General features: G+C 46.0%; 14 protein-coding genes, 3 long non-coding RNA genes and 1 other non-coding gene across 32 annotated transcripts; 6 read left to right on the top strand and 12 right to left on the bottom strand.

Moving 5' to 3' along the window:
- Positions 1–5,188: 5,188 nt before the first annotated feature.
- On the top strand, positions 5,189–6,950 carry LOC136355495 (uncharacterized). Its single transcript, XM_066308129.1, has 2 exons — positions 5,189–6,475; positions 6,906–6,950. The coding sequence occupies exons 1-2, from the start codon at positions 5,189–5,191 to the stop codon at positions 6,948–6,950; spliced, it is 1,332 nt and encodes a 443-aa protein (XP_066164226.1).
- Positions 6,951–22,283: 15,333 nt separating this feature from the next.
- LOC4327631 (uncharacterized) lies at positions 22,284–25,301 on the bottom strand. Its single transcript, XM_015769075.3, has 5 exons — positions 24,562–25,301; positions 24,422–24,479; positions 24,246–24,329; positions 23,995–24,130; positions 22,284–22,758 (listed from the first exon to the last, which is right to left on the bottom strand). The coding sequence occupies exons 1-5, from the start codon at positions 25,196–25,198 to the stop codon at positions 22,498–22,500; spliced, it is 1,176 nt and encodes a 391-aa protein (XP_015624561.1). The 5' UTR covers positions 25,199–25,301; the 3' UTR covers positions 22,284–22,497.
- Positions 25,302–33,881: 8,580 nt separating this feature from the next.
- LOC4327630 (probable disease resistance protein At1g61300) lies at positions 33,882–42,160 on the bottom strand. 5 transcript variants are annotated; one of them, XR_010736848.1, is made up of 3 exons: positions 41,648–42,160; positions 41,320–41,560; positions 33,882–37,219 (listed from the first exon to the last, which is right to left on the bottom strand). XR_010736848.1 is itself a non-coding variant. In XM_015762352.3 (3 exons), exon 3 carries the CDS (start codon positions 37,118–37,120, stop codon positions 34,160–34,162), a length of 2,961 nt encoding a protein of 986 aa, XP_015617838.1. In that variant the 5' UTR covers positions 37,121–37,302; positions 41,320–41,560; positions 41,648–42,160; the 3' UTR covers positions 33,882–34,159. The 5 variants fall into 5 exon arrangements, 3 of the variants coding, with proteins under 3 accessions (XP_015617838.1, XP_066160573.1, XP_066160577.1); XR_010736850.1 differs by having other exon boundaries at positions 33,882–37,151; XM_015762352.3 differs by having other exon boundaries at positions 33,882–37,302.
- Positions 42,161–44,633: 2,473 nt separating this feature from the next.
- On the bottom strand, positions 44,634–47,526 carry LOC107275438 (probable disease resistance protein At5g45440). Its single transcript, XM_015784009.2, has one exon. It carries the CDS (start codon positions 47,322–47,324, stop codon positions 46,131–46,133), a length of 1,194 nt encoding a protein of 397 aa, XP_015639495.1. The 5' UTR covers positions 47,325–47,526; the 3' UTR covers positions 44,634–46,130.
- Positions 47,527–47,593: 67 nt separating this feature from the next.
- LOC4327628 (uncharacterized) lies at positions 47,594–49,982 on the top strand. The gene is made up of 2 exons (XM_015762390.3): positions 47,594–48,024; positions 48,112–49,982. Exons 1-2 carry the CDS (start codon positions 47,644–47,646, stop codon positions 49,795–49,797), a joined length of 2,067 nt encoding a protein of 688 aa, XP_015617876.1. The 5' UTR covers positions 47,594–47,643; the 3' UTR covers positions 49,798–49,982.
- On the top strand, positions 49,859–50,959 carry LOC112937316 (uncharacterized). The gene has a single exon (XM_026021786.2). The coding sequence runs from the start codon at positions 50,218–50,220 to the stop codon at positions 50,794–50,796; it is 579 nt and encodes a 192-aa protein (XP_025877571.1). The 5' UTR covers positions 49,859–50,217; the 3' UTR covers positions 50,797–50,959.
- Positions 50,960–55,780: 4,821 nt separating this feature from the next.
- On the bottom strand, positions 55,781–56,886 carry LOC107277832 (uncharacterized). The gene has a single exon (XM_015768479.3). It carries the CDS (start codon positions 56,884–56,886, stop codon positions 56,086–56,088), a length of 801 nt encoding a protein of 266 aa, XP_015623965.1. The 3' UTR covers positions 55,781–56,085.
- Positions 56,887–57,339: 453 nt separating this feature from the next.
- Positions 57,340–59,575, bottom strand: LOC4327627 (protein CHLOROPLAST ENHANCING STRESS TOLERANCE, chloroplastic-like). The gene is made up of 6 exons (NM_001409223.1): positions 59,163–59,575; positions 59,017–59,061; positions 58,805–58,918; positions 58,228–58,308; positions 57,776–57,949; positions 57,340–57,634 (listed from the first exon to the last, which is right to left on the bottom strand). Exons 1-6 carry the CDS (start codon positions 59,535–59,537, stop codon positions 57,545–57,547), a joined length of 879 nt encoding a protein of 292 aa, NP_001396152.1. The 5' UTR covers positions 59,538–59,575; the 3' UTR covers positions 57,340–57,544.
- Positions 59,576–60,193: 618 nt separating this feature from the next.
- Positions 60,194–61,046, top strand: LOC136353476 (uncharacterized). The gene is made up of 2 exons (XR_010736837.1): positions 60,194–60,589; positions 60,689–61,046. It is a non-coding gene; the product is annotated as an uncharacterized lncRNA (long non-coding RNA).
- Positions 61,047–68,630: 7,584 nt separating this feature from the next.
- On the bottom strand, positions 68,631–72,134 carry LOC136351052 (uncharacterized). The gene is made up of 2 exons (XM_066304583.1): positions 71,804–72,134; positions 68,631–71,713 (listed from the first exon to the last, which is right to left on the bottom strand). Exon 2 carries the CDS (start codon positions 69,580–69,582, stop codon positions 68,974–68,976), a length of 609 nt encoding a protein of 202 aa, XP_066160680.1. The 5' UTR covers positions 69,583–71,713; positions 71,804–72,134; the 3' UTR covers positions 68,631–68,973.
- A 670-nt stretch (positions 72,135–72,804) lies between these two features.
- Positions 72,805–73,273, bottom strand: LOC136353578 (uncharacterized). The gene is made up of 2 exons (XR_010736882.1): positions 73,128–73,273; positions 72,805–72,969 (listed from the first exon to the last, which is right to left on the bottom strand). It is a non-coding gene; the product is annotated as an uncharacterized lncRNA (long non-coding RNA).
- Positions 73,274–76,613: 3,340 nt separating this feature from the next.
- LOC4327625 (uncharacterized) lies at positions 76,614–78,633 on the bottom strand. 4 transcript variants are annotated; one of them, XR_010736874.1, is made up of 5 exons: positions 78,451–78,616; positions 78,181–78,242; positions 77,971–78,031; positions 77,706–77,845; positions 76,614–77,199 (listed from the first exon to the last, which is right to left on the bottom strand). It is a non-coding gene; the product is annotated as an uncharacterized protein (transcript). The 4 variants fall into 4 exon arrangements; XR_010736878.1 differs by having other exon boundaries at positions 77,971–78,036; positions 78,451–78,599; XR_010736873.1 differs by having other exon boundaries at positions 77,021–77,574; positions 77,971–78,036; positions 78,451–78,633.
- Positions 78,634–83,127: 4,494 nt separating this feature from the next.
- On the bottom strand, positions 83,128–84,442 carry LOC4327623 (uncharacterized). The gene is made up of 2 exons (XM_015776443.3): positions 84,327–84,442; positions 83,128–84,240 (listed from the first exon to the last, which is right to left on the bottom strand). Exon 2 carries the CDS (start codon positions 83,964–83,966, stop codon positions 83,352–83,354), a length of 615 nt encoding a protein of 204 aa, XP_015631929.1. The 5' UTR covers positions 83,967–84,240; positions 84,327–84,442; the 3' UTR covers positions 83,128–83,351.
- Positions 84,443–88,982: 4,540 nt separating this feature from the next.
- Positions 88,983–91,608, bottom strand: LOC136354957 (uncharacterized). Its single transcript, XR_010738884.1, has 2 exons — positions 91,429–91,608; positions 88,983–89,361 (listed from the first exon to the last, which is right to left on the bottom strand). It is a non-coding gene; the product is annotated as an uncharacterized lncRNA (long non-coding RNA).
- Positions 91,609–94,678: 3,070 nt separating this feature from the next.
- LOC4327621 (ethylene-responsive transcription factor 8) lies at positions 94,679–95,746 on the bottom strand. The gene has a single exon (XM_015766596.3). It carries the CDS (start codon positions 95,654–95,656, stop codon positions 94,949–94,951), a length of 708 nt encoding a protein of 235 aa, XP_015622082.1. The 5' UTR covers positions 95,657–95,746; the 3' UTR covers positions 94,679–94,948.
- An 18,438-nt stretch (positions 95,747–114,184) lies between these two features.
- Positions 114,185–122,063, top strand: LOC4327619 (putative E3 ubiquitin-protein ligase RING1a). Of its 8 annotated transcripts, XR_010738862.1 has the most exons (11): positions 116,901–117,294; positions 117,424–117,496; positions 118,728–118,819; positions 119,707–119,788; positions 119,920–120,043; positions 120,124–120,165; positions 120,310–120,840; positions 121,136–121,192; positions 121,296–121,332; positions 121,424–121,624; positions 121,722–122,063. XR_010738862.1 is itself a non-coding variant. In XM_026021754.2 (10 exons), the coding sequence occupies exons 1-10, from the start codon at positions 114,346–114,348 to the stop codon at positions 121,752–121,754; spliced, it is 1,443 nt and encodes a 480-aa protein (XP_025877539.1). In that variant the 5' UTR covers positions 114,185–114,345; the 3' UTR covers positions 121,755–122,063. The 8 variants fall into 8 exon arrangements, 6 of the variants coding, with proteins under 6 accessions (XP_025877539.1, XP_025877538.1, XP_015623359.1 ...); XM_026021754.2 differs by lacking the exons at positions 116,901–117,294; positions 117,424–117,496; positions 121,136–121,192 and adding exons at positions 114,185–114,520; positions 114,649–114,739 and having other exon boundaries at positions 118,761–118,819; positions 119,923–120,043; positions 121,225–121,332; XM_026021753.2 differs by lacking the exons at positions 116,901–117,294; positions 117,424–117,496; positions 121,136–121,192 and adding exons at positions 114,185–114,520; positions 114,649–114,739 and having other exon boundaries at positions 118,761–118,819; positions 121,225–121,332.
- A 5,024-nt stretch (positions 122,064–127,087) lies between these two features.
- Positions 127,088–129,529, top strand: LOC4325633 (phosphatidylglycerophosphate phosphatase 1, chloroplastic/mitochondrial). Its single transcript, XM_015765791.3, has 5 exons — positions 127,088–127,575; positions 127,675–127,755; positions 128,235–128,308; positions 128,390–128,497; positions 129,099–129,529. Exons 1-5 carry the CDS (start codon positions 127,146–127,148, stop codon positions 129,234–129,236), a joined length of 831 nt encoding a protein of 276 aa, XP_015621277.1. The 5' UTR covers positions 127,088–127,145; the 3' UTR covers positions 129,237–129,529.
- Positions 129,530–129,627: 98 nt separating this feature from the next.
- Positions 129,628–132,282, bottom strand: LOC4325632 (uncharacterized). Its single transcript, XM_015765790.3, has 4 exons — positions 132,042–132,282; positions 131,732–131,953; positions 131,087–131,199; positions 129,628–130,407 (listed from the first exon to the last, which is right to left on the bottom strand). Exons 1-4 carry the CDS (start codon positions 132,243–132,245, stop codon positions 130,038–130,040), a joined length of 909 nt encoding a protein of 302 aa, XP_015621276.1. The 5' UTR covers positions 132,246–132,282; the 3' UTR covers positions 129,628–130,037.
- Positions 132,283–139,382: the final 7,100 nt, after the last annotated feature.

The following is a 139,382-nucleotide window of genomic DNA, read 5'->3' as shown; positions in this document are numbered from 1 at the left end:
GTGGTTGGGTTCACAGTGGGGAGGGCGCACACGGGGTGCGGCGCTAGGGTTTCGGGTGCACGTGGCTTAGAAGCGGTGCACCGGGTGGACGGATGGCGGCGGGCCCACGTGCAGCCGCACGGCTTGCCGTGGACCGCACGCACGGAGGGGGGGCGAGGTTGGCGGTTTGACTCGGTCTAGCCGAGTTGGCACCGACGTGGCGCCTACGTGGCAACCACGCGGGCCAGCGAGAGGAGGAAGATGAGACCGGCCGGGAGATGGATGGCGGGTGGTGGCGCGCATCGGCAGAGCGGCGGCGAGGCGCGGCAGAAGGAAGGACGACCACCGGAGAGGAGGGAAGAAGGCACAGATTCCATTCCTCGGCTCGGATGCGGCCGAGGAGGCGGAGGGGCGGCGGATTGCGACGGCGGCGGCCGGCGGCGAGCAAAAGGGGAAATCGCGGCGAGGCGATGAGAGTCTGATTCAAGGTGGTGGGAGCATCTCCGGGGTTCAAGGAGTTCGTTTCCGGCGTCGGATGGGGCAGAGAGACTCCGAGAGAAGCCGGCGACAGCGAGGTGCGGTGCGGGTTCAAGCGGCGTCGGCGGCGAGCTTATGGCGACGTCGGCGGCGCTAGGGAATGGTTTGGAGAGGACCTAGGGAGCTCAGGGACGGTGATGGCGCGAAGCAGAGCTACGGCGACGACTCATGCTGTTTGCCGGGGAATATGGAGCGGAGCTCACTGGGAAGGAGGAACGCGTCGGGGAGGACGATGCGGGTGCGGCATCGAGATGGACGAGACCGATGCCGAGGCGTGTCACGCCCTGAAGTTCCCCTCCCTTGCTCTAAATTCATAAAATAAATCGTTCGAAGAAATTGTTTAATTTAACCTAGAGAGAAACCCTAAATTAATAAATGCAAATAATAATCGGAATCGGCATGTGGAATTTTTCTTGGGTTCTACATGTCAAAATACGCTAACAGGATTTTTAGTGGAATTTTCAGAGCCTTGGAAATAATTTTAATCAATTAAAATAAGCAAAGTGCAATATTAAATCCCTGGGAAAATCCTTTTTCCTTTTTTATCTTTTCTTTTCCCTCCTTTTTCCTTTTTCTTGGGCCGTCGGCCCAGTCCATTCACCTCCCGCGCCGGCCTTCCCTCGGCTGGGCCGGCCCAAGCTGGTTCCTCCCTCCTCCCAAACCCCTCCGGGTCACCGACAGGTGGGGCCCACCTGTCGGCCCCTTCTTCCACCTCCCGCCGCCGCTCCCTAAGCCGGCCGCCGCCGAAACCGCCACCGACGCCGCCGGTTTCCCCGTTTCCCGCGCCCACTCCGCCCGTACCGCACGCCCACGTCGCCGCCCTCTCCCCGCATCTCCCGGCCCGTGCGCGCGCTCGAGAGGGCGGGATTCGATTTGAATCCTCTCCCCCTCTCTCTCCTCCTCCACCTCTCCACATCGTCGCCGCGGAACCGCCGCTCCCGGCCACGTCCGGCCTCCCCACCTCTATATAACCGACCACCGCGCCTCTCTCCACCTTTTTCCCTCTTTTGCCGTCCGCTCCCGAGCTCCCTATCGCCCTAGCACCGTGTGCCCACCTGCCGCCGCCATCTCCACCGCTCCGGCCGCCTCTAGCAACCGCTAGGGTCGCCGCCGCACCCCGCCATCGGCGCCGCCGCGTCCGCCATCCCGAGGTCCACCTCGTCCGCTGTTCTCCCGTCCAATTCCATCGCCGGAGCTCGCATCTCCTCGCACTCCGGTGAGCTTCCACCATTGCCGCCGCCTTCGATCGGTTATGTCGTGCGCCATGGACCACCTCCCTCTCTCTAACCCCTCCCAACCTTTTCTCTAGGTCCTCCCGGAGCCCGTCGCCGTCATCCTCCCGTCTCTCGTCGTTGCCGTTCGCCGTCGCTCCTCCCTCGCGCCGGCCGAGCCCCTCGGTGAGGATCGGTCTCCCCCTCTCTTCCTCTCTCTCCCTTTGCCGCGCCGCCCGCCGCGTAGCGCCGCCGCTAGGGTCGCTCGCGCCGCCGCTTCGGCCGCCGCCGCCGTCTTTGCGCCGTCCGCCGCCGCCTCCCGTCGCCGGTTGCCGTCGCTGGCAGCCGTGTGCGCGCGCGCCGCCCTCGCCATAACCGGCCGGCCGGCTTGAAGCCGAGCCGGACCGACCGGGCGCCTCGCCGCTTTCCCCCCCCCTTGTGACGCTGCCCGGTGGGTCCCGCTTGCCAGCCGCCCCTCTCTCTCTTTGAGTCACTGACCCGTGGGTCCCGCATGTCGGCGCCGCCCCACCCCTTGCTGACGTCAGCCCTGGGGCAATATTGCGCAATAAATTGATTAAGGCTTTTCTTTAATAGTAAAAACACACAGAATCTTCTAAAAATCATAACTAATTCATCCGAGCTCCGATTAAGTCCATTCAAGTCTCAGTAAATTCATAAAAATGTGTAGAATCCATTAAAAATAGTTTTGCTTCCTGTTTCAGTAGTCTTATAGCATGTTTTGCTTGTGTGCTTTGTTTGTCGCGTAGATTTCGGCCGTTTCGTCGATTCGTGGTTTCTCGAAGACGTTGCTGTGGTTCCATCAGTGCGAGAGCAAGGCAAGTCATACATTGCAATTGATCATATTGTACCTAATTTACAAATGTCCCGCATTTCTATTAAATATTGCATTGTTTTACAATATCATGTGGGATGGGTCCTATTACTCAGCTATATGTTGTTTCCCTTATGCCATTGATAACTTGGGTATTAAAATGACTAGATGTTGGTTTAGGAGATGCTTAGCCATGCTTAGTTCAACTAGTGCACAAAAGGGGACCACATTAAAGCATAGACTTGATTATTGGCAATAGCTTTGGATTAGTGCCACCGCAATGGTGTTGGCTAATTAAAATACACTACATGGTGGGCTGTGGGTGCATGGTTTTGCTAGACGTGCCCATGGCGATTAAGGACCGGTTCGCGGGATGCCCTGGAAGAATTTATCGTACTTACCACAAGCCAGCGTGGGCAACGGCTGGGCTTGTAGTGTAGCTTTTCTCTAGCCGACGTACCCAGGCGAGGGTGGGCGTGATGGAGTTGGGTCGGCCGGGGTGTCCGGTTGATCGGCTGCCGGATTCACCGCGGCACGAAAGGGGGGCTGCCCGTTGCCTGCTGGGGACGGGGGCGAACCCTAAGGTGTGGTGCGATCGGTTAGAGGGGGTTATACGAAGGGTCCTGTCACGGCCTCTTTCCGGTATGTCGTGGTGGCATGTCGGCGCACGGGAACGTGTCGTGGGGCTGTGTCTTGTGGGTACAGTTGTACACCTCTGATCAGAGTAAAACTATTCGAATAGCCGTGCCCGCGGTTATGGGCGGTCGACCAGATTCACCGTGATTAGTTTCACCCTAGTTAGCTTTTGGAACTGGTTAGTTCAGGTGGTGGTTTGGGCCTGTTGCAACGTGGTGTAATGTTGGACAGTGATTGGTTAATATGGATTAATTACTACAACTGTTTTACTGCTTTCAACTACTGCTTTGAAATGCCGGCTTTATGCAAAAGAACCTTTAGCCTCCCTTGGATATATCTTGCATCATACCTCCTCTTCCGGTGTGACTTGCTGAGTACAGTGGGTAGTACTCAGTCTTGCTCTCTTTTCCCCCACACCAGAGTTGAAGTCCTTCCCAGTTGAAGATGTCTCGAAGAGGTTGGTTTCGTCGCTGCCGTCAAGGATTGCCTGTGGAATGGAGTCGCCCGCTGCAGGAGTCAAGTCTTCAGGCTTAGCTCGCTTTTATCTTTTTCCGCTGCATTTGTAATCTTTTATATTTTTGTAAGACGTGGATCTGTATGTCAACAATTGTCGTTTGTGTACCCTGGCTGGTCCTGGACAGGGGTTTAATGCACATTCAGCTTAGAAATTCTGGTTCGTGAATTTCTGGGCGTGACAAGTTGGTATCAGAGCCGACCTTGACCGTAGGACAAGCCAAATGGAAACCCTAAGAGCCCTCTGAAACCTTTTCATCTGCATATGCTTTTTGCACTTGGATTTGTTTCGGGAAAAATTTTGGGGTTTTGTTCTTTTGAGTTTGTGGGAAAAATCTTGGTTGCTTATTTAATTGGATTTCTCGACTAGGGACAGTCTAGGGTTTGGTAAAAGTTTATTTGGAGTTTATTTGACAGTCAGTTGGGAATTTATCGGGTGATATGCAATAGGTCGTGTCTATGTTCGATGGGGCAATGTTACGCGCATCATTTTTCATGCATCTAGTTTATGCATTAAGCTATAGTTTAGTCAGTCGCATTAGTGTCTTTATCCGGGTTCATGAAAAATGTTCTATGCATAAAAATCATCATGCTTGGCTAGTTGTTTGGGCCATTTGTGCTTGGTTTAAATTTGGATTTGAGCATGCATTGATTCCTATCCCTTGTCTACCTTAGAAGTCAGACATGTTCTTCGATCGCAAGCGCCGCTCCAAGCTTCAAAGTCGCCGCCCTTAGCTTTATCGTCTTCTTAGTTTTGTTTGCTTGCTAGTTTCCGTGCTTAGGTTTGTTGCTTGTGGGTTAGTCGGCGGTCGATATCATGTGTCAGTGGTATGGCTGCCTTAATTAGGAATTGTGTGCCTCTTTTTCAGTGTTTTAATCAAGATTATTATAATTGCACTTAATTTTATAAGAAAGATTAGTTTCCGAGCCGTCTGTTTTCTTCCTTTCTCTTATTTCTACCTATCCCCTCCAGATGGTGAAGACAAGGAATGATCCCCATGACTCCAACGACGCCAGTGGCAGCGAAGAGCAGACCGATGGAGCTCATGTCAGTGGTGCATCTGGCAGCAGATCATCTCCACCGCCCGAAAACCCAACAGTCACTCAAATGATGACAATGATGATGCAACAGATGCAGCAACATTACCATCAGATGTTGCAGCAGGCGCAACAGAACCAGCAGTTTGGTCCTCCACCATCACACGTGTCCAAACTGTTAGACTTTCTTCGTATCCAGCCACCCACTTTCTCAAGCACCACCAACCCAATGGAGGCCAATGACTGGCTCCGTGCTATTGAGAAGAAGCTGAACCTACTGCAATGCAACGACCAAGAGAAAGTTGCTTTTGCTACACACCAGTTGCAAGGTCCCGCTTCTGCCTGGTGGGATAACTACGTGGCGACCCGTCTAGATGCAACGGAGGTTACTTGGGCAGAGTTTTGTCAAAGCTTCAGGAAGGCACAGATTCCTGAAGGGATTATGGCACAACAGAAGAGAGAGTTCCGTGCGCTCCAGCAAGGAACCATGTCAGTTACAGAGTACTTGCATGAGTTCAACCGCCTTGCGCGCTACGCTCCTGAGGACGTGCGCACCGATGCTGAGAAGCAGGAGAAGTTTTTGTTTGGGCTCGACGATGAATTGACCAACCAGCTAATCTCCGGAGTTTATGAGGACTTTGAGAAGCTTGTGGACAAGGCTATCCGCCAGGAAGAGCAACGCAACAAAATGGACCGAAAAAGAAAGGCAGCTCAGATCAGCTTTCCTCAGGGGAACAATCAGAAGCCTCGCCTCATGACGGGACAGCTAGGTGGGCCTTCCACCCTGATCGTCTGTCAGCACCGTCCCTATCACCCGAGTAACTTCGACAACGACTACAACGGTGGCAGTCACAACAACAGTAAGCAGCACAACCACAACTCGACTCCACCCCCACTAATGGCACCAGCTCAGTCAGATCCGCCAGCTGTGTCAGTTCAGTCAGAACAACCCAAGAAGGGGGCTGTAGGAAAGCCAGGACCCTGCTTCAACTGTGGCAAGCACGGCCACTTTGTTGGCAAGTGTCCGAAGCTGAATCGCACTGGACCCAGGTTCATCCAGGCCCGCGCCAATCATGTGTCTGCAGAGGAAGCACAGGCAGCACCAGAGGTCGTGTTGGGCACGTTTCCAGTGAACTCATATCCAGCAACAGTTCTCTTTGATTCAGGTGCCTCGCATTCTTTCATTTCCAAAAGATTTGCTGGGACACATGGATTATCGGTAGTGGAACTTAAAATACCGATGAAGGTTCATACCCCTGGAAATGATATGAGGACAGCACACTACTGCCCCTCGGTGACTATAGAGATCAAAAGATCACCGTTTCTATCCAACCTCATCCTTCTCGAATCTAAAGACCTGGATGTCATTCTTGGAATGGATTGGTTGACCAGAAACAAGGGAGTGATTGACTGCGCAAGCCGCACCATCACCCTAACCAACGACAAAGGGGAGAAGATCACCTTCCGTTCCCCAGCGTCGCAGAAGTCCGTAGCGAGTCTGAATCAGGCTGCTATTGAGGGTCAGACAGAAACAGTGGAGAAAAGTCCCAGGAAGTTGGAGGATATTCCTATAGTACAAGAGTATCCTGAGGTGTTCCCAGAAGACCTCACTACAATGCCACCGAAGAGAAAAATCGAGTTCCGGATCGATTTGGCACCCGGAACTGCTCCAATTTACAAGAGGCCGTACAGAATGGCAGCTAATGAGCTAGCAGAGGTCAAGAAGCAGGTTGACGAACAGCTGCAGAAAGGGTACATCCGACCGAGTACTTCACCTTGGGGTGCTCCGGTTATCTTTGTGGAGAAGAAAGACAAGACCAAGAGGATGTGCGTGGATTATCGCGCCCTTAATGAGGTCACAATCAAGAACAAATATCCGTTGCCAAGAATTGATGACCTGTTTGATCAGCTAAAAGGAGCTAAGGTGTTTTCCAAGATAGACCTGCGATCAGGCTATCATCAGTTGAGAATTCGGGAAGAGGATATTCCCAAGACAGCCTTCACCACTCGGTATGGGTTGTTTGAGTGCACGGTTATGTCCTTTGGACTCACCAATGCACCGGCTTTCTTCATGAACTTGATGAACAAAGTGTTTATGGAGTTTCTTGACAAGTTTGTCGTGGTATTCATTGACGACATACTTATTTATTCAAAATCAGAAGAGGAACATGAGCAACATCTTCGTCTGGTACTTGAGAAATTGAAGGAGCACCAGTTATATGCCAAGTTTAGCAAGTGTGACTTCTGGTTATCGGAGGTCAAATTTCTGGGTCACGTCATTTCTGCTCAAGGCGTGGCAGTGGATCCATCAAATGTGGAATCAGTTACAAAGTGGACCCCACCAAAGACAGTTTCTCAGATCCGGAGTTTTCTTGGACTTGCGGGTTATTACCGTCGGTTCATCGAAAATTTCTCTAAGATTGCCAGGCCCATGACACAGTTGCTAAAGAAAGATGAAAAATTCAAATGGTCAGCTGAGTGCAACCAAAGTTTTGAAGAACTCAAGAAGAAGTTAGTCTCTGCACCAGTTCTAATTCTGCCAGATCAGACGAAAGACTTCCAGGTCTACTGTGATGCATCTCGCCAAGGATTGGGATGTGTGTTGATGCAAGAAGGCAGAGTGGTCGCATATGCTTCGCGACAGTTGCGCCCACACGAGACCAATTATCCCACTCATGACCTTGAGTTGGCAGCAGTGGTTCATGCTCTGAAAATCTGGCGGCACTATCTTATTGGCAACCGCTGTGAAGTTTACACTGATCATAAGAGCCTGAAGTACATCTTCACCCAGCCCGACTTAAATCTCCGGCAACGAAGATGGCTGGAGTTGATTAAAGATTATGACATGGGGATACACTATCATCCAGGCAAAGCAAATGTGGTAGCAGATGCTCTGAGCAGAAAGAGCTATTGCAATGCAGTATGTACCGAAGGCATGTGTGACAAATTGCAGCAAGATCTTGAGCACCTAAATTTGGGCATCGTAGAACACGGGTACGTAGCTGCCCTAGAGGCCCGGCCTACGCTCGTGGATCAAGTCAGAGCAGCTCAAGTAAATGATCCTGAAATAGCTGAGCTGAAAAAGAATATGAGGGTTGGAAAAGCTCGAGATTTCCATGAGGATGAGAATGGCACAATCTGGTTGGGAGAAAGATTGTGTGTGCCTGACGACAAAGAACTGAAGGATCTCATACTCACAGAAGCTCATCAAACTCAGTATTCAATTCATCCCGGCAGTACTAAAATGTACCAGGACCTCAAAGAGAAATTCTGGTGGGTCAGCATGAGAAGAGAGATAGCCGAATTCGTCGCACTCTGCGATGTTTGTCAGCGAGTCAAAGCAGAACATCAGAGGCCCGCAGGACTGCTACAACCCCTTCAGATCCCGGAATGGAAATGGGAAGAAATCGGAATGGATTTCATAACAGGTTTGCCCAGGACATCGTCGGGGCACGATTCAATCTGGGTGGTCGTGGATCGACTCACCAAGGTTGCTCATTTCATTCCAGTACACACTACCTATACTGGGAAAAGGTTGGCAGAGCTTTACCTTTCAAGAATCATGTGTTTGCATGGGGTACCTAAGAAGATTGTATCTGATCGAGGAAGCCAATTCACTTCAAAATTTTGGCAGAAACTGCAAGAAGAATTGGGGACTCGTTTGAATTTCAGCACGGCTTATCATCCGCAAACTGATGGTCAGACCGAAAGGGTCAATCAGATCTTGGAAGATATGCTGCGAGCGTGTGCGCTCGATTTTGGTGGAGCCTGGGATAAAAGTCTGCCTTATGCGGAATTCTCTTACAACAACAGTTATCAGGCCAGTTTGCAAATGGCACCGTTTGAAGCATTGTACGGACGAAAGTGCCGCACACCACTTTTCTGGGATCAAACAGGTGAGCGCCAACTGTTTGGGACAGAAGTGTTAACCGAAGCAGAGGAGAAAGTCAGGACCGTCAGGGAAAGACTGCGAATCGCCCAGTCTCGGCAAAAGAGTTATGCTGATAACCGCCGAAGAGAGCTTACTTTCGAAGCAGGGGATTATGTGTACCTTCGTGTCACTCCGCTCCGGGGAGTACACCGCTTCCAAACCAAAGGCAAGTTGGCACCACGCTTTGTGGGACCATACAGGATCTTGGAACGCAGAGGTGAAGTCGCTTACCAGCTAGAGCTTCCACCTAATATGGTTGGTATCCACGATGTGTTTCATGTGTCTCAACTGAAGAAGTGTTTGAGGGTACCTGAGGAACAAGCTAGCTCAGAGCACATTGACATCCAAGAAGATTTGACCTACGTGGAGAAGCCGACCCGTATCCTTGAAACCAGTGAGAGAAGGACTAGAAGCAAGGTGATTAGGTTTTGCAAAGTTCAATGGAGCCACCACTCAGAGGAAGAGGCCACCTGGGAAAGAGAAGATGAATTGAAGGCCGCCCATCCGCAACTCTTCGCCAGCTCTTCCGAATCTCGGGGTCGAGATTCCGTTTAAGGGGGGTAGGTTTGTCACGCCCTGAAGTTCCCCTCCCTTGCTCTAAATTCATAAAATAAATCGTTCGAAGAAATTGTTTAATTTAACCTAGAGAGAAACCCTAAATTAATAAATGCAAATAATAATCGGAATCGGCATGTGGAATTTTTCTTGGGTTCTACATGTCAAAATACGCTAACAGGATTTTTAGTGGAATTTTCAGAGCCTTGGAAATAATTTTAATCAATTAAAATAAGCAAAGTGCAATATTAAATCCCTGGGAAAATCCTTTTTCCTTTTTTATCTTTTCTTTTCCCTCCTTTTTCCTTTTTCTTGGGCCGTCGGCCCAGTCCATTCACCTCCCGCGCCGGCCTTCCCTCGGCTGGGCCGGCCCAAGCTGGTTCCTCCCTCCTCCCAAACCCCTCCGGGTCACCGACAGGTGGGGCCCACCTGTCGGCCCCTTCTTCCACCTCCCGCTGCCGCTCCCTAAGCCGGCCGCCGCCGAAACCGCCACCGACGCCGCCGGTTTCCCCGTTTCCCGCGCCCACTCCGCCCGTACCGCACGCCCACGTCGCCGCCCTCTCCCCGCATCTCCCGGCCCGTGCGCGCGCTCGAGAGGGCGGGATTCGATTTGAATCCTCTCCCCCTCTCTCTCCTCCTCCACCTCTCCACGTCGTCGCCGCGGAACCGCCGCTCCCGGCCACGTCCGGCCTCCCCACCTCTATATAACCGACCACCGCGCCTCTCTCCACCTTTTTCCCTCTTTTGCCGTCCGCTCCCGAGCTCCCTATCGCCCTAGCACCGTGTGCCCACCTGCCGCCGCCATCTCCACCGCTCCGGCCGCCTCTAGCAACCGCTAGGGTCGCCGCCGCACCCCGCCATCGGCGCCGCCGCGTCCGCCATCCCGAGGTCCACCTCGTCCGCTGTTCTCCCGTCCAATTCCATCGCCGGAGCTCGCATCTCCTCGCACTCCGGTGAGCTTCCACCATTGCCGCCGCCTTCGATCGGTTATGTCGTGCGCCATGGACCACCTCCCTCTCTCTAACCCCTCCCAACCTTTTCTCTAGGTCCTCCCGGAGCCCGTCGCCGTCATCCTCCCGTCTCTCGTCGTTGCCGTTCGCCGTCGCTCCTCCCTCGCGCCGGCCGAGCCCCTCGGTGAGGATCGGTCTCCCCCTCTCTTCCTCTCTCTCCCTTTGCCGCGCCGCCCGCCGCGTAGCGCCGCCGCTAGGGTCGCTCGCGCCGCCGCTTCGGCCGCCGCCGCCGTCTTTGCGCCGTCCGCCGCCGCCTCCCGTCGCCGGTTGCCGTCGCTGGCAGCCGTGTGCGCGCGCGCCGCCCTCGCCATAACCGGCCGGCCGGCTTGAAGCCGAGCCGGACCGACCGGGCGCCTCGCCGCTTTCCCCCCCCCCCTTGTGACGCTGCCCGGTGGGTCCCGCTTGCCAGCCGCCCCTCTCTCTCTTTGAGTCACTGACCCGTGGGTCCCGCATGTCGGCGCCGCCCCACCCCTTGCTGACGTCAGCCCTGGGGCAATATTGCGCAATAAATTGATTAAGGCTTTTCTTTAATAGTAAAAACACACAGAATCTTCTAAAAATCATAACTAATTCATCCGAGCTCCGATTAAGTCCATTCAAGTCTCAGTAAATTCATAAAAATGTGTAGAATCCATTAAAAATAGTTTTGCTTCCTGTTTCAGTAGTCTTATAGCATGTTTTGCTTGTGTGCTTTGTTTGTCGCGTAGATTTCGGCCGTTTCGTCGATTCGTGGTTTCTCGAAGACGTTGCTGTGGTTCCATCAGTGCGAGAGCAAGGCAAGTCATACATTGCAATTGATCATATTGTACCTAATTTACAAATGTCCCGCATTTCTATTAAATATTGCATTGTTTTACAATATCATGTGGGATGGGTCCTATTACTCAGCTATATGTTGTTTCCCTTATGCCATTGATAATTTGGGTATTAAAATGACTAGATGTTGGTTTAGGAGATGCTTAGCCATGCTTAGTTCAACTAGTGCACAAAAGGGGACCACATTAAAGCATAGACTTGATTATTGGCAATAGCTTTGGATTAGTGCCACCGCAATGGTGTTGGCTAATTAAAATACACTACATGGTGGGCTGTGGGTGCATGGTTTTGCTAGACGTGCCCATGGCGATTAAGGACCGGTTCGCGGGATGCCCTGGAAGAATTTATCGTACTTACCACAAGCCAGCGTGGGCAACGGCTGGGCTTGTAGTGTAGCTTTTCTCTAGCCGACGTACCCAGGCGAGGGTGGGCGTGATGGAGTTGGGTCGGCCGGGGTGTCCGGTTGATCGGCTGCCGGATTCACCGCGGCACGAAAGGGGGGCTGCCCGTTGCCTGCTGGGGACGGGGGCGAACCCTAAGGTGTGGTGCGATCGGTTAGAGGGGGTTATACGAAGGGTCCTGTCACGGCCTCTTTCCGGTATGTCGTGGTGGCATGTCGGCGCACGGGAACGTGTCGTGGGGCTGTGTCTTGTGGGTACAGTTGTACACCTCTGATCAGAGTAAAACTATTCGAATAGCCGTGCCCGCGGTTATGGGCGGTCGACCAGATTCACCGTGATTAGTTTCACCCTAGTTAGCTTTTGGAACTGGTTAGTTCAGGTGGTGGTTTGGGCCTGTTGCAACGTGGTGTAATGTTGGACAGTGATTGGTTAATATGGATTAATTACTACAACTGTTTTACTGCTTTCAACTACTGCTTTGAAATGCCGGCTTTATGCAAAAGAACCTTTAGCCTCCCTTGGATATATCTTGCATCATACCTCCTCTTCCGGTGTGACTTGCTGAGTACAGTGGGTAGTACTCAGTCTTGCTCTCTTTTCCCCCACACCAGAGTTGAAGTCCTTCCCAGTTGAAGATGTCTCGAAGAGGTTGGTTTCGTCGCTGCCGTCAAGGATTGCCTGTGGAATGGAGTCGCCCGCTGCAGGAGTCAAGTCTTCAGGCTTAGCTCGCTTTTATCTTTTTCCGCTGCATTTGTAATCTTTTATATTTTTGTAAGACGTGGATCTGTATGTCAACAATTGTCGTTTGTGTACCCTGGCTGGTCCTGGACAGGGGTTTAATGCACATTCAGCTTAGAAATTCTGGTTCGTGAATTTCTGGGCGTGACAAGGCGCGCGCGGCCACGGGCATGGCGCGGCAGCGAGGAGGCAGTCCCTGCGGCGGGGCGGCACGGCACCGCGAGGACGATGACGAGCGGCAGGGCGTCAATGGTGCGGCGGGGAGAGGAGGCGAGACAACGAGAGAGAGATGGGAGGGGCTCGGGATTTATAGGCGGCCGGGAAGTCGGTTTGGGGAGGAACCGACTTAGACGGTCAAGGGGAGACGTTCGGCGCAAGCGGCCAAGCAGCGACAGAGGTGGTCACGGGTGGCAAGAGGTGACGGTGGCGCCGGTCGAGGAAAAGGGAAAAGGAGGAGGGAAAAGGAGCTATGCTCCTTGCTGTTTTGGGAGAGAGGAGGAGAGAGATGCAGTGAGAGAGGGGGCTGCCTCTCCCGGCTTTGGAAGCTAGCGGCGGGGAGCGGCAGAGCGGCAGCGCGCGACACAGCTGGCGCCAGGGCGGTCGGCCACCGCGCGGGAGCGCGCACGCGCGCGGAGCGCGGGTTCAAATGGCGGCGGCGGGAGTTTTGGCGTCGGGGAGAGAGAGAGAAGAGGAACAGGGAGGGAGAGAGGAAGAAAACGAGAGAGCGAGAGAACTCTCTCTCGGCTCAGCTCACGCGCGTGCAACGCACGTGCGTAGAGGTGGCCAAATGGGCCGGGCCAAACGGGCCGCGCGCGGCACGGCCGGACCTGTAGCAGGCACGGCCCGGCACGGCCTGCTACAGTAACGGGCTGTGCCGGCACGGCCCGTTTAGCCGTGCCGTGCTTGGGCCGCTGGCCGAGCACGCGGGCCGGCACGGCACGGCCCGGCTACTGTAGCGGGCCGGCACGGCACGGCCCGCGGCACGGCCCGGCACGGCACGGCGGCGGCCCGTCAGGCGCGGCAGGCGGGCGGCGGTCCAATGGGACGGCGACACGTGGCACTAACGGCTATTTGACCGTTGAAATTTGAAAATAACCGTTGGGAGGCTAAAAAATTCATAAAAATTCCGAAAAAATTCCAAAAAATCTCAAATTTCGCCCTATAAATAGGGCATGAACCCCAGCCATTTCTCCTCATCCCACACTCCTCATCTTGTGCTCTCAAGTGTTTTAAGTGCTCTCTTTGTTCTCAAGTGTGCATTTTTTTTTGATTTTGACAAAATTTGCTCAAATTTTGTCAAAAATCAAAATTAGTTTCGTAGTTCAACAGTTTGATCGCAGAGGTTTGAAGAGCTCGCGGTTGGAAAGATGTAAGTAATATTCAAATTTGTGTATTATTTGTATTGTGTTTGTGAATTCAATAAATATTCGAAAATTTGTTTATGTCGGTTTAAATTTTCAGAATGGATCCGAACTTTCCATACCAGTCGCCGTCGTTCACCTTGGGTGATTTCGACCCCAACTACATGTCGGGGTTTGACGGTACCTCCGGATCGGCTCCAACTCCACCATCTGTGGAGGAGGTACCGGTTCATACGGCTGTCGTTGAGGAGGTACCGGTTCAGGAGGCGACAGCTTCGGAAGGATTTTCCGGAACCGCGAGCGGAAGTGTTTCGACACACACCGGCTCGAAGAGATCGAGAACCTCCGGTGTGTGGCAAAGCTTCGACGAGATAAAGGAAACATGCCCCGACGGAAGGGAGGTATCGAAAGCCCGTTGTAGAATATGTAGGCAAATTTTATCTGCTCGTTCTTCTGGTGGTACAGGTCACCTCAAGCGCCATGCGGAGTCGTGTGCCAAGAAGCAAGGAATACAACTCCGGCAGCAGCAACTTATGCTAAACCCAGACGGTACGGTACGTAGTTGGGAGTACGATCCCATGGTTGCTCGGGAATCTCTTGTCCGGTTAATCGCCAGGCAAGATTTACCCCTGAACTTTGGGGAGTCCCCTGCTTTTGAACATTACATTCAGCAATCTCATAACCCTAGGTTTAAAGCTGTGAGTAGGCAAACATCAACTAGAGATTTAGAGAATGTTTATCACAAGGAAGCAACTGCACTTAAGGAACTGTTTAGTACATGTACTTTCTCTGTTTGTGTTACTTCAGATATATGGAGTAGTAGAGCTAGAGAGGATTATCTTAGCGTAGTTGTTCATTTTGTTGATGATGATTGGCAATTACAAAAGAGAGTTTTAGGGCTTAGGTTAATAGATGTCTCACATACAGGAGAAAACATAGCTGAAAGAATTAGGGAAGTAATTAATGAATATAATCTTGCTGATAAAATATTTGCTGTCACCCTAGATAATGCATCTGCTAATTCTAGGGCTATTGAAATATTGCAACCTTTATTTTGTGTGTATGCTCAATCTTTTCTACTCCATCAGCGTTGTGCATGTCATATAATTAATTTGATTGTTAAGACTGGCATGAAGAGGGTAGGTGACCACATCGATGCTGTTCGTCAAGCAATCGCGTGGTTAACTGCTTCTAACCCGCGGATTGCTGCATGGAAGAGGTTTTGCATTGCGGCCGGTGTGGAAGCTCGTAAGTTTGCCACCGATGCAGAGCATCGGTGGAATGCAACGTATTTAATGTTAAAAGTTGTTTTACCTTATAGTAGTTTACTTTCTGATTTTGTTCAGTCACGTGGTGGCCCAAGAAACAGTGACGGGTCTTCAGTACTGAACGAGCATGTTTGGGCAATTGTCCAAAAATTTTACCAATTTCTAGAAACTTTTTATGATTCTACTCTAACATTGTCACATGTTTATTATCCAACTGCTAATATAATTTTGCACAACCTTCTTGAAATTGCTACTTTATTTAAAGAATACGAAAATGATGACGTTCTAACTGAACCTGTCTTTCACATGAAACAAAAATATTTGAAATATTGGAAAAATATACCTATGTTGTATGCTCTTGCTTTTGTTTTAGATCCTAGGTGTAAATTAAGGGGATTGTCTGCTATTTTATCACTTGTTGGAGATACTATAGGTGTAGATTATAGTTCTTTTTATACTGAGGTTAGACGTAAATTATATGAGGTTTTTGGAAGATATGAAGTAAAGTTTCAGGAAGTTCGCCAGCGGAGACCCCCTCCTATCCCCACTACAGGTAAGAAGAAGATACAGTGGGGTAGGATTTGGGGTGGATCGTCTTCAAGTTCAATCCAAGGTGGTGGCAGTTCGTCGGCTACAAGTGGAGACGCCTCTTCGCATGTTGTGGCCGAAGAGTTGTCCGGTTATTTGGACAGCGACGCCATCCACCACGAAGCACAAGATTTCAACGTCCTCGGGTGGTGGAATGACCACAAGATAACATATCCTGTGCTTTCAAAACTAGCACGGGATGTGTTGACGGTGCCCGTGTCGACGGTGTCCTCCGAATCGGCCTTCAGTCTATGCGGCCGAATCATCGAAGACCGGAGGACGACTCTGCGCAGCGACCACGTCGAAATGCTACTAAGCGTTAAAGACTGGGAGCTTGCTCGACAACATGCCCAATACACTGCGGACAACCAAGAATTGGCCGCCCACTTCGAGCAACTCTACCTGGATCCAGACCAACCCCAGTAGAATTTTGTTAGAAGTAGTTCTGACCTTTGAGCTGTACTCTTTTCTTTGTCATGGTTTTCTCATTTTCCCCTATGAGTTTTTACATGACAAAGTTTTTAACGAGGCAGCACCGCAGCATGTATCATTGTATCCTGTAATGATATAAACATCAATAAAGGTCATTACTATTTTTAACAAATTCTTTTGCAATATTTTCGCAAGTGTGGATTTACCTTTAAATTATTTCATAATAATGAATCACAATCTATATTTTTAAATTTTTCAACACAACAAAAAAATACCATTTTTTCTTTTTTTTTAACATTAGCAAATCATTACTTTTTTAAAAAACTTTTATTTCCATTTTTTAAATACCATTTTTTCATTTTTTAACATTAGTAAATCATTACTTTTTTTTAAACATTTTATTTCCATTTTTAATTTTTTTTTCCTTATACATTTCCTTTGCTTTTTTTTAAAAAAAAAAAAACTGTGCACACGGGCCGCCGTGCCCCCGAACGGCCCGTGGGCCGCGGGCGTGCCGTGCCGGCACGGGCACGGCCCGGCCATCCACGGGCCGTGCTTGGGCCGGCGGCTCGGCACGTGGGCCGGCACGGCACGGCCCGTTTCATCAGCCGTGCCTAACGGGCCGTGCCGAAACGGGCCGTGCCGGAACCGTGCCCGTGCCGGGCCGGGCCGTGCCGCCCGTTTGGCCACCTCTACACGTGCGAGAGGAAGGAGGAGGACGGCAGAGGGAAGAAATGGGCTAGAGAGGGGAGTTCGGCCCATTAAACCTCAGGGAGGCAAATTATACTTTTTCAAAGGAAATTTGAATTGGAGAATTTGAGTAGGATTTTGGAATTGCAAACCTTGACATTCGAATTTGGCGAAATGTGAGGAAGCCAAGGATGGGATTCAAAGCGAGATTTATATATATATTTCTTTTGAAATATATTTGTATCTAGTGATTCCGGGGATTATTTGAGAGGGATTCCAAAGGAAGGGAAAATCAATATTTGAAGATGGATCAAAGGGAGATAGCAATGGAATGCCATGGATAGGTAGATGGATAGGTAGGTAGGTCGATGGACAGATAGATAGATGGGTTTGAGGGATCAATAGATGGATCGATAGATTGACATATGGAGAGACCGATGGAGAGATAGATTGATCCCTAGGTAGAGAGAGAGAGAGAGAGATTATAAACATAGGAGTTGGAATGGATTTCATTCTCTGGAAGCTGGATCAGTTATTCAAAAGAGGGTCAATGGAAGGTGGAGAGAGGTTATGAATGTTGAGATTGATTTCATTTTCGGGGAGTTGGATCAATCAAGGGAAGTTTCTCGGAAGAGGTTTAGGAAGAGGATTTGAATACAAAGACGAGGTTATTTTTGGACAGGGATTTTGAGCAGACGATGATGACATCAGGATCTTGAGGCAAGGGAGGGATTTTTGATTTCGACGAGAGTGAACAAGGGGATTAAAACTGAGATCCACAGCACAACTTAGACTCGCACACAAAGAACAAAAATTTTCGCATATAGGATTTTGCCGAATTAGTTTTTAATGTTTCGCGAAAAGTGGAGCGTTACAGTTTGGAACTTCTAAAAAGTAAAAAAAACCCAATGATAATCATGTTCGATTTTTGAAATCTCAATGACAATAAAGAAGAGAGGCAACGGGCGAGCCCTAGAGGAGTACAATGGCAAAGTCGCTGACGGTTTGGCGAGACTTCTAGAAAGTAAAAAAATGAACCCGAACAATAATTATGTTCGATTTTTAAAATCCCATTGACAATAAAGAGAAGAGACAGTGGACCATAGAGGAGCATAATGGCAGCGTTTGATGGGACTTCTAGAGATTATAAAAACGAAACCCAATGACATAATAAACTCTAAAAACTATAAGTCCAATTTATAAAGATTCAAAGGAGAATGAATAGAAATAGTGGTAGATCGAGCAAGCAAATAAAGAAGGAGATGAAAGAAGTAAGGGTATCAACTGGTGTGACTTTTAAAAACTATATAATTAAAAACACGGGGATGATAAGGTTTGGTCTTTCAAAGTCTTAAAACAACAGGATAGCTATTTAATAAACTTTAAGTAAAATCATACTTAAAAAATATATGATTTTATTTGGGTGCTAGCTGTGTAATTGCGCGGAACAAGGCCATGTCTCAACCTTGCTGGGGAAAAGACCTTGAGGCAACCGAGTAGCAAATACAAGTGATAACTTACCAAGTGCCTAAACAAAAAGAGACCTTTTACGGTGTTTGCGAGGTACTTGAAGGTATTGAGAGGTGGAACAATGTGAACCATTGATTAAAAGAGGGGCAAGTATGGAATAAAATTTTCATAACTAATAGCAATGGAGTAATTAACTACTAAAAGATGAGCATTTTGAGTGAATCGAATACCTGGAGCATTTTGAGTGAATCGAATACCTGGGTGCAATCACTGGAATTGTTAGGTAGAAAACAAAGTAAATCTTTCGAACAATTTAATGCATCGATTGATCTGCAGTTCTGCACCGGGAAAAAAAAGATCAACGCCTCATTTCTTTGACCCCGACTTCGTTCTGGTTCTAGGGTTTGAATTGGTCCAGAGAAAAATCGGCACGGTTGAGGGTTCAAGATGGGCCGATCGACGGCTAGGTGCAAGCGCATCGGGAAAGATCTCCTCTGCTCCTATACTTATTTGCACGATTGATTCGTTATTTACATAGTTAACAAATTCCTTCATATAAGGGACTAAAATAAGATATTCTCATCTGTTCTTCTTCTAGGGTTTGAATAGGTGAACCTGTAAGGAGATAGGGTCAAGAGAGAAGCTCTGATATTGTTGGTTAACCTAACATAGCATGTTCAGATGGATGCAATCATTAGGAATATTTTATCTACAGTTTTCTTTTTTCCACGAATAAAATGTAAAACTTAAAACGTAAACCTTGAGTGATATTTTAATGTTCTTGGGAACAAAATATAAATATCAAAATAACTATGCAAATAACGTAATGGAGAATTAATGGGAAGAGTTCTACCATGTCCTTGGAAACAAAAATGTAAATCTAGAGAAAACCACGTAAATAAGAACTTTAATGCTAGTACCATGCAACTTAACTGGTACCGACGCGGTACCGATCTGAATTTGCGGACAACTCTTTCCTTTCCTCTCTACTAGCAAATTTATCTTTTTACCCTTGTTACCTAAGTGCCTATGCCAATACTCAAATACCTTTTACAGGGTACCTTTCATTATGGAGCGTTGGATCTTTACTCCTTTTGGAATGCAAACACTGTAAAAGGTCTCAAAATATTCAACACATCTCCAAGTGATGAGGTCGGGGAGGGGCTAAAAGGAGAACCAAGGGGCAGCAGAGGAGTAGATCCGCAGTGCTAGCACGACTTCTAAAAACTACAAAATAGGGCCCATTGATAATAAAATTAGATTTTCAAAATCCCAATAATAGCAAAGAGGAGAGGTAGCGGGCCGGTGAGTGAACGGGCAGGAAAGGAGTAGGGCAAGAGTAATCGACACAAAGTATAACTTTTTAAGGTCCAAAGGACAACAAATAGGGTTACAGGGGCGGCAAGCGAGCAAGTGGAGGCATGACACATTAGTAGGACGGAGGTGACGGGTAGACTTTTGAAAACGATAAAATTGGAAACTCGACGAAGATAAGATTCGATTTCTTTTGTAGATCCTAACATGACGATTCAACTATTTAATAAATTTTGAACATAACCATATATGTAAAATAATAATAATAAATTACATAAGTAAATATGTCTCGGTGCTAGCCGCTCAATTGCGCGGATCACCCTACTAGCTATATATATGAGAAATAATTAATGGGACGTGTAGTAGTGGATGGGGCAACATTCGGAGAACTTCCTCTAAAGGCTAAAAATATGTGATAAAGCAACAAACAATAATAGTCTAACTAGGCTTGTCATGCTTAACTTGTTACTTGTGCATGCCAAGTTGAGATATCTATACTCCTTTAAAAAGACTCCAATGATAATGGCAGTGAATTTGTCACCCCACCTACTCCCGTTGAAACATATTATCCCTTGAACTTCTTAATATTACATAGCAACTAAATCTAACTAAATCTAAATGAATAGCCACATATAAAATTAATATGGATAGCCCACATTGCTATATTTCATAGAAAATATGATTTATTTATGTTAGAAAATATTGTTATATTTTTTCTTGTATCCGTAGCAAAGCACGGGCATTTAGCTAGTATATCTAAATATAGTCCCCAATTTTGACCCCCTCCATATAGAACACTTTTTTTTAATTCTGTAACTGTACTGTTTGCTTTTTTAATACAAGTTGGATGTAAAACATCATGCACATACCACACTCACATCCACACACACCTTAGGTGGGTGATTTCAAGCACACGTCTAAAAAGATTGAAGGCCTAGCTAGTCTCAGTAGCAAAGGTACGCGCTTTTACCACAGAATGCTGGAAATCCTGCTATATTATTTGGTGTTATCAAAGAGTAATAAGTGGACTGCATTGAACAGAAAAGAAAAAAAAATGATGCAATTACGAAATGCAAGCAGTACGTGCTAGCTTGAGGGAGAGACGTGGTCACTCACATTCACGGCTGAAATTGCTCCATATCCGCTGTGCCCACTGCTCCGTACGATCTGATACTGAAATTGCAGCGAAGGATGATGTAAACCGAGTAACCGACGTGCACGGTTAGTTGGTTGTGACTGATGAAAAGTTCTGTCATACTCCTTCCCTTAAAAAAAAAAAGTCCAAATCTTGCTACAAATATAAACTGTATGCGTCTAGATTCATAGCTAGGATTAACTTTTTTTAACTAGAAAAAATATCCGTGCGTTGCAACAGGTGAAGACTATTTTAATTTTATTATTGTTATACAGTTTAGTTAAGGTGAAATTCACTTTGGGAATTCGCTAGGATATATGTTTTTTTAGAAAATCATGAGCTGCAATAAAAGTCTACTTCTTATATATTTCCAAAAGCGAACTAACTTAAAAACTAATTTAATTACGGATATGTATTTCGAAAAAGAATGAACTTAAAAACTGACTCATATATGGATGACGTATTAAAATACCGGCAAAACATGGTTCCGAATGATAGAAGTACCAGACATGAGTAGCGGTAGCATCACAATGTATATATGCCAATCCGAGTAAGCATGGCAAAGCAAGAACCGTCCAGCTCAATCATGCATGGCAAGGCCAGTCAGTTGCAAGGTAATGGGCCGGCTTAACCAACAATCAATTACACACAGGCTGTTCCCATCATGATAAAGAAAAACCCATCAAGTGAAGAGAACCACGGAACCACCGCCAACGGCAGCGCTAGCTCATTTCATGATAAACAAGGCTGAAACCTGTAACTGCAGGAGCAGGGAGACGAAGAAGCAAGAACACTAGACAGATGAAAAAGGCTCGGCACATGCCAAGATTCTCGCGGAGATGTGCGCACGAGACCAAACAGCTAGCGCAAGCGTGCATGCGACGTACGTACATCCGTCCAAAGCGATGAAGGAAAGTGACATCACTCGCACGACAACCGCGCACCGAAACGAAACAAAATTGTACCACGCACTTTGCTTCTCTCGCCATCAACATACCGGTACACAAACAGAGTCGTCGAATGATCGATCACATGATCAATATTAAAAGACATACTACGTGAGAACCACTTCGTTGGTTACTTTTTATATAAAAAAATTGCAGCATGACATTGGCACTATGACATGCTATATTACTTTGTTAACAGATCGACTTGGTAGCCGGCAGGGGCGGATCCAACGTGGGTGACAAAACCCATGGATACCTCCGGAGCACTCATTCAATTTTTTTCATCATGAATAATAAACTAAAAGTCCCTAAATAGTTGGAGGTTGAAGAAACAGTGTAATTGAGCCCCTCAAAAAAAAAATTTTGTTCCTGGATCCACCCTGCTGGCCGGTACATTTTGGTGACGTTTATAGATGCCGTATTTCCAGCTTGGTCGTCGCGAGCTCGTGATGGAACGGAGATGAAAATCCTATGATACAGCGCATGGTGCATGCGGAGTAATGGCCCGGTGGACATGGCTGCCCGGAGGTGTTTGCGTGTCGCGGTGGCCCGGATGGTGCACTGGCTGGGTCCGTCGCTGCGTCCGCCCATCTGCGCGCACAGCGCGGACGGGTGGACGGACGAGCTAGCGAGAGCAAGAGCTGCAGTGTCACATGCGCAGGCTTTTCTTCCCCTCCCTCTCTCACCTACACATGCGCTTGCCGGCAGCACATGGCCTGACCCTGCTTGCTTGCCTGCCTGTGTGACTGTGAGCCTATCTCATCCCGCTTTAATCAAGCCACATGCACTGGGGATTGGGGTAGCCCACCCCGCTAATGATCGTCACCCTATCTCTATCTCGAGACATGAAGGAAAGAGAAAAAAGAAAGACACGCACCAAGTGATACGTACGTAATTGACAATCAAGCTTCTTGCCTAGTTAGGGACAATAATCTACACAAGCACACACATACACACACTCGCAAATCAATACCCGTTCTGTATACTACTACTTGAGGCTATCTCATCTCTCACTTTTTCTCTTTCCTTCTTGTTTTTTCTCCTTGCTTCCTTCGGGGAGCTGGCCGGTAACTGTTTTGGCGATGGTCAGATCGGTTAAGCGGAGGAGGAGGAGCAGACGCGGTGGCGCGGGCATGACACGAGGTGGTCGTTGGTGAGCCCGACGGCCTGCATGAACGAGTGGATGACGGTGGGGCCGACGAACCGGAAGCCGCGCCGCACCATGTCCTTGCTGATCGACTCCGACTTGGACGTCTTCACCGGGATCTTCCGGCTGTATTTGTAGCTCGGCGACAGCGGCTTGTTGTTTACGAACGCCCACACGTATTTGCTGAACGACCCGAAGTCCCTCCTCACCTGTTTCATCGAATATATCAAGTACACCATTAGATTCTCCCTCCATTCTTCCACTGCATATACACTTATATATAACAACTACTGCTTGTACGTAGAATTTGAGTAGGTACTAGGTATATACGTACCTAATTAACCTCACGAAAATAAGATAATCCCTGGTCAGTGTACTTACTGATAGATTAGTTGGCGTCAGCTACGTACTAAGCGTACTTAAACTAGGTATAGTTGATTGCACTCCGAATATTGGATCGCTAGCTGTGCAAGAGCGATGCATCGTGTGCAGAAACCCTTTGCCAACTAAACACGAAAGAGAACAGTTGCGCACAGTTAATTAGCCGTGTCTCCTTCGTGATGGCGCGAAGCAAGGCTTCAGCCAAAAGATTGACAGCAAGTACTAGTACTCTTTCCGGTTTTATTTTAATTGACGTTTTGTACAATAACACGGTCTATAAAATATATCTTTGATCTTATTTTTTTACTATAATATATATAATAAATAAATGCATATTTACTTTTATTATAGTGCTTTAAAAGACAAATCTATATATGTTATTATAGTTCCTTTAAACTAAATATTTTTAAAGTTATTGATGGTGAAAGTTATAAAAGTAAAAGTTTGACATCAACATTGTCTAAAACGTTAATTAATATGAAACCAACCGGAGGGAGTAGCTTCTTTCTGCCTTTCAGGCTAGCTCTTGGGTGTCAAATGCCAATTAGCTAGGAAGTGTTCGCTCTTTTTTGTTGTACTTTACCACGCACTTTGCTTTGATTCTGCAAATTACTAGTGGCATTTAAAGGGCCCTGCAGCTGCTGATTGAGCTGTCTACCATGAGGGGGCGTAAGCTGTCAGGGATTCTGTTAGGCTTCGCTTTCACTTAACTGACCTTTCTTTCCCAAGCATTCATTCATTGACCTCCCTTTTTCTTTTTGGTAAAGTTTCGGTTGTCAAGTTGTGGTACTGTCTCATCCGGTCTATTCATCAACCGGAAATTAAACACTAGTATGGAAATGCAAAAAAATAAGCTGAGGAGTATGGGCTCTATGTGAACTATCTAAAGAAAAATACAGTTTTGGGACATCGCACGTCAGTGAATAGGACGACGAGCTTGTTAGAATTGTCAAATGTCCTGATTACTAGGAATGGAAACGTTCTTGCTTGAGGACAAGTTCAGAAAGATCATGGGCTTAATTGATAGTACTAGTAGCTTGGCATGCAGATGCAGGTGACAGTACCTCGGAAATCCGGCAGGCGTTGTTGACGGCGCCTCTGATGGTGCCCAAATCCAGGCCGAACTCGGCGCTTAGCGATGCCATCTGCTTCTCCGTGTACTTGGCGACAGCGTCCACGTTGAAACCGGAGAATGCCTCCCTATTTGTGATCAAGCAAGCAGCAACGCAAAATCAGCACCAATATACTACTGGTATCACACGGATGGCTTCATCTTTAGCAGCAGAGTATGGATTGGGTTGCTCTGTTTTCGAACCTGTAGACGTGTCTCCTCTTCAGGATCGAGGTCCAGTCCGCCCCGACTTGCACGCCGGACAACGTGAGCATCTCGAACAGCAACCTGTCGTTTCAGTTGGCACGAAATGTGAGGAGAACTGTTGCAAAGCAATCGGATGCTTGTATTATTCGCAAAAAAAAGAAGGGCAAACTCACTCGTCGTCGCGCACGGGCACACCCCACTCCTCGTCGTGGTAGGCGACGTACAGGGGGTCTGCGCATGAACGATTGCGTATTAGTTAAGAGTTAATTTCGCAGTAGTGTAAATTGTTTTGTGTGGTGTCGTGTGTGCGCACCTGAATATGGAGTGATGAAGCTGCATCGCTTCTCGTCATGCCCGGTGACGGCACCGGCGACGAGCTCGGCGGCACCCGTCGCGGTAGCGCTGACTTTCCCTTCGACTCGGGAGAAGGACGCGGTGCGGCCGTAGTGCGCGATCCGCATCTTGCGCTGCGCCTGCGCCATCGCGACGTGCTCCCGCTGCGCCGCCGCGATGCTCCCGGCGGGCTCGTACGCCTCGAGCCCCGCGAACGTCACCACCGGCAGCACGGCGGCGCCGCCCTTCTTGGCGGGCTTCCTGCTCCTGTCCAAGCCCCCCATGGCCGCAGCCGCCGCCGCAGTCCTGGCGGCAGCCACCTTGGCTCCAGACACCCTCGTCGCCTTAGCACTGACCGAAGCTGGAGTAGGTGGTGGGAGAAGAGACGCCGCCGCAGCGCGGGCGAAGTCGGCGGCGCGGGACTTCTCGGGGGACGCCGCGCAGGTGGTCGCGGCCGCAGCATTGTCGAGCGAAGCCGGCATGGAGAGCGACTTCTGCAGGGACTTCTTGAGCGGCCGGGCAGCTTCAGGCGCCGCCACGCGGTTCCCCGCCGGCTGCAGCACCGGGCGGCCGTCGATCTGAGCGACGCCGGCGGACTTCACGTTGGAGTTGCACATCTTGTCCGTGAGGAGAAAAATGCTCTGAGACGGTGTACCGATGATTTAACTCCGGGAATATGTGCGCTTCGAGTAGCAGCAGCGAAGAGATGAGATGTGAGTTGGGTTGTGGTGCGGGGCGGGAAGCGGTATATATAAGCCGGGAGGGAGGCGGAGCTAGTTGGCCGGAAAAGGGCGGGGAGCTGAGGAAGGTGGTAGGGACGGAGGCGGAGAGATGAGGAGGAAGGTGGTGGGGGAAGGTAGGGACAGGTCACAGGCGAGAGAGAGGAGAGGAGGCTGTGCTGTCTGCGCATGCATGCATGCATGCATTGAGTTTTGGAATTTGGTTGCAGAGTGAATGACTACTACTGTAGCATTAGGTTGCTCTTTCCCTTTGTTTTGTTTTTCCTGTCAGATTGAACGGCAACGGGTGATGTCAAGAGGAACGGGTAAGGATCGGTTGGTATTGGTCAACTGGGCTGGTAAACCTCTTTAATTGTCTGTATATACTACTATACTGTACAGTTGTACAGGGAGCACAGTTGCAGACTTGCGGTAGAGCATGAAGCAAGCGAATGTGGCAAAAACTATCGGACGTGAAGCAAGCGAAACGCTGGGCCCTCCAAAGTGCACAACGCAACTACGAGATCTTTGAAATGCTCGCAATGAATACATTGCGATACTGTGATGGTACTGAGACACACAGACATATGCAGCTTCCGGGCTGATAGTTGAACACAAAGGTGAGACAGACACAGGGAACCAGCCAGTCAACCATGCAACGCCGACCGCTGCTGGACCCTGAGCCCTGAATGAGTGGAATTGTGGACGTCACAACCAAAACTTCCGATAGTGGTATAGTGGTATCGATCTCTAAATGCTACTACTCCTGTACTCCATACGATCGATACTTCGCTCATGGTTAATTCGGCCATGGAGAGGGAAAACAAATTTTCTTCCTGGCCGACCAAAATAACCAACCGATAGAAATTGCCCATACCTGGTTCCCTCGTGCCTAAGTCAGCCAAGATACCTTAATGCACAGGGTATATATACGACCAAGGAAATCAAGACCAACCGGCCAAAAGTCACCAGTTGATCAGTAGTACATCGATCAGACGTTTCATCCATGTAGGAACAAAACGAGGCCTCATGCATGTACAGTCACACATGCCCGATTAGTATCTTTCACCGAGCCATCTCTCTCTGACAGTCTCAATGATAAGTCCGTACACCGCTCACACGCCCGCCCGGGCGGGTGCGCGTACGTGTACGGTGTTATGTACCGCGCGGAGAGAGCTGACAAACTAAGAAAACAATCAATTTAAGCTAGCCTCTGTATTCACGAGCCACTTGGAGCTTGCAGGAAGTATCCTAGCTACATTCCCTCCACTAGCTGGCTATGCCTCGTCGCCATGCCGTGCCTCGTGCGCATGATTGAGCCGGTAGCGCGAGCGTAGCCTGTAAGCCCGTGTAATGCATCGATCGATTGATCGGTTTGCCGGTCCGACAAGCGGGGATAGCCTCGCGCACACACGCCTGGCTGTTTCGATGGGGTTTGGGTGGGGGAGAAGAAAAGGACGGCGAGCGAGCCCGGCCGACCCGACCCACGTTCTCTCGCGCTCTTTCGAGCTGGCACGGAATCTCGTGCCTCTCTTTTCCATTTCCCCTCGCAATGATCCAATCGCTCTCTCCTCTCCGGTTTCCGTCGAGCCACCAGTGCATTAGCTAGGAGATGTGCATGTACTGTACTCCTATGTTGGTTAATGCGCGGTTCCCCTCGCAGCATTGGGGGAATTGATTGGAGGCGTAGCCGTTGCTCTCCGTGTCGCGGCTGGCTGCTGCAGTTGTACTGGTCGCAATCACTGCAGCTGTGATGGCGACAAATCATTCAACCGATCGAGTCGAGCCGAGCATACGTGCCGATTAATAAAGGTTGGGGCGGGCGCGCAAGTGCGCAACCGACGTATCATTTCGGAATCCGCGTCGCTGCGACCTTTTTCAGCGAGCGATCGCCCAGTTTGTCATGAACTCATGATACGGAGAACACATGGCTTCGGTTGAGCCGGATAATGCCCGTGTCTCTCGTCGCGCTCGTGTTAAGGGGATTCTCCGGCTAAAATACTGAGATCGTTGGTTCAATCGATCGGAGGAAGTTTATGTGATGCACCAAATCTGGTGGTTGTAACTATGCATGCATGCGATTCCTTCTTTCTACTATCATGTCAATCTGCAATAGGATATCACTGTAGAATCGTGCGATTCGGTTATATGAATGATACTCTACCTCAAATGTTGAGTTCATTAAAAAAAATGTTGCTTGCACAAGTGGTGGTGACACTGCTAGTCTGTTATGTGTGGGCGGTGGTTTGCATCGCCATTGTTTTGGGCTGTCGGACACTGAGTATATCCAATCGAGCAGGGGGTGCATGAACCTTATGGCACGCCATGCGCTTCATGTCCTACCACAATAAGAGGCGGCTATCTGATGCTGCTTCTGCCACTCATCCATGATAGTAGTAGCCCTCACTCTGACCGGCTTGCATGAACCTGGTCTGACTGAATGCAAGCAAGCATGCATGCATCATCTCCATTGATCGCAAGTCCGGCCCTACGCGTCCATGTCGAGTTATCAGCCACATTGATGGTTTGATAATACAAGGGCAGCCTCAGTTTGATTAGATCCAAGCCCTTTAATTTTCATATATAGCAGCCATTCGATCGCCTTGGGTTTCTTGTATTCTTTTGTTCCCCCAAATTGAATGGCCGATATATTAATGAGCAGAAATTTTAGAATGGCAGAGCTTTGACCTTCTGGAGGAGAAATGTATTTCGTAGCAATTGAGTGCTCAAATTTCACATCTTGTATGCCCCAATATTCATGCTGCGACGAAGCCAAGTAAAGTCCGCCAAGGAGGTAATCACGGGCCTACTAAGTTAAGGCTATGGGTTTAGTGGGTCTGCGAGAGAAGGAAATACTACACAGCTACGGGCCGATTGGCCTAATTTACCAATCATTTAATCAGTAGAACCAAGGTCCGGGAGGTAGCCACAAACAAAATAATGGCCTGCATTAATCAGGGGCTTTGTGCCGCTACCGTTACGTGTTTTGGCTCGTCCCGTCGCATCCACGAGATCTGAACGGGACGAACGGGGCTAGTACGCGAACAGGCCAGTACGACGTGTACTAGGCACTGGACCGTCATTAACTCCTCCTCGACCGCACTAAACCCCGATGGGATTCATCGACCCGATCTGATCCACGATCCGGTGAAAAACCCGCGCTTCTGCACGCACTAGACGAAACGCCGGCGCGATCGAACTCCCCCGGCCGGCAACTAACTTTGGCGGAGCGCGGCGCGCGGGCGCGGTTGTGGCCCTGCAGGCAAGGTGGGCGATCGATCGATAACCGGTGGCCAGGCGGGGGGGGACATGTCCATGTGCGGCTAGCCCCAGCGGCACGTCCATTATTTCGATGCCAATCTTGTAGGAAAGCACCGGGAGGCGGGCGGGAGCCCACGGTGCGGGCGCGCGCGCGCCCCACCTGCCGTGTGCCTGCCTCGCGGACTCCGTGAGAGAGAAGGGGAGGGCACATCAAGCTAGCGCGGAGGAGTGAGTTGTGCGGCGCGCGCTCCGGCCGGTCGCGTGCTGGCTGGCGCGGTGTTGGGTTGGGGAGGGGGTGCGGGCGGATGCGGCGTCAATTCGTATTGCAGGGGTTGGGAACTTGAGATAGATCGTGCATGCCGCCCCACGCATCGAGCCAGGTTGGTGGATTGCACAGTTCCTTGAATAGCCGATGCAGGGCTCTCGGGTAACAAGGTACTGTAGCTAGGATGGTTCGTGTCGGGGGTTCCGGCCTTGGTAGATGCGGACTGTGATTTTGCCCTCGGATGCATATATAGCAAAAATATCTTATCTGCTAAGTTGATGTTCGAACTGCTAACGTTAAGAAAACAGAACTTTCTTCTTGGCCATGGGTTTATTATACAGTTTATATTAGCAACACCGTGGACCTAGTGGGGGAGAGCGATTCCATTTTCTATCTCACTCTCTCCCTCTAATCCCATGGACGTGGTTAGAGTTGTGATGCTCGTTGTTTGGTGCTAGTTTTGGGCGGTTTCGGTGGTAGCTTCTCTGTTGGCCAAGCGACGGCCGGTTGGATGCTAGTGTTCTCCTGATTCTGTATAGGTGTTGTCAGTGCGTGGTGGTGTTGGTTTTTTCTTTCCTAACTACTGCCTTTCAATGTGCTAGCCTTTTAATTTTTTTCTGCTCTATAATCATCGGACTATCTGCTGGTGGTCATTAAAAACAAGGCAAAATTCGTTATATAGTATCAAAAGTTCACATTTTTTTATTTTAGGAAAAAAATACAAATTATCCCCCCGAACTATCGTGGTCGGCCGAATTTCCACCTGAACCCGAAAAACAGACATCATTCACCCTGAACTTTTAATACCAGACGAATTACCCCTCTCGACCCAATTTAGAGCAGTTTTGTCCTACGTGACGTACGCGTGGCAACCCAGTCAACATTTTCTTTTTTAAAAACATGGTGGGGCCCACTTGCCATTCTCTCCCATCTCCTCCTTTTCCTCTCCCCCCTCTCTCTCTCTTGTGACATCAGGCGCGGCCGCGTGGGCGGTCGGCACGCGAGGGCGGGCAGTGGACAGCGGCACGGGACATTGGCAGAGAAGCGAGGTGGAGGCGGAGGCGGGCGCGGCTGGGTGCACGAGGTAAACGCGACAGGCAAGCGTGGCGGCGGGCGCGGCTGGGTGCACCAAGCAAGCGCGGCAGGCGGCTCTGGTTGCGCCACAAAATCCGGGAGGCGGAGCCGATGGAGGAAGCGGCCAAGTCCTAACGGCAGCGACGAGCACCCCGGACAGGCGCTGGCGCCGGCTCATTGCAGAGGACATTGTGGCTCGGGCCGGTCGACGGCGGTGGCAGACCAACGAACGCTGGCGAGGGAGAGCCAGCTTACGGCATGATCCAGGAGAAGGCGATGACCGGAGAAGGAGGAGGTCGGGGCTGGAGGCCCCAAGGTCGACCGCGGTCGCGGCGAAGACCGGAGCAGATTCCGTCGACGATGACCTAGCCAGCGAGGTGCCGTTGTTGCTGCTTGACGATGACAAAACCAAGGAGATCGATCTCTCCTGAAGTCCTGATGACCAAGAACAAAAAAGACGGGGCCGCCGGAGAGGATCAGGATCGATCTTCTCGGCCCACCGCCAGCCCTTGCGCACCGCCGTGCGCGCCGACCGCCCGCGCGGCCACGCCTGATGACACGCTGCCGCCCACCGCTGCCCCCGCGTGCCGACTGCCCATGCGGCCCCACCAGACGACGCGCTGCCGCCCATCGCCGCCCTCGTGTGCCGTCCGCGCCTGATAGAGAGAGAGAGAGGCGGGGAAGAGGGGAAGAAGAAAAAGGAGGAGATGTGAGAGAATGACAGGTGGTCCCACCATGTTTTAAAAAAAAGAAATGCTGACTGAGTTGCCACGCGTACGCCACGTAGGACAAAACTGCTCTGGATTGGGTCGAGGGGGGTAATTCGTCCGGTATTGAAAGTTCAGGGTGAGTAATGTCTAGTTTTCGGGTTCAGGGGGGAAATTTGGCCGACCGCAATAGTTCAGGGGGTAATTCGTACTTTTTTCCTTTGTTTTATAGCACCGAAAGATACCGGTTCACTTTAATAGCACCCAAAGTTCACCCGTTCCTATTTTTAACACTTCCGTCAATTCTCGATTGTTTTCCGTGCGTCTTGATTGTTATTGACCCAGCCACCGCACGTGATATGACGTTTCTATCCCTCACAAGTACAAGTGGAATGCATACCAAAGAGGGGTAGAAACGTCATGGCTGGCTCAATAGCGATAAAAAAAAGGATGGAAAACGATCGATATTTGATGAAAGTGTTAAAAATAGGAACAATGTAAACTTTGGGTGTGCTATTAAGTGAACCGGTTATAAAACCAAAAAAGTGAGCTTTGAATGCTATATAACCAATTTTACCTAAACACAATATTAGCACCACCGTTAACCAAACTCCAAACGAAAGCAGTAAGAGAACCAGACCCTTTTTCTTGGCCATGGTTTTATCTTCATGTGTCTAGGTCGTATGTAAGATTGATTTTTTTTTTCGAGGGAGGGGGTATGCGTAAAAAATGGTGGTCATCCACAGTATTGGTTACCTTAAAAACGCAGCCTAAACCACAGAGCGCCATGGTGGACCTGATAAGTCCCATGTCTTGACCGCTTGGCACATTTGACATATGGAAGGAGCGCAACCTACGGACCATCGATCCATGAGAGCGCATCCCCGTTCTGAATGTAGTAACCGAGCAAATAAAAGAAAGAGCCACGCACTGGTGCATCGTGCCATCGTGGGAGCAAAGGGTGCAAGGTTGGGGTGCTCACTACCATCATGCTGCAGGCGAAGGCGAGGAGAGAAAGGACGATGAAGACGACTGGGCAGGAGACGATGGAGAAGAGATTACTCACTCTTAACGTTGCTTACGGTTCGCTGGAGTTCGCCGCCGACATGAGCCAGAATCTTGTAAAAGGACAATATGGGGCTGGAACAGGATACCCATGAGGAAAAAGTACATATGAGGTCTCTCATTTTGTCATATATATATATATATATATATATATATATATATATATATATATATATATATATATATATATATATATATATATATATATATATATATATATATATATATATATATATATAGTAAATTTGTTTGGTGTTCCATGGTGCCCGGGCACCATGATTGAAATTTACTATATACCCAATTCAAATGAGTATGAAACTTTTTCAAATATTTAGGTATTAACGTTAACTACTTTACTAACTAGTTCAAAGCAAGTTTGAACTGAATTCAAACTTGCTTTTGTTAGATTTTGATTCTAGGTATATAGCATCCAAACATATAATTAGTTGGTATGTAATAATGGATTGTGAAATAAAGTTAAATTTGAGTTGTTTTGTTGCTAGGTATAGGTATGAATCGAATACTTATAAGTAGGTATATACTCACAATTTAAAAATTTTGAAAAATTTGGGCGAATTTGTGTATTTCATACCATGGTGCCCGGGCACCATGGTAGTATCTTTCAACTTACAAAACCAGATCACTCTAGGTCCTTAAGCGGTATTGACCCTGGTTTTATCTGAAGTGATGGCTGAGTTAGCGTGGGAGCCATGTGGACCCCACATGTCAGTGAAACCACAATTTCTTATTCCCCTTTCCGCTCTCTTCCCTCATCTCTTTCCAGTGCACGCCCGATGTGAGAAGGCGATGCGCGTGACCGGCGACGGTCGGCAAGGAGAAAGGCGGCGGATATGAGATAGGCGGTAGCGGCACCGGTGGAGAGGAGTTGGGCAGCATAGACGCTGACTGGCCAGCAAGCTCGAGCTCGCCCACTCGTCGGCGGAAAGGCGGCAGCGGCGGGTAGGCGGTGGAAAGGCGATAGCAATAGGTAGCAACAGTTGTGCCTCGACCTCGCTGTCCACACCGTCCTCCCGCCTCCCCACGTCCCGCCTTGACCTCGCTGGCCACGCCATCCTCTTGCTTCCCATGTGCGAAGATGGCTGAGCGGGGCGAGGTGTAGAGGAGGAGGCCCGACGGTGAGGTGATGGTGGTCTGGGCCGGGCGAATCTCTCCACGGAGGCGACGAGGAGAGGCGGAGTTCACCGGTTAGGATGTCGCTAGGGGGCTCGGCCCTCCCCATGCTCCCCCTTTACACCCACATCCCTCCCTGTTCCGCTGCCTCAGCTCTCTCGCGGCGCCGCCACCCCCTCCCCATCTATCTTCGCCAGCGAGCTCTGCTGCCACCAACAAGGGTCACCACCGGCCGCCACCCTTCTCCGGTTCTCCCTGTCCGCTTTGGAGGCTTGGATTAAGATGGGAAGAGAGAGAGAGGGGACCTATAGAGGTGGAAGAGGATTGAGGTGATGACATGTGGGTCCCACGCTAACTTAACCGTCACGTCAGACAAAACCGGGGTCAATACCGTCTAAGGACCTGAGTGACCAGATTTTGTAAGTTGAGGGATGCTATATCTCTGGTTGTTCGGTTGAGGGGCAATTTTGTAATTTGGTGACAAGTTTAGGGACCTTGTATTTTTTTTCCTACTTTTGAGCGTGTAATGGCTTCATATCTGGGCCAGATAATAGCCCATCCTCTTCGTACGGCCTACTTTCTCAGCAAAACTCTGAACGGCCCAGCCAAATTAAACCTTTTGCTGGACGGTTGGTTGGTGCGCACAACTTCAGGTCACAACAGATCTTGGGTGGACATTGCTCGGGCAATGGCAGGAGAAGCTGATCTTTGGAGATTGGCTAGGGCAGCTATTCCTAGTGTAGTGATCCATTTGGACAGGGAGGGGTCGCCAAATGGTTTGGGAGATTAAGCTTTCATAGTCTTGTTTCTCTCCTCTATCCCGTCCCTATCTCGTTTTTCTTTTTGTTGCACCCGCCTTGTACATAAACTTTATTTTTTCTTAATACAATGATGCGCTCCTTGCGTATTCCAAAAAAAAACTTCAGGTCACAACCTGTAGAGGATGATTGTGTGGTACAAGTATAACGATGGCATCATGGATGGAATGGTTGAATTCACGATGAACAGCCTCCGGAACACGCTAAAATGTTTGAATTATTAAAGATTTTTGAAGTGACTAAAAACTGTGCAGACCTAATTAAAGGCAAAGTCATACAGAGCTGAGCTCCGGATGCAACTTCTAATTAACCGTCCACATTTATCATAAATTTTCCAAATAAGAGTGATGTTCTTTGATAAAACCATATAGTACAACTTAATATATGGGCCTGCTAAACAGAAGCTCATGTGCTTTTGGATATCTGTTCACTGTTGTTTTTCTCAATTGTGTCGAATCCTTGGAGCTGCTGCTTCCATATTCCTCGTGTTGAGAACCACCAATCAGCAGAAATGTTCAGCCCGGAATCGGATGCATCTTCATCCTTCAGTTGCAAGATATGGTAGCATTGGCCCCCACTTTCTGAACAGTATCCAACGCTTAATGCTTTCGTCGTCCCAGATTAAACAGTCCCACCAGAATGTTTCTCCTATCGTCGTGACAAATGGACTGTTTTCATCAACGCCAACAGGGATTTTTCTCAGCTTTGCACAGCTTCTCACCTTGAGATTCTTCAGAGACGGCAAAGTTCCACCACAGATACAGGATAGCTCAGGAAGCTCCCACAGTTCCAGTGACTGCAGCCTTGGAAGAGCGTCATCTCCCAAGACACTGTCATCTTCAAATACCCTCTCCAGAATGTCACAAAACTTTACATGCATCGTTTCAAGATTCGGAAGACATACCATTGAAGGAAAGATCCACTTGAGATTTGGACAACAATCAATGAGCAAGTGCTTCAGACAACTGAAACTAACCACATCTTTCACCCCTTCCAAAAGGGATGACAACCTTTCTAGGTTGGAGATCCATAGATTGTGCAAGTTGCCCCATGCAGACAAAATCTCAATTTCATCTACTGAGAGAAGACTCTCCAGTTGGCTACAATTCTCTATCCAAAGTTCTCGAACTGCTTCCATACTAGTAATATTCAGGTCTGAAGACCTGGTGGTCGCTAATCTCTTTAATGATACCAGTTCAGCATGACCAAGAATGCCCTCAGTTTCGGAAGGAACATCAAAGGTACCGTTTATTTCAAGAAACTTATCAAGATCAATGGAATGTGTAAAGTGTTTTGTCTTAAAGTAGGAACTCCGAAAGATGAAATCTGCCTTCATTAGTTGTGCATCAGTATCCAAGGCTTGGTCATCCTTCAGAGGAGAGATGATAATCTGAAACCTTTGAAAACCATTCAACCATAATGGAGAGTCCTTTTTCAAGGAGTGAAAGAAATAAGTGTCACTCGCATAAACAAATGTTTTGCTATCCTCGTTATCGCTAAATAGTACTCCCATGTTGAACATATCACACAGCTGAAAAGTCAGTCCGCAAGGCAACCACAGCATAGCCATCAAATCCGATAAATCTCCTATTCTGCCTAGCTGCAAATTCTGGATAGCACCAGTTTTGGACACTCCGTAAGGAAACCTGATGAGTTCTGTATCAGAGAGTATGCCATCTGATTTGATGGTGTTCTCAGACCCCACATATGGGCAATTCTGCAGCAGCAAGTGGCAAAGCTCCCTGGAAGCTGGAAGAGAAGGCAAGCATTTGATGGAAGTTGTGGAAAGATCAAGGAGCTTTAACAACATCATATGGTCAAATGATCCAGATTCTATACTCCTCAGGGAACGACAACTAGATGCATTCAGGACCTCTAACTGTGCCAATGAAGCTATGTGCTGAATTTCTTCCAGGTGATCACAGCCCATGAGTAACAATATTCGGAGCCTAGTCAAACAGGAGATTGAACGCGGTAGTATCTTGATTCCAGTAAATGAGAGGTCTAGTATCCCAAGCATTCCCATATGGCCAAATGATCCAGATTCTATACTCCTCAGGGAACGACAACTAGATGCATCCAGGACCTCTAACTGTGCCAATGAAGCTATGTGCTGAATTTCTTCCAGGTGATCACAGCCCATGAGTAACAATATTCGGAGCCTAGTCAAACAGGAGATTGAACGCGGTAGTATCTTGATTCCAGTAAATGAGAGGTCTAGTATCCCAAGCATTTCCATATGGCAAAAGAGTTCTTCTGATATATATTTCATATGGCGGTTTCCTCTTAAAAATAATGATGTAAGCCAGAAGCATCGTACACTTCCATCAAGATATTCCATTTCGGTACTCATTAGTGAAACTCTTGTGCTTAACTTGGCCAGACACTCTAATTTTCTTGCAGGATTACCAAACTTGAAGTCATGTTGCTCTCTGTAACCGTTTACCTTTCCAAATCCTGATACAGTCTCTCTAATCACATCATGCATACGTACGTGATCATTACCATCCATATACAGCATACAACGCTTTAAAAGGACATCAAGAATTTCCTTTCCAATACAGCTAGCCTCGTGAAATTCAATAGATTGTGTGATTAGACCATCCATTACCCAGAAACGGATTAAGTCATTGACTGGAATTCCTTGATCCTCAGGGAAGAGTAAGCAGTACAAGAAGCAGTGCCTTGCATTAGCATCAGGAAGTTGATGGTATGCGAATTTCACAAGACGCTGCATTGTGTGGAACACTGATACCTTGGATCCTAGAGTGACACAAGCATTTCTGACCAACTCATTTAATGTATCTTGACTTGGTACATCACACAATACTCCAGCCAATAGAATGACTGACAGTGGGATGCCATAGCAATTGTTGATTAAATCTAGTGTGTATGAAGAACCAACATCTTTTCCAATCTTTGTACAGAGTAGGTTATATGACTCTTCATAAGTTAGAGGTTGTGGCATTATTACTGTATCTGGGCCATGTGGCCACATAGCACCTGCTGTCCTCCGAGTTCTTGTGGTCACGATTACTTTTGAACCAATATTTTGCTGGCGGGGATGAGGAATTCCCATGTGCTCCAAGATATTTTCCTCAGTGAAATAAGCATTATCAAGAACCAACAGGAACTTCCGTTTTGTGAGATATTCCTTGATCATGGTAGTAGTTCTTTGTACTGACAAGTCCTCTCTGATTTCACATGACAGGCATGCAGTAATCTTATCTATACACTGTCTCAGGCTACAATTTATTGACAAGGAAATCCAGATATACTCATCAAAGAGATTATTGGCCCTTGCTGCTTGATATGCAGCCTTTGCAGCCCATGTCTTCCCTAAGCCACCTATGCCTTCAATGAGAATTGATCCGACCTCTGGACGAACAAGCAATCTGAGCACATCTTGGATTGAAATCATTTGATCCCCTTTCACTAATTGCACACGTCCCACATTGATTGGCTGTTTTGGCTTCCAAAAACAACAATAGGATGACATTTGCTACTTCTGTTTTGTCAGCTCCAGTACCCTGTGTAGTGAAACTGCCAATTCATATATGCATTTGCACAGAAGATAAGACCATGTTTATGACCCTTCCTGTTCATGGAAGTTTTTATTATGTCAAACAACTATAGTTGATATTCTTGGCTATCCTTTTTTGTGGGTAAAAAACAAGTTCCCTACATGCAAAAATAAATTCTCAGTCACTATAAATTAGACATCACTTCAGGTATGACAAAAGAACGGTTCATATATAACTGATGATTTATAATTTTGTATATGTTTTTGCTATTGCTTTGGTTAATACATGATGTTTTTGTCCCCTAGTATGTTCTTTATTTCTCATCGCTGTCACATATTTTTAAATGAACTAGTTAAACAGTGAGTGCCTCATGCAGTCATCCACTATCACACAAGTATTACAGGATTCATATATTAACGCTAGAACTTATCATTCAGAGAATTTGACAATAAACAGTGTTTACTCAATGCTTATCATCGAGCATAGACGGTACATGGTTACCAACATAACATAATGTTTTTATAGCTAAAGCAGATCATAGATCTATTCAATTTGGTTTATTTGAAATTTGATATGACTCCCCTAATGGTATTTGATTCTACTGTATTTTTAGTATACCTATAAAACTAAGTTTTATGTGATAACTAGTCAAGTATGAGTCTAAAAGTTCATAAACCGGCATAGCATGAGACCGACAAGGCACGCTGAATGTCACCAACAGCTCAAAATGAAAGCCCATTCAATAACTCAAGTGTACTGCATAATGGCTCCTTAAGTCCTTTAAAATTTTTAGGATGGTCTCTGCTGGTAGTGGAATCAATCTAACCATTTCATTGTTCCTTTAAAAAAAAATCAAACCATTTCATCTTTTCTCATTCAATGGACTATATCTATTTATTCTACCACCTTAACTACTGATGATAGAACACATAAATCAATGGATTAAATTGTTTATACCGGTGATAATACTACTAGAGACCACCGTAAAAGTACTTCTAGGTGACTACTGACTAGGACTCAGCCCAAGAGCATTTCGTGTTTCGAAAGAGATTTACAAGACATGCATGTACTGAATTATTTGTTTGACAGAAATCTTAGCATGGGAAGTGATTTGGTATGGTTGGGGCCCCATGTCGCCCTGTCGCACGGGCGGCACGGGGGGTGAACCCTAGCCCCCGTTGCCGCCCCCTCCCTTCCTCTCCTTCCCCTCGCTGCCGCCGTAGCGCGCTGCCGGCGTCCGAGCGGCCAGCTGGGAGGGCAGCGGCGAGGCCTTTCCCCGGCGACGCGACGTTTCAGCGCGAGGGCCGCGGCACAGCGCGCGGTGAGCAAGGGCGAAGGCTTTGGATCTGGCGGCGCCGCGACCAGATCCAGCGCCTTGCCGCTGGGGACAAGGCCGGGCACGAGCGGCGCGATGGGACGCAGAGGAGGCTGAGCGGCGCGCGTGCTGGCAGCTGGATACAGGTCGCATGGGCAGGTGGCGCGAGTGTTGGCGGTGCAACGGCGCGTGTGCTGGTGGCCGGCGTGGAGTAGGCCAAAGTAGGTGCGGCAGACCTGGCCCTCCCGCGGCTAGACCGGGAGGGGGTGGCGGTGAAGCTCGCGGCGAGCGGGCAGCTCCGACGACGCGACTGCTCGTGACGGTGGTGGACTCGCGGTGACACGGCCAGGTGGAGGCACGGGGCGGAATAAGGGGGTGCTGCCGTGGCAGGTGGCGGAGGACAATGACGACGGCTGCATGACGCGGCGGCCAGCGAGGCCGGCGCGTCGGGAGGCGGCGGAGGCCGTGTGGTCAGCATAGGCATGAGCGACGACAGGGAAGCCGTCGCCAAGAGGCCGGTGCGGACGATGGCAGAGAGGCCGCCGTGGTGAGTCCGGCGGTGGTGGTGGTGGTCGGCTGGTGAAGTGCACGGCGCAGTGGCTTGTGGCTGGCGAGCACGGCGCGTAGGTTGATGCAGTGTGGTGCGGCCGTGATGGGCCGGTGCGACGACGAGGCTACAACGGTGGGAGGTCAGAGGCGGCGGCGATGCAACCAAGCGGCTCGTCTAGGGCAACATGGTTGAGGCGGCGGCGGGGGCGGTTTGCCTGCCACAAGATGGCCACGCTAGACTGGCTAGTGCAGGGGAGGGGGGATCCATCTTCTCTCTCACCCTTTCCCTCTCCAACCCGCCCACGTGGATGGATCTAGAGCGACCCGAGGATTGAGACTCTACTCTGATGGCCGACCGGCGGCGAGGCGTTGGCGGGGTGGCTGCGCGTTAAAGGGCATTAGCTAGTGGTGGCTGTTGAATCTGACGGGCACTCATTGACGTGGGAGGGTAGGAAAGCTTTGGGCGAAGGCCTAGCCTTCGGGCCGGCAACGACGACGATTGCGGGCGTTGCATTCTCCTTGGGGCGTTGTTGTGCTTTCTCCTCCTTTGGTTCTTTAGGTGAAAAACATGTCCTGGTTCTCTAGGAGGGGCGACGACGGCGCTCTTTGACGTCGCTTCCTCCTTGGAGGCGTCGTTTAAAAGTTCCTTTCAGGTTGTGTGCATATTGGGTTTCTGCAGCAGGATCAGACGTGGACGTGTGGTATGGTTGTATTTTCTTTTTCCTGACTACAGTCTCTCTCCTAGGACTGTAGACTTGTATTTTTTTCTTCTATATCAATAGAAATGCCACACTCTCTTGTGCGGGTTGTTTCAAAAGAAAAAAAAAACAGAAAAACTACTCAACCATATCCCGTGGAAACGGAATAAGTGGGTAACGCTTCGTTCTTATCTATTCGTCTTCTCTCCGAGTCTTCGTCTTCCTCCTCCGCCTCTCCTATTTCGCCCTCCTTTTTCCCCTCCCCATCCTCCTCTCTGTTCCAGAGAGCTCCTCTATACAGGCATGGAGGCGACGAAGCATGCCCCTTAAAACGGATCCCCTCCCCTCCTCCTCGATGTTGGATCTATACCAAGTGGCACGTTGGTTACAAGGTCCTATTGCCTCCTTCTTCGTATCATGCTTTTGAGACATGGGCACCCTATGGATCTAGCTCCCATGGCGGAAGGGGGCAACTAGGAAGGAGGGAGGCTGTTGGGAAGGATGCTGACCAGCGTGGGCTTCTCGGCCTCCTTCTAGGCGCGTTGCCGATGGTGATGGAGGGGCGTGACCAATGAAGCTTCTGGAGCTTTCATTGGCAGCGACGTGATGGTGAGTCATCATGCTCATTGCCGGAGTGTGTACAAGTACATTGTGCAATGTATCATCCATAGCCGGTACCCCGTAGGTACCATGTCTGGTACATGTGGTATCACCGCTGATACCCAGATATCAGATCTGGCACCTTTAGGTACAATGGTTAGTACCCGTGGTATCATGGCTGGTACCCATAAGTATTAAATCTGATACCTAGTACCTGCGAGGTATCAGGTATCATGGCTGGCTGCAAGGTATCAGGTATCATAACTGGTTGCGTGGTATCAAGTATCATGGTTGGCTACGAGGTATCAAGCACCACACGCCTTTTTCTCTCATCTTCTCCTTTCCCCTCGGCTCGATCCTTGTTCCCTACTACTGTCGCAGCTCGCAACCAATGTCACTCTCTGCATCGCCAAGCGTTGGTTCAAGACGTGTGGGGCGCGATACCAAGGAGGATATTGGAGGAAGAGGGCACTGCAGCTCCGGCTAGCTGCAGCGGCGCTCCGCCGACGAGGTGTTGCGTGCGGAGGCACGCGAGACCGAGGAGGGTCCGGCTGGGGAAAGCAACGAGGAATCGCGTGGATAGCAGGTGATGCGGTTGGAAAGATCTATTAATTTATCGAGTGGTTTAGTTATCCCGTAACTTTAGTCTTGCACGGTATCCCGTGCGTAACTGCCCTAAAAAAAACCTTAGCATGTATTCTTTGTTCTTTATAACTACGATCTTGGATTTGGTAATCCGGATTCCAGAATATTGAATCAATGGCCTTTACAAACAGCAGTCTTTCTTTATTTTTTGTCACACTGAACAAATCTACCAGGATTTTAAGTTCAGATATCAATAAGTATACAGCCTATCTTTTTAAGGTAGCTAGAAGAGGTGAAACATATGTGGAATTGAGTAGATGAGTATGATGAAGTACTGAATCTAGATACCAAATGGTAAAGGATGGCTAGTTTGTGATGCCACACCAGAACGAATCTTATGAGAGCATGTAGAACAAAAATCACGAACCTCATATGGGAGCATAGGCTGCAAGCAACAGGAATCAAACTGCTGCCCTTCCAAGGTGCTCCATCGAACAACTCTGTTTTTTTTTCCACTTCTCTGCTTGGCTTATCATCTTCTCCAAGTTCAGTCTAATCTCTTAAGTAGCTAGGTGACTAAGGTGAGAGGTTGGAGTCTGCTCACGCGGTTCCCCGTCTGTGGGGGAGGAAAACGAGATGAAGCCGCGTGATCCGTGTGTGGGACAACACTGCAATAAAAGATTAAAATTAAAATTTTAAAAGAGGTCGTCTTCTCTAGTTTTTTCATGGAATATATTCCATAGGAGAACATTGACCACTTGGGGGTCGTTGCGTCGTCTCCACTGGACCTGCCAATGTCTTTGTTGTCGTCTTCGTCTCCTGTGTCTTCCTAAAGGGACGAAGGATCAAGGAGAGATAACAGTGCAGAAGTGGGAATTCACTACAAGAAAAAGCAGTGACAGAGTACATATCTTTCACCCCTCACGTCGGTCGGGGACTCGGGTCGACCTAGATGATGAGAATCTAGATAGGGGATTCAAGAGGAGCAAACCCTCGGTCTCAACGATTACGAGGGTAAAAACCTCGCTCCGCTGCCGCGCCGCGGTCGAACGTGGCCGCGCCTCTCGTAGGTCGAGGGGCGCGCAGACGCCGGTCGGTGCCGCCGTCGAACTGTGGCCGCCCCTTCAGGTCGGTTGACCCAGAGCTGCTGCCGGTGCCCCGCCGGCCGAACTCGCGCCGCCGCCGCCGCCGCGGCTGTCGCCCTCCTGGCTAACGTCGATTAAGCTCGTGTCCGCCACTCTCTGCCCCGCGCCGACGCCGGTGAGGGTGGTAGCCGGGTAGGTGAGTACAGTGTTTTATACTAATTGTACAGTATTCACTCCGTATTCTAACGTATAACGCTGTTCATTTGTCTTATTAAAAACTTTATGTATTTATTATTTATTTTATTATGACTTGATTTATCATCAAATATTATTTAAACGTGACATAAATATTTTTGTATTTACATAAAAATTTTAAATAAGACGAATGGTCAAACATAGTTCAAAAAGTCAACGGTGTCATACATTAAAATACGGAGGGAGTATTATTATAAAATTTTCTGTGTTATAAAAGCCCTTTCTTGTATATTCATGTTTTATTTATTTATCAATTTTATAATCGCAATTGTATCATATATGTTTTGTCTTCCGCTGTTTTTCATCATTTGTTCAAAACAGAACCTCATAAAGCCTCGCAGTTGATAGCTTCAGCCGGCAACTATTGGCAGTGCTGGTCTGCTGACTCTTACCAGCAAAGGAACGAACCCTCGTTTGAGTGAGTGTGGTTTATCGTTTCTCCCCTCTGGTTGGGTTTACCCCTTTATAACAGTAGTACTGTAAATGAGTCCACCCTCTGCAATTTTCTGTTTGATGAAAACAAGTTGAAGCCGAATTAAAGAACAGAGATATGGCTGAGAAGCATGTTACTACCGAGTTGAAAAAATATCAACTTATATCAAGATTTTAAGTCAATATAGCTTCATTTGTTTTGGTCAGGCATATCAAGATTCAAGAGCTGTCTCTTTTACATCAAACTGTAAAGTCCAAAGTGATACTGATAGGTCTGTTAGGTTTCGTTTGGTTTCATAAGAAGATGGTGGAAGTGTGCTCCAGACTTTTATTAAGCATAATCTTTCCAGCCTATTGAATGCTAATTAAAGGGTAAGGGTGCTCCAGATTCTTAGGATATCTGATATCTTGCCAGTATGATAGTCTCTTGGTGCTCGTTTGTCTGGGAAACTATTTTGATCCCTCAATGGGATGTTCCCTCGTTATTTGTATGTCACTTAAATGGTTATAAAAAAAATTGAAAAAAATTAAGTAGATGTATTAACATGTGATATATCACTACACAAACATGCAAGTTCAAATTCAACTTCGACAACTCGCAACGAAAAAAACAAATCTGACTATGAATATATGTAAACTAGCTGTAATTTAATTTTTTTTATTGCGAGATGTAGAAGTTGAATTTGAACTTGCATGTTTGTGGAGTGATATATCACGTGTTAATACATCGTTTCAAATTTTTTCACCCGTTTGAGTGACGTGCAAACAACGAGGGGACATCCCCTTGAGGATCAAAATCCACTCCCCATTTGTCTCACTGGTGGTCTGCTTAGGTGTGTGGCTGCTTTTGTAACTTGTCTCTGAAAACGTTGCACAGTGAAGTTTCGCTGCTAATCTCACTGCTTTCTCTTGAATCTGAAGAAGAAGAAGAATAGCATACATAAGAATTTTTTAAATTTTGATAAACAGAAATAATTAATGAATACAATCTTAGTCGAATCAGCTAGAATTTTGCTTAGCAGTTCTTTCATTTCTGTAGCCAACCTAGCCTCATTGTAATATGATTTCTGAGGCCTGAGTTAGCTTCAATACCTCTTTTAGAGGAACTAGCCGAATTTCCCACCCAATCGGGCAGACAGTCTACCAAAACTATAATTGTGCTACAAAAATCTAATCTTTATTTCTAAAAATACAATTGTATTTCTCATAGAGTTGTAAGACTTGCTTTCATGTTTAGAGATATTATTGAATCCAAGCACATCCAAGTACCTTCCTCTTTTTCACATTGTCAGCTCTGTTTCAGGTGATTGCAGTTGCAGAAATCACGATGTCACAGGAACGAGCACTGGACGAAGTTGTGTCCCCCTTTCTAATGCAATTATCAAAAGCAAGACTTCTTTTTCTAAAACTAGATGAGGACAGTTCATTTTTAGAGATTAAACATCTGTTTCAAAATATTGAGAAAGAAGCTTACGAAGTGGAGAATATACTACAGAGGGTATCAAGATGGGAAAATGAGATAATCGATGACTTTGGAGGGATAGCTCGGTACTTGGATGACATTGTAGAAGAAGAAAGTCACCTGAATTCAATATGTTTGAAGCTTCAAATTGTCAATGCTGAAATGTCCAACTTAAAAGATCGCATGAAACTTCCTCTTCATGTTCCTGTGATCAAGCCATCAGTTCCTCCACTTTTACCAGCATCTTCGCCAGCTAAATTGTTGCCAGCAAATGTTTCAGAGGAATGGAGAAGGCTGGAGATCGAAAGGAAAATCCTTGAAAACTCCACCATGTCTACCTTGCAGCTCAGTTATGATAATCTTGATCTGCAGCTCAAACTGTGCCTATTGTGCTTCTCTATCTTCCCAGAAAATTCTATCATCAGCAAGAGGGCCATGATCCATTGGTGGATAGGTGAGGGCTTAGTAGCAGCCACAAGAAATCAAACTGCGGAAGATGTTGGGAAGGATTGCTTTGACAAGCTTATTGCTAGGGATATGATTGAAGCTGTGCACGTGAAACGCAGTTGTAGCGTCAGTGAATGTAAGTTGCACCCTTGGATTCGCCGTATGTTGATTACTGTTGCAAGAAAAGCACAATTTTTTGAATTTGATTCGGAAGGCAATGCAACATGGGACTTTTCAGGAACTCACCGTGCTTGTCTAGTTGAAGAATATAAGCAAGAAATAGAAATATCACCGGTCAAAAACCAACCCAATACAGACGGCCTGCTCACAATATTTAATGTGAATGAGCGATACCTCCAGTTTGACAAGAGTTGGTTCTTGGATTTGAGGAAGATTGCGGTGCTCCAACTAGGTCGATGGCATAACTTGTATCGACACCATATCGAGGTTGACAGTACTGAATTTCTGGAAGGACTGCAGTTGTCCAAACAAATAAAATATCTCTGCCTACGGGGTATCTCCAGAATAACTGCGCTTCCTGCTTCTATTGGTGAACTCTCAAATCTCATGATCCTGGATCTTCATGCTTGTCATAATCTTGAGAGGCTGACTGAGAGCATCACCTCTCTTCAGATGCTCACCCACCTTGATGTGTCAGAATGCTACCTGCTAGAGGGCATGCCAAGGGGGATTGGTTTGCTTACAGAACTCCAAGTGCTGAAAGGGTTTGTTATTGGTGGTTCCACAAGCAATTATAATTGTCGAGTGGCGGAGTTGGTCAGATTGGAGAAACTGAACAAACTGAGCGTATATATTGGAAGTAAAGTTGCAGTGACAGGAGATGAACTGAATGAACTTGAGAACATCAAAGGCCTTCGTTCACTGACTATTACATGGGCTGTATCAGTGCTGTCGAAAGGAAAGGACCAACAAGCTTCTGTGGCAACGGCAATGTTAACTTCATTATCCCTTCCTCCAAATCTTAAAAAGCTAGACCTTCGTTGCTTCCCTGGAAAGAAGATACCAAGCTGGTTGAGTCCGAGTAAGCTACTGGGACTGAAGAAACTGTATTTTACAGGCGGAATGCTAAATACTTTTGGAGATGGGAGCACGTCAGAGATGTGGAAAGTTGAGATATTGCGCCTGAAATTCTTAGATGACTTAGAGGTGGAATGGACCCAATTGCATGAGGCATTCCCAAACCTGACCTTCCTGGAGGTCTTCAGGTGTAGCAAATTAGAATCTTTCCCCTGTGACAAGGATGGAGTGTGGATGAACTGTGATAAGCAGGAAGTCAGATAAGTAGAATGCAATGTTGAATCAAGTGAGTTTCCTTTCGCTGATCTTTCTTCTCGGTGTCACTCAATAGATTTCATGAAACACAAAGGAGCCGAAGCAATTCTTTAGCTTAACTACAGAATATTATGGCTGTATTTGAGCACTGAAGAGCAATTCCTTCATTTTGAATATTCAGTTCTGAAAATATATCATTTTTCGAATATTACAGTGAACCAGCAACTATCCTACTGTTTCATTGCCTATATCAAACTTCCACGGCTACCTATTCTTGCTAAGTTCCTGGCTAGAAGTTGAGGCGGGCGATGATAAACTCCTTGCAAAGATGTCTCCCAGTGTCTTGGCCGCTGACGGGAGCCCACCGCAGGTATCAATGATCTCATCTTTCATGTTGTTGACAGTGGTGACGTCAGCCGGCCGTCTTTCCTTGGAAAATGCATCCATGAAAATTGCCCAGCAGCTCTCGCCGTCGGCCAATGGCTGCACACGGTGCAAGCTGCTCTTCCCGACCATCGTCTCTGCCGCTTGCTCCAGCCGGCTGGTGACGACCACCACCCCGCCTCTCTCTTTGGGCAACCCGAAGGCGAGGCGCTCTCCCCACTCCTCGCCGGTGGGCGAGGCATTCCGGCGGCCTACCACGTCGGCGTACCAGCCGTCGACGTTCCAGACGTCGTCGAATACTACGAGGTACCTCTTCCCCTTGAGCTGCTCATGGACTGCAAACACCATCTCTCCCAGGCCGTTGCCACCATCCATGGACAAGATGACCTCCTCCTCGAGGCCGAGAGCCATGAGCATGCTCTGCAAGACTTCCTTTCTCACGTCCACTCCGGCGCAGGCGGTGCGCGACAGGCACACCCAGATCCTGGGGAAGAAGCGGCGCCTCGCCCGCGGGCTGTTGAACACGAGCTGCGCGAGCGCGGTCTTCCCGACGCCGCCCATGCCGACGATGCCGACGCCGGTAAGACCTCCGGCGCCGCACTCCGCCCCGAACGCCATGGATTCCAGCTCGGCGAGCTGCTGGTCGAACCCGTGGACGGTGCCCTCTTCGAGCCAGGAGGTGGTCCACCGGCTGAAGCCCGCGGCGGCGCTGTCCTCCTCCTCCAAGGCTGCGGCGTTGCCGCTGGAATCGCTCTCGACACACCGCAGAACGCGGCGCTTGACGGCGATCACCCTCGTCTTCACCCTGTTGGAACGCCACGCTTCGGACGGGGAGAAGCAGCCCGGCCGAGTGTTCGTCCGGCTGGCGAGCATGCGGCACTCGGCGAGCAGGTCGTTGAGCTCGTACAGGCACTGCCGGAGCTCATCGGCGTTGGTGGAAGAAATGGCGGCCTTCTCCAGTTCGGCCTTGACGTCGTAGAAGTGCGCGCGGAAAGGGAGCTCCGCTGCTGCCTCCTCCTCCGCAAGGCTATCCACGTACTTTCTTACAAGAAACTGGACAACTTCCACCGCCATCAATGGCTCTGGCCTCTCCAACTCACTAACAAAGAAAGGAGTTTAGCCAAATCAGTACAGTAGTACACACTACACACACACAGTATGCAAGACTGCAAGATGGTTGCATCAGCTTTGGGCTTTGCTACAAAGTCAGTCAACATTCGAGTCAATTTTGTTGGCATTGTTTCTCCTTTACGCGTTTTAAGCTTTCCATCTTGAAAAAAAAATGGCGTTGACCGGGGGAAGACCAGAGGTCAGTATCTCCGAGAGGATTAGGCAATGACCGGGGAGAAGCAACGCTGGAATCGTGCTACAGGCGGCAGAGTGGAAGGCGGAGATGGAGGGAACCATGGCAGGCATGGTGGCCTTGTGGAACGAGTGGGAAATCCGCGTGCTTGTGCTCTCCAGCCTCGCGCTGCAGGTGTTCCTCCTCTTCTCCGCCGTCATCCGCAAGCGCAACGTCTCCGCCGTGCTCGGCCTGCTCCTCTGGCTCGCCTACCTGCTCGCGGACTCCATCGCCATCTACGCGCTCGGCTACCTCTCCCAGACGCGCGTCCCCAGAGGCGTCGACGTGCGGTCCTTCCGCAACACCCACCGCATCCAAGCCTTCTGGGCGCCGTTCCTCCTCCTCCACCTCGGCGGCCAGGACACCATCACGGCCTTCTCCATCGAGGACAACGAGCTCTGGAAGCGCCACCTGCTCAGCTTGCTCTCCCAGGTACGAGCTTGAACCACGTGCATTCTGCTCTGCTGATTAACCATGCCGTCTCTCACGTTTTCAATGAACACCTCGTGTGCAAAACAGGTTGCCCTCGCTATGTACGTCTTCGCGAAGTCGCGCCCAGGCGCCGATATCCTTGCCCCCGCCGTGTTCATGTTCTTGAGTGGTATTCTCAAGTACGGCGAGAGGACATGGGCGCTGAAGTGCGCGAGCATGGACAACCTGCGGAGCGGCATGGTGACGACGCCTGACCCGGGTCCCAACTACGCCAAGTTCATGGAGGAGTACCGCTTCACGCGCGAGGCGGGACTCCAGGCGGAGATCGTCATTGAGCCGGAGCGACGGGGCGGCTGGGTCACCGCCGCGGCCATCGCCGAGGAGAGCGTGCCGTACACGACGATCATCACCGACGCGCGCCGCTTCTTCGTCACCTTCAAGCGCCTCTTCGTCAACCTCATCCTCAGCTTCCAGGACCGAACGCGGAGCCAGGCCACGTTCCTGCGGCTCACGCCGGAGCAAGCGTACAAGATCATCGAGATCGAGCTGTCGCTCATGTACGACACCCTGCACTCCAAGGCGGCGGTCATCCACACTTGGTACGGCCGCCTGTTCCGCTGTGTCACGCTCCTCTCGACGTCGGCGGCGTGCCTCCTCTTCAATCTGCTTGACAAGGATCGGTACGAGTCGCACGACACCCGCGTCGACATCTTCATCACCAACCTGTTGTTCGGTGGAGCACTCTGCTTGGAGGTTTACGCCATTGGTATGATGCTCATATCCTACTGGACGTACGCCGCTCTGCAAGGTTGCAACTGCCGCACGCTGAGCCATCTTCTGTTCAAAAGCATCAAGTATTTCCGGCCGGAAAGCCGGCCGAAGTGGTCCAATCTGATGGCCCAACACAACCTTATCAGCTATTGCCTCCATGACAGAGCAACGTTGCTCACCAAGGTCATCACCATGGTCGGGCTCAAAGGACATTGGGATAGTTGGATGCACATCCAGCACATAGACGTGTTACCCGAGCTGAAAACCTTGGTGTTCAGGGAGCTCAAGGACAAGGCGGTCAGCATCGTCGACAATGCCGAGAGCTACCGCAAGTTCAGCAACCACAGGGGCCAGTGGGCGCTGCAGTGCAAGGGCTACTACAAGGAGCTTGGCTGGAGCGTCGAGGTAGAGTTCGACGAGAGCATTCTCCTCTGGCACATCGCCACGGACCTCTGCTTCTACTACGACATCGACGGCAGTGACGGCGACGCCAAGCTCACCGAGTACGTTGGCATCAGCAGAGCGGTGTCAAACTACATGCTTTTCCTGCTCGTCGCGCGGCCGTTCATGCTGACGGCCGGCATCGGGCAGATCCGGTTCGGCGACACCTGCGCGGAGGCCAAGATCTTCTTCGAGCGGGAAATGGCGCTGCCGGACGAGCGAGCGGCGGCGGCGATGGTGCTCGAGGTGAACGCGGAGATCGCGCCGAGGGACGTGAAGGGAGACAGGAGCAAGTCGGTCCTGTTCGACGCGTGCCGGCTAGCCAAGTCGCTGCTGGAGCTGCAGCCCGGCAAGAGGTGGCGGCTGATCCGCGTGGTGTGGGTGGAGATCCTCTGCTACGCCGCGAGCAAGTGCCGGAGCAACTTCCATGCCAAGCAGCTGAGCAACGGCGGCGAGCTGCTCACTGTCGTCTGGTTCTTGATGGCGCATCTGGGGATGGGGGAGCAGTACAGGATAGAGGCTGGGCATGCAAGAGCTAAACTAATTGTAGAGAAGAACTGAGATAATCACCTTTCACCAAAGTCCAAAACGGTTGGTAGTATCAGACGATCAACCACTGCCACGGAATTTAATTCTCTTAAACATTGCTGCCAGTCCGCCATGAAATTTATCATTACATGTTTGGCCATAGATTTACCTGAGAAAAATAGCAATTCTACACACAGCGTATAAAGAAATTGAATCAACGATCCAAGTGCTAGATCTATGCCAAACAGTGGTAGGTGGGCCCCGGCGACTAACTAGAGGGAAAGACATGAAGCACACTATCCAAGTATCCAGCATCAGCTGGACAGGATCAACCAGCAGTGTGGCTCTCCACTACCAGCCTACTACCACACGGGCTGCAACCCCGCCCCAATATATTACTGCTACTACACTAGACGTACGTCCTTGTTCAAGTTGCTGCCAATTTTTCTCGCTATGTCCCAAACGCCCGATGCTGACCCCGGCCGTGACACCTTCACATGCGGCACTCTGTTCATGTGCCTCAATCTACGGGGCCTCTTCAAGAAGAAGCCAGAAGAGGTTGGCAAGAGCCGGCGGCAAAGCCAAGAACAAGATCAAGACCAAGCCGCCGCAGTCGATGCCGAGACAGAGCAAGAGCCCCAGTACGTGCCGGCGCCGGCGCCAATCCGGGCCGCGTCCTTCGAGAAGCTCGAGCGCTCCCCGCCCTATTCGGGCAGCAACATCGCCTTCGACCTCCTCGTGGAGCCGGAGCTAGGGGAGGACCGCGGCGCCCGGCAGGTCCTTGCGTACTGCCCGTCGCCGTGCTTCGACCTGCCGGCGGGGCTCATGATGAGGGCCGGCGAACGGTGCGACGCGCCTGGCACGGCGGGGTTCGTGCTCGATGGATGCCCGACGAAGGGCGCCCTGAAGAAGGTGGCGTCGTGCCTGCCGCCCGACGTCGCGGGCGGCGACGGCGAGGCGCGGCCGCCGCATCTCGTCAGGTTCTTGTCGACGTCGGGTTCTACCGCACCAGCGAACGGCGGGCTCCCGTGAGGCCCGTGATTTCCTCTTGGTGAGGCACGATTTGCACGAAACTCACGTCCAGGTTGCCAAGTTGGTCCATATGGGCTGGGTTTACGCATGTCTGTGGGCCTTTCATACGTCACCCAAAGGGAAAAGGAAGTCCTTCTCCTAGTTGATTTAGCCCATATTTCAGCTGGACTTGCAAATTTGCAAGCGTGTCTCTACTCTCTATACTCCATTAGGGATGGCAATCGGGCGCGACGGGCACGGGTAGTGCCTACCCATACCCATGCCCGTGAGATTATTTGTGCCCGTGGGTATACCCATTACTACATGACGGGTAAGGATGGTTGCCCATGCCCATTGCCCGCGGGCGCCTTATGCCCGCGGGCGTGCCCGTTTACCCGCCACAACAAAAGCAGTGGAACAAAAAGTCTACAAGCTACTAAGTTCGAATCGAACTTAAAACATCAAATATTCTCCACCTCGGTGTCGTGTCTCTCCTCTGGCGGCGATAGAGTAAGAGGAGAGAAATAATAAGGGAAATAAAAGGGAAACCGAAGAAAATAAAGAACTGGGCTTATGTATTCTAGTGGATTTTGCTCCTAGCCTACATGTAAGTTAGATTTCGCGGGTAAACGGGCAAAGCGGGCATGGGTAGTGATTACCCATACCCATGCCCATTTACCCATCGGGCATAGCTTTTGACCCAATAAGATACCCATGGGTATAAAATGGAGAACAAAACCAACCCTAATAGGGTTTTTACCCGCGGGTAAACGGGCAAACGGGCACAATTGCCATCCCTATACTCCATATCCCCAAGTCCCAGATGAGATACAGATCCCTTTGCTTGCGTGTTTCAAGCAAGTTTCTTGCATGCAAACACAATCACACAAGAAAAGCAGGCGACTTGGGGAAATTCACAATCCAACTTATTCACACATTCATGACCTACTAGATTTTGAACTTCCAGTAGAAGCGTATCTTCGATAATAAAGAATGTTTTTCCTGCGAATTGTGATAGCATCTTTTGGTGGGTATAGCTGAAGATATCTTTGAAGATAGTGTAATCCCTCGTGGGAACTAGAATAGAGTAGTCCTAATAGTTCTGTGAGTATTCCCCTTCAACCAAAAGAATTTTTTTTAACAAAAATCAATTTGCATTTGTATTTCTGCTAAAGGAACGAACCATGTCGTGGAGCCACACCAGTACTAAGGATCAGGCGGCGCCCCGGTGCAGAACGTCTTGGCCGTGCGCATCTTCATGTAAAAAGAAAAAAAAAACAGATTTGAAGGGAGAGATGTCCCTTCTCTAAATATTATTTAAGAAAAAATAGTGAGTGTGTTGGCGATTAAACACGGACCCTGGAATTGAAACCAAGTTTATAGACATGCATGTTCGCATTGAGATTCGTATTCCCTTGGAAACCACGTCGCCATTGTTGAATTGATCAATTGATTATCCAACCACAAGTTGCTACTGAACTTATAACACACACATGACAGACACACCAGCACCAGGTTACATCCATGATCCATCGATAGAAACTCACGCTTAATTTACACAACGTCAAAACCCGTCGATAGAAACTCACGCAGTCACGCTTAGTTGTACACAACAGCAGAACCCACGGGGCCACGACGATACTACCGGAGTTGAAGAGCTCTGCTCCGTCACAGGCTCACAGCCTCATCTCATGTCTCATGACGTCAGAGGCTCCGTGCGTCCACGCGCCGTAACTACCCGTGCGCTAGCTTCGGCGTGCTCGTGCCAGACGACGCGGACGCCGGCGACGACGGGAAGGAGAACGGGCCCGGCGCCGCGCCGTGTGGCCTGACTCGAGATGCCTGAGACCGGCTCCAGTGCGAGAACGAGAACGACGCCGACGCCGACGCCGACGCCTCGCGGAGCTTTGACGACGCCGACGACGTCCTGCCCGCCGCACCGGCGGAGACAGCGCGGGGAAGTGACGACGGCCACCGCGACGAGACACGGGGAGCGCTAGGCACCTCCTTCTTCGCCTTCGCCTTCGCCTTCTGCGCGCTTGTGGGCGCGGCGCTCATGGTGGCCGGCTGCACAGCTGCCCGCTTCTTCTTCAACAGTCGAGGGAGGTACAGGCACAAGGCGGTGCACTTGACGCCATCGGCGCCGGCCTCGCCACCGCCGTTGCCTGCTCTCCGTTGGGGCGTCGAGGACAGTGCAGATCTGGTGGGCTTCTCTGGCAATAGCCGGAGCGACGACATATGAGCGCGGCGGTTTGCAGAAGCCATTGGTCGGGGGGTGTTGCTCTCAGCGATATTGTGATCAGCCACAACAAGAAAGGATACGAATAGGCTTTTGTGCAATGTTTTGGTAAGAAATAATGCTTTATTTAGGTTGTGTGCTGTTTCAAATTCATATATTGAAATAATCCACATGGCACAAATCAATATAAACCTTTTCTTCTTTTGCCCCTTGCCTTTTTGTTAAGTTTTTTTTGTGATCCGCGTTAGCCCTAATCTTGCCATTAGCTAATTGTTTAGGCATTGGAGATCACCAGCTCTCTCTCGGGTCTGTATCGTCTGTCTCTGTAGCCAAAGACAAAGCTTGCCGTACAATCGTACATTGCTTTTATCCAGGCCAACCATGGAGCAATGAACTGCTGGTCTGCTGCAAGACTTGACGAACCGTAGTTACTAATTATCGGCCAACTAATTGATAAAACAATATGTTTACTCTGTACAAATAATCAACAAAAACAATCACAGGTGGCAAAGCAGGAAAAACTAAAACCTGAGCACACCAGTTCTCTTTTTACTGCCAACATCAAAGAATATATGTATCAAAATGACAACATCCAATCTGCATTCATCCATTCATCTAGAAATAAGAAAGCGACAAAAAATAGAAAAGAAAAAGAAAATCATTTGCCGATGCAGCAGCAAAATGATCCTATCACCGAATCAAACAAGCAAGTGACACAAGCAACTTCCTTTTTGTTTGATCTAGCATATCATGCCTCACGGCCTATCTTTTTTTAAGACTAATTTCGTTTTCTATCTGGACCTAGTCTATAGCGTTATTCACTTCGTCATGTGTTGTTAGTTGTTACTTGCTTCTTCTATAAGGCTATCGAAGCTGTGGCTTATACTATTTCGGTAAAAAAAAAATCCATTTTCGTTGAATAAGAGTAGCCTTTTGTTTATTGTGCGTTGCCGCTGGAGATTGTTTAATTGTTTTCTCTGTAGAGTAAATTCCCGATTCTATCAATTAATTTTGGGAATCGCTAAAAAACCGTCGCAAGGTTTTTGATAAAAAGAACTTTTAATGTAACTATAGTATATAATTGTAGTGTAACTATAATATAATTACACTATAGTTATATTGTAATTATAGAATAATTATATTATAACTATGTTATAAATATATTGTAATCTCTATATTAATTAGATATAAAGTTGCATATAATTTTTTATTACTACTCCCTCCGTTTTATATATTACAAGTCGTTTGATTTTTTTTTCTCGTAGTAAATTTTTTACGTTTGATTTTTTTTCTCGTAGTAAATTTTTTAAGTTTGATTAAGTTTATAGAAAAATATGGTAATATTTCCAATACAACATTAACATATTATGAAAATATATTTAATGTTAAATTTAATGAAACTAATTTGGTGTTATCAATGTTACTATTTTTTTTATAAACCTAATTAAACCTAAAGAACCCTGACTACAGGAAAAAAAGTCAAACGACTTATAATATAAAACAGATGGAATATAATAAAGTTATATTGTAGCTATATAATAGTTATAGTGAAAGCATATTACAAATAGACTTTTTTGGCGGAAATATTACAACTGTACTATAATTAGGTTTGAAAGTGTTCACTTAAAAAGCTTGCAGTAGTTCTTTACTTCGCTATGTGAGATCATGCCATGTAGCGGTCGATTGCACTACGGCAAACTTTGTCTTTGGCAACAACACCGTGTAAAATTAGGGATTTCATTGTCTACTTATTGACTCGCCACTCGCTACCAAAATTTAAATTTTAGATACTGCTATAGTTTTAAATTTAATTTTAAAATTTTTAATATTAAGAAAGATGTCTAAATGGATAGTCACATACAAAATTAGATTAAGATGAATATTCTCTATAGCAAAAAGATGGATAAAACATTAATACATTTTCTTTTATCCATAGCAAAGCACGAACATCTTGCTAGTTATGATAAAAAAAGGGCTCTATATAGAGAGATGTTATGAAGGATAACCGTTCGCCATATACTTCTAGAAGGGGTTTTTATTAAGAGTAGAGTTCATCACTGGTCCCTAAACTTGTACCGTTGTATCATCCCGGTCCCTAAACTCGCAAATCAACCGTTCAGGTCCTCAAACTTGTTCGACTGTGTCATCCCGGTCCCTAAACTTGCAGATCACTCGTTTAGGTCCTTCAACTTGTTCAGTTATGTCACTCCGGTCCCTAAACAGGACGGTCTAAAAACTTTATATCAAAAAATAATTCATAACTTTTTCATGTGAACACTAGCGAAGACAAACTTTATATCGAAATTGTAGCCCTCGACGTGACCTACAACTTTGTAGTTGAAAAGTTTTTGAATTAAAACTGTTTATGGTCCCAAAATATTGTTGCATGTTTATAGATTTTGAAATTTTAATTTTAAAATTACATTTTGGGACAGAAAATGACTTAAAATAAAAAAAATCCCAACTACAAAGTTGTAGATCGCGTCGAGGGCTACAAATTTGATATAAAGTTTATCTTCATTAGAGTTCACATGAAAAAGTTATGAATTATTTTAAAATATAAAGTCTTTAGACCCGTCCTATTTGACCAGGATGATATTCAAATCCAAGTTTAGGGACCGAGGTGACACAACTGAACAAATTGGAGGACCTAAACGAGTGATCTGTAAGTTTAGGGACCGGGATGATACAGTCGAACAAGTTTAAGGACCTGAACGGTCGATTTACGAGTTTAGGGACCAGGATGATACAACGGTACAAGTTTAGGGACCGGTGATGGACTTTACTCTTTTATTAATGTAAATGAAACTGTTTTCAGTATTTGTCTATATACACCAGCGATATACTCCTAGTGCCATGTAAACTGTAACATTGTTAGCCCGTTTAAAACAGAAATGTATACATTTCAAGTTGTCAAACGCAATATAACAAAAATAAAAGAAATTCAAAAACCAAAGGCGAACAGCGATATGAATGTCAAACACATCAGTGTATAGGCAATCGAGAAACTCATGCCTACTTCAACTCAAAGGCAAACCATTGACACCAAATGGCATGCGGAGGAGAGATTGTCAGGTCCTTGGTGATGACGGGTTCGACAGTTCAGGCGGTGCCGGGAAGCTAAAATCAAGTTCAGGCAGCTCGGGCATCGTGAACTTCTTCGGGCCCAGGCCGCGTCTGCCGTCGAAGAGGAACGCCGCCGTGACCGGCGACTCCGTGTCGACGTTGCTGCTCCTGAGCAGCTCCAGCGGCAGGTCAAAGTACGCGGACGGCTCCTGCTCCTGCTCCTGCTCCTCCTCTTCGCCGCCGGCGCGCTCGAACACGATGCTGGACGACGACGACGAGCTGTACTTGAACCTCTCCATGGATGCCCCCTTGGACGCCACGCTGGCCCGCGTCTCGGCCGTGCTCGCCCGGGCGCCCGGCTCGCTCAGGCTCATGGATTGCTGCTGCTGCATCGGCCGCCTCCTCGACAGCCCCGGCAGGGGAAGGCAGAGAGCGCCGCACCAGAAGCCGTCGCCGGCGAACCTATCCTGCCTCGCCCTCCGGTAGTTGATCGACGAGTTGCTCGAGATGTCGGTGACCGACGAGGCGACGCGGGATCGCCGGCCGGTGGCGGCGCCTCTGGCTGCATTTGATCCGTCCGCAGAGGCATGGGACCTCCGGTCCTGGTCCTCCTCATCATCGATACCTGCAGCTCCAGCTTCTTTCTTGAAGGACGCATGCTTCTCTCGAAATGAATCGTCTTCTTGAGAAAAACTCATGGCATCACCGTACCAGAAGTGAACTGCATGCACGAGATGTTCCGACTGCTTCCTGACAACTAAAACAGGATGATGGAATTGGCTACCATGGAATGGTGGAGAGCACATTCGGATGGAGGGCTGTCTGCCTCTTTGTCATGCCGTGCTGTGTCGGTGAGCTGGTTGACCTTCCACTTCATCAAATCTTCAGGCTTAGACCGCTGCACTGCACCCGCTGTTCTTTCTCTACACAGCTGTGGTCAGCTGCTGCCTTGTTATCATTGTTCGTGCTTGCTACTAAGCGGCATTCTGGCACGACTATGTTTCTTAAAAGGAAATGGTGAAGATGACACAACGAAAGGATGTCGACTATGTGTAAAGTGCTGGCATTTTCTGGCTTGTGGATATCTATGGATATAGTATAACCGCTTGAGCTTGATGCAGGATATGGGGAAAAAGCAAGGTTGAATTGAGAGTAAAGGCCAAAATACTTTGTACATTTTTCCCCTCTCTATTAATATATGAGGCAAAAGCTCTTGCCCTCCTTTCAAAAAAAAAAAAAAGAGTAAAGGCCAAAATATCTCAGGGAAAAAACTATTTTCAAGCCTTCTATTTTGGTAATATGCATTTCACGGATTTACTATCTTGTCAGTTGTCATATCACCACAGAAACTATTTCACATCTTCATTTCTTCACAATAATGAAGATTAAGCTGACTCAGATTTACAAAAGAAAATAAAAGGAGGAGGATATCTGCCTCGGGAAGCAAAGATGAGCAGGGCTGAACTACTGTAGAGAATTGTAGAAAAGAATCAACACGACTGATATTCCAATAATGACAGGAAAGGCAGTTAACAGATATAGAGCAGAATATCCCTGCAAAAAAATAATTAAAAAAAGGTGTGTTGTTAAAAGGATATGGCAAAAAAAAAAAGGTACAAGAGATCTGTTCAATTTTGATCAAATGTTTGCACCTAAAACCAATATTGTTGGCATATGTCAAAATCAACATCTTACCACTGCGGAGGGCACTTCAGTTTCATCATCTTCCTCCTCTTCATCATCCAAATCAGCAGCAGAATCCCAATCAATGTTAAGTCTTTTAGCAGCTGTCTCAGGATCAATGCCTGTATCTGTAGCCTTTGCATAGACAGATTTCCCAGGTTTACTCTTCTTTTTTGGAGCTTCCATCTGTACAAAAAATTAAAAATGAATTTAAACACAGTTTGACTAAACAGGTTGTTACAAAAAGACAATGAAAACATATGCATAGGAAAGTGACGAGCAATGCTCAGTGGTACACTTGTACTTTTGAAAGTGATGAAGGCTGACAAAACCATACAAATAATCAGTATGAGTCAAGCAGTTTGAAGACGCTGGTAGGCAAAACTATTGTTATGGTGGTATGGTAGCTGGAGAAAACTTATATGCATTTCTAAGAAGTCGATAAACTGAATTGTCAGTATTACCTCAAGATCTGGCCATTCAGTCATCTCCTTCGCAAGCAACTGAAGGGCAACACGGTTTTCTGGAATCCGGCCTTCATTAACCTGCAAGGCATATTATTAACTGACCGCTGAAGCAATATGTTGGGGCCAAACTAAGTATGGAATGAAGAAGGATGGTATGAAGATCATGTAAAAAGGTACTCACTTCACTTTATTTTGTTACATGAGTAATGGAATCCAGGCAAATTCATTTGGAAAAAAAAAAGTTAGAATGAATAAATTTTAAACGACTGTTTGATAATTATAGGTTCTAAAAACAAGTAATTCACAACAGGGAGGCAGCAGTTCTTGCGTGACACCAGCAAAGGCACAACAAATCTTTCAGATTTCCTTTATCATTCAAATGTCAACAATAGTGCTACAGTACAGAGGCAGTGTTTTTTACTGGTTATTTCAAATACTAGAGCATAGCATGTGACTGGTTAGTATACACTAAAATGTATGTCGGCTCCTCAAGTGAATGAAGATGCTAGTAGTTACCAAGAACGATATTCACAAAATGAAAGTGACAGAAGATTCACGTTCATTGATAGTGTACCTCAACCAAAGCATCAGCCAAATCATCCCTGGTGATTTCATCAGGATCCTCTATGCCGAGTAATCTCTTCCTTTCTATATCTCTAGGATCCTCAATCATGATAGTTAGCTTAACCTGTGATGCAGCAACGAAGCAGAACACCATAGTAAGTTATCATCGGGCATCGGCAATAACTCGACCAGGATTATCTTGACTGTCCAAAGACTGCTTACCTCGCCAAAGGTCATATCCCTGTTCTTCTGAAGAAGCTCAAGCACCTGCAACCGCAGCCGAAGTGCCGAACCAAACACCAAGTAAGCACGAACTCATCCCAAAAACATAAACCAAGCGAAAGGGGCCGTAACTAGAAGGCGCGTACCCTTTTGACCTGGCGGATATCCTCCAAGTCCTCGGGGCTCGCCTCCGGCTGCTCGGCGGAAGCCGCGATGTCGCCTGCGGCTCCATCGGAGGAAGCCGGCGGTTCGGAATCCCCTTCTCCCTCAGGAGCGACAGCTGTGTCTGACACTCCAGGTTCGTCCTGGCCGAGCGAGGCAGCTACGCGGCGGCGGCGGCGGCTGCTACGGGAATACGCCCGTGCGTTGGCTGTAGAAGGGAGGGGGAGGCCGCAGTGGCAGTGGGGCAGGGAGAGGAGAGAGCTAGGTCTCGTCGCGACGGCGAGGAGTGTGGGAGAGGCGGGGCGGCGGCGAAGTGGCGGGAGCGGAGGAGGCGGGGAGGGTGGTGAGAGCAGCGCCATTTTGGCTCCCCCCTATCTTGTTGGGTCCGGGGCATCTCCGCTCGCCCGCGGCCGCACGGTTTGCGAGGATGACGACGGTGCGGCACCTCTCGGCTCCCCTTGCGGGCCCCAGGCGGCAGTGAGCGCGCCGTTGCAGCTGTGTAAACAGTCGTGCAGTACACAAAGCCCTTGTCTCTTTGGTACTTCGAGATATATTCGCATGGGCTTGGCCCTTTTTGTTCATGACAGCCCGTTCTCAGCAAACAGGCCGGACTATGCTGTTTTTGCCCAACTCGGCCGACCGATCACAGCCTACTAGCCCAACTCGGCCTACCGATCAGAGCCTACTAGCCCTAGCGCCATTTGGAACTGAGCTCCCATGGGCTCCAGCCCATCCTCCCATTTCCAGGCCGTTTACACTTTGGAAAAAGTACACCGAAGGTCCCTCAACTTGTCATCGAGTTACAAAATCGTCCCAAAACCGGATATAACACGTCCCCAGACTTACAAAACCAATACCAATGGTCCCTCGGTGGTTTTGAAACCGGTTTTGTCCGACGTTGCTGCTGAGTCAGCGCGGGATCCACGTGGCCCCCACATGTCAGCTTGTCCATGTCAGCTCCTCTCTTGTGCAGGTTGCGCCACGAAGCCAAGGCCCAACGCCGCTCCGCCACCCGAGTCTCCCTCCTCCCTCGACGGGGAGCGGCCTCGGCACGGCGGCGGCTGTACTGCGCCCCCGTTGGCGACAGCGGCGAAGTCTCCGCCCCTCTAGCCGCCGAGGGGTAGGAGCAAGCGGCGAAGGAGGAGGAGGCCGGTGACTTCAACGAGTGGAGAGGAGGCTGGCAGTGCGAGGCGGGACATGAGGAGAACGTCGGCGGCCGGTGACGGGCGACGCGGCAGCGGAGACGAGGCAGCAGCGCACCGCACCGCGGCGGGGTCGAGCGAGCCGTGGCGTCAAGGTGGAGCAGTTGGGTGCGGGCGGCGGCCGATGGGGGAGCAGCCGGGCACGGGCAGTGGGTGCGGGCGCCGGGGGAGGAGCGGCGCGCGCGTGGCGGGGGAAGCCTTCCACCATTGTAAGATTCATCGCTGCATTGAGAAGCAATAGCTTGAATATGACTTACTGTTGCCATAGCCGTCTGAAGAAACTGAACAAAGATCACATTTCATTGCAGCTGTCATCGTCTCCTGGCACATTCAGGATTTCAGGTTGGAAGTTGGAACAGAGTTTCTGCAACTTGTACTTGATGGATTGCCACTTGACTGGGAACTGAACAATCGAATAAGCCATTGATGCTGAAGCTGATGCCTTCAAAAATTGCAGCTTCTCACTGCATTCTGCTACCTCCATTCCTGCACTCCTGTTGGGATCAAAACTGGTTCTTGGAGTTGGAGACATGGAATTGAAGATATGCAGATAGTAGTTTTTCTGTTTAGCAAATGACAATGATAAGGTTCTTATAGTTCTAGTGGTCTGCAATGTATATGCCAAGCCCAGCTGGCCTGGCAGATGAATGGATCAGTTGGTGAATCCATTTGATCTGTCTTTTTGCTGCCTCCGTTTGGTTTCTTCTATTGGAATTTTGCACTGCTCTGCCTGCCCGTGGCGGGGGAAGGAGCGGCGCGCGGGCGCAGGCTGTACTTTTTCCTCCTCGCTGCGCGATGCCGCCGCAGCGCTGCACGACTTCCTCCGCGACGTCTAGGCGCTGCCGTCGTCCGACCCCGCTGCACCGCTGGGCCTCCCCAACCTAAGGAAGGGGGTCCACTCGCTCCCCGCCGCCGTGGTTCCTCTCCCCGTCGACGCGGCGGCCATCAAACAGGTTGACGACGACGGCGGCGACTGCCACACACATTTTCCCTCGGACGACAACGACGACGAGGGCTACTCTGATGGTGGTGGTGGGCACATCCCTTTCCCGTCCGACGACGACGCCGAGCCGCATCCCCGACGCCCCGCCGCGGCTCCGGCGCTGCACGCCGCCACCGCTCCCCGGCTCCTACTACGGCGGCGCGGCGCCGCCGTCGCCGTCGCCGCCGCATCGCCGGCCGCCCGTCGAACCTCCTCGCCCCGGCGACCTCCTCCCCGCCGCCGGCTGCCCTGCCCAGAAAGAAGAGTGAGAGAGGAGGAGGAGGGGAGAGACGAGGGGAAAAAAAGACCCTCCTGACGTGGACAAGCTGACATGCGGGGTCCACGTGAGTCCCACGCTGATTGCACTTGTTTGCACTGGTTTTGTAAGTTGGGGGATTGTTGACGAAAAACACGAGGCCTGGGAGATCTGCTTAACTCCAGTGCAGGTCTAAAGCTCGCCTTCGGGTGTGTTAGCGTGCCAGTTGATTTGATCCTGCAATCAACAAGAAATAGAGACAAATAAACCGCGGTTAAACCTATAAACGATAGCCGATCGGCTAGGTGCCGATGACATATCATATATCTCTGAGCCGATGTCATATGTAAATCGATCGGCAATTGCAAATAGATAATAAAGAACCAAATCTATTCGATCGGCTGTAGATATTAACAGCATATAATTCTTATATCGATATATACTTAAATCAAGTGATTGGGATAGATCGGTCGCCATGCCAAGACAGTATAAATTACTTATATCGAAATATATATTAATAACAGGACTATATATGTTCATAGCATAGACGATCAGATAGATCTAGCATGTATCGGCTAATACTCCGATATGACTCTATGTTAAGATGTTAAAACAAGCAGAATATACTAAACAAAAGCTTAATATACTTAGATGTACCAATATCTTGACATAAAGGGCAGATCTAACGTGTCAACGAAGCATATAGAGAAAATATAGTTAAATCAGATAAGATCGGCTGAAACTCCGATGCTACCTTAATCGGCAACCAGAAAGCAGGCTAGAGATTGATATTCTAAACACGACTTAATAGATCAAACTCAACTGATGCAGCATTAAGTATGAAAACAAGAACAATATCTAGACAATCAAGCCGCTGGAAGTTTCATAGAGTGGTAGATATCTTATATAATCTAAACCAACATCGATATCTAACCTAATCGGCTGCCTTCTATTAACAGATGTTAGCCGATTGTGGGTTAGATGGCGATATTGCTAGAGATTATGTAAGATATATGATAGCTCGACGAATTACATAAACAAGATTAGAGTATCATAAAGATGGAAGCACTAATCCCGAGAACGCAAGCCGTCATAACAAGTTTTACCTCTCGTTGAAGATCGAAACCGATGCAGCTCAACCCGAGAGTAAGAACTCGTCGAAATAAAACAAAAGCAAAAGGGTGGCGATGCGCCGAAATTGTATTGAACGTGTGTGTTAATTGATTACATGGGGTTCGGGGTCTATTTATACCCGAAAATTACAAACTATGTCCATATCGGACACGACTCTTATCTCTAACAAACTCTAAGATACCATAAGTCTTTGCGGCGGACTTTTGCCCAAACATATCTCTAAGGAAATTACATAAAATGTCCTAATTAATAGGTACAATTATCTTCTCAGGACTCTATCCATGCATGGCAATTATCTTGAAACACATCAATTCAACCCGATGTCGTACACCAAGTCGTATTGCCGGAATCGGCTATATCACTTAACCCAGTCTGACTTGGATTTAGCCAATCCAATCGTAGCTGATCCGAACTCCAGCCGATTCTTGCTCTGTTCTCGAATCGATCTCCGCCTTCGACTCCACTTCGATCTAATTCTCTTTTCCAATGCTGATATTACCAAATTTGGTTGTTACCAGGGATGCGTTGTATCCAATTTTACGGTTAGGGGACGATTTTGTAACTCGATGACAAGTTGAGCGACCTTCCGTGTACTTTTTCCTTGCTCTTTTTCTCCTGCGCAACGTTGAGGGCCTCCACGCTCTCTAAGACTGCATTATTTGCTTGATGTTGGAAAAAATGCAGAACTAATTTTTTCGACCCATCTCCCTCGTTTTTCACGTGCACGCTTTTCAAACTGCTAAATGGTGTGTTTTTGCAAAAAGTTTCTAAACGAAAGTTGCTTAAAAAATTTAAATTAATCCATTTTTGAAAAAAAAAATTAGCTAATACTTAATTAATCACGTACTAATGGACCGCTCCGTTTTCCGTGCGGGAAGCCCCACTAACCGAAGACAGTCTTAGGCCCTCTTTGTTAAGGCTTATAAGCCAACTTATAAGTCGAAAAGTCTAATCCTAAACAAATAAGTAGCTTTTCCGTTTGGCTTTTTTAAAGCTATTAGCCACTCTAACACAGTGGCGTAGCAAGGAATTTTTCGTTGGGTAGTCCTATTTTCCATGATGGAGGATGAAAAAAATTTAGGTGTGGCCAAGTACCCTGTAGATAGCAAATATAATGATGCAAAAACAAATTATATACTACGAAATTTACAAAATTTGTCCTTGTCGAGCCTACTTATGCTACAATTTTTAATATCACCATACAATATAATATGCATTTACAAAATTGTTAAAGACCACCTAATTCAAATAAATCATCGTAACATAAGACACCATGATAAAAAAAAAAGACAGCTAGCTCCAATCTAATCGTATAAACAAACACAAAAGTAACGAGTTGACAAAACTTGACAAAAATGCAATAATAAATACTTAACACTCTAGAGTTGTCAGGCTAACTAACAAGTTTAAAAAGCATGATATATTAGTATGTATAGTTCGTTTTGCAAATGATCATAAATTTTGATAGTAGGGATTAAGGTCTCTAGGCTAAAATATAGGGTAGTCCTGTGCCCATATGGACTATAAGCTAGCTATGCCACTGCTCTAACACTATTAAGTCAAAAGTTAAGATGAAGAAGCTTTTTTTGGCTTATGTGGGGTAGATATATGAATCAACCACTAAGTTAACTTAGAACATTAAATCCACCGGCTTATAAATCATATAAGCCAATAAACTGACTTGTAAGTCTAGGCCAATAGGGCCTTAGTGCTCCTCCGCTTCGTAAGTTCGTAGTCCGACGCTGGATGGTGTGCTTCACTGAACTGAACTATTGAAGAGTGAAGAAAGGCAACAAAGGACAACGTATGCTCACGACGTAGACGATGATCTAGGTTTTTGGACGGATTTAGGGACGTACTGTTTGGTTTCCATATCCAACTTGCCACGTCTAAGATTAGCTATACCATAACTTTTTAGACAATCATTTGGTTCATTGATACAGCTATAACTCACCACATCTTTCAATTGCAGGGTCACACGTAGTAATAAGATGTGATACATTTCTAGTACAACGTATGTCCAGATTCGTTGTACAATGATGTGTCATGTCGTAGTACGAGGTTAAGTTTTTTTAGACGGATGGAGTAGTTGATACCTCTCGCTTTGCTGTGAGATATGTGAATGAATGTATGCTATACATTATAGAAATGGTGGATGTATGTGTTTAATTAATGTGAAAATTATGTGGAGATAATGATTTTATATTGTTTGTATATTGAGTTCTAAGAATACGACAAAATTATAAATATTATGTTATCTTTGCATGATATTTAAAATAAAACTAGTGCATGATGTGACACAATTACATACTGAAATTTAGAAGTTAGTGGCCGAGTATCAATTTTATACTAAGATAGGATATCCTCAATTGTAGTACGATCGTGTCTGGTCTTGTAGAATAAAACTGTACTTATTGCTCCCAGAAGTATTAGAACAACGCCTTGGAGTACAATCCGGAGAGTGAACAAGATCAGAAACCAACAACACAGAATGCAATTAAGAACTCCCTTCATAAAAAAAATTAATCTAAAAGGGGATGTGACACTACTAGTACAACGAATTTGGATAAAGGATTATGCGGATTCGTTGTAATAGGAGGGGACCCATCCGAGACAGGGATGGTAATGGGTCAAGCTCCATATATATGCTCTTTCATGACCCTACTTAACCATCAAATATTTTTAGGCAAAAGATGTATAAAAAGCAAGTCCAAACCATTTTGAACCCAGCCCTTAAATTTTCGAGTGTAAAATGTTGGGTCCATCATTACCACCCCCACTGCTAGGTTAAGTTTTTTTTTAATGGAGCGAGAACACCTCTAAAAAGAAGCCAAGAAGCCAGTCACTGGTGGAGAAGTGCTTTTTAGTCCCGGTTCGTAACCCCCTATAGTTCCGGTTTTCAAACCGAGACCACCAATTCAGGACTAAAGATCGCTATCTTTAATCCCGGATGAAATAACCGGGAGTAAAGATCGATCTTTAGTACCAACCGGGACCCGGGACTAAAGATCCCTCTCTTGAGTGGGACTAAAGAAACGATAGGGGCAGTCGCTGTTGGTCCATTTTCTTTTTATTTTCTCCCAAATCGAGTTGGATGTATATACCCAAATCAAACACCAAATCTCCAAATCCCCAAATATGAGTGCCATTCATATACCCAAATCCCCAAATCAATGTAACATCCTAAATTATTCACATCACAAATACAAATCCTAAATCTTACAAACCATCACAAATCTTAAACAAATTACACACAAATCAAATGCATCATAGATCGATTATACATCTCAGAACGATGCAATGAATCAAAAATTTGTAATAAAAGAAATTATACATCTCTCAAATCACAAATTATTAAAAAAAACGAAGAGAACCAACGCCGCCGCTTGCCATGGCCGCGCGCGCTTCTCCGCCGGCAGTGTCGGCCGCTGCCGCGCGCGCTGCCCCGCCGGCAGCGCCACCCGCCGCCACGCGCTGCCCTGCCGCCTGCCGCGTCGCGAGCGGCCTCGCCGCCCGCCGCCCGCCAGTTCTCTAGCCGTCGGATGTGAGGAGGAGAGGGGAGGAGGAGGAAGGGGAGGAGGGGGGAGGAGAAAGAGGAGGAAGGGGAGGAGAGGAAGGAGCTAGATCTAAGGAGGAGGAGGATCTGATGAGGAGGGGTCTGAGACTTAACCGATTAGATGTGGGAGAGAAATATTTACTCCCGGTTGGAGTTTTCAACCGGGATCTTTAGTCCCGGTTAGTGTTATCAACCGGGACTAAAGTTGTAATCTTTAGTCCTAGTTGGTAGTATCAACCGGGACTAAAGATCCTCGGCCCCCTGACATACCTCTGACAAGCTATGAACCGGGACTAAAGATGACACCAACCCGGACTAAAGATCAAAATTTTTATAACCGGGAGTAAAAACAATATTTAGTCCCGGTTCTTTTTGGAACCGGGACTATTGTTGATTTTGCCAGACCGACCAAAGATGGTTTCTTCACCAGTGAGCGTTGATTGTATGAGCACTGTAGGTCATTCCCAACCCAAGACACTAGATATAGTTTACATAAACTCCACATCATCAAGAAACTAGTACTATCATAAAGGAACTAGTAATAGACACTAATTTTCCAATGTAAACACCACTATTCTATACTGAAATTTAATGCTACTTATCTCACATGATATTTTGGATATTGTGTAGAAACAATGTCTCATGTAAGACATGATTTCCTTTTGTTTCTTCATTTATTCACTTGCCACATCATTTTTTATTATAGGTGGCAGCTTATTTAATACTTCCTCCATATTTTAATGTATGACGCCATTGACTTTTAATCCAACGTTTGACCATTCGTCTTATTTAAAAAAAATTATGTAATTATCATTTATTTTATTATGACTTGATTCATCATTAAATGTTTTTTAAACATGATATAAATATTTTTATATTTGCAAAAAAAATTTGAATAAAGCGAATGGTCAAACGTTGGTTAAAAATTCAACAGCATCATACATTAAAATAAAATACATCATACATTAAAATAAAATACAGAGGGATTACTATTAACATCATCCTATTTATTATTTATTAGGTTGGGAATAGCCTTAATCTGCGCCTACCGTATCTTAAGGTTGCAGACCTTCTGATTCGTCAATTAATAATCTCTCTCTCTCTCTCTCTGTTGTTTACCGCTGCCGCAGGGCAATGAATGCATTGGCGGACTTGTCGCAGTCGCTGGAAGGGGAACCTAGCGCTAAGGTGTGGGACAAACCGAAAAGTTCACACTAAGCGAGTGATGATAAGGAGCACAATGTGTAGGAGTATTTGAGATTTTGAGACAAGTGTGACATAAAGCCAAATGCAGGAGTGTCTGCTGGATGGGATGCTGAGATACCGCACTATCCGCTATTCCACTCGTGGTCATTGCAAACTACTGGGAATTAGAAAATTCACCATAATGGATTGAGCATCATAAGCCTGGAATCGCTTCTATAATGGTGTAGCTAAAGTTTTGGCGCATGCACATGATGTGCAGGATACTCAGAGCAGCTCCTAAATCGATTTTAGTGCATAAAAATGAACCATACTACACTGTAGCAGTAGTACGTCAGAGGAAAAAAATGGAATCTAAATTATGGTCGAACCAACCGAGTAAAGAATTGTTTGTTGCCCTGTAGCTGTTGGTACATGCAAGTAGAGCAAAACTAAGGACATGTTTAGTTCACACCAAATTTCCCCCAAAACTCCCAACTTTTCATCACATCACATCACATTCAAAACTTTCCTACTCACATAAACTCCCAACTTTTTTTTTCAAACTACCAACTTTTCCTAAACTTCTCCCTAATTTTACAAACTAAACACAGCCTAAATGATTGGGTTTTTTTTAACATGGTCCCCATGATTAGTTTTTTTTAAAACATAGTACAAACACATACGCTCGCAACGTGCGTACAGTTAATAGACTTATCAAACCAAACATTAATTTATTCGTCTTCCGTAGACTGCAATAGTCGATCCAACACTAGAGCTGCTCTCATGTCCATGTGCAAGCGATAATAACGGAGGATTGGATCGAATGCGACTAGCAAATGAAGTACAACCTCATCCTCGTGGCGCCCTCGTCTCAGCATGGGTGCGTGCGGTCCGGTTGTAGTCGAGTACGCCTCTACTGTGGTGTCAAGCACTAGTTTTCTATATTTTAGATTTTATAAAAAAAACTTATTTTGTAAGTAAATATCTGAAATAACTTATCATACAAATAGATATTTTTTTTCGTCCAAATAGGATACAACGTCTTGGCATCAATGATTCTGGCGTTGACACCCTCATCCTCGTGATAGTAGCACCGGAAAAGACGATGAAAAATTTTGATGGTGGGACGAAGAAGAATAATGTTTCAGCAGGTGCCAAAACGGAAAAATTTTCCATTATTAAAAAGACACCTACAAGTATGAAGGCAAGGCCAGTCTTATCGGATGACGCCCTCAAGAAGTTGATTCCAAATCCAAGCCATTGTTTGATTTCATCCCGATTAATTACTAGTTTTCGGAATGTAAAACAAATTGGAAGAAGAGTAATATGAGTACTATTTGGTTACTTGTTTCGTCGAGAATGGAACCGTCAATAGATTGAATACATCATCAGGGGCGTCGGGGTCCGTCGCTCTCACGCCGGATCTGGCGGGGACCGTGGCTGGCACGGCGGGGCACAGGTTGGCGCGGCCGGACGGCGGTCACAGCCGTTCGTGGCGGCGCGACGGGGCGCGGAGGAGGCCGAGCGGCGCGCGTCGGACGCGGGAGCAGGCGGCCGGAGTGGTGTGCGGCAGATCTGGCCCTCCCGTGGCCAGATCGGGTGCGGGCGGCGACGAAGCCCACGGCGAGTGGGCGACTCCGACGGCGGCATGGTGGAGGCGCTCCCGTGGCCGGTGGCGGAGGAGGAGGACGGCGTGAGGCCAGCACGGCGGCTGCACGTCGCGGCCGTCAGCGAGGCCGGAGGCATGGAGGCCGTCACCGTGAGGCCAGCGCAGGCGCGAGCGACGACAGAGGTCTATACCTAAAGCACCCATATCACCAAAATAAGGCACAATGTTTATGTGGAGGTTGGATAGCAGCAACAGAGCCTGGCACAATGCCAATGTCAAATTCTTCTGCAAAAGGACATGTAATTTAATAAGTTCGATAGCATGGAATACATGGTGTAATAATTTTAAAATGGCATGGTGAATAATAGAAATCATTAGAACAAAGAAGATAATAGGAATTGTGAAATAATAATAGAAACTCAGTGCTAGTAATACACGTGCTATAATAATACAGAGTATATGTATTGATACTATATCCATGATAGGAATCAAACAATTTAACAGTGTGAAAGGGTGTTGATAATCAAATAAAGTGAATTTCCAGAAACATGCTTTTTTTTCCGTTGAACCTGAAAAAACATGATTTTAGTTTGGAAATAAACTGCCGTTCACGACGTACCTGACCATCTGTTCGGGAGGGAAAAAAAGGTTTTAGTGTGGTATTTGTACAATGAATCTACATGTCATACCATAATATAGCATGAAAACATGAATAGGTAGCTAGTAATCTTAAGCACATGTACAAAATGCATAGTTTACAATAATGACAGAGCTATACAGACCTAAAGGGCCATACTGCAGATAGTTTTGTATGTCATAGTACAGACTGGTATGTTGCTGTTTCATTCGATTTATTCTAGGAGGGATTTGAGGTGTAACTGTCCACTATATAGCAAAGTATGAACAATTGTGTGTTCATTAGATGAAATTGCGTATGGTTGGTGTGCTAACATGAGCTGTCATAAGGCACCACTTCAGCTGTACAAAGAAGGAAGAGGTGCATATCTTTTCGATGTTCCCCCCCCCCCTATCAATCTGGAAAATAGAGGGCTTGCCTATCTGTATGAAATAAAATTTGAATGACAAATTATTATAAAATGAACTATCCTGAAAGATATACCAGTGAGAAACAAATAATATAAGCATCCATAAGTGACCAGAAAAACAAATATCAGTGAGCAACATGAAGCAAGTTAGCTGTGTATTTACAGTGATCACATATATGTAGAACCAGAACTATAGGATTGCTGGTCACATTTTTTACGTCCCATTCCTTGAAGCAGCCTATGAAGCATTCCATCCTGCTCGTTTAAGATAAATAAACAACATGTGGAGAAAGATTTGTGAAGTGAACCATGAAGCGGAAGTCTGTTGGTACTAAGGTAGAAAAGAACGCATCTCTTGAACAACACGGCACCCATACAGAATTGCAGATATGTTAGGACAAAGCTTCAGAAATGTAAGCCTTGTCACAGGATTATATGGCATGATAATGTGAATAAACCAACAGATGAAACTTTAACTGACGCTTGAACTTCCAACCAAAGTTAATAATGAAGGCATTAAACATAACCAAAGCAAAACTGATTATCACTTACAGACTGATCAAGGTAATTAAAGCAAAACTGATTATCTGCAGTAGCTAGCTTGAACTTTTCCTCCAGTTGAATCATTAGGTAAACAAAAAGATTTAAAGCTAACAGTTACTATTTGTAATATGGCGTAACTCTTATATAAGCAAAAGCAATAAGAAAACTAAAACCAAGTAAAATCGTTGTGCAGTTTTGTGGCTACGACAATATTCACTGCGCTAATCAACAACAGATACTTGTAGACTATGTTTGTGAAGCATTTCAACTGCTAGCATATATAGGACACGAGTGTCCTATATATTTAGCTTTAGGAATTTCAAAGATTCCCAGACAGCTGATGCTAAACCATGATCAAAGTCATGTGTCCTGTCTGCAACTGCAAGATTATATATAGTAAAGAAATGAAAGCTTGTGATGAACTCTGAAATCTGCAAGTATTTAACGAAACAATAACAAAGTTGTGTACCTTAATTTTATTCCAGTATAACAGGGTTGCTCAGAGATTCATTGGACACTATACAACAAAAACACAGCTGCGTATCCGGATGAGGATTCGATGATGGTAATATAGCTTATGAGTATTACAATGCAGCAGCAGGCAAAATAATCTGAGAAACTTTGGTCGAGATAGAACAACCCTTCAATATGTTTGCCTTGTAAAACAGTCTGTGCATTTCTTCTGGATGGAATAATGACCATGTAAATCATCATTTGTAGAGTAAAGATTGATGAGACTAATCAATAGAACAAAATAATTAAAAATAACAAAAGGCAGACCAGTGAATTAAAATCCAGATCTGAAAGGAAAAGAAGCAAATGCTAGATTCGGTACCAGGACTCAGTTTTCTTTTTTCAGCAGAGTAGTGACCTAACTGGAGCTGCCTGCCTCATCCTCATACGGCAGCAAATGGAGGAGCGCGCAAGTGGCTGGATGTTCGTTCATCTTGATGGAGCTGACTTTCTCATGGGAGTGGACGGCGGTGCAGTGGCTGGCACACTTGCTCCACCCACACCCAAATCTTAACCACATATTTGCAACATAAGTTACCCGAATTGATCAATGTAGAAGGTATATAGAAGCAAGCATGCACAAGAAGAGCAAGTCAGACCCTGGTGTAGTAGTGGCCGCAAGCTGGCGTAGCTGTGCGAAGAAGCGGACACAGACGGCGATGGTGTCGACATCCCTGGCTCTATGAGGAGAAGAAGGTAGCGGCGGTGCGGGCCAGTGACTCCGCGAGAAGATGGCACCGCGCCCGGCTCCGTGAGAACATAGCGCCGGTCGCTGGCTCCGTGGGAAGGTGGTGGTGCCGGCCGCTGGCTCGAGGAGGAGGTAGCGACGGCGGGCGGGCGGCCGCTGGCTCGGATGTGGTGGGGACGAATGCGAGGAGTCGCGGTGGCGGCGGCGGCGGCGCGTAGGAAGGGGAGAGGAAATGAGGGATTAGGGCACGACCGACTGGGAATTGGGGGAGGTGATGGGGAGGTGGACGGTTGTGATGTGCCGTGACTGCCGGATCGGACAGCTGATGTGGGGAAAGGGCACTGTTATACTGTAGCAGATCGGAGGCCTCTCAGGGACCGATTTACTGTCGATAGTGGCCGAGGAAAACTAAAGATTTAATATTATACACCCGGTGGATTTTGGAACCCACCAAGGATGAGGTGCCGTCAAGGACGATGCCGTCCGGATCCCCACATTTTGCGCTATCCGTACAGTTTCGGCCGTCACCCAACGTGCCCGGCGCCGCTGGTACAGACTGATCCAGGCCATAACCCACAGGCCAACTACACCGCCCTCACGTGACCCATCGCGCGCGCGGTGATGTCATCTGACCACGGGCCCTGCCACTCCGCCGCGTCGCTGCGCCACTCCCGCTCCCCTCGCCGTCCTCAGCCAATCCCCAGTCCCCACACCGTTAATAAAGCCTTTGTGCTGCATTCTGTGCCCAGCGGCGCCTGCCAACCTGCCACCCACCGTGCGGCCCTTTGCTCTGGACACACCGCCCTGCCTTTGGCCGTGTCCGCATAAACAGAAGGCGCCGCAGCACCAGGAAGTTTAAAGGAGAGACTAGAGAGTAGAGAGCGGTAGGGGATACTGGTTGTCTACCCGCGAGCGGCGGGAAGTGCGTGGGCGTGGGCGTGCGAATCGAATCGCGCGGTGTGGGTCGGGCGAGCGTCGGCGTCGGCGTCGGCCGAGCCATACAGCTCTCGTCTGGACGCGGGCTGCAGCGATGGGACGTGTGCCTGGGGTAGCGTGCGCGTCAGAGTCCGGTAGGTCCTGTTGAGAATATAGACATATAATGATTTAATATATTCTATAAATAAATCATGACATTACATATGTATACTAGCATTAACGCATCATTAGATCTACACATGTAAACTAAGCAGTAAAACATGAACAGATCAAATATGCGCAACATGTCGAAGACGTACCGAGGTGGCGGTCCCAAAAACCTTATTGCCGCCTTCTCCCGGTTCAGGACGTCGAAGGCAGATGTTCCGGAGACCTGCTCTCCCGATCTCAGGTGCACGTCGGCGAGCGGGATGGAGTAGTCTACGAGCGACGGCGCAACACAGAGGAGGAGGCAAACCCTAGATTGATTTCGTGTGTTTTGCGTGAAGGCGGCGGCTCGGTTTATATAGAGATAGGTCGCTTGATCAGGGCGCCCGCACGATCTCCACTCCGCGTAACCGAACCGGATAAGTCGCGCGTAACTTATCCGGACTCCACGCCGTTTTCACGCACCGGATTTTTCGGAATGTTTCCAAAACAAAACAAATCCGAATTTTCCTGCAGCAAAACAAAACTGTAAAAGGAGGCTGCATCTGCGCAAGGGTGAGGAGCCAATTTTACGGACCATTCGACACGTACGTCATGCACGCGCACCTGCCAGGCGAGGCGAGCGACCGTGTTCCCCTTCTCTCCACCACACATACTTCAAGTGGCTAGGAGGGCATCCTCCCTTTTAAGGAGGTCCCCCTCTCCTAGAATAAGCAAGGTGATACTAAACTCTATATACATGCCATCCCATGAGGTGAGATTTTGTGATTTTCCAAAGAATTAATCTTCGAATGGACCTTAGCCCATCTATTAATTCCAACATGTCCCGCCCTCTCGAAAAGCCGGAGCACGGATGCCGTATCGCTATGACGGGAGCAGGTCGGGCCTTGCCGCACGTGGTGGCAAATGTGTGGGGGGGGGGGGGGGGGAGGGGGGGGGAGCAACAGGGGCGCGGGCTGGCGGGCGTGTTTTTGACCGGATCCACGCCCCTCGCGGCGCTGCCTCAGATAGTTGGGCGGGCCTATGCCGCTTGCAACGTCGTAGCGTCTTCTTCGCCTCTCCATTCGCCCACAGTGGAGTGGATGGTCGATGTCCGTCGACCGTCGTGCAGCTTGTGTTCCTGTCTGATACGGAGTACTTCTGACTACTGACGGGCTGACCCAAGAACCTTCTGGCTGACGTATTCACGCAATCACGATCCGCGTAGTATGATTTCTCGGCACGATTTTCTGCAGAATACCCGTGCAGACAGGACTTACTCCCTCCGTCCAAAAAAAAAAAAAGCGACAAGAGCACGTTATGACAAAACTATCCTGCAAGTTGCTACGTTTCTTTGATCATGTTTGGGAAGCAACTATAGTTCGTAGCTAGTATCATACCGGTTCGTATATACGTTTCTTGCCTCTGCCTCCTGATTTATTTTCTCGATTATGTAATTGCAGTTCCCTAAATTCTGGATGAAAATCTAAACTATTTGGGAAAAAAAATGTTTGGTTCTGAAAAAAATTACACTTGTTAGAAACTCTCCAAACAAACCCTTTATAATTTTAATAGAAATAGGCGAAAATAAAGCATTGTACTATGTTAATCAAAACTAAAGGCCCTGCGTGCTGGTACATGGCAGGTTACATTCCAATGTTACTTCAGAGACTATGAGGTTGTTAGGAAAGAACAAAATAGTGATTATAATCAGAAACTTATCATGTGTACACAGTTTAGGGTTCCTTTGGAAGGTAGGAAATCAGTAGGGAATTTAACTAGAGGAATCCAATCTAAAGAAAGAAATTCCTATGAGAGACCTTTAGATCGTGAGTTGGTTGAAAGGAATTTCAAAGAATAGGAAAATGTGTTTAACATTTTGATGGAATTCAAACATTTGGTTGCACTTCATGTTTATAAATTCCTTCGATATATTCAATACACTTCCTCTTTATCCCCCCTCTCTCTATCTCCTCTCTCTAACAAGTCTATATATAAATCTTAAATTTCACGTATTTTTCCTATGAGATATCTAAACAACATTACATGTTTCTATTGTTCATGTGGTATTCCACAAGCCATGACACATTAATCCCATGTTTTTTTTTTCTATTCCTACATTTTTTTTATTGCATGCTTTTAAAAGGAGCTCTCAGGGTTTACACACCAAGGAGACCAACTAATAAATGTCAGTGAAGATTTGGAAATGATGTACACACACATATATATATATGAACATCTCTCCGCCCAAATATAATTTAGAAAATGACTAGAAATGCTTATATTTTTTATTATAATATACTAGTTCTTATGATATTTATTAGTCAGTATGCATAGAATACGTTTCTATTATTTTAAAGTGTTGACGGGTTGTACTTGACTACGATAATTGTAAAGTATTGGAAACGTTGATGCTAGGGCATATACGAGATTGCGGTAAAAGAGACCGGAAAACATAGATTTTGATATAGGTTCAAGCTCCTCTACTGACGGGTAATAGCTATACTCCTGTTGGGTGGAACCGGTGTTATCATTATATAATCACAATCTCTTACAAGTACAATAGGGAGTAGAACCTAATCTAGTCTGTCAGTATAGCGGTGTAAAGTTCGAGCATGGGATCGATGGCTAGCTGTTACTGATTTGCTCGAACAAGAACTCGATAAAATTGGATGTGGCTATGGATCTTGTGGCACTCGTTGGATCGCCTTGTCATTTGGGGTTGTCTTGTATTTATACCGTCGGATATTTTCTTGTCCAAATAGAACTAGCAACTATGGATGCGACCTAGTAGTGCCGAGTAGGACGTTGCTTCTCTCTCCTTACCTGGGACTCGTTTTTTATCTTTTTAGGACTTCCACTATACGTGTAACGTTTGATTCCGTTTGATTCCGTATAAGATTTGGTATGACAGACTTACACTTTCTCTTGTCTCGACATGATACATGTGTTTTATCTAGGGCTGGATAACGAGCCAGCTCGGGTCGTTTGAGCTCGTTGTCTTAACGAGCCTGCTCGGCTCGGCTCGTTAATATTAACGAGCTAAAAGGCTAGCTTGGCTCGACTCGCGAGCTGGCTCGTTAAACTCGTTAGGCTCGTTAACGAGCTATATCTTATTGATATCATATTAATATTATCTATTTTAACATTTTATTATGTATTAACATAATAATAAACACTAACTAATATAGTACTCAATAAATGTGAATAGTTTTGATGTAATTAAAAGACTAAGCACTAGTCAACAAACACTAAGTTCATGAAGATATGGTGATGTTTTATACTAACGAGCTAAACGAGCAGCTCGCGAGCTAGCTCATTAAGCTCACGAGCTAAAAGGCTAGCTCGATTTGACTCATTAAGACTACGAGTTCAAATCGATGAAAGCAAAGCTTGCTACGAGCCGATCCGAGCCACGAGTTTCGAGCTTTTTGTCCACTCTTAGTTTTATCTCTGACTTTACTCTGACCACAATATTATTGAGCGATACGGATGGTTACCAGCTAGAGCTTGGAAAGGAAATATTGTACCAAAGAAAGTTATAGGAGACTACAAGTTCATTAAGTACTAGCAAGGACCCCGCGGCGTTGCCGCGGACGCCAAAAGGCAAACTTCAATAAAAAAATATCTATCACAACAATTACTCAAACATTAAAATATATCTATAACATTAATCTCAATTTTAGGTGATGGAAGAACGAATTGGTTACATGGTGTATGAATAGATACTATGGAAAATATCGGTATATGAAGATGTTTGTTGGCAGACTGCTTGAAGGTGCCAGACTTTTATTAAGATTAAAATACAGCACCTAAGGATGATTTACAACATATGTTATATTATTGTAGAAAATAATTAGGAAAGTAAAGATATGCTATTCCAGAAGATAAGAAAGGAAAATTAAGGCAAAATAGCACTATTCAATAGGATTAACTAAGATAAAAGATCTATAAAGCTGATGCTGCTAGAGATGAACCTAACTGGGAAATAAATGTAGTTGATCCCAGATTAGCAACACATATGTACCCCTGCTTAATACCTTTCCATTTTCCATAACAACAGTAATGCAGCCCAACAAAAATCTAACTCATCCCAGATTAGCAACAATAGTACCCCAGTTTAATACCTTTTCATTTTTCCATAACAACAGTAATGTAGCCTAACAAAAATGTAGCTCATGCCAGATTATCAGCAATAGCTGGCTGAGACTTACCTAATGCAACTTTTCATGGCACATGTTTACCCTGAAAATAAGAAGCATAGCAAAGTAGTAGACATTCAGAGTAATAATAATTAAGAGCTATAGGATTTCAACCATAAGTGCTCGTTCATAGTCTGGATTGCAGTTTTATGTAAAGCAAAAGAATTTTAAGAAGCAAACACCATATATATGACAGCAGCTATTTACATTAGCGGCTATAATGCAGACCTTCTAAACAAATGGTGTTGCTTCTAAGGCTGGGTGTGCATACTGATGCCATCCTGGGCATATACCCAAAAGGGACAGTCATGCATATAGCGATGTCATCCACACGTGCACGCAAAAAATAAGACGTATCACATGGCATATATTCTGGCAGTTTAGGATGCACCATGTGAAGGGAAAAGGAACAATTTACCTGGATGTGATATGAAGGTAAAGCTGGATATAGACAATTTAATAGAGAAACTAATAGAACTTTTCTACGCATGTCAATTGAAGAAAGACCAAAAATTATATAGCTAGCTCATGTGCACCTTTAATACTCACCTAGAGAGAAGGAAAGGGGTTGATGGAGAGGTGGGCACTTGTCAAGAGGAAAGAGGTGGGTACTTGTATTGTTGTATACAAAATAGTCAAAGCAGGCACATTTCACAGGTGTACCGCATGGAGTGGAAGAAGCAGCGGATCTGCAAAATATGAGAATATTGATTTTTGCATGATTCTGTAACTATACCACAACAGAGGTAACAACGAATAAAAATAATATGCATGATGATGGAAAGACATCTCAAATATGAAAAGATTGCCCTACCAATAAAAGCATCATTAACTGAGGAAGCATGTCATCAGTAAAAAGTGAAAAGAGTCATGATCTGTCCTGGTCGGTGAAAAGGGGATGAAAGGAAAGCGAGAAACTATGAGTAAATGTAATGGGTGAAAAAAGCAAATAATCGGAATGAAATGTCTAAGAATGCAAAGCCGATGTGATGCCGGCACAGAGATAAGAACTTGGAAGACTCACTGTAGTTTACTCCCTTTTCTAATCAGATTTGCACATCAATCCTGTTATTATAAATTTGTGACCTGTTCAAGAGAGATGAACAAACAACACAAACAGATGAGAGAGCAGAAATGCAGTCCTATTGTTTAGTGCAACCGCGCAACCTGCGGAAGATATCAGGAAAGCCACACTTACTGCTAGTAACATGCTAGTTGTTAAGAGTCACAGGAAGGGAGTATTATTGATAAACATCGTTACTGAAAGAAATGCTAGAACAAATTTAATTATCACCTTGCCGGTTACTATGGATTGAAGCCTCATGGTGATGAACCATCCATATGGCCTCATTTGCACATACCAGCAGAGTTTGTACTATGCAAAATGAAGAAATGCCAGCAACTCGTGTATATTCGCACAAATGAAGGCCCTCGTCATCACATGAAAGCTACAAAAGCATCTGCAAAGCCATGAAACCTACAAAAGCAAGGTGTTATGCATGCAATTCAACAAATATATCACTTACTGAAGACCATGAACTTGATAGTCCATATATAGGACTCGTAATATAAGCAATCATTGCAAACGGTTGCAATCAAATTCAATTGTGTGCCTTCTATACTAAACATGAAGATTATCTATGCAATAGTAAATCATCTTCCAGGTTGAATGAGCACCTCATTCTTCTCATTTGTATCGCCGTGAAGCCAATTAGAAACATTGAAGCATGCGGCAAAAAACAATCATCTTATGTACACCAAAGCAGTTACTAATTATTCCTATGCAAGCAGAAATAGAGCATGTGCAATCGGACAAATAGCACAATGATTTTTTATAAGTTAACATTTCATGGTGCATGGTTTCGTGACATACTGCACTAACCATAGGTATATGAACACATGATACAATTACATGGGGAAAAATTTGAAGCCAATATCCCTCTGTACATGCAATTTTGCTATGTGTAAAAATGAAAATATGTGCTGTAATCACATATGGCTGCTAAACAAATGGAATCCCAGCAGGATATATAAAACTATTATGCATCACTAAAACAATGGGAAATCATATACTGTGAAAGAAATAGGAAAACATGATTGTTGTTTGGACTTTAGGCCGATTGTACGGCTAGCAAACATATCAAAAGTATTTGATTGAGTCTTATGTACTATTGGATCTTTTTGTTGGCTGTGTACACCTTCTAAAAGGTGCAGAGGCCGAGTTAATTTATAATCCTTTATCTAAAAATCAAAAGAAATCTTTATGGAAATTAGTAGGAACCATACCTGTAACAATGGAAGAGGAACATTATTGATATCCCAGACCAGTGTGTATCCTACGCACCTGCATAGACAGCAAAGCAAAGCCAAACTGAGCAGTAAAACAGCTACTGCAAAAAGGAATAGGTATGCAGATCAACAATATGAGGAAAAGAAAAGAAACCTAATTAAACATTAGTACATACAGAGCATGGCAGTACCAACTGGAGAGGTGTGGAGGAGCCGACGAGCAGCAGCCATGAGAAGCGAGGAGATGGCCGTGGACGAGATGGTTGGTGGCGGTGTTGGCCGGTGGATCCACGAGAAGACTACGGCTGCAGCCGGCACCGTGTCCGCGGGGAGGTGGTGCAGGACAATGGCTCCAGGGGAGAGCTGCGGCGCCGCTAGCTCGACGACGACGAAGCGGCGCTGGGTCGCCGGCAAGTAAGGCGACAAGGCGATGGCTGCTTGCACTGCGAGAAGATGGTAGCGCTGGCCGGCGGCGAGGACTCTTGGGGCGGAGGTCGCAAGGATCTTCGGATGGGGATTGCGGATTCGGGAGTAGCACGGGTGGGGAAATGTGGCTTACAGCGATTCTTGATCCGAGAAAACCCTAGAGAGGGCGAGACGGGGTGCCGCGTGGGGGTGGGGAGATGGTGGCGGCGTCCAGGAAGAAGCAACAGCGGCCGCGGATGGCCTCGCCAGGAAGCGACAAGGGCGAGCGTCGTGAGCTGCGCGCGCGAGGTGGAGACGAAAGGGGAACGGTGGCACCGTCGGAGTCGACGAGGCAGCCGAGAGAATGAGGAATCGATGGGTTTGATGGCTACTTTTTTTTCCTCCGCCTGTTGCGAGCGGCTGGGTGGCTGGTTACGATGGCAAGCGCGTGCCTGGGCAGGAGATCGAACAGCGCTGATTTTTTGGGCAACGTGGCCGTGCGGACGAGTGAACAGTGTACAGTACCCGTCGGCAGGTTTATAGGATTTATATGATATGATATGATTCGGACTGGACTATATATGCGCATATCTTAAAATTTGACAATGTAAGCCATCATGTCAAGTTCGACTACTCGATCAATTTATATCGATGTCTACTACTCCCTCCATCCCATTTTAAGTGCAGTCATGGTTTTCCGCGTTCAACTTTAACCGTTCGTCTTATTTAAAAAAATAAAAAAATTAAAAATATAAGTCACGAGTAAAGTATTATTTATGTTTTATCATCTCATAACAACAAAAATATTAATTATAAAAATTTTTCAAATAAGACGGACGATAAAAAGTTGGACGTGGAAACTTATGGTTGCACTTAAAATAAGACGAGACGGAGGGAGTGTTGAGAAGTCAGAATGCACGAATATAGAGAATAGAACATTTGTCAACATGGAGAAAAGAAAAACACACTATTTAAATATAGGAAAAAAACAAAAGAATGCATATCTTTCTTACTTATATATCCCTTCTTTCTATAAAGCTAATATCCACTAAACACCTAAAAAGCTCAGCATGCAAGCATATTATTTATGAGCACTCCTACAACCTACATACAAACATGCCACATCAACCCATTAAATACACAAAGCTCAACATGTAAGCATATAGTAATTATATTTATAATTTATTTCATTTTAAAACTAAACATACACATGCTAAATCATTATTCTCAAATCATTTTCATAATATTTTAATCGATTTTATCATTTTTTCAATATCTAACTTATATCCCGTAATAAAGCGTGGGATATCATCTAGTTTAAATAGTGTGTCAAAGTATCCGTTCTTTTGTTAGATATCTTTAATTTAATGTGTTTTTGCCCATTATGATAGAGATAAATAGCTCTTTGATATCGTATGATGTGAAACATCACCTGTGTTTACTTTATGTAGGTTGTTAGATCTATAAATACTCCCTCGGTCCCCGTCCCATAATATAAGGGATTTTGACTTTTTACTTGCACTGTTTGACCACTCGTCTTATTAAAAAAATTGTGCAAATATAAAAAACGAAAAGTTGTGCTTAAAGTATTTTAGATAATAAAGTAAGTCAAAAACAAAAATAAATAATAATTTTAAATTTTTTTAATAAGACGAATAGTCAAACAGTATATGCAAAAAGTTAAAATCTCTTATATTATAGGACGAAGCGAGTATATTCGATCATATAGCAGAATTATCGTTCTGATTTTTATTTAGTTGATATAAAGTGGTGACTACAAGATAATTGTTGACTTTACTCTATTATATAATGTAAAAAAACTTAATCTAAAAGGGAATGTGATCTCTTATAGGCCCTGTTCTAACTTCATAAAGATACAGATTTTTCCTCGTTTTTCATTAGCACGCTTTTCAAACTGCTAAACGGTATATCTTATGAAAAAAATTTATATAGAAGTTGCTTTAAAATATCAGATAAATCTATTTTTCAAGTTTATAATAATTAAAACTTAATTAATCACGTTCTAATGGATTTTTCGTTTTGCATATTCAATTTTAATTTGAATGCAGCCATAGTACGATAAATCTAGACCTATCTTATCTATTAGTTAAGTTTTTTTTACATGGAGGGAGTATGTGTTTCGCATTGGCATTGGCACCAGCCACAGTGCACCACTTTACATGGCGCGGTACGTGGGGTGGGCCTTGCGGGTGCCGTGTCCACGCTTTCCTGGCTACTGTTGGTCTGGTTGGGTGGGGACGTGGTGTTGGCGAGGAATAATAGGTGGGGACTCGGGTCAGCGCCTCGCGTTCCGCTTCCACCCGCCTCGCGGTTCTCCTTTGGCTGTCTGGCGGGCTCATCGCCCTCTGCTGCTGAGTGCTGACAACGCTCCACAAAGGACGCCGATTTCCAGCAGCCGCATCGACGAGTGGATCCTCTGCGCCGCTAACTTGTTCATCAGTCGTTGTGTTGGACAGTTGGAGTAGTCCGGTCGTGCCGTTCCGCCGATCTTTTCTGTTGATTACAGCTGTATTGGCGTGTATAATTCGTCAACCTTTTATTCTTTTTTCGGGGGGCTCTCTGTACGACTCTACCGGGGCTGCGCGACGACTCGTCAAGCGTGATTGCGTGAATCACGGGAACGGGATGGTACGCGCTCGTCGTCGGCAAGCTTGGAGCAGTTTGTAGTGGATCTGGCTTGTCTCGCAAGCAGCGACAACACACTGCATGTTCCGAGATTTTGTTCTATGCTGGTTGGTGTCCCGTTTACGAGAGCAAGTTTAATTACGTAATAGTAGTAAAACTAGCATATACTCCCTCATACTGGCAATACTCGTAAAAAAAAGTCGTTTAGTACAGCGACACGGTCTCTAAAACACAACTTTGACTTTTTATTTCTATAAAAATATTTATTGAAAAGTTATATATGTATACTTTTATGAAAGTATTTTTCAAAACAAATCTATACATATAATTTTTACATTTTCAAACTCAACAAACTTAAGAAACTTAAGAGTTATTCATAATTTATATTTCCAAGGTTCGACTTAAACATCATTCTAAACGACTTTATGAGTATGGAGGAAATACCCTCCATCTACCAAACAAAACTCCTAGTACAATAAATCTGGACAATCTTATGTCCAGATTCATTGTTTTAGGTGGTGATTGTCTTTCTTGGGATGGAGAGAGTAGTTATAAATTTATTTTTACTTTTTCAAACTCCCTCTTCCTTTCTCTCACTTATTTTTTTTCTTGAGTTATGTATAAGTTACTCTTACATTAAAGCTTACATCATTAGTTTTATTATCTTTCTCCTATGTATAATTTTGTAATGGAAAAAGTACGAATTACACCCCTAAACTATCACGGTCAACCGAATTACCCCTGAATCTGAAAACCGGATATCACTCACCCCGAACTTTTTATACCGCACGAATTACCCCCCTCGACCGAATCCAGAGTGGTTTTGTACTACGTGGCGTACGCGTGGCAACCCAGTTAGCATTTTCTTTTAAAATAATGGTGGGACCCACATGTCATCCCTTCTTCCCCTCTTCCCCTCTCTCTCTCTCTTCTCTCTCTCTCTCGCGCAACCGCGCAAGGCGTGCACGGCGCGGATCGGCTGGTGGCGGAGGCGGAGGTGGAGCTCGCCCGGGCAGTCGGCGGCGGAGACAGACTCCTCCGGGCTCCTCGCCCAGGCCTTGAGGACGTGCCCCTCGCCGGATTACTCCTCCTCGTCGTCGTCATCATCCTCCTGGTTGCGGCCGCCGGGCGAATGCCGTGGAGGGCGCGTTGAAGCCGCCGCCACCGCCGACGCCGTACATGGTGGAGGCGGCAGCGAGGAGCAAGGCGTGCACGGCGGAGGCGGCGCCGTCGTGGCTGCCCGAGCGAGCTCCGTCTCCACCGCCGCCGACGACGACGAACACACCGCCGACGTAGAGCCCCCTGGCCTCGTCCCGCTCCGTCGCCATGTCCGGGAGCGGCACCCACGCGTCGGCCTCGGCGTTGTACGCGACCGCGGTCTGCAGCGCGTTCTTCTCCTCGTCGTGCCGCCGGCGACGAACACCCACCTCCCCGCCGCGGCGCACGCGAAGAACGGCCGCCTCGGCGCATCACGCATATCGTCCTCAACCTCTGCCGGTTTTCCCCGTCCTCTCTGACCTCGTCAACCGGCGAAGCAGCACAGCACAGAATCAGGCACCTCGTCAACCAAATCAGGCACCAAACGCACGCGCACAGCACAGAACAGCAGTTGATTAGATAGGTCGCGATTGGTGATGATATCGTGCGGGGCCTTGGAGTACTTGAGGGCGATGCCGCCGAGGTGCGTGCCGCCGACGAGAGCCCCGCCGAGCGCGGACTTCCTGGATTCCCTCATCGCCTTGAGCTGCAAAAACAAAAGGGGATCGGAAAAATCACGTGGTTTGACATGCGGCCGGACGAGCGAGAGACGGATTGTGTGGGAAGGAGGACCTGCGGGCTGTAGACGGGATCGGAGGCGATGAACTCGTCGACGTCGGCGTCGGTCCACTTGGAGAGGTGCTTGTCCTCGCCCGCCCGCCGCCCGCCAGCCGCGGCCCCTGTTCACCGAGAGAGAGAGAGAGAGGGGAACAGAGAAAAAAAAAAGCGCTGACAGGTGAGCCCCACCATTTTTATTTGTTTTTGCTGATTGTACCGTCACATGCGTGCCACGTAGGCTGAAAACCGCTTCTAATTGAGTTAGGGTGGTAATTTATTCGGTTTTAAGAGTTTAGGGTGTCAAATGTCCGGTATCGTAGTTTAGAGGGGTAAATCGTACTACCGCAATAGTTTAAGAGGGTAATTTGTACTTTTTTTTCTTTTGTAATTGAATTATAGTCCACTATTATTGTTGCCCTTATTAGGAGGGGTCATAATTTTTAATGATCTATTGACACTATTTCTTCCATCCTGAAATATTAGCTTTTTATTAAAAAAAATAATTGGTTAAGAATAGAACATATAGGTAAAAAAATTAAATGAAAAATGCTTGTGGTTGGTTGATATGAGGTTGTAGGTGTAGAAATATATTTATTTTGGGATAAGTCGTTGCGCTAGAAATAGGTATGCTTTAAAACGGTGGCGGTAGTGTATATCCGTATCGAAGAGAAATACTAGTTGTTTCGGGACTGGTAAAGCAAAGCAAAAGGTGTAGCACTGCCCAACAGTTACGTACAAACAAGAAATTCTTAACGGAATTGCTATCTATCTGCCGATAGATTTTTGAATCCTATATCTTACAGATTTATGTACGTTGGATGGTGTTAAGATTCGTGTTACACTCTTGCCGACTCCATCATTATTGATTTGAGTCGTGTTTTTAATGCTAATTTATTTATGATCCCACACGTACTAATTACATCGTACTTACACTATAATTACATATGTAATTTTAGTGTATTTACGATGTAAGTCTGAAAATTACATATGTAATTTTAGCGTGTTTACGATGTAAGTCTGAAAATTACATATGTAATTTTAGTGTATTTACGATGTAAGTTTGAAATCTACTTGAGACCATTTAAGCCCACGTGAGCTTCAGATTGTCCACGTGGCCTGTTTTTTTTTTTGTTGTTTTGTATTTTGTTGTGTATATTAATGTCATCCGTTAGATGTTCATTCAAAGGATAAGAAATCTGCATGATAGAAAGCTAAAAAAATCTGTTACATGATATATAGGCTGTCACATGATGTATAGGCAGTAGTCGGTCCAAACAAAAAAAATTGTCACCCCTAACGGTACTCACTCCTAGCCAAATATTCATTTTTTACCATTCAGGAATGGGTAAGAAGTTAAAAAAATATCGCTAAACATAAATGATGAAGGCCTATGTAAAAATGAACTAACATGGAGTAAAAGTAAAGTGATTTTAGTGTATAATAAATTACTAAAGTTATAAAGTACTAAACAAAATTATAATTATAATTGATCAGAATTTTCTTTAATCAGGATATCATGTCTTTGTCATGAACATGTAGAAAAAGTTGCTTCTATAAGAACGTAGTAACCTGCAATTATTCAAGTATTTTTTATGTTCGTGATATTTTTTAATTTATTTATATAGAATAATCAATTGCAATATTTATGGTACAAAATTTAAACAGTCTTTGGGCAAGTCGATAGAATTTTGAAGGTTCAAAAACTAATATTTTCACTGATTTTGGTTAATTAAAAGCTCCACAAACAAAAATATTCATAATATATAGTCTATGAATTTTTTTGTTGGCAAGTAGTCATCACAGCTAGCCATAGACGAGTATATATAGCCTATGGAATAGGGAGGGTTGAGGTATTAACGGGACTGGAATATCAATTTAAGCAAATATAGCCCTTTTGAGCCAAATACCCAGATATTCACTCTACTATTTTAGTCCGTCATGCAAATAAATATTCATTTTTTTACAACACACAAATAAAATAAAGGCCTAGCCAAAATAAAAGTAAGAGCCTATTTTCTACCCTACAATGAACCTACGCATTCATTGGAAGTGCAAAAATTACAGATAAATTATGGCACTACCAATTTGTTAGTAGGACAAAGTTAGCTAGGATATGTTTGGTTTGATATTAATATGAAGCCAAAAATTAGTAGTATGGTGAAAAAGATCTTAGAATATGGCCAAATTAAGCATGGACACTACTAATGTTTAGTTTCAATCTAAACTATCTTATCTACTATCTAAGTTACTAAAATTTTGGTAGAACAGCTTCAATGCTAAACGGCCCTAATTTCTCTAATCTCTCTCCTCTTCTTCTTCGTACAGTTACTCTTACCATATAGAAGAAGGGAAACATTGGAACCTAACTAATGCCTACTATTGCAACCTTCATTTTATATTATAAGTTGTTTTAATTTTTTTAATTAAACTTGTTTAAGTTTGTTTAAGCCTATAAACATATAGTAGCATTTTCAACACAAATAAACATATTATCAAAGTATATTTAATGTTAGATTTAATAAAATTACTTTGTGGTTTAGATGTTGCTATTTTTTTATAAATTTAATCAAACTTAATAAAATGTAAAAAAATAAAATGATTTATTATATGATATGAGAAGGTGAAAGTAACATATACACTGCAGCGAGAAAGCTCCATGGCTAATGCTGGGTACCTCGTCCGTGTTGACAATCTAGCAGAAGCATCGGAATTACTACAACGCTTGAGCTGAGGCCACCAGTGCACCACCGCTTTACCAACCCGTATCTATCCAGTACCAGTACTCCATGGCCTCGCTCGGCGCTCGCCATGCAATCGCAAAAGATTGGGAAAAACGTGGCGTGGCGGCAGGACCCTCGAGGCCCCCCACCTGCAATGACGCACACCCACGCCCACCACGCAACCGCGGAATCGGCTGTGGCGGACGCCTGTCCTGATGTGTCGGCATGCTTTTGTAGCCTACGCTGTGATTGCAAATTTTCACTTAGATCTTATTTAGTTCTCGAAACAATAATTTTTTTACTAATCACATTAAATATTTATATATATGTATAAAATATTAAATGTGGCAAAAAAAAACCAATTACACAGTTTATGTGTAAATTGAAAGATGAAACTTTTAAGCCTAATTGTGTCATAATTTAACAATATAGTGTTACAGTAAATATTTATTAATGATGGATTAATTAGGCTTAATAAATTCGTCTCACAGTTTTCTGACGGAATCTGTAATTTATTTTGTTATTAGATATTTTTTAATACTTTAAATGTATGTCCGTATATCTGATGTGACACTCTAAAATAAAAATTTTTGCTATCTAAGGCCATGTTTGTTTCAATTTAAGATTATTATAATCTAAATTATAGAACTAAATTAACATAAGCTACATTATAATAAGCCGACATAGAATAAGCTGCTAGCTATTTGTGTATTTAGATTATTATCTGTTTGTTAGTTGTTAGCCACCCAATAATTAAAAAACATCTTTAGAGTGGCTTACCATATTATAGTAATATGGCTTATAGATTATAATAATATATCATAATAAGCTATATATTTGTTTCAGCTTACTACTAATAATCCAGATTATAATAATTCTAAGCTGAATCAAACAAGCCCTAAATCGGGCCATACTAGCACACACGAGCAAGAGCAATATGTCATTTGTACTGACTATTTATGCACTACTAATTATCTAAAAAAATTTGTGCACTACTATGTCTGATTGTAAACATGAGTCATTTTAGATTACGTATAAGATCGAATTAAGAAAAACCATTATCTAGAAAAAAAAAGAGAAAATAGTCAAACAACTTAGCTGCCTATCTATAGAGTAGTATTAGAAAAGATGAACAAGTTGAGAAGGTGTCATTTCTTACCAAGCCCAAAGGAGAACAAGTTGGAAAAATAACTTGAATAACAAAATAACTTATACTTAGCCATTTAGTGTATAGTAGTTGAGAAGGATAAAAATAAAACCTTTTGAATCATCCGTACTACTTAAAAAGAGCGGTCCAATGGCGGTAGCGGTAAATCTGCCGTCCCACCTACTCCCATTCCCATTGCAGATTTTGCACAGTAACCTTAAACTTCTCAATATTAGATAACTAAATTTAAATAGATAGTTACATATAAATTCCCTACAGAAAAATTAAATTAGACATAAACGAATAATATGTTCTTACTTATTTTAGGCAATACTATGATATTTTACATTTTATTTATCCGTAGAGAAGCAGGCATTTAGCTAATCATATCGAAAGTTTAATTCACTATCTGTTGACTAATAAACGATAAGCTAGCATGAGAAACAACATAGTGGAGAACGGAAAATAATTCTCTTGGTGAGAATATAAAAACATAAATATCATGATGTTGCACAATATGATTTTTTTAAAAATTGATGGTCAAAAGATAGGGTTTAACTTAAGATAAAGTCAAAATGAGAAACGGTAATTTGTAACTGCAAAGGGACACTACCAGAGAAAAGGGCATTACTCACGGTTCGTAACCTCTTATAGTTCCGGTTATACAACTGGGACCACAAATACAGGACTAAAATGGAGCCAGGCCAAGTCTGGTTGCTAGTTTTTTTTTCTTTTTTTTATTGTTTTTAACATTGAATATTGATTTCACTCCATCCCCAAATCATGAAAACCCAAATCATCATAGATCACAAAACAAAAGGATATGTCCAAATCCTCAAATCGATCATCTCCAAATACATCACAAATTCAAAAGGAATTACATCACAAATACATCACATATTCATATCACACGCAAATCAAATACATCTTAGATCTAGAATCACAAATTCTAAAAAAAAAAAAAGAAGAAAACATCACATATCCATGCGCCCCACTGCCGCCTCCTGCTTCCCCTCCGGCAGAGCCGCAGGCCACCGCTTGCCGCGCAGCCCTCCGCACGGCCACGCCGCCGGTCGCCATCCCCCGCCCTACGTGCAGCCTGCCGCCACCAGCCGCCAGCCCCTGCCCCGCCCGGCCGCCAACCCCGGCCTCGCTCTCCTCGAAGCTAGGTTCCTCGCTCGATCTGCAGAGGAATAAGAGAGAGAAGGAGAAAATGATAAGAGAGAGAGTAGGAATAGGAGATGAGAAATTTGGGAGGATAAATCTTTTGGATTATATACTGTATATGGATTTTCAATCCAACCGGGACTGAAGATCAATTTTTATTCCCGGTTGATCACACCAACCGGGACTAAAAATCCACGACCCCTGACAGGTTCGGATAGAAAATGAAACGGGACTAAATATCATCTAGGGCTAATAGAGTTTTAAATCGGGAAAAAAATCATTTTAGTCCCGGTTTCTATTTAAACTGGGATTACTGTGGTTTTTAGCCAACTCAGTAAAGATGGTTTCTCCAGTTGTGGGAGTACATCAGTTAAAAAACAGATATTATTATTGTTGTGATTGGGTATGCAAAAGTTGGATCGTTAGTTACTTCCTAAGTAGCGCCTATATAAGAAAGATATTTTTTATTAATTTGCTAATAATGTATAATAATGCAACTAAGGAATTCATTATCCACGATGCCTATTCTTGTCAAACTTATTCTATGGCATGCCGATCTTTAGCTATTATTTACTACTTCCGTCCCATAAAAATTAAATTTATAGAGAATTAATGACATATTAGTAGGATAGAAAAATGACTAAAATAACCTTATTTAATGAACATAGTACATGCACACATTCCATATATAAACTTGATTAAAAGGAATGTCACGACAATGGGTTAGAAATGAGATGGAAGGAAAGAAGATTACAAGGAAATGCAATCAGTTTACTGGGTCCCACATTAGTAGAAATATAATTTTTATGGGACAAAGGTTTAAAGCTAGAAATTCAATTTTTATAGAACGGAGATAGTAGTTTCCTAGGTTTATTTTTATGGGACGTAAAGAGTAGGCATACCGTTTACGTGGGTAAGACAAACCGGATAAAATCACATTTTGTTTTAGGAACAAAAGGAGTTGGCCTACTGTTTATGTGGGTCGGACAAACGGGCTTCACCCGGTTTTGCAAACCAAAAGACGAAAATTAAAATGAGCGTTAATGAGCTACTCCCTCCGTCTCCATAAGTGACGGACAGACGGACGTATAATTTATCCGTTGAATATTGTACAGAGTAAATTACACTGGTGGTCCTTAAACTTGTAAGCAAGTTTTATCTAGGTCCATAAACTTATAAAGTGTATATCATGGTCCCTAAACATGGTTTATTATATCATCCCGGATCACGGTCCAAAATCTCATTTAACCATGGTCTTGCCTACGTGGCATGCCATGCAGACGACGACATGGCACATTGTTGTTGTTATTATTATTATTATTATTATTATTATTATTATTATTATTATTATTATTATTTCTCTCTTTTTCCTCTTTCATTTCTCTCTTCTTTGTTCTCTTCCTCTGAGAGTAGTGACGTTTGGCGACGATGACAGTGGTCAGCACGGGGGAACTCGAGGAGGAACAAGATAAAAGAAGAGTAGGAAAAAGAAAAGGGGAAAAGGAAAAAAAATACCATGTCATCATCCGTGTGGCGTGCCACGTTGACAAGACCATGGTCAAATGACGCTTTGGACCAGCATGATATAATAAATCAAGTTTAGAGATCTCGATGTGTACTTTACAAGTTTCTGGACCTAAGTGAAATCTCATGATAAGTTTAAGGACCGTCAGTGTATTTTACTCTATTTTATATGTACTATGTCTAATACTTAATGAACTAGATTAGAGAAGTACTTCCTCCGTCTTTTTTTTTTTACGGATGGACTAGATGATTTCAAATAATTATGCTTTACTAAAGTATTGTAAACCAAAAATCTAGGAGAAGATAATTTCTTAGATTAAAAAAAGACAAAACATAATATTATACTTAGTCGAGTAGATATATGTGTAATACATGGGTTTTTCAATAAATACAAGGAATACCTACCGTGTCCATCACTAATCCGTGTAAGACTATAATTTTAACCTGTCAAAAATAGGTTAAGTAGAAGGCTAAAAAGATCACTACATCCCTTCATTAATATGGAAAGAAAACAAGAACGAAGAAAGGAGATTATTATTATTAGTTTGATGGCTAATACCACGGCAACTGTAGAAGGAGAGGCGGCGGTGGCTCGATCTCGGCGGTGAAGAGGGGAGAGAGCTTGAGCGGGCGAAGATGAGGGAGGGGTGGAGAAAGGGAAGAGGAGCGTATCCGCCGATGAAGGGAAGAGAGAGAGGTGGAGAACAACAGCGTTGGAGATCGGGCTATCAATGTTGGTGTTTGGTGGAGGGAAGGGGTGGGATGAAAATAATAAAGGTGAGAGGCCGACAGCAAGACTATTATGTGGTTAGAGTATATATGTGTTTTTTTACAAGGACTGAAGCATAAAAGTTTTTATTGATTTGGTAATAAAAATAAGAATAGCTGACATGTAAAAATATAGGGGATAAACGAGAAAGCTCTTAGCGGTAGCATCCATGGAAGGATGATGTGAACTATTCGTGGTCTTAATTTATATATGGCAACCTAAGACCACTGATAACAAGTGTTCTCCATCGTAGACGCCCTTATGGCGGTGATCATGAACAAACCCGATTTTGTTCATTATTCAACCGCACCTACTTGCTCACAGATGCCTCAGCTTCCAAATTCAACCGCAGTATCGTTGAGGCTTTGTTCGTAGAGTGAAATTCCAAATTCCTGCACAGAAAATGTGGTGGTTATGAATTTATAAATAATTAATTATCAGCTTAAAATTTTTCAAAATGAATTTATATGATTTTTTTGAATACAACTTTTGTATACACTTTTTTTAAAAAAAAACACATAGGGCATGTTCACTTTGTTGTCATTTTTAACCTTCTCCAAATAACTATAATCAGTTATTTGGTAACTGATCATAGTTATTTAATAATATTTTTTTATCAAAGTGAACAAGCCCATAATTTAGGAAGGGTGAAAAAACGAGAGTTGAGTTGGAAAAGTCACCTTCTAGTACTGTGATCAGTCCTTCGAATTTTGGAAGGAGTCCGGGCTAAATTAAAGGTAGACACAGAACGGGCACACAATGAAAGGACGCGCGAGAACGCGCCTTTTCTGGTTCGCCACTGCCCCGGCCACGCCATCCGCCGCTCCTCTGCACTACTAGAACTTGCATGCGCTGGGGCCCAACCTGTCAACAACGCCAATCGGTGCCCCCTCCGTGCCCGCACGTCCCAGTCAATGCCCCCACTCTCCATCGCACCACGCCTCACCCGTCTACGTCCCCCGTTAGTCCGTTACGTGCACCACTGCTTTTCTCCTCCGCCCGCCCTGTTCGAAGTCACGATCTTACCCTTAGCCGTGGGCTCAGCGCCGTCTACTAGTATTTCCAAAATACTACTACATTTATATTCGTAGGCTGTGTTTTGGTAAGAGGTTAAAAATTTTTACAGTGTCATATCGGATATACGGAGACGAATTTTTAAGCTTAAGTAATCCGTTATTAGTAAATGTTTGCTGTAGCACTACATTATGAAATCATGGAGTAATTAGGCTTAAAAGATTCGTCTCGCAAACTAGTTGCAATTTGTGCAATTAGTTATTTTTAAGCTTATATTTAATACTTGATGCGGGTGTTCAAACATTCAATGTGGTAGAGTGAAAAATTTTAGGGTGTGATCTAAACATGACCTTTTTTACTACAACTAATGAGAGCATATTTAGTGAAAATTTTTGGGTGCCAAATCGGACGTTTGACTGGATATCGGAAGGGGTTTTCGGACAAGAATGAAAAAACTAATTTCATGACTCGCCTGGAAACCGCAAGACGAATCTTTTGAGCCTAATTAATCTATCATTAGCACATGCGGGTTAGTGTAGCACTTATGGCTAATCATGGTCTAGTTAGGTTCAAAAGATTCGTTTCGTGATTTACATACAAACTGTGCAATTAGTTTTTCTTTTTATCTACATTTAATATTTTATATATGTGTCAAAGATTCGATGTGATGTTTTTTTAGAAAAGTTTTTAGGAGCTAAACAGGCCCTGGCCCTGAACTGCTACTACTCCAGTAAAGCTAGTGATGGAATAGTAGAATTTAATATGCACGTTACCTTCTTTCTGGCTTCTGCTACGGTTATAAAAAGTTGAATCGGATCAATCAAGATTGTAAGGAAAAAGGTTAACAGTACGTCAGAATAAATAAAATGCATGGCACTGCTAGACGTGACCGTAATGCAGAGCTAACGCCATGCTCGGTGGAGTAACGCTCCCGTGTACTCGCAGCAGGCGCCGCACTAAGAATTAGGTGTACCAAGCAGGCGAAAACAAATTCCTCCGGAAGAAATGGTACTCCTACCACCAGTACAGGCCAGAACAAACAAGCGAGCGGTAGTAAAAGGCGGGGAAAGCGGCAAAGCTTCCGAAGGCGGGGCGCGCGCGGTGGGTCCCACGGCGAGGAGAAGCTGCCGCCGCGCGAATCACTGCCTCCAGATGCCCGCCCTCGCGCGCCGCTGGCCCACGTCTGTCGGCCGAGACCACGCCCGGTCCTCGCGCATATCGCCATGCGCCCGCCCGAACACGCGCCTCCCGCACCGCCCACTACGAGCCCGCCACGCCATCCGAAGCCTCGACACCCACACGGGCCACAGGCCGAGCAGCGCGCGCTGATCACCGGCCGCGGCCTGGATGGGGGGCTGGCAGCCGCGCACACGTAGCCTGGAGACGTCGCCCACACGCACACGTTATTCTCAAGGTCACGAGGAGAACAACAACGCAGCCGCGATTCCATCGTACGAATAGATCGACGGTGCTAGCGAAAGATGCAGGCACCCCACCGCACAAGGCGCTCCCCCATCCACACTTGTCTCCTTCCATGCCCACTGCCTGTACAGCCACTATTTACGTTGCTTTTCATGGATTAGATCTCCGGCTAACCACCACCGTCTCTATACCGCGTGTCAGTAATGTGAACGATTTGATAATAATTCTTCGCCGCAATTGTACTGCTAGGAACGGAATTTGTGCAGCGCTGAGCTGTTGTTTTCGACTAGAAACACATTGCAGTAACTTTATGGCGCGCCTCTACCCTGCCAACCGTCAAAAGATGAAAAGTGAAGGAGCGTTAAACAAGCCCTGTTTGAGTAGTAGCATTCGTCCAATGAAATGCGTCATTTGCATAGCCATTAATCGTCGTGTCGCATAGATGGCAACAAACTACTACTCCTGCGAGTACTCTCACTATGATGGACGGCAAAAACGCACCGGCGCTAATAAATGAGAGCGTATGTTTCTCAACCATGCATCTTACCTTTTGGATCGAAAGACCAAAAATAAAAACGTCAATCAAACTCAGTGTGCACAGATATTTTTGTGACTTTCTGAATAATTTCTTCATACTAATATAAAGGAATACATACACTCCACGGTTTAGTCCATCTCATCGCCGGCATGATCTGTTCTAATTAACAGATCCCAAGATGAATTTCGCCCTCGGCAGAAAAACTATTTACAAGGCTCTTCCGTCTCTCACAGGCTACTAAACAAAAACACAGAGGACCAAAACATCGGAGAGAAATATCCATCAAAGAAGAAAATAAGAGAGAAACTACAAAGTCGTCAGCTAACCCATCCTGAGCTAGTTCTCTACCGGCGGCGGCCGGTTCAGATCCAGATCGAAAGCTGCCGCCTTGTTCGCCGTAACCGCTGGAGGTGACGGCGCGAGATCAACCACCGACGAGGAGTCGGAGTCACTTTGTGCAACCGCCGCCACGGTGACCGGCGGTGCAAGCTTCATCATACGGTATCCAGCCTCAGCTGCGGCAGCCGCTGCAGCCTGCTCATAGAAAAAGTAAGGATGCGTTGCTGGACGTGCAACGGGATATCCTCTGAAAGGAAAGCGAACGCCGGTGCCGGCGACTGCAGTCACAGCAGCCGCGCGGTGGAACAAATCCAAGTCCAGAGTCGGCGGCAGAGGCATGGCCCGCATAGGCGTCTGAACCCCGCCGCCACCGGTGTCTACCGTGCTATTGCTGCTGGGGCTGCCGCCACAGCCGACCATCGACTGTGATGCAAACGGAAAGTTTGTTTTTGCCTTGGCACCCCGGAACTCTCGAGCGGCGGCGTCGTAGGCGCGGGCGGCCTCCTCTGCCGTGTCGTAGGTACCGAGCCACACCCGGCTCTTCTTGGCAGGGTCACGGATCTCCGCTGCGTAACGCCCCCACGGGCGCTTGCGGACGCCCCTGTAGTGAGGACCCCCGGCTCCGACACCTCCGCCGACGCCAAGACCAAGCCCGGTGGGTGGCGCCACAGCAACCTTCTCCACCGTAGCTGCTCTGGGCGCCATGGGTGCAGCAGGTTTACAAGTGGCGGGCGCGGATCTCTGGTAAACCGGGTGGGTGTTTTGGGAGGTTGGGTTTGGGTGTGTGTGGCGTCTAGGATAAGGAGAGACAGGGGAGGCCGTATTTATAGAAGGGCGAGGGGTTAAAAAAAACGCAGCTGGGAAAAAGGGAAGCGAGTGGTGGAGCGGCGGTAGGGAATAAAACTCGGCGCAGTCAGCGAGCGGTTTGACTGTCCTCTCCTTGCCGCCGCCCCTCGTCTTTAGCGAGGCGGCATTAAAATTAGGCGAGCGCTTTTCCGTTTTGGCCACTACAACTGCACCAATTTTGGAAACGTATGGCAGCTGTTAGGGTCAGTTTTGCATCTCAGTCCCCATGATTTATGGTGTTTTACGGTAAAATTTTTGGCTGTCACGCTAGTGGGACTGTATAGCATGCCACAAAGCTTGTTATGTGAAATTACCCCTCCGTCCGAAAATATACTCCTTCCGTTCCCTATCGCCGCTTCAGGATTGTTTTTTTTAACGAAAGAAGTGTGTTTCAAAATATAACGATTTTTAGCCTATTTAAAAAATATTAAGGTTAGCTAAAATGCTTTATTTTTAGTTGTTTCAACTTGTTAATTTTTAAATTTTGAATTGCATAGATTCCCTTTCTAGGCTTTTGATTGGTTTTAGCATTATTGAAATAATGATAATCATATGAATCAATATAATATTATGTGTATCGTGATAGAAAATTTGAATAAAAGATTCTTATATTTTAGGACGGAAGGAGTAAGTGATTAATTATATTTTTAAGGAAAAAATCAATTGAAACCTAAACTAATCAAATTTAGGGTGTATTTAGTTCACGCTAAAATTGAATGTTTGATTGAAATTGAAACGATGTGACGGAAAAGTTAAAAATTTATGTGTGTGAAAAAGTTTTGATGTGATGAAAAAGTTAAAAATTTAAAGAAAAAGTTGGGAACTAAACAACAGGTCTTATGTAGTGAAACTCTGCTTTTGCAGGGAGCCCTAATGGTGGCTGGTGGGAAATGAAACGGCTGGGCAACCAACGAGATGCTTCCGCCGGCCGCCGGGGGCGCGCGGGGAAAAGCGTCCGAACGCGAGTGCCAGAATGGAAAAAGGCTCCCAGATTATCCCAAAAGCGAAGCGAGGAGGGGGGAGGAGGAAGCAAAGCCGCCGCTCGGGACGCGGCCCCACCTGGAGCGGGGGGCGGCACGTAGTGCGAGCACGTCGCGGGCGGTGCGGGCCCCACGGCGAGGAAGACGACGCATCACGATCCGTGCGTCCCGAGCTGGGGTCAGGCGCGGGCGGGGGCAGCGTCGGCGTCGGCATCGGTATCGGCAGCAGGCGGCCTGCGCGTAAAGACACGTGGGCCGCGGCGGCCACCACCCTCCACGCTGTCGTCGTGTTCCGCGCACGCCTCCCGCGCCAACGGATCGTCAACTTTAGCTAGCCGAGTCTGAGCGGCGCGTGTTGGGGGGAGGAACCTTGTCGTGCGGGGAAATTTTGGTGCCGCAAGCAAAGATACGCCGCTCGTAGACGGACCCGCTCGCCGCTCGCATCGGATTTGGAATATTTGGTTTTCGGAAGCCACTGATGCTTCCTGTGTTTTCGTGGTGATAAGAAAAAAAGCTTACGTGATGCTTTTCTGTGAATAGACCAGGAGTGTTGGCTTTTCTTTTGGCGCCAGTAGTCGTCACCAAATGATGCATCATGACAACTGATGCAACTATTTCGAAAACAGGCATGACCGAAGGTCTAAAATCTTACTACTGCACAAATTTGAGTCAATTATTTGTAGCAAAAGATTTCATTATACGTTGTACGAGTACGAGAAAGAAAAGTCATGAGAAGCCTAACTACACTGACTTCGTTTGGTACTCACCGGGAGCTTTAGTTTCTACGTGCTCACGAAATTGATGATTCATCGAGCACCATATGCTGTTACTAGTACAGTTTCGGAGTATAGTACCATCTACCGATGTTAGTCTCAAACATGTCTAACCTTATCAGTCTTTCGCGGCAGAGAAAAAAAGGTTTTCCTCGATCCAGCTATGCGCTATCCACGTTGAGTGTGATTGAGGAGCTACTTTTGAGTTGAGTATACAAGAAACTATGCAGCTCTCGTGAACCTCACAAATCGGCAGAGAACACCCAGGACGCAGAAGATCACCCGACGGTGCGCGCTAACGGCGATCGCGGAGAGAGCGTGGGGCGCGGCGCGCGGTGGGCCTGGCTGGCGGTGGCGGCTCCGCGGGCGGGCGTGCTGCTTGGATCGCGGGGACGTGGGGCACCCACCGCTACCGCTGCTGGCTGCGCCTGCGCTGCGCCACTGGGGGCAGACGGGCGGGCGCGGGTTTCTTTTATTTCGAGGCGCAGGCGCGTCCGTCGCCTAGACCGACAGTTTAGTACAGCCGCCCCCGTGCCACCCACCCACGCGCGCGGCGAGGGCACCGGCACGCGCCGGTTCCCCGCGGATTGCGTGATGCCGCCGCGCGCGCCGCTTCCATCACACGCTTGCGGCAGCGGGGCGCTAGCTGCCACTTTCGTGATGGACCGGACGAATGAATTGCTAGGCGTACCTATGACCATGTACCAGGCGCTGCTAGCTACCATCCATTTATGAGTCGGATGGATAGGACATCAAGCGCCCCACCTTGCCGACGCATCAGTTCCCGATTCTGTTATCCTCGACGGCAAAGGCTGTGATTAGTTGTATCCAAAATTTGGATTTTGGTTGAAATTAGAGATGATGTGATTGAAAAGTTGTGTGTATAATAGGTTGATGTGATGGAAAAGGACGGAAGTTTGAATCCTAATTTTGAATCTAAACACAGCCAAAGCATACGAGCTCGGAATCGTCCAGACGCTACTGTCTCAAAGGAAGCATAGCAATACTAGTACAGTATTTATTTTAGAAAAGGGAAGCACTCAAAATCACTGGCATCATTGGTTGGCATACTAAGCCAAAGAAAAACTTAATTTTAAAATATTTTCAATATAGAGTAGTTTTTTTAACATTAACATTTATATCGCTGAAAACAAATATATAAAAATATAACTTATAAAAGTTTATTAGGGAATATCATCAACTGATGAGGTTGCATATTTTATCAGACTCAGGGTTCACAAAACCGATGGGATTTCGTGAAAACCGATCGGCTTTCATGAAACCGTTAGGAATCAGTTTATAAAAATTGGTTGTTATTAGTCAGTCATCGTACGGCGTTGACCGAAAGTCATCGGTTTTTACCGGTTTTGGCAAACCGGTGAGGAACGATTTTTACTTCAAAATCGAAAAGTTAAACCATGGTCGGACTTCACATCTCCCTGGGCAAATTATATACTACCTCTACTCAACGATACAAGTATTTCAAGTCCAACTCGGTTTTTGTTAATTTCGAATACTTAAATTATCAAGCCACTAAAAAAACTACTAGTATGTTAATATTCCAAACCGAATACAACTCCACGTTTATTAATTCCAATATTTCTGAATTATTAAACCATAAACATAGTAACATAGTAAATAGAGAATCCAAGGCAAATACAACTAGGCTGTGTTTAGATCTAAAGTTTAGATCCAAACTTCAGTTCTTTTCCATCACATCAACCTGTCATACACACACAACTTTTCAGTCACATCATCTCCAATTTTAACCAAAATCCAAACTTTGCGCTGAACTAAACACAGCCCTAGTAGATTACTAATTCTGGTTTTGACAATATTAAAATAACATACTAAAAAGTGACACAAAATATATTACATCCGTCCATAAAAGGACACAGTTTTACCTTGTCAGATATTACTAGAGACTAAGCATTAGTATAAATGACCACTATGTCGTTCATAAATTTGGAGATAAAACGAGAAGCAATGAGACAGTAGCTAACAATTGCTAGATTGTTGGATTGAATATTTTTTGGGGGGCATATATAAATACGTTTTCGTAACTCATGCGCCTAGGGAAATACGGAGTAATAAGGAAACTAATTGAAGTAGGAGTATATGTAGGCTGCCAAAAGTTACTCATAAGTCATAACCAAAGCGCTACTTCATCTATTTCAAAATATAACAACTTTCAACATTTAAAATATAATCAACTTCTTATCAATATTTTATTCTCAACTAATCACAACTATCAGTTATTTAATTTTTTTATCTAGTTACCACCCATAACCTTTCCTCGTTTAATTTTATCTACTAACTTTTAATAACGGTGTCCAATATTGACGGAGGTAGTAGCGAGTAGGGAATATTTGGGTGGAGCTGTTTCTAGCGGCAGCTAATGCACCCCACTTTGGAGACGGAATTATTGAGGAAGGAATTTATGGCGCCGAGGTGGAGTTGGACTGATGTGGTGGTGTGCCGCGCGTGGGTCGCCACTGTTCCACGCACTTGGTTTGGCCGCGTCGCTAATAAAATCCGGACACATTAGCGTAAACAAAATCTACGTACACGGGGCGTGGCCCCACTACCCAGCCACACAGCTGGCAGGTGCGTATCCATCGGGCCGTATCCCTATTCTTTTATACGCCGTCGAAAAGGACGGGTGGGGACTGGGGACAGGGCGAAAGAGACACGCTGAAAAAAAAAGGACGCGAAAACGAGAGTGGGGAGAGAGACCCGGCCGTCTTCTACGTGCCGCCTCACCAAATCAGTCGTGGAGAGGGGCGCGTGGGTCAGCATCGCATCTCACCCTCGCGAACGGCGCGGCGCCAGGTGGAGATACGGGGCGTGGACGCAAGGGATTGCCCGGCGACGCCGGCACTTGTCCCGTTATGTTTTTCCTTTCCTTGGTGGCGAATGATGCCAGTGGCGGGCGGGGCGGGCGGCGTGGACCGCGCGGCGCCTACCGGGTCCAAGTCGTTATTATCCCTCCGCTCCCACTTGACGTCTCGACCTGCCGCTGCGTAAACAACGCGGCTTGGCGTGCCGGCCTCGCCGGCCCGTATCTCACCTTTGGAATTCGGCGACGGTGGTGGGAGAAGCGGTTGAGTCTACTTGGGTGGGCCCTACCGCTGCTGGCAAACGTAAGCTCCACAGGTCGATACTCCACGTCTCCACGTCTTCATCTTTGGATTTGGATTGTTATTACTCCCTCCATTCCAAATTGATCTACATATTGTTTTTTAGTTATTCCTAAATGATCTACATATTTTTGTTCATGTATTAAGGCCCTGTTTAGATCCTCCAAAACGTTTTGCCATTTTGTAGCACTTTTTGCCATTTTAGACCTAAACACTAGTAGCAAAAGTTGGCAATTTGGCATTTGACATTTGCTAGTCCATGGTAGCAAATTGTGCCAAAAAGTGCTTTGTGACCACTACCTCTCTTTCTCTCTCTCTCACTTTAGTGCTAGAATGGCAAAACTTTAACATGCATCTAAACACCAACTATTACTTTTGCAATGCCAAAACTTTTACCACCAAACCTTTTGCCATTTGCCATTTGGCATTCCAAATGGATCTAAACAGACCCTAAGTCTATTTGTTATTTGTGCATTGGAGTAAATGGACATTGATGCATGTGTCCATGCACATAAGTATGTATAACCCACATGTAATATCTTGATTTGTTGTTGGCTAGGAAATAGTGGGGATAATGCATGCATCGAGTTTGTTGCTAGAGTAAATATATTATGAGAGAGTTATTAGCTTTTCTTGGTCTTGGTGTACCTATGAAATATGTAGATCAATTTGGAATGGAGAGAGTACTATACTTCCTTAGGCCATTAGCAGTGCAGGTCACGCACTACCGGAACTTCATGTGCCAAATAAGTTTTGAGTGTGAGCCCGAATGATTTGAGCCACGGATCCACACTGCGAGTTGCCTTCCAAATAGTATCAAGTGGGTCCGGATTCAGTAGTATAGCATACAATAACCAAGAAAGTGACGTTGGTGCAGAGCCATGTTCCTGTCGTTTATCAAGTGGGCCCGGATTCAGTAGTATAGCATACAATAACCAATAAAGTGACGTTGGTTCAGAGCCATGTTCCTGTCGTTTAGCCTGCAGCGCAGTGAGGAACTCGTTGCTCAAGTAGGATGTGAAGAACCGAGTGGAGGAACGGGCCCCACCAACCTTTTTCGCCACGTAGACGAATCCACGCGCCACGTAGACGAGGTTCCGCCCCACTGTGAAGGGCCTTAGGGCATCCACAATGTAAGCCACTTCTAAAGTGTCCTCACTAACTGAGGGCACTAGTAGCGGAACTCAGCTCGCAATGGTAGACACCCCTTTATAGGCTCTTCAAAATCCGAAACAACTGGATGAAGGCACTCAAACTCACAATGGGTCCACAGTGGATATTTTCATATACTACCCCTCTCTTCCCCCACCCTCTCTCTCTTCTCTTTTTTCTCCGCCTCTTTCCCCTCCTCTTCTTTTTTCTTCGCTCCACGCCACCTCACTCCCTCCACTCGGTGCCGTCGCCGTCCTCCCCTCCCTCTCCCTCTCTCTCCCGCGAGCGCCGGCGCCACCTCCCCAGCCACCGCCGCCGCCGCTTTCTCCTCTCTCTCTCTCGCCGCTGCTGCTTGCCTCTCTCTCGCCGCCACGCAGAGGAGGCCAAGACGGAGGTGGAGGAGGTCGCGGTGGCCGAGGTCGAGGAGGCCAAGGCGGAGGTGGAGGAGGCCACCGGATCCGGTTGTCGTCGCCGCGGATCCGTCGTCGCCGTCGCGGATCCGGTCGTCGTCGCCATCGCCTCTCTCTTCTCTCTCTCGACGCCGCCTCCCTCCTCACTGCTCCGGCGACACCGCCTGTCTCTCTCGCTGCCGCCTCAGGTTCTTCCCCACCGCCGTCGTCCTCCTCCCACCGACGAGGTCGAGGGTAACCGTGTCCACGAGCACCCGAAGCCCCCCAACACATCGCCTGGCTGCGGCTCCCCATGAAAAGCTGGCGAGGAGCGGAGAGAGCCGCGTCCCTCAGCAGAGGGACGTGTTCCATCGCGGAGGTATGGCGCAAACGGAAAAGTGAAGCGCCGTCGCTAGGGGTACGACCTGGTGATACCGATTGTAGATGGCCTTACTCCACCGTAGTACAAGCCGGCAGCTCCTCCACCGTTGGATGGGAAATCAGTACGGTATGTAGAAGTACAACTGGTTATCATGGAATACGTTGTACGACTCCTTCAAGCATACTGATAAACACCACATAGATTGTCTTTTTTTTTTACGGAAGGAGTACTTCCTCCTACTTTTTAAGATAGCCTTTCTCTAAATTTATTATGCTATGTGGTGACAAATCTTCACATATATTATCTTTTTTTGATGGGGGGAGTAGTCATTAGCAACGTACAAACCGCTACTTGGTCCCAAATCCCAATCAATTTCAAACAAAAACTTTTCCACATGGCGTAAATCTGCCAATTTTCTACCTTTTTCAATAGTGTAAGAGCATACATAATTTGATGAGGTTAACGTCGACTGCGTGTGTAGTTCACCCACTACTAAAAAAGGGGCATAGGTACCGGTTGGGAACCGGTTATAAGTGCCGGTTTCCCAACCGGTACCTAATAGTAACTGTCACCTATGACAATTATTAAAACGGCACCTTTATTTTTGCTCGAGCGAAAAAAAAGGGAGCCGGCTCGAATGGAGCTGATTTCACTGAGCACCGTCGCCATGCGCCAAATCAAATTGAAATCCCCAAATCATCTACGGATCGTAACCAAAATCGATTGACATCACATATAATCATGAGTAAAATGCACCAGCGGTCCTTAAACTTGTCAGGAGGTTTCACTTAGGTACACGAACTTGCAAAGCGCACATCGAGGTCCCTAAACTTGGTTTATTGTATCATTCCGGTTCAAAACCGCGTTTGACCGTGGTCTTGCCTACGTGGCACGCCACGTAAACGATGACATGGATTTTTTTAAAAAAATTTCTCCCATCTTCCTTCATTTTTTCACCACTGCAACGGCCCCTCCCCTCGTGCCGCCTCTCACCACTGAGAAAAAAGAAGGAAGAAGAGAGAAAAAAATAATAATAAATTACATGTCATTGTCCACGTGGCGTGCCACGTAGACAAGACCACAGTCAAACGCGGCTTTGGACCGGGATGATACAATAAACCAAGTTTAGAGATCTCGATGTGCACTTTGTAAGTTCGTGGACCTAAGTGAAACCTCCTGACAAGTTTAAGGACCGCTGGTGTATTTTACTCTATAATCATTCACAAATCGTCACCAAAATCGATTGACATCACGAACATACTCCAATAAAATCATTCACAAATCCACCAAAACATCTAAAAATTCACAAATCCCCAAGGCTTTGTCTGCTTCGTTGCCGCGGGCCCTCTTGTGCCGCCGCCTCCCCTCCCGCCAGATCCGATGGAGGGGAGGACGCCGCCGCCCGCTGTCGCACGCCGCCTCCCCTCTCGCCGGATCCGGCGGAGGGGAGGGCGCCTCCGCCCGCCGCCTCCCGTCGCCTCCCCTCCCGCCAGATCCGACGGAGGGGGAGGGGGGGCGCCGCCACCTCCCATCTCGCCTCCGCTGGGACGCCGCCGCGCGCTACAGGCGAGAGAGAGAGAGAGAACGAGAGAGACCAGAGAGATCGAGAGAGGAGAGAGAGAGATATTGAGACGAGGCGATAAGGTTGGTTGACTTATAGGACGAGGCCGATGCGTCGGCCTGGATCGGCTTGGCTCAGTTTAGATAGGGGTAGGGTTTTTTAAAAAACCAGCACCTATAATTTATTATTGGTGTCGGTTTTAAAGAAGAACCGACACCTATAGTATAGGTGCCGGTTTTTCCTTTAGAAAACCGACACCTATATTATATTAAAGGTGTCGGGTTTTTAAAAAACTGGCACATATACTATAGGTGTTGGTTCTTCTTTAGAACCGGCACCTATAGTTGCTTAAAGGTGTCGGTTTTACGTGTTTTGAGTCCACGGAGGAGGGAAAAGCATTATAGGTGCCGGTTTTAGTTGTTCCGTCACCTATAGTGCCGATCTATATGAAGTTTTTTTTTACTAGTGGCCGCGTGTCTTTAAAGTGATATGGAGAAGATAGGAGATGAAACAATACTTACATATTGCCCAATTTATATTTCCAATACCTTTACATGGATCCCCCTCTCTTTCTCTCTATATCACTTATTAGTACAGTATATGAGACTGACACACCAATATTGTATAAACAATCTATAAACCGCTGTCCATGTGCATGAAGTTTTATTACAATTAACATACGTCAGTTTTAGGGACAAAATTGTAGATTACTCATTACTTCGTAGATACTGGATTTTACATCCTACCTCCATCGCAAAATAAGTGCAGCCGTGAGTATCCGTGTTCAACGTTTGATTGTTCGTCTTATTTGAAAAAATATAATTTTTTTAAAAAAATTAGTCACACATAAAGTACTATTCTTGTTTTATCATTTAATAACATAAAAATACTAATAAAAAATTCAAATAAGACAAACGGTCAAACGTTGGACATAAACAGCGCAAAACTGTACTTATTTTAGAACGGAGGGAGTACAAGCGAAGGGCGACGGTTGTTGTTGAGTGTAAATGTGGGTATACACTATATAAATAGATAAATATCCCACCGCGTTGCTGTGAAAAATTAAACTGCTTAATATGTAAAAATAAGATGCAATATGGTTATTAATACTAAAACAAATTTTTACATATGAATTTTGAGCCTAAAAGTAATTGAGATTGAGATTGCATGGTTTTATGATGGAAGAAAGAAAAGACAATTTAAACCATATATCTATCATTCTAAGTAGAAATAACTATGGTTGTATGGTTTAATGAGAAAAGAGAAAATATCATTAACTATATTTTGTGTGATGAACTATATACTTGATGATGATTTCGGCTAGCCCATCAAACAAATCATGGGCCATTTTCCTACATTCCGCATGATCGTCGATGGCATCTGAGATTTGAAGACGTGAGCAAACGGCCCATTTCCTTTCATACTTTGGGCCTTAGCATTTTTATAGGCCAGAGAGCCCAAGGGATGAAAGCAGCGTATCAGCCCAGGAGATGATCTGTTTCTCAATCCAGCTAGGCAAGAATGTGGTAGAAATAATATTCGCTGATGTATAATGGAAACAAATAGCCATGCGCATAAACGAATACGGGCATTGTATTCGAGAAATTCGGCACAGAAGGAGCTATGGACTATCCGTTACGTTAATCATTGTGACATGGATCTTGGTATTGCTAAAAACCTGCTATGTGCTGCCGTGTTGGCAACTTCGTAACTTCAGGGCTGTTCAATTTATAGCCAAAATAAACATTATGAAATTTTGACAATGTCAAAATTTTGTTAAGTTGACAATATTACTAAAATTTTGACATGATTTCTTACGTATTTATCAAAGTTTGACAACAAAATAAATGTAGATATTTTTTTATAACTTTATAAAAAAATTATATAGTCAAAAATGACATCAATCTGAATAACCCCTTCATTTTGCTATACACATTTGATCTATGAGCGAAGAGTTAGCCCGGACCAAAAGCAATCAACGAAGCAGATACAGTAATCGAATGCGAAGCGCTAGACAAAACCTTACCTGTGTGATCGCTGGAGGGCTGGAGGCTGTTCCACTGGGACCAGCATCATCTTAACCTTGCCCGCCGGCATCGAGGCCCTGAAGCCACCGCCGCCGCTGCCATCGCTACTGCCGCTTCCGCATATTTGCTGGGAATAAGTCTATTTTTCGTCCCTCATTTCTTGTGTCTGGTTGAATCACCTCTCTTATTCGCAAAACCAGATACAATGCCTCCTCCATCTTTAAAAACCAATGGAAATAAACTCTTTCGGTTGGTTTGAAAGCGGTCTTATCCTAGTCTACGTGTTGTTTATGGGACCCACATGTCACTGTGAAAAAAAACAAAAATTTAACAGCCCCCACATACCTGATCTAATTTTCTTTTCCCTCGTCTCTCTCTCGCCAGGTGGCGGCAGCGGCCAGCCTCATCGGGGCTACGGCCAGAGTTCCGACTCCGATGGTAGCGTCAAGAGCCATGACAAGTGGTTGCGATTGCTTGAGGATGACGACGGTGAGCCCCATGCATGTTCTGCCCAAGGGTGGCCCACCATTCCACCACCGCGAACAGCTGCCGCGACTTGCCATCCCCGTCCTCCTTCGACGTCGGCACTCGGCACCGGCGTTCCCTGCCCGATAGCACGTACGCTGGTGGCGGACTGGGCGACGTCCACCGCACGGATGAGGTCCAGCTCGACAAGCCGTAGCACCGTGGCAGCCGCAGCCGCCATGCGACGGCGGCCGTCGTCACCGGCGCCCACGAACGTCACATACTCACGTCTTCTCCTCCTCCGACTAGCTTGCTCAGCCCATCCATGGCGCGCACTACAACCACCACAACAACTTGCGAGGTTGCGACACAATGCAATGCAAGCAAATGAATAGCAAAGTCTACGCAAAGAATCGATCAAGCAAATGATAGGATGACAAAGTCACATTCGTTGACGAAGCGATGCTTTCCATGTTGTTGTCACCGCCGGACATGCACGGGAGCCACACGGTGCCGTCGGTATGCAACCAAATCAGTTGCAATTGGGGATATGGGGACGAATCTATTGATGATTTGGGCAGAGGGAGAAGGAAATGCAGAACATGTATAATGGGAGAGGAGATGACGAACCACGTTGGGTCAGCGAGAGAGAGACAAGGAGCGCCGGTCACCAAGGACATCGGGCTAGCAGCAAGCGTCGGCGTGGTGGGTGTGTTTTTTCATGACTAGTATTGGGGAGATGAAGACACAGAAGAAAAACTATGAAACGTATCCCGTCAAGGAACGGGAAATTAATAACCCAACCGACAACTAGATCAAACCAGCAGATGTGAAACTCTGTCCTCCAAACCATATCCTCGAGACATTATGACACTCATCTTTGTCTCTGCTCGCATCCCCTTCCTCTTCTCTCCGTTTCCTCCTCCCTCCCGTCCTCAATGACTCCGCCCCACAGCCGCCGTCCTCCCCCCTCCCTTCCTCGACTCCTCTACCCCACAGTCGTCATCCTCCCCCTCCTTCCCTTCCTATGATTTCATCTCAGGTCGCCGGAGAACCAATCGACGTCGTCCCCAATGCTAACGGTGTTTTCCATTGTCTTTCCCCTTCTCACACCAGATCGGAGGGCATCAGTTAGACTGTGGAGGCCGATGAGATCATGGGACCGCCGAAATTGGTGAGGTCAGAAAAAGGAAAGCAACTACATTAGCAAGATTGCCTAAGGAGGAAGAAGAGAGAAGAAGCGAGGTATCAAGCCTGATACATCGAGTATCATCCATGATACCTCGGGTGGTAGTATCAAGCTTGATATTTAGGTACCAGGCGATACCCATAGATACCAGGTTACCAGGTATCAGGTATCATATCGTGAGGATACCTCGGGTGGTAGTATCAAGCTTGGTACCTAGGTACCAGCCGATATCCATAGATACCAGGTTGCCAAGTACCAGGTATCAGGTATCATATCGTGAGGAGGAAGCTCGGGCAGTCACCCGCCTGGCCATAGGTGAGCCATTTACCTCTGGCTCCTATTTTCTTGCCCCTTTCTCCCCTCAACACACTACATCATTTCCTATTGTTGCTGCGATATGGAGCAAGCTCGACGCGGTCTACTCAAAGTAGTTACGGTGGCGACGCTCCGAGCCGGTTCCTTGCCATCGACAACGGCGATAGGGGAGGAAGGAAAATCGTGTGGACAGTGTGGGGGACAGATTAAATTTGTCGGGTGTTTTAATTATCCCGTTGCTTTCATAATGCCACGGGATCCCGTGCGGTAGCAGCCCTCTTTTTTAAGACTAGTATTGGGGAGATGAAGACACAAAAGATAGGCGCAGGTGGTAGGGCAGTGTAACGCCCCGATTTTCGTTCGGGATTAAAAATCATTAAATAATGCATTTTCTAGAAATTAAATAAAAGTTAAATCAATTTAATCAAGTGAAATAATGGGAGAATTAAAATTTTCCCTTAAAAAAAATCATTGGCCGGGAATATTTTGCAATATTCTTTGTGCCCTAAAATACTCTCCGGATTTTCCCGTGAATTTTCGGAGCTCAAGAAGAAAATTTAATAGCACAAAGTTCATTTAACCAATTAGAATAAAAAGAAAAGAAAATAATTTCCCCCTTCCTCTCTTTGGGCCATTTTCGGCCCAAGTCTCCCATCTCTCCCGCGGCCCACGCGCCCTTATCTCTCCCTCTCGGGCCGGCCTTCTCCCTCGGCCCGCTCGGCTCTCTCTCTCCCTCAAGTTTGCTTTACCTCCCTCGCCCGTTTTCCCCTCTCTCTCTCTCCGACAGGTGGGACCCGAGGCCCCACCTGTCAGCTCCTCCTCCTTCCTCTGGCTGGCCGGCTGCAACCACCATGGCCGCCTGAGCTGCCCCACGTCGCCGCTTCCCCAGCCCACCTCCTCCACCTTGCGCCGCTCCCGCCCGACCGTGGGACCTCGCCGCCCACGACCCCGCTCTCCTCCCCCACTTTCCCCCTCCAAAACCGGCGCCGAACCACCCCACTCGCCCACGTCGCCGGCGCCTCTTCCCCCTTCAAATCCGCCTCTCCCGGCCACGTTCTCCCCCTCCGGGACCTATATAAACGACTCACGTGCCTCCCTTCATCCGTTTTCCCCTCTCCCCGAGCACCCCGCGCTCCCTAGACACCTCCCCACCGTGCTCCCGTGCACCACCGCTTTCCGGCGAGCTCCGGCCGGCCGATTCCGCCGCTCCACCCACCGCCGCGCCAATCCGCCACCACTGTCGGCTTCGCGGCGCCGTGCCGCAGCCCGGCCTCTACTCCATTTCCCCTCTCCGCCTCTGGAACACCGCCGCCTCGTGCACCACCTCTCTCCCCCGCCGCCGCCGTCTTCAGCAGGCCGCTGCTGCCGCGTTAATCGTCGCCGCACCTCGTCGTTTGCGTCGTCGGCAACGCTGTGCCAAGCTCTACCTCGGCCTCTGCTCTGTTTCCCCATTTCATCGCCGCAACCACCTTTCCGCCGTCGACCCGAGCTCCGCTACCGCCGTTGTCGTCTCAAACCACCGCTCCTCACCGCTCCGGTCGCCTATTTCTCTCCCTAACCGCTCCAATATTTTCCCTAGGTCTTGCCGGCCCTCGGCCGCGGCTCCACCGTGGTCGGGCGTCGTCGGAACGCCGTTCCCGTCGCCTCCCGTGCCGGTCGCCGCCATCTTTTCCGCCGCCGGTCACCTCCCCGTGGTCGTCTCGCCGTCGCCGTCCTCGGTGAGAATCCCCACCGCCCCCTCTCCTTTTTCCCCATCCGCCGCTCCCCATGCCCGCCACCGCGACGCGCTGCCGTCGCCGGTGGTCGTCTGGCCGCGTGCGCGTAGCCGCCGTGCCATGGCCGGCCGGGTCGGTCTTGGCCGTGCCCGTGCCCTAGCCGCGCCGCCTCGTGGCCGTCCGATCGGCTTCGGGCCGATCTGGGCCGTCCATGTGGTGGACGCGCACCCGAGGCCACGTGTGGACTTGGTCCACCATGCGCCGCCCCTTTGTGCCGCTGACGTGCGGGGCCCGCCTGTCGGCGCTGGTTCCCCTTGCTGACGTCAGCAAATGCCATTTCCTTTGTAAAAATAAATAATAATTGCGCAATAAATCGAGTTTAATTCTAGAAATTCATTTAAATGGCTCAAAACTTCTAAAATTCATATCTAATTCATTCGAACTCCGAATTGAGCCATTCAACTTGCAAAATTCATCTAAAATTGAGCTCTACATGTTTGTTTACTTTTTATGTACTGTTTCCTTGGTTTTTATTAGAGTTTTTCCTCGTTTTGCGTGCCAGCGTGTAGAATCCGTCGTTTCGGAAGTCCGCGGTCGCGAGGAAAAGAGTTCGGAAGATCAAAGTGAAGAAGCAAGGCAAGTCGCACATTCCCCTTGAGCATGTTGATCCCAATTTATAAATGTTTTACCGTTTACAAATAAATATGCATGTTTTGCTAATTACACGGGGTCAGGGTTTACCTATCTGCTCGCTTGCGCCATGTTTACTTGATATCTGTTCTTTGTCAACCTTGGGTAATAAATTGACTAGCTCGTGTTACTTATGTGACCTAGCTAGAACTATATGCTTAGCCATGCTTAATTACCACTAGCTCAGTCGATGGGATAATTGCAGTATTAGACATTCTAGTATCTTGTTGAGCCGCGTGCTCGAGACATCTGGCCATGTTTTATGGTCGTAATTATCCAACTAAAATGCGACTGAATGGTGGGCTGTGGGTGCATGGTTTTGTGAGTCGCACCCATGGCAATTAAGGACCGGTTCACGGGAAACCCTGGAAGACTTACAGCGCTTGCCACAAGCGGGAATGGGTAACTGCTTGATCTGAAGTATAGCTCGACCCTTTCCTAGGCACCGGTGGCGAGGGTGGGCGTGATGGAGTTGGGTCGGCCGGGGTGTCCGGTTGTCCAGCTGCCGGATTCACCGCGGCGCAAGAGGGGACCGCCCACTGCCTTTTGAGGGGTGGGGGTGAAACCTTAGCGTGGTGTGGATGGTTAGGGGAGGGTTATGCGAAGGGTCTCGTCACAATCACTCGACATGGTGACGTGTGCATCATGGGCACATGATGACGCGGTGACATGTCGGTGGGTTGTGTCTTGTGGGTACAGTTGTGCACCTCTGGCCAGAGTAAAACTATTCGAATAGCCGTGCCCGCGGTTATGGGCGATCGACCAGATTCACCGTGATTAGTCTCACACTTAATAAATCGACCCAATGCACTGTAGCCCAGGTGGGTTGGTTGGGCCTGTTCAACGTGGTGTAGCGTTGATCAGTGGAGATTTTAATGTTACTTTAATTACTCAACAGTTTTACTGTTTTGCTCAATAAAATGTTTTACAACCGCCTTTATGCAAATAGCCACAAACCGTCCTTGTGTTCCCCCTTGCACGTCTGCATCGTTGGTGTGGCTTGCTGAGTACGGTGGTTGTACTCAGCCTTGCTATTATTCCCCCTTTTCAGAAGTGTAGTGCTTCTGAGCTGAAGATGGAGTTAGAGGACCAAGGCTCAGACCCCAGTTGAGTTTTGCCTGTGGAGTGGAGCTGAAGCCTCGCTAGGATCGCCTTTTTCCGCTGCTGCTGCTTTTGTTTCGGTGTGAGGACTAAGTGCCTCTTCTGTAAGTATTTTACGCTTTATTTACGTTTGGAACTGTGTATTACTTGTCGTTTTGTGTACCCTGGCTGGTCCTGGACAGGGATTTAATACACAAAATAGTCTGGAAATTTGGGCTAAATTTCTGGGCGTGACAGGCAGCAAGGACGACGTGCAGCTGCCGCCGACTTCCACCCCCGCCACGCTTGTCGCACTGCTGCGGCCGGCCTCTGCCGCCATTGACCACGCGTTGTAGCCTATAGGTGGCCTCCATGCCGTGCGGGACGAGGTGCACCGCCACTGTGTGGGAGCCTTCCCCATCTCTCTCTTTTTCTCGAGCTCGGCTCACCGCTCGCCAGACCCGTGTCATCGTCGTTGCCGTCGCTGTCTGCTTCCACTTGCCAACCGTGTCCTTTGCCGCCGCAGCGGACCAGTCCCTCTCCTCCAACGGCGCGACGCCAGGGTGACGCATCGATGTGCGTGAAGGTTGAGAAAGAGGAGTGGGGCTGGCTGGGGCAAATGGGTCCCATCGTATTTTTAGTTTGGAATAAGTTCACCGGAGGTCCCTCAACTTAAAAGCGAGATTTGTTGAAGTCCCTTAACCACAAAACCAGAAATATGTACCCATAAACTTACACAAACCGTACACTCAAGGTTATACGGCAGTATATATGGGTGGTTTCGCTGACGTGGCATCCTAGTCAGAAAAAATTAAAAAAAGTACGTGGGGCCCACATGTCAGCTGCACATTTTTTTCTTCTCCTCTTCTCTCTTCTCTTTTCTCTCTTCTCTTCTTTAGTGAGGGAGGCCAGCGGTGGGCAGAGCAGTGGATGGCGGAATAGCGGCCGGAGTGCGGCGTCGCCTCGAGCGCCGCAACAGGAGGAGGGAAAGGGGAGGCGCCCGGCGGGAGATGGGGGAGGGGAGAGGCGCGGCGACGAGGATGGCACGGAGCGAGGGGTGCGGTGCGGTGACGGGGATGGCGAGGCGATGGGGGACGGGGTGCGGGGCAGGTGAGCGTCGCGCGTGGCTACCCTGGAGGTGGGGGGTCGCTTCGTGCGCGCCGCATCACCGGGGGCGCGTCGACTGGTGGGTGTGGGCGGCCGTTCTCCGCCAACTTCGCCCTCTACTCCCCGCTCATCTCCACCTCGTCTCACCGCGCCAGCGCCACCATCGAGGCAGCGACCCTCTTGCGGCCGCCGCGGGGTCGGGGGAGGAAGCTGCTGTCACGTGCCCTATTTACGTCAAGCCGTTCCCCTCTGAGCTGGCGGTGTCGGACCACCTCGTCGGTTGCCTTGTGGTGGCGGGAGGAGCCTGTCCCTACGCGGCCACGTACCTGGCTGGTGATCCCCTCGCGTTCGTCATGGAGGTGGTGAAGAAGCTGCTCGGGTGGGCCCCACATATACTTTTTTAATTTTTTTTGCTGACTAGGATGCTACGATAGCGAAACCACCATATATACTACCATAGGACCTTGAGTGCACGGTTTGTGTGAGTTTAGGAGTACATATTTCTAGTTTTATGGTTAAGGGACCTAAAAAAATCTCGCTGTTAAGTCGATGGACCTCCAATGAACTTATTCCTTTTACTTTTAATCTTGTCACTTTGGGACACACTTCTATTTTCAATTCCTTTGATGACTAGGCTACCACGTCAGCACACTTTATTAAGTTAATCAGCCACATCAGCAAAAACCGCTTTTCAAACCAGCGAATGAGTTGATCTGCACCGGTTTTCAAAGTTTGGGAATGTGTTATACCCGGTTTTATGGTTGAGAGATACGATTCGACCAAGGGCAAAAGATGAGGGAGCTTAAATAGACTTATTTCTATTTGCTGCTCGGTTACAGCGGAGTATGTACGGCATGCGTCTGTTTGGTCTTTGGAGCCTCGACTGGGCCTCGTGGAGAATACTCTTGTTTATGGGCCCAAATTGCCACAACCTGAAATTTTTGGACCATAAAATTTTGGGAGGCCCAAAATGTCATGGATGGTAACATGTGGGAGGGCCCAATCTGCCATGGCTGCTTTCATGGACCCACCGGGCAACCGGACCTTGGGCCAAATTTACTACGCCAAGAAAAGGGCTTAGATTAACCAGCATAATTAGCTCTGCTAATGGGACACCGTAACTAGATCTTTACCCGCACATGCACCGAAAAACTTCCTCACACGGCCGAACAAGATCGCCGTGCGAATTTGCACACAACGGCACGGCGGTAGGCAGGCAGCGCAGCAGGCCGCCGTGTGTGCCACTGCTGCAGCCCGCCGGCATGGGCCGCCTGGCCGCCAACACGTCCAGTACGCCGTTCGTTACCCAAAGCGATCGTCAAATCCGGTCGGACCACACGCACGCTAAGCACAACGCGAACGCATCCGGCCTCCTCCTCTCTCGCTTTTATTATTTTTTTCTTCCTTCCTTCCTTCCCCTCTGCCACTCTTCCGCCGTTCCACCCACCTCACGCTCTCCTCCCTCTCCACAAAACCACCGCGCCCTGCCGCCCTCCCGGCCGGCCTCCCCAACGCCTCGCGAGGGGCACCGCCCTTTCCGCCGCCGCCGCAAGGGGGCCTGGGTCGCCGAGCCTCACGAGGAAATGCCCGCCCAGAAGCGCCCTCTCCAGCCGGCCGACTCTGACGATTCCGACGGCCACGTCCCAGTCGGCCGCGCCGCCTCCAGCCGCGGCGGGGGTGGTGGAGTCTCGCACGAGTCGGATGGAGAAGACGCCGCGCGCCGGGCAAGGGAGCCGCCTCGGGACCAGCGGGACGGGGGTGAGACGGACGGCACGCCGCGCCGACACACCTCTCTCTGTCTCTCGATTCACGCGCATCGCGCTCGATGCCATGGGCTGTGGACGTGCCTAACAGGTTTTGTCTGCGTTTCATGATGGGTTTCGCAGATCCCGACGAGGGAGATGGCGGCGGTGGAGACGGAAGCGGCGGCGGCAGCGACAGCGAGTCGTCTCTGAACGGCGCCGGCGACAAGGACGAGTAAGCCTTCCTATCTCCCTCCCCTACCTCTCCCGGGTCGCCTCGCGTGGCCCGTGGTGGTAATCTGACCTCGCCGCTGCTTTTTGTGTCGTGCACTACCCGCTTACTCCCGTTCGTTACTTCTGCGACTCCGCTCTCCGGCGAGGCACGTGGCCAGCCACCGAGCCGGCCGGTGAGCTACTGTATACTATACGTGGCGATTCTCGATGATTGCTTCGTTCCAATTGTTCCTTTTTTTCTGTCATCTTTGCGTTGGGTAATCTGATCAAGTTGCACGAAGGGTACTGGTAGAAATTAGCTTACGATGCTATGCATGCTTTCGATCGCCATGAGGCGCGTGTTTTCACGGGGACGGCGTGACAGAGATGGTGGCGAATGCCTGGGGGCAAGATCGAAGCAGCATCGATGAACACCTGGTGATGATGCGATGCTGTCGTGGCGTGGCGTAGGCGCGTATCCGCTGATTCTCAGACTTGTCCATCTGGCCTTTCTGATCCCTTCTAGGCAGGGGCTGATGTGTAATGCAAGTACGCAGCTACGGAAGAGTTGATGTTCTTCTAGCGTCATTGATTTATGGATCATTATTAATTCATTATCTTTAGTTCCATGACTTCTGTTGGATAGAAGCATCTACAGCTTGGATTCATTCTTAGAGTTAAAAACCTTTCATATTTTCGTTAATATATAGACAGTCTGCATCTTCAACTCTAACTCTATGCAGCATGATTTAAATTCAAGATGCTAATCATAACATGCCACTAGAGAACTGGTGCCATTGTCAGTTTGGTACCCACAGTTTGACCGTGGTATAAACGATCACGAGAGTTTGCAATGTTAAACTACTGTTTGATCCCTCGAAACCAGACCATAAACCAATGAAAAGTTCAGGAGTTCTAAAAGTGTAGAGTCGATCGAGTGCAAGACCTGCCCATTTCGTCAAAATGATCTGCTGGGCTCACAATCATATATTGAGCAAATATTGCGGTCACTTTATACCTACTAGGGGGGTTGTTTCTTCCAGTCCATACATTTACGATAGTTCTGCATCTTCTTCTATCACGACCAAACGTTTCTGCACTACATAGCTAGCTTCTTCAAAGAAAAGGGTGGGTAGTATGAATATTGAAAGCCCTCTCAGATAAAAATTTATCACACTCCCACCGTTTAGAGTCTTGGTTGGATAGTACTGTTTACGCGAAGTGAAACCTGACTATATCTTTTATTCTACCGCATAGATTACTTTCGTAGGTAGGTTGACTTTATTTTCTTCTTTCTGAGTCATTTGTTTCTGCTGCTTGATCAGAATGTGTTAGTCCCCGTTCTAGGCTTCTGACAAACGCAAGTTACATAAGCTAATAAAATCTGTTGCTAGCTGTATTATATTGTCTGTTTTCTCTTGAATCTTTCCTATCCAGTAGTTATGCTCTACAGGCTTACAAGAAGTACCGAGATCGGTTTGTTTCTCTTCGTCGACGTCTCCTGCAAGATCGTTTGGACCGATCTCCCCAGCGGCCCAGCCGCTGGATGAAATTTAGTAGACGTGTCACCCGGCATTTGCCCCTGTAAGATGCTCCAGGGATACACATATGGTTGTAGCCGCAGGTTGCACACGCCGACTTATATGCGCCGGGCGGCGACCGCTGCCGGTCGCACAAAATCGGCGACGCAGCATGATCCACCCTCCGAGCCTGACCCGGCGCTTCGGTGTGAAACACCAGGAGGCTAGCTTCGGTGTTTCACCTCACGCAACTCACGTTCTTTGATCAAAGCCGTACTCAAACGAGCGGCATGGAAGCGCATCCCTTGCCTTGGCCGGTGGCCGCTACCGCTACGCAGCTGGTCCGAGACTCCGAGTACAGCAGGGGTAGCAGTTTTCAGCAGAGAAAGGAAAAGTACGGCAGGCGGCCAGCCTGCATGCCCCGTGCGTCGCCGCCGCCGACTGCTGCCGATTGACTGCTACGAGTAGCTCGCACCTGGCCCTCTCGCGTCGCGCGATTCCCAAAGCCAATCGGACGGGAAGCACCCCCGCCTCTGCCCCTCCACGCAGGCAGAGACGGGGGACTGATATTCACATGCCACAAACCCAACTCAACCCAGCGCAAACAGGTCCCAAGTCTCGAGCCCCCGTCTTTATTTTCCTCTCTCTATCTCTCCGTCAGGCAAGGCTCCCTCACGCACCCACCTGGCTGGTCACCTCCCTTCTTCCGCTGCCCTCCTCTTCCTTCCTTCCTTCCTCCCTCCCTCCCTCCCCGACGACTGCCCCCGCCCCCTCCCGGCCTCGTCGCGAGGGTGGATAGCCGCCACCGCCGCCAGATCCTACGGGCAGAGGGCCAGAATGCCCGCGCAGAAGCGCCGGCTCTCGTCGTCGCCGTCTTCGAGGCCCCGCGACCACGTGGAGACTAACGGGATGACTGGTGCTTCGAAGGCCGCCGCCGGCAGCGGCGGCGGAGGAGGAGGAGGAAGCGGAGGGGGAGTTCCGCTGCCGCCGAGGGGAGGTTCCGCCGCCGCCGCCGCCGCCAAGCGGGCGGCTGACCCGCAGCCTCAGCGCGAAGGCGGTGAGTTTTTCGTGGCGTCGACGTCGAGGCCTCCCATCTCCCCCGCGGCCGGCCGCGATATGCATGTCGCGTTCGGGGTCTCCGTGCGAATATGGCTAAGAGGCTTGTGTGTTTCGATGGGCTTGGCAGATTCGGACGCGGAGTTCGGCGGCGGCGTGGACGGCGACAGCGAGTCGTCGCAGAGCGACGGCGACATGGACGAGTGAGTCTTCCTTCCTTCCTTCCGTCCCTCCTCCGCTCCCTCTCCGACCCCATCCGGCCTCTTCTGTCTCCTCTGACTGCTACGCTATTTGGCTTTTGGAGCCCCCCTCGCGGTGCCACGACCCGAATACTAGCTCCGGTTCGTCGTATAGTACTTCGGTGGTTCTGCGAGATGCCGCCATGCCGGCCGGAGCTGGTATGCTCGGGGAGTCGTCGGTATTGGACATGGTTGCTTCGTCGTGTGTTCGGGTCGTATCTATGCAAGCGATCGCATGCGTTTACATAATATGGTATACAGATTGTCTATGCTAGCTGCGCTGCCAACACATACGATCTCGTAGGTAGTACTGCACACCACACTAATGCCGGAGATTGCTGGGAAACGTAGTCTATGGATCTCACAGTCTCAGCTGTGCAACCTGTTTGCGCTGTACTTTTGTGCTGGAGTCACCTCTTTCATCTGAACTGCTCTGTTCCACGTGGTTTCAGTTGAACGTTGAAGCTTGGAAGAGTTCTGTTTAACAGTTGTTTTTCCGTCGATGTATGCTGATACTTTTCCAATGATTGTGAGTTTTTTTTAAATAATTTCCGTTACAAAGACATAGATGATTTTCGTTGATGTTGCCTTAATCTGGTGTTCTAAATCTGCTTGCTTTTTGGGACTTGGAGGTCTCCTGTAACCCTGTTTACTACAGGGGCATTATCTTCCTTGTTATTTTTCAATGTCCTTTCAGCGGGTTGTCTTATAAGAAATATGCATTCTACGGACGTTCATGAGATTCAAGATTCTCTAAATCATATTTTATCTTAACACAGATTTGGTTGTCTTAATGCTGAAGCCTTACCTAATTACATCATTGGAATTTGGATCCATTATAGATGATAGTCGAAGCTCAACTAGGAACATTGCTATGCGTGTGACCTCCTGGATGGATGAATGTGCTCAAATGTTCATCTCGACTAAAATCAGAACATCTTCTTTTGCATGTTTAAGTTTCTGAAATCTGGGGTTATATAGTTTCTGAACAGGAACTATATGCCATTGTTCAGTTTGTAGTTAAATACTTGCCTTCACTTATATCTTGCTTTTTTTAATCATTGAGTGGTTTCTCAATAGCTATGTTTTCAAGCTAATGTTGCACTGCTTTATTTTTTATTACACTAGGATGTATGGTATAAATCTAAGATCAATATTCAGGGGCATACATGCTGAAAGATAATGTTTCCCACAGGCTGAAGCTTATATGGACCTATTTCTCATGCAGGTTCATAATAGTGAAATTAGCAGAAATACGAAAGGAGGTCCAATGCCCTATCTGTTTAGGTAAGGATTTTTCCCCTCGAGTTTTGCAGAGATTTGGATATAATATTGATTGCTCATATTCACGCTTGAAAGTAAACCTGGACATGCCAATCCATGCATCCTTATGTTTATGTGCATGCATGAGCCATTTTGTATCTACATAATTTAACCTAATATAGCCAACATTTGCACCGCTGTTGTGTAAGATGATTTAAACTAGCATAAAACCCTGATGTCATTATTACATCTTTTGTCAATAAATAAATGCACTACTATGCGCATCTTAATTGTCAAATAGATGAATGAATTTAGCATGGCTGTAGTAAAGTTAGTTTCTTTATAACTAGGATTTTTTTTCCAATTTTGTTTTATTAGTAATTACATTTGAACTACAGGAACTATAGCCGATAAGTCTATATGTTGAATGGCTGATACTAATTGCCTGCTCAGGAGAATCTGATTCTTGTTTTTAGCATGATTACATGCATTGCTGGTTTGGTGGATAGTGCCAATTGTAACTTTCACTCTTTGTTTGGACAGTTACTGCTGACAGTATTATTTTCATAATCACTATGGTTTCACCTAGAATCACTCCATCTGTAGTTTCTATAGTAATTATTATATGGGCCAAATATCATGTGCTATATCCGATGGTATATCCTACCCAATTAGAAACCAAACAGTGCAGTTTGTCGCCTCTTCGTTTTACAAAACATGTCACAGCAGACAAATTAAAAGTCTAGGTTAAATACTATTTTCATGCATTGGACAGACCTGATGAAACCCAAGTAAAAAAAAAAACTGTAACTTGCAAGTTTGAAATTTTAGATTTAACATTAAACTACACATGACATTTTCTGTCATGTGAAACTATGCCATAATAACCATCTGATCCTTATGCTTCGCAGGGATTATCCGGAAAACAAGAACTGTTATGGAGTGTTTACATCGGTTTTGCAGGGATTGCATAGATAAATCTATGCGGCTAGGGTATGGTGCTATACATCTGTTATGTGAAATATCAGTTTTCAGAAGGAAAATGTAGAATTTACAAAAAATGATTTCTAAGCAATAAAAGAGAACATTCTTTGTTTGACAATATAAATAATGCACTTATTTAGCAGAAATAATGAATGCCCAGCATGCCGCACTCACTGTGCAAGTAGACGTTCTTTGAGGGATGATCCTAATTATGATGCATTGATTGCTGCCCTATATCCAGATATTGATAAATACGAAGAAGAGGTGATGTCTATGTGCCTTGTCATTATTTATTTGTTTGGTTTTCTTTGGCCTGGGTGCTTATAATATTTTTTTACCTGCAGGAACTTGCTTTCAGTGAAGAGGAGAGGAGTCGGAACAAAAAGGTGAGCTTATCTCTTTGGTACTACTGTAAAAGCCAGCAGACTGTATCTCGCATCTGAAGTAGAAAATTGATGCAAAATTAAGTTCTCTCTTCACCATCTATTTTTTGTTTTATCATCATATTTAACATTTTTTTTACATTGAAGATCCAAGCAACAATTGAGGAAACAATTCGAAGACAGTCAGAGGCAGTTGGTAAAAAGCGTTCCACAGCCAAAGCAACTGCCACTGTTTTTGCAAGGAAGTACAGGAGAAATATGCGAACGCGTGGTAGAGGTAAAACCATTGCTCCTGATATCGCCCCTACTGGCTCAGACAACGAGGATAGAGAAGAAGGAAATGCCATTGATACCACCAAGGAGTCATCTTCTGCTGATGACCGCTCTTCAGATTTAATGCCAAAAAGAGGTAGGAAAAGGCCCGCATCACGAGCATCTCCTGCTAGGACCATTGGCAGCAGTGACCATGTCTTTGAGGAGAACGATGAGCTGATAGGCGGAAAAGAAAGTTTCACCACGTCTCCATTGCGGGGGGAGATGCTTGCATGGGGCAAAAATGGAACACGAAGCCAAACAAGACATGGCAGTGTTGGTGGTTCAAATGGCAGAATGGCAAAGGGTGGACGCGTTGCAAAGTTGGTGGACCACCTCCGTACTACTGATGATATGGATAAGGAGGTATTGTACTTCATTTGTGATAGATTATGAATTCCTTTCTGTATAAATTTCCTTTTTTCTAAAGATATTCTTTCACACCTATAATTTGGAAATTCATAAATTTTCTAGGATCTAAACTATATGATGTTTGAAGTTTTAAGATACAACATAAACTGTATGCTGTTTGAAATATTTTTCAAAAATAAGAAGAAAAAAAACAACGTTCCATGCTATGTGGTGATAGTGTTCCTGAGCTTTAATGCTTGCTATTTTTATTGTCACATGTTCTGGTTATTCTATTCATGCAATCCACAAGTGCATGAATAAGCAGTGTCTGAGGCTCTAAGCTAAACATACAAGGAGCACGTGCCAGGTAGCTGAATTTTCTATATATTTATTTTGCAGTTCAACTTGTATCTTGTTCTCCTTCCTCTTGATGAACAAAGTATGCCTAACTTGGATAAGCCCTATATAAGTTGTCGACCAACCTTGTCCATTCGGCATCTTGTACAGGTTATTGCTTGCACCTAAAGTTCTTTTATTAGTTTTGAAATGTTCTTGCTGGTTGATCTAACCAAAGGTTGTAAATCTTGTTTGCTTCCAGTTCATTGCTCTGCAGTTGTCTCGGCAAGTTGAAGAACTTGATATCTTTATGAGGATAGACCACTGCAATGGAAGTGTTACAACACAGGACTGCACTACAGGTGTTGCAAAAATGCGTTTATCTGATGGCCTGGAAAGAATAAGGGAGGATAAACTTCTTTCAGAGCTTCATCCTTCTTTTACTTCTCATCACGGTGATCTGGTAAGTTCAAATATCCGCATGAATTCAGCTTCCACATGTTTTTTTTTTGTTTATTCTTGCACTTCTGATGTACTCTGCGTTTCCATTCAATTGTTAGGAATTGCTGTATGCTTTGAAAACTCAAGGCTAGATCAGAATTTCTTGACACCGCATTCGTCACTGTCGTTACAGAGGTACATCTGGCCATTCGGGCTCAGTCTGGTGAAAGGTTGTATATAAAAAGCATTCTAGTGGTTCTCTTTCTTTTTTCGTGATGTTTAAAATATAATTCGATTACTTTGTAATATATAGATTTTCATTGTTTGCAAGGATCAGTTGAATTTATTAGCGATTTTTATAAATAGACTAAGTAAATATCCTTCTGTTTATTCATTTGTACCAGTTTGCTGGATCATGGATAGTAGTAGATTGTTGCGGTAAAATCTATTTGTTATTCGCTTGTTCAGGCCTTCGTTCATACAGAGATATCGCTTGTCTGGGAGCAGTCACCATTCTCTCATTGCCATGTGCCTCTGCGATTTGTTTTGGTGAAATATACTTTCGTTTCAAAATATATAACACTATTGACTTTTGCATAATGTTTGACAATTTATCTTATTCAAAAAAATCATATAAATATTATTTATTCTGTCGTGACTTGTTTTATCATCAAATAAAATATAATTTTAACTTATACTTTTACATATTTATATTAAATTTTTAAATAAAATGAATAATTAAACGTTGTATGAAAAGTGAACGTCATACATTTTGAAAAAGGTGTGCAAATTACGTCCTACTGCTCTACTGGCTGACGGAGTTGCGAGCCCCCTTCGTTCTTTAGCATGGGTTCTACTTCGACCGATTATGAACATTATAATCTAGGTAGAACATATAGCGCTGTTATTTTAGCGCAGTCCTTTACAAAAACTGAACATATAGCTCTGTCGATCTTCCTTTTGCACGACTTGTATTAGCAACCTATCGTTACGCAGAACCTCATGCAAAAATTCTGCAAAATTACGCAGAAACGTTAGACAAGTTTCCCACCAATGCACCACATACAAACTTGAATCACCAAAGCAAACATGCAAAATGAATAGTAGCAGTACTAAATTAGCAGATGGATACTTGCAGCCCCATTATTTCACTTATCCATTTGATTATCCAAATCACTTATTATCAAATAAAAAAATTATTTGTAAGTAAAACTTTTAGATGCATGTCTTTAACGACTTAAAAGCAAATGTTGTAAAATAAACTACGATAAAAAATAAAAAATCAAATTCAAAATTAAATTCTAAAATTCAATTTTTAGCTTATAAAAATAAGCATAAGCGAAACAATAAAATCTTTGGGATGAATTTGATTACCCAAACAATAAAATTTTGCGAAGTGGTTGCACACTTGCACTGTAGCCTCCCTCACCGTCTGTTTTGGAGGTGAATGAGGGTCGCCCCAGGATGCCTGCGTCCATGAGCCATCGCCAAACTAAGTCGATGGTGGTGAATTTGTTGCTCACCCCTTTAAGATCAATCCTGTAGTCAGGCGCAGTCGGGAGCAGGGAGGTCATCTCTTCTTCCCCGTAAAATATGCAACTGTACCCCTGCCATTGTTTTCGGATCAATCTCCGTCGTCTCGGCCGGACAAATTTCATGCCCAACCATCATCTGATCAGCAACCACTTTGGACTGCCGCACCTAGGCCTCAGCTCCTTCCTGCTCGCATTGCCTAAAACTTTAGATTGCCTGTACGTCATGGCGACGCTCGTGTAGGGGGCCAGCACGGTGTACAGCGTGTGCACTGCCCGCACGGTGTACATCGTTTACACCACCCTCACGACACGGGGAAGCGGAAGGCACCGTCGCTGGTGCCGCCGCCGGAGCGAGCCGAATATCTTGAGAAGGACTCAAATGAAGAGGACGAGGACCTCCAAGGCTCCACGTGCACCAGCCGCCCTTCCGTGCTGCGCAGGATCTCGCCCAACGCCGTGGTATGCTGTTGAGTTCCATGGTTTCCCCGACGTATCGACGCTGCTCTGCTTTATGTGGTTGCCTCTTTACGACTCTCTGCTCTGCGTCTGCTGTACGCCGGGTTACAACTTACAAGCCTCAGGAGCCCTAAGATCAGCTGGTTAATTAACGTGCACCTGCGCATGAGCAGCATTTGAATTACTTTGGACGAGGGTTTTGCTGGGACATTGGAACGGATGCCTTCAGTTGGAAAGATCGTTCAACTCTCTTTTCTTGAGCACAGTCGTTCTCTTTCCTCCCTTAACGAAACCTTCCTTCTAAAAAACCACTCCATCCCTTTCCCAAATAATCCGCTTAAAAAACCTAACCCATCATAAAAAATCGATCTACAAATTAAACTATATTTCTATCTTCTTTTCTTAGCCCGTTGTAAAACAATGACATATAGTTAATAAAACAAAAGGCACGATACATACTTCTAAAAAAACCTAACCCATCATAAAAAACCGGTCTACAAATTAAACTATATTTCTATCTTCTTTTCTTAGCCCGTTGTAAAACAATGACATATAGTTAATAAAATAAAAGGCACGATACATACTTCTATTTTACTAAACGTACCCTATCATACACTCGTAGGAAGTACAAAGAAAGATGATCTCCTATTTTACTAAAAGTACAAAACAAATGCACAATAAACTCATAGTATCACACATGCTCTCCCCGTCACAGAAAAAACTAACTCCTGACAACGGTTGGTTTTTCGTCACCGGGATTTGATTTTTTTTTCTTGGATGGAGGAAGCACCATTAACATATCTTTAGGATAGGGATATAAATGAGCCAGGTCAGCTCAAGCAAAAACATGCTCGACTTCACCCATTAGCATTGCCAGGCAGAATGTAATGTCCATACCCATGGTGTTGGGCATGGGTAAACCGATGGGTACCCTATGGATTTCTCTCAACATGAGTAATATGACTTATATTACCCCATAGGTAGATAATTAAACAACACAGTTAATTAGCTAAAAAAACCATCACCAATAGTTCATCAACACAGTAGCACAAATCAATAACAAGCTATCATATTTCATCAAACTTTCAACTGTTCAAATATAAGGGGACGTGTTAAAATCAACTAGGTTGGGTTTAGGTTACCCATAGATACAAAATGAATACCCACACCCGTCCTCTAGAATTTTGGGTATCATATTCACACATACAAACAATTAAACTCACGCCTGAACCTATTTGACGCGGTATTTGCGAATACCCATGTCCACATGTAGGATTGTCATCCTTACTTAAAATTAAAAGCCCTCGGTGAGACGCACATTAGGTTGTGATCATGGATCAAACCTAGGTGGATTGATCAATCAATTGGCAAAGTTAGCCACACAAGCATTGCTTTATTCTTAAGACCAACTTCTTTTCATAAACTATAGTCAATTGGCAGTGGATAAACTTATGCTACTACCTCCTCCTGTTTCAAATCTTATCACGGTATGCTATTTCCTTTTTTAACTTTGAACATTTTTTTTAAAAAATATGTATAATTAGAAGTATGTTGTATTAGCAATGTATAGTGTGCTATAAATACAATAATACATTTTTTATGAATCATAAATCAATCTATTACAAATTACTAATGCTGAAATTTGAAAATTGTTGGTCAATTATTAATCATAAATAATTAAATATTTTATTAATGATTAAATTGGATTTTTTATGAATCATAAATCACTAAAAGTATTAATGAGTAAATGAAGATGGAGTGAACATAAACTCACAGCTCTATTGTTTCGCTTATTCATATGCTTATCCCAATCCCTTATTAGCAAAAAAAAATATTTGTGAGTAAATTATATATATGTCCTTAGCGACTTAAAATTAAATGTTGTAAAATAAACTACGATGACAAAAAAAAATATATCCAAAATTAAGTTCTATAAATTTAAAATTTAGCTTATAAGCATAAGCATAAGTCCCTCAGCTTTGTATGAGGTCGGCAGGTCCCTTGAACGGAAGATTTTTTTTTAAAAAAAAAGGTTACGAAAAATAATTCATTTTCTATAAAATTTGGAAAAATTCTCAAGATCTACATGCGCCAAAAATTAAAACTTATAATTATAGCGTACAATCTTGTAAAAACACTTACAACAATAACTAATACTGCTCCGAAAAAAACATCTCAACGAGACCCTTATTCCGCTTGCCGGCTTTTAAGCCTTAGCTTAAATTTATATTTCCAAACTCAATTTTAAATTACTTTGGGTGTTCTTCGTCATTTTCTTTTTTCAGTTTATCTTTCAAACTGCTAAAATCTCATTTGTTTCCGCTCGGCTTAGGCCATCTACAATCGGTGTCTTCAGCTCGTCCTCTCACCCTATGCCGTCCGCTTTTCCGTCCGAGCCGCCTCCCCACGATGCGACGCGACCCCTGGCTCCCCACGATGCGACGCGACCCCTGGCTGAGGGATGCGCCTCTCGCCGCTTTTTGGCGGAGTGACACAGCCGAGAGACCCATTGGTGGGCGACGGGCTCCTATGGGTACCGGTTCCCCAGTTCATATTCCTATTCCACCCTTGGCCGGAGGAAGGGGATGAGGACGACGCGGCGTAGGGGCAAGGCGTGTGCGTGCACTCGGGGCAGAACCGGAGTCGCCGCCGGACGAATCGCCGAACTGCATGCAGACCACATCCAAGCAAATCCAGATCGGGAAGGAAGAAAAAAGAGCAAGCAAATCCAGATTAGAGAGGAAGAAGAGCAAGGAAATCCGGGACGGCGCCGAGGCCCGCCGCCGCCCGCCATCCGCCGTTGGCCACCCCGCCCCGTGTCCTGCTCGCCTTGCGGAGGTAGAGAGGCGGCGACGGGCGGAGGGATAGCCGTGCCCTGCTCGCCGCTCGCCACGCGCCGTCGATGCCGCCGCTTCGATGCCGGCGGCAGGGTGGGGCGGGGACGCCTGCCGGCGTCGGGGACGAGAGAGGAGGCGGAGGAGACGAGAAGACGCGAGAGAAGAGAAGAGAACGGCGGTAGAGAGGAGGGAGGTGGCGGCGGCGGCGAGCGGCGAGGGAGAGCGGCGGCGGCGAGCGGGGGAGAGAGGAGGGAGGTGGCGGCGGCAGGCTGGGAGGCGGCGGCGAGATGGGCGACGATGGCGAGAAGAAGAAGCGAGAAGAAGCGGCGGAAGAAAAGAGGGTTATTTGAGGATTTTTCATCTGGGGCTACTTTGGGCCAAGACACCTATTGTGGGCTATAGTACCCTCACCGGGTTGCTTCAGATTTTGAGAAGCCCATCAGAGATATCTTCCATTGCGAGCTGGATTTCCTACTAATGTTAGTGAGAACACTCTAGAAATGTCCTGTGGATACCCTTATCAGCCGAAGCGGCCGAAGCCATCCAATCCAATGTACTCCAACCGCCAGTTGCAAGTCCGTCCGCATACTTCAGCCGACATGGGCCCGCACGCAGTGACAAGAGGGCATACAGGCGCCTGTATCCAAAGAATATCCTATCGATCTCTCCCCAACCCAAGCGGCAACAGCCAGCCCACCACCGCTTCCTCGCTCTGATGTTAAGTCCACCGCCGGTGCCATTTCTCCCTCCCACCACTTCCCGTGCCCCCCCTCTCCTACCGCCGCCCAGAGCAACAAACCCTAACAGCGCCGACCCCACGACCACCACCGCCGCCGGCATGGGCGCGGCCGCGTGGTGGCGGCGCTCGCTGGGGCAGCGGTTCAACCCGGCCGGCGTGGCCGCGGTGGCGGCCGTCGCGGCGTCCGAGCCGCGCCTCGCGCTGCCGCACGTGTCCGTGCAGGACATCCGGTGGCTCGACTGGGGCGAGCTCCGTCGCGCCGGGTTCCGCGGCGTCGTGTTCGACAAGGACAACACCCTCACCGCGCCCTACGCGCCCGGGCTCTGGCCGCCGCTCGCCGCCGCGTTCGACCAGTGCCGCGCGGCCTTCCCGCCGGGCTCCCTCGCGGTGTACAGCAACTCCGCAGGTCTGGGCCTTGCTTCCCTGCTAGTATTAGAAAGCGGTTGGTTTGGGGGAAAAGGAAACATTGAGCTGATGAAGTTGATGTGTTTGTGGATTTCCGCAGGGTTGAAACAGTATGATCCGGATGGATTAGAGGCGACGGCGATTGAGGCTGTTATCCAGGGGGTTCATGTGATCAGGCATGGCAAGTGCTTGTCCTCTTATTTCTGACTAGTGGAAAATTTCTGTGTTACTTAGCTCCTTTTTTTTCGCTAAGAGACCTACAATACAAACGCTTTAGAACCCTTTGAATGCTCCATGCGTTTTGTTCTCTTGTTATTGAGGCTGACATTGCATAGAATGTAAATCGATCGTTAACTGAAAGGGGAATTATGGAACTGCTGGATTGTTCAACTGTCATCTGTGAAATATTGGAGTGTTCAGTCCTTTGTCACCCAATTCATTTTTAATGATTCTTTCAGCTTTGTTTGGCACCAATATTTGTTAAATGGTTCCGTCGTGTCAAATATGCAAGTTATATATTGCAACTTTGCAATTAGGCTGCAAAGTAGTTCTTGTTTTGATATTATCTTTCTTGTTGACTGTGTGAGGCTGTAGCTTTGATTTGCACATATAAAAGATAATGGGGATACTCTGTTTATGCATCTTCTCTGCTGGTTGCAGATATAAAGAAGCCTGGTGGAGAAGCTAAGGAAATAGAGAGTTACTTTGGTTGTTCAGCCTCAAATCTTGTTCTGGTAGGAATGGCTATAATCACTTGCGACAACTTTACTTCTAATGTATTTTACACAGCTAAGATTATTCTTTCATGTTTCCAGGTTGGTGATCGATACTTTACTGACGTTGTTTATGGAAACAGGAATGGTTTTCTTACTGTTCTTACAGAACCATTGAATTTTGCAAATGAATCTTACATTGTCAGACAGGTATGCTATTCAATTATCCTGTGAAACAATCAGCGTATTTACAGCATAACAAGGGGAAAAAAAAGCATAATTTTGTTGGCAACTATGAACAACCTAGGCTGAGCATTAGTTTTTCCTTTTTCTTAAGAAAAAACTGCTTAAATTGCTAGTTTGTGACAGTTGTTTCTCTTTATGGATTTCCTAAGTTTGTGTAGATGCTAATTGCTACTAGTACATTATTAGAAAACCCAGCCAGTGAATTGTGTTGTGCTAATAAAACTATGGATTCTTTCAAATTTCTTGATCTATTGGAAAACGCTTTGACTATTCCCTTGTGTAACTTTACAACTATGCTCCTAACCACCAGATAGTCTGTTCATCAATTTTTTAAATCAAAGTTTTCTGTGCTACTGCTACATGATCTTACAGAGATACTGTACCATCAAACACTGGAGCAAAATATGTTACAAGTAAAACCCTCAGTTGATGTTACACCTTAGGTTTGCCATTGTTGTGATCTCTGAGTCTGGACCATCGTATGAGCATATTATATTTTTCTGCCTACGGTAGCTCTTTTGTATAGATTTCTGAAAAGTTCATCCTGACATTTTTGGTTTACCAGGTTAGGAAATTTGAAGCATACCTTATCAGTTATTGGTACAGGAAAGGGCACAGACCAATTAAGCACCCGTTGCTCCCTGATGCAAGACGAATAGTAAAGTTTGATCCATACAATGACCCTATGGCACCTGCAGCATAGCACAATTATGTTTTTGGCACCAGTTAATAGTACAGTCGGCTGATCCATTGAGTTCACTGTATTTTTTTTTCTGAATCAGTATGAGCGGATGTTTACAGTCTATAGTTGAGCAGAATATAGAGAAGAGTATGTTATGACTAAGGTTGTCTTTTGGTGGCTTTCTGAATCAGTATGAGCGGATGTTTACAGTCTATAGTTGAGCAGAATATAGGTCAAGCTATATTGTGCTTATAGTGTAAGATCATGATGGCTTTTGCTGGGTTCAAATCAATAGTTCATCTCTCTTTTGATTATCTGCTGCGCCTGGAGCCCTGGGCATTAACTGTGTTTATCAATACTTGGAAGTAATCAATACCAGAGACGCTTCCTCTCAATTTTCTCGAACAAAATATTACGGACATCACCCTCCACATAATCTTTATTTGTTAACCAATAGTGGTTAATTATTAGTGATCCATTTCCTTTTGTGAACATTGATCATTTCCGGTGCGTATATGTGCTGACTGAAAATGCAAACCGTGCGAGAAGTTCTGCATAGGAGATTACAGAAGTCCTAAGGCATGATCTGCTCAGTATCTATACATTTCATATTAGCTTACATCACACGGCCGCCATTTTTCCCGAGTACTTTGTTTACATAGCCCAAACATGGCCTGCAGTATCCTGTTGTTGCAACTTGCAAAGGCGTAACTTGTAGGTGTTTATGTTGGACCTGTAAACTGCACATTTCTTATTTTTTCACATTGATACACAAAGTCCATAAAGAGCATTCTTTTCTCTGCTCAGCAGGCACATCGATTTTCACAGAGATGACCTCGGTTTAATGGATGAAGACCTTGTCCTATACGAGTATACGCCTTGTCCACGCTTCTTCCCAAGTCGGCCAGCATCAACATATTGAACGAGAAGAGGGCAAGGGCTGTATTTGCTATCTCCTAGGCCATTATGAAGTACCCGAAGCACTGAAAGGCAGACATCTAAACCAATGAAATCAGCAAGCTGCAGAGGTCCCATGGGATGATTCGTGCCTAGCTTCATCCCCGTATCAATGTCCTCTTTAGTCGCTACTCCAGTGTAAAGTGCCCAGAACGCCTCGTTGATCATTGGCATGAGGATGCGGTTCACGATGAAACCAGGGTAGTCTTGTGAGCATATTACCGTCTTCCCAAGCCTGCAAGGTTCAAAAATAATCAGGCAATATCAAGTGGACAAGTACTTGCCAACATTACATTGAACGGATTTACGGCTTCAAACTTAATGTGTAACAGGACTTTTTACCCGATAAGAATAGAGATCTTTCAGCTAGGGCAAACCTACTTGATATGGATCCAGTTGTTGCTTTAACTTGTACTGAACAACATGTGTGGCCGTGGGCACGCAAGTAGCATTGTGTATTTATATACAGCGTAAATTCATTTTGAACCACAATAAACACAGGAGTTGAAATAATTTGAGAGGTAGAATATTCCTATTAAAGAAAATATGCACTTCACCTGACGGATGTCCTGCCCAAGGAAATAAAGTGTGCGATGCTAATTTGCGGACCTAAACTAGAAGTGAATTCTAAATATGCACTTCACCTGATGGATGTCCTGACCAAGGAAATAAAGTTTGCGATGCTAATTTGCGGACCTAAACTACAAGCGAATTCTGAATGCAACATTTCCTGTGACTTCTCAAAAATTCCATGTACCAGCTATGAAATAGTACCATACATTTCAATTTGGAATCTAATTTAAACTGTGCAGAAGTTACATAACATTGGACATGTTTTCTGAAGTTGTGTACATCAGAAATAGAATTGGAGTACTAGGCCTAACAGAAGGTGTAAACACAAAGCTTTCAGTTACCTTTCAGAAAAAGATTTGACTTTAGTGAAAACCTCTTCTGATGTATCAGCCCCACGTATGATTTCAATCAATTTCATTATCGGAGGAGGGTTAAAAAAGTGCATACCAATCACCTGCAGCAAGAAAAACTCTCTGATTTATTACTCCCAAAGATCTGAGCATTCAAACAGAGGCAAGTTTTAAGTGATACACAAATCGAACTACAAAATGAAAGACATGTAAACCGGAGGTTCAGACAATTTCGCAACCAAACGGAGCATGCATGATAGGTATATCCACCAAATTTGCATTCTATCTTCAAGAGCATGTTTTGAAGTTAGCTTTAGTATATACAATAACCTTTTCTACCTTCCTTGAAATGAAGTAAACAGATCTGTACCTAAATTCAGAACGCAATACTAATCACCACCACTGGCTGTCCCACCTTACAAACTTCTGGCAAAAATGCAACCCAAAAGTTAACGCACAGGTGCATCACTAACCCGATATGAAATTCTAAACAAGCGCATTCTCCTTTTCAATCCAGGAGGTTGCCCCAAAACAATATGTTATACCAACACAAAAGTAACAAGTAAGCATATGATTGGCAATTGAGTCTAGGAAGGAACTAGCAGCATTAAAAGACAGCGTGGAGATCAGGGAAACCTGACAGGGGCGATTAGTGGCTGAAGCCAATCGGGTTATAGAGATTGAGCTAGTATTGGAGGCAAGAATAGCAGAAGGTTTAGTGATCTTATCCAGCTCAACAAACAGCTTCTTTTTTATGTCTTCTGACTCCACGATAGCCTCAATCACAAGATCCGCATCCCTAAGCTCTTGCACACTGGAGACGCACTTAATCTGCTCGATGGAATGCTCACAGGAGGCCTACATCACCGAGCAAGACTAAAAGGGGTGACCTTATGTCTTCTGGCGAGAAAAAAGATCACGATTTTTGGGAGGTCAACGCGCTCACCTGAGAAAGCTGGCCCTTGGCGACGAGGCGGCGGAGGGAGGAGGAGATGGAGTCGACGGCGCGGGAGAGGGCGGCGGTGTCGGAGTCGAGGAGGAGGACGCCGCAGCCGGCGGCGGCGGCGAGCTGGGCGATGCCCGAGCCCATCTGCCCCGCGCCGATCACTCCCACCACCGCAATTTCTCTCGCCGTCGCTTGCGTCGCCATGGTTTCGTGTGTCCTAATCGTTCTTGGGTTTATCTGCGCGTTTCGTGGTGTACTGGTGTGTTACTCTACGGCAACTTGGGACTGCACCGGTACCACTCTCACCACCCACTTCTGCGAGAGAAGCCGTAGTACGCCTGTTGTTGCAAAGTTGTGACATGACAGAGGAGTATTTGAACGGTAAACTGCACATATTTTTCGAACTTTACCGAACTTAAAAACATTTGATTAGAAAAAAAAAATAAAAACGACTTATAATATGAAACGAAGAAAAAAAATATGTGTGATCATTCGATCCATCTCATCGACGGTTAGATATTTCTAGTTCGCATGTAAGTTTTCTCATTTTTGTTGAGTCAAATGGTGATTGAAAATAAGGTGTACAATGCAATAATATCAATTATTAGATTTTGAGCGGTACAGTGAACTTGTGGTTTTCCCCTATTTTTCTTCATTTTTTCTATGTATAATTTTTTTAAACAATACAAATGAGATAGTGCGTCATTTCATATTGATATAGTAATAAGAAATATAAGCCTATAGTCCCGAGAGGTTATAGCCATGAAATTAGAAAAAAAAAAGAAGCCATAACATATGTCTACAAACGGATCCTGCTGTTGAACACAACACTGTTAGAGAAATGGATCTTCAAACGACACCTCCAGGAAGGATAAAACACCGAGAGCGCCACTATTGCCCGTCCTGTGAAATCAAGATGCGGTTTTCACATGAAGATATCTATCATGAAGAGAAGGAGAGATTCTACGACAAAAACCCCAAGGGGGATATGGCGTTGACAAGCGTCACCATTGTCGGCCCAAAAACAAGTTAGGCTTTCACTCGTAATCCTCCAGCCCTCCTTTGCCATAGTGTAATCATCAGTAGCCACCACCACCCAACCACCTTTGATACGTAGCCACCACGTCAACGTCTCACCACCAACTGACCATCAAGTAGGAGAGTGAGCCTATGGGAGGTGGAGCTCGCTATCGACAACTCCTCCCTCCTTCGGTTGACGCCACTCACCACCCACGAGCCAATTTGTATGTGTGGGGAGAGAGGAAGGAGGAGAGGAGATGGGAGAGAGTGGGTTGAGGACATGATGGGGCTGGGTCACTGGGACTTAGCGAGTCTACCTAGCTCGATTCTGTTTTTATAATGTCCAATAATTTTTAGAAGTAGTCTACTTAAAAAAATCGTGAGTTACCAAGGACCCCTTTATGTGTCAAATTAATAGCTGCTAGATTTGTTATTGAGGGACTCCTTATTGTAACACCGTTTGTTGTCTTGGAATTTTTAATACTTACTTTCCCTATGTCAGTCTCTGAATTCTGAATGCTATTTAACAAGATTTTCTTTCTATTTTTTATGAATGTTTTGTATGGCAGTGTTAGGATTTAGTACAAAATATTTTTCAGCTTGTTAAATTGTTACACAGTTGAGTCCCCATGACCTATAAATGTCCTATGATCTTCCGATGTTTGAGTTTCAACCAATCATTTGTTTTTAGAAATGATCCGAACCATTATTAATTCTTATTTGATTTTATGCCATGTTATAGAGCAGCAGGTGATAAGGGTACACAGATTAATTCAGAAATAATCTTAGTACAGGTAGTGGTATAACTTGCCAACTTGGTAGTGGACTGTTTGCTTGCTGGATCAACCCAAGGATCCCGTTGGACAAGGTAACACGCAGAAATGTGCGGGGCGGGTCATCTGCTAGCACGCATGTCACCTTGGCCGGCAATGCGACCCGCGGGGCGGGCACGTCCAACTCCCGTCCCGCTTGCATCTTTACGATCTTAGCGACAGACCGGACACCCGCCGGAACGCATCACCAAATTCCAGCTACCCAACCACACCACACACATCACGTAGCCTTACACTGTTATAGGAAGCAACCAAAAACTATCCAGAACATATATATAAGCGCGGCTACATGAGCATGGCCGCGGCGGCGAGCAGCGATGAGCCGGCGCACGCCGCCCAGGTGCCGCCGCTGAGGCCGCGCGGGCTGCCGCTGGTTCTGGGTCTGATGCCCACGGGCCTGCCGTGGCCGCCCATGTAGGCGCGAGCTCCGCCTCGGCGCTCGTCCACGTCCATGTGGCTCGCCACGCAGACGCAGAGCATGACGAGGACGAGCGCGCAGACGGGAAGGAACATCGACCTCCTCATCATCTTCTTTCTGTCTTGTGTTGGTCTCCTTGGCGCACAGGCAGTTTTTCTTGTGATTTCTTGCCCTCCAACTCGATCGGCACGTAACCTGCTCGTCGCCGCGGGCTATGTATTTATACACACCGATCGGAAATATCTTTGAACAATATGCACCACACCAGTCCCTCAAAGATTTATGTCTATATGTTTAGAATCTGTGCTTTCTCGCGTACGTGTTCTTTTCCTTTCTTTCTAACGAGAATCTGTCTCCTTTCGGTGTCTTTGCAGACGAATTACTCTGAAAAATCTGTATGATTACACTATCTGTCACATAAAAATTCAATCTAGAATAATAAAAATATAATATTATTTATGTTTAGATTTATTGTATTAGTAAATATCACATCTCAATATAGATTTAATTTTTTATGATACAAAGAGTATATGTAGTAACATATTGATGATAGATGGATGCCGGACGGCATCATCGATGTTATTCTCATGCTTATCAACGAATTTTCTAAGCGCTTCTCTCCATCCGGGACCTCACAGAGGATCCTGATGAATAGTAACAAGATAGATTTAGATCCTGAAATTCTGTATTGTCTAAACAAGTCTTCAAAGTTTGTTACGTGGCTTAATATTATCTTCTTGGGTCTATTAAAAATGCCACTTGAACATAAAACATCATCCAAATTCAACATTTGAATATCTATTTTTACACTTACATTTTCCATAGAAAATAGAGAAAGACCAGTGGCGGAGCCAAGGCCCGGCCAGCACGGGCAGGCGCCCGGGCTCCGCTGCACGCACCCATACATTAGAACTAACTATGGTGCTTAGCTATTAGCCTAGCTGCATACATGCACCATTAGATTAGCACTAATTATCATACATAGTCATTAGCTAATAGCCCAATTTACTTCTATCCATGATAAAATGCTATATGTATTTGTGTTTACTTGTTAATTTGTTTTTTATCGCTAGATTTTCTCAGGCTAAGAAAAATTTCTAGATCCGTCACTGAGAAAGACAATGGAGAGAAAAAAAACAACGGCAATTGTCCATTCGTTAAAAAAATGTCGCATTGGTAATTAAAGTATGTGGCATTTTCCTTTGTTTTGTGTTCGCTTTCTATTTTTGTTTTTCTTTATTTTTTGTCTAGAAAATGATGGGCAAAATGAGCATTTGAATGTTGACTTTGTATGTATGAAAGATGTGGCATTTTCAGTGGGTCTAAAGACAATATTAAGTCATGTACAATCTTTAAAGATTTGTTTGGACAATATGTAACATTAAGAACTAATTTGACATCATAGCAAAATTTCAACAATCAATTCGATCACCCTTTTTGCAATTGAGAGATGTTATGAATGAATTGGTTGTTCAAATACTTTGTGTGTTCTCTCAATTCTCCAAATACTTTGTGTGTTCTCCTTCGAAGAGGAAGGAATCTGAACAGATTACTCTTGCTGACTTTTTTATACACGGTTCCGACTTCTTTCCTTGGTACACACACTGCTAGCCAGGAAGCTGCTATGGAAACCAGAGGAAATCTGGCACTCATATTGCTTTATAGTACAAGCTTGTAATCGGAATAGAGAGATCAATCTCCAACAATGGTGATTGTGGACGGCAACAAGGAGCTCCACCGGTTACCGGATGCTGAAAATTGGTCACGTCAAGGTTCACCTACGAGGAAGCTTAAAGTTCTGAGAAGAAACTGGTTGGTAGTTAGCTTTTAAGAATCTAAAAAAGCTAGGTTTTTCAACTTATGTCTTTCATTTCTGTGAATTCTATAATTGCAGTTTCTCAGTTTCTGAGAATCTAGATAAAAAAACTGAATTGTTTGGGAGAGCTTTAGATTTCTAGGGAAGTTGTAGCTACAACAAACTCCCCAAACAGGTTCGAAGCTTCATATCAAGTTCGGTGTCCAAATTCCAGCGAGGCCCATTTAGAAAACCATAGGAAAGGCCGATAGTGATGGACGGCGCAACGCCCGGGTGAATAATTGCAAAGTATTTATATGGAAAATCCTCAACCTCGATAGTCCAAATTATCGGGCACCCTCCCGCTCACTTCATGTATACACGCGGTTGCTCTGCCTCCTCTCTCTCTCTCTTCTCTCTGCGCTCTTTACAATTTATGCTCCCAAATAAAGGTCCAAATGTTCAAACAAAGACACTGTTTAAAGTGATAACACAAATCAATGACAAAATGAAGGACATGTAAAGCAGACATTCAAACAATTTCGCAACCAGACATAACATGCATGATAGGTATTTCAAACACATATTATTTTTTGTTCTTCAAGGGCATGTTTTTGAAGTTAGCTTTAGGCCCGGTTTAGTTCCCAAAATAAAAATTTTCACGCTGTCACATTGAATGTTTGGACACATGCATGGAGTATTAAATGTAGAAAAAAAACCAATTACAGAGATTTCGTGTAAATGCGAGATGAATCTTTTAAGCCTAATTGTGCCATGATTTAACAATGTGGTGTTACAGTAAATATTTGCTAATGATAGATTAATTATGCTTAATAAATTCGTCTCGTAGTTTTCTGACAGAATCTGTAATTTATTTTGTTATTAGACTACGTTTAATAATTTAAATGTGTGTCCGTATATCTGATGTGACAAAAAAAATTCCTCAACTAAACAAGGCCTTAGCATATGCAAGAACATTTTATCCCTTCATGAAAAAAGAGTTGCAGATCAGTACCTAAATTCATAATGAAATACTATCACCAGCATTGGCTGTCCCACCTTACAAACTTCTGGCAAAAATATGTTATTGAATTATTTAAAAGAATATGTAAATATTTATATTTTTTAAAACAATTCAATAACTTATATATTTGTGAAATGATATATTTACATATTGTTAGAATTTAAACGAATGGACCTCCGGAAAAAGAATTTCCCATCTAGAGACTTAAGAAGAAAACACTAAGATCATAGACGAGTTGCTAATCAATAACCTGACATAGGCGATTAGTGGCTAAGCCAGTCGGGTTATAGAGATCGAGATAGTGTTGGGAGTAGGAGTGTCGGGAGGGATAGAAACAAACTGAACTAATTAACCGACCGCGCGAAACCGAAATTACCGAGACCGTGCTTTTCGGCTAGAAATTCGGTCGTGCTTCTTCACTAACCGAAATTACGATCATGACCCTCGATTAACCAAAATAACTGAATTAATCGAAATTAGGAAAGAAGCCCAGGAGCTGCACCAAACAGGCTATATTATGAATAAGGCTATCTTGGGGAGTGAATAGGTGCGTCATATATTGTCAGCTATTATATTGTTTGCTATTTAATTATAAAAAATATCCTAAAAGAGGAGAAAGGCTACCAAAATTTTGTTGTAATTTATTTGATTTTTTATCTCCTGAAAATGTCACATATTCTGGTCATGGCTGAAGACTGAACTAATCCACTCAAGAGCGAATTGCTTAATCTTGGGACACCACTATACATCTAGTGGTCTCGTGATAGGCTAAATCAGCGACCCAATTTATTTTCCATAACTAGTACCATGTTCAACCAAGTGCACTTTTAAAAAGTAGATATGTTTAATTAGCATTTATCTCTTTTCCACGCGGAGAGTATGCAAGCATGCAACAAGGAAAGATAGTCCTAATAGCAAAACTTCAAATAAACTTTTATTTCAAATTACATATCCAATTTACAATCCGATTATACCATTGCATTCATTGTGATTAATTAAATTTTTATAACAACATGTTACATGATTATATTATGATGAAAATAAATATATATGTTGTATATTACTTTTATTATATAGAAAAAATACTCGTGCATTGCAATAGGTAAAAATATTTTTGGATCGCTATACATTCTACTATTTGCTTTTGGACCAAAAGCTCGTTCCTCCTTCCTTCCTTTTCAGTCTCAGCCATCAAATCCGGTCGAATCCTCCCCACCAAATCTAGAAGAATCTTTCTCGATATTTCAAAATTGGTTGATGGTTTTTATTCACTCGATCTTCTTTTTCCGTTTTTATCCAAATTGGAGCGAATCCACAAAATTTGGGATAAAACGGTGACTTTCAAATAAAGATTAAATTTAATGAATTAAAGCGAATTGAAAGAGAAAATCATGAGAAAAATGAAGAGGGAGTAGGGTTGAATCAATTTTTGCAATCAATTGGTGTAGAGAACACATGGGGAGACATATGGACGTGGCGACGACGCAAGAGTTCGCCCGGGAAAAAAAACATGGCAGATAAAAAGCAAATTCTTACCTCTTACAAGAAAATGCAACTTAAAAAAATAGCGATGAAGAAAAAAGCGGATGAAAATCTCAGAAAAAAGGCGAGAAAAAAAAAGAAAAAAAACAGCGGATAAAAAAAACCAAAAAAAAGCGAAGAAAAAGGCAGACGGGAAAAAAGCCGAAAAAACAGAGGAAAAAACAGCGGAAAATAGATGACGGAAAAAAAGAAAAAAAGGATGGAAAACAACCCAAAAAAAGTGAAGAGAAAAGCGGACGAAAAAAAAGGCGAAAAGAAGACGAAAGGGTGTGTTTAGTTCTTTGGGGGTAGAGTTCTTTAAGTATACAGACACACATTTGAAGTATTAAACATAAACTAATAACAGAACAAATTACAGATTCCACCTGTAAACTGCAAGACGAATTTATTAAGCCTAATTAATCCATCACTAGCAAATGTTTACTGTAGCACCACATTATCAAATCATGGCATAATTAGGCTCAAACGATTCGTTTCACAATTTTCCCCACATTTAATGCCCCATGCATATAACTAAACATTTGATGTGACATTTTTGGCCAAATTTTTTTTATCTAAATAAGGCCGGACAAACAAACAGCGAAAAAAATATATGGACAGAAAAAACGAAACCAAAGAAAAAAAGGAAGGAAAAAATGGCAAAAAAAAGATAGATAAAAAAGGGAAAAAGAAGCAGAGAGAAAGAAAGGAAAAAAGGACCCAAAAAAGA

Source organism: Oryza sativa, chromosome 1 (assembly GCF_034140825.1).
Source record: "Oryza sativa Japonica Group chromosome 1, ASM3414082v1".
Taxonomy (NCBI): domain Eukaryota; kingdom Viridiplantae; phylum Streptophyta; class Magnoliopsida; order Poales; family Poaceae; genus Oryza; species Oryza sativa.
Note: the sequence above shows the minus strand (reverse complement) of the source record. Positions and strands in the feature narration are given on the sequence as shown.

Coding starts and splice junctions, on each gene's coding strand:
- LOC136355495 (XM_066308129.1), top strand. CDS start 5,189: ATGGCACAACAGAAGAGAGAGTTCCGTGCGCTCCAGCAAGGAACCATG. Junction 6,476..6,905: donor TAGCAGAGGTCAAGAAGCAG/GTTGACGAACAG, acceptor ATTCAAAATCAG/AAGAGGAACATGAGCAACAT.
- LOC4327631 (XM_015769075.3), bottom strand. CDS start 25,198: ATGTGCAACTCCAACGTGAAGTCCGCCGGCGTCGCTCAGATCGACGGC. Junction 24,330..24,421: donor GTGCCCGTGCGCGACGACGA/GTGAGTTTGCCC, acceptor CTGAAACGACAG/GTTGCTGTTCGAGATGCTCA. Junction 22,759..23,994: donor ACGCCTGCCGGATTTCCGAG/GTACTGTCACCT, acceptor TCGATGAAACAG/GTGAGGAGGGACTTCGGGTC.
- LOC4327630 (XM_015762352.3), bottom strand. CDS start 37,120: ATGTCATCCTATTGTTGTTTTTGGAAGCCAAAACAGCCAATCAATGTG.
- LOC107275438 (XM_015784009.2), bottom strand. CDS start 47,324: ATGGCGGTGGAAGTTGTCCAGTTTCTTGTAAGAAAGTACGTGGATAGC.
- LOC4327628 (XM_015762390.3), top strand. CDS start 47,644: ATGGAGGGAACCATGGCAGGCATGGTGGCCTTGTGGAACGAGTGGGAA. Junction 48,025..48,111: donor TGCTCAGCTTGCTCTCCCAG/GTACGAGCTTGA, acceptor TGTGCAAAACAG/GTTGCCCTCGCTATGTACGT.
- LOC112937316 (XM_026021786.2), top strand. CDS start 50,218: ATGTCCCAAACGCCCGATGCTGACCCCGGCCGTGACACCTTCACATGC.
- LOC107277832 (XM_015768479.3), bottom strand. CDS start 56,886: ATGTGCTCTCCACCATTCCATGGTAGCCAATTCCATCATCCTGTTTTA.
- LOC4327627 (NM_001409223.1), bottom strand. CDS start 59,537: ATGGCGCTGCTCTCACCACCCTCCCCGCCTCCTCCGCTCCCGCCACTT. Junction 59,062..59,162: donor ATATCCGCCAGGTCAAAAGG/GTACGCGCCTTC, acceptor CTGCGGTTGCAG/GTGCTTGAGCTTCTTCAGAA. Junction 57,950..58,227: donor CTGAATGGCCAGATCTTGAG/GTAATACTGACA, acceptor TTTTTTGTACAG/ATGGAAGCTCCAAAAAAGAA.
- LOC136351052 (XM_066304583.1), bottom strand. CDS start 69,582: ATGGATATAGTATCAATACATATACTCTGTATTATTATAGCACGTGTA.
- LOC4327623 (XM_015776443.3), bottom strand. CDS start 83,966: ATGCGCCGAGGCGGCCGTTCTTCGCGTGCGCCGCGGCGGGGAGGTGGG.
- LOC4327621 (XM_015766596.3), bottom strand. CDS start 95,656: ATGGCGCCCAGAGCAGCTACGGTGGAGAAGGTTGCTGTGGCGCCACCC.
- LOC4327619 (XM_066306847.1), top strand. CDS start 117,075: ATGCCCGCGCAGAAGCGCCGGCTCTCGTCGTCGCCGTCTTCGAGGCCC. Junction 120,166..120,309: donor AGAGGAGTCGGAACAAAAAG/GTGAGCTTATCT, acceptor TTTACATTGAAG/ATCCAAGCAACAATTGAGGA. Junction 120,841..121,224: donor CTGATGATATGGATAAGGAG/GTATTGTACTTC, acceptor TTTATTTTGCAG/TTCAACTTGTATCTTGTTCT.
- LOC4325633 (XM_015765791.3), top strand. CDS start 127,146: ATGTTAAGTCCACCGCCGGTGCCATTTCTCCCTCCCACCACTTCCCGT. Junction 127,756..128,234: donor GGTTCATGTGATCAGGCATG/GCAAGTGCTTGT, acceptor TGCTGGTTGCAG/ATATAAAGAAGCCTGGTGGA. Junction 128,498..129,098: donor AATCTTACATTGTCAGACAG/GTATGCTATTCA, acceptor TTGGTTTACCAG/GTTAGGAAATTTGAAGCATA.
- LOC4325632 (XM_015765790.3), bottom strand. CDS start 132,245: ATGGCGACGCAAGCGACGGCGAGAGAAATTGCGGTGGTGGGAGTGATC. Junction 131,200..131,731: donor CCACTAATCGCCCCTGTCAG/GTTTCCCTGATC, acceptor TTCTTGCTGCAG/GTGATTGGTATGCACTTTTT. Junction 130,408..131,086: donor GTCAAATCTTTTTCTGAAAG/GTAACTGAAAGC, acceptor TGAACCTTGCAG/GCTTGGGAAGACGGTAATAT.